At 46.0% G+C, this 144,179-nt stretch overlaps 4 protein-coding genes across 10 annotated transcripts; 3 read left to right on the top strand and 1 right to left on the bottom strand.

Annotated features, from left to right (window-relative positions):
• Nucleotides 1-7,299: 7,299 nt before the first annotated feature.
• On the top strand, nucleotides 7,300-14,280 carry LOC108939204 (forkhead box protein J1-A-like). The gene is made up of 7 exons (XM_018760357.1): nucleotides 7,300-7,384; nucleotides 8,046-8,608; nucleotides 9,054-9,719; nucleotides 10,354-10,572; nucleotides 11,038-11,283; nucleotides 11,827-12,072; nucleotides 14,084-14,280. Exons 2-7 carry the CDS (start codon nucleotides 8,087-8,089, stop codon nucleotides 14,168-14,170), a joined length of 1,986 nt encoding a protein of 661 aa, XP_018615873.1. The 5' UTR covers nucleotides 7,300-7,384; nucleotides 8,046-8,086; the 3' UTR covers nucleotides 14,171-14,280.
• An 8,140-nt stretch (nucleotides 14,281-22,420) lies between these two features.
• Nucleotides 22,421-34,288, top strand: LOC108939117 (forkhead box protein J1-A-like). 2 transcript variants are annotated; one of them, XM_029246178.1, is made up of 7 exons: nucleotides 22,421-22,535; nucleotides 24,453-24,972; nucleotides 26,349-27,008; nucleotides 28,785-29,030; nucleotides 31,143-31,232; nucleotides 32,172-32,291; nucleotides 32,538-34,288. In XM_029246178.1, the coding sequence occupies exons 2-7, from the start codon at nucleotides 24,493-24,495 to the stop codon at nucleotides 32,622-32,624; spliced, it is 1,683 nt and encodes a 560-aa protein (XP_029102011.1). In that variant the 5' UTR covers nucleotides 22,421-22,535; nucleotides 24,453-24,492; the 3' UTR covers nucleotides 32,625-34,288. The 2 variants fall into 2 exon arrangements, with proteins under 2 accessions (XP_029102011.1, XP_029102012.1); XM_029246179.1 differs by lacking the exon at nucleotides 22,421-22,535 and adding an exon at nucleotides 22,851-23,546.
• Nucleotides 34,289-55,214: 20,926 nt separating this feature from the next.
• On the top strand, nucleotides 55,215-65,378 carry LOC108939087 (twist-related protein 1-like). Its single transcript, XM_029246140.1, has 2 exons — nucleotides 55,215-56,215; nucleotides 64,378-65,378. The coding sequence occupies exon 1, from the start codon at nucleotides 55,518-55,520 to the stop codon at nucleotides 56,115-56,117; it is 600 nt and encodes a 199-aa protein (XP_029101973.1). The 5' UTR covers nucleotides 55,215-55,517; the 3' UTR covers nucleotides 56,118-56,215; nucleotides 64,378-65,378.
• Nucleotides 65,379-70,291: 4,913 nt separating this feature from the next.
• hdac7a (histone deacetylase 7a) lies at nucleotides 70,292-139,797 on the bottom strand. Of its 6 annotated transcripts, none has more exons than XM_018760538.2 (26): nucleotides 139,480-139,797; nucleotides 112,275-112,343; nucleotides 93,323-93,525; nucleotides 93,125-93,212; nucleotides 89,500-89,620; nucleotides 88,997-89,100; nucleotides 87,927-88,049; nucleotides 87,619-87,728; nucleotides 86,221-86,322; nucleotides 85,838-86,003; nucleotides 84,170-84,369; nucleotides 83,833-84,045; nucleotides 83,141-83,357; nucleotides 82,674-82,807; nucleotides 81,590-81,710; nucleotides 81,289-81,338; nucleotides 77,875-77,982; nucleotides 77,447-77,502; nucleotides 76,528-76,615; nucleotides 76,302-76,421; nucleotides 75,729-75,826; nucleotides 72,671-72,789; nucleotides 72,112-72,245; nucleotides 71,939-72,023; nucleotides 70,468-70,606; nucleotides 70,292-70,362 (listed from the first exon to the last, which is right to left on the bottom strand). In XM_018760538.2, the coding sequence occupies exons 1-26, from the start codon at nucleotides 139,538-139,540 to the stop codon at nucleotides 70,320-70,322; spliced, it is 3,072 nt and encodes a 1,023-aa protein (XP_018616054.1). In that variant the 5' UTR covers nucleotides 139,541-139,797; the 3' UTR covers nucleotides 70,292-70,319. The 6 variants fall into 6 exon arrangements, with proteins under 6 accessions (XP_018616054.1, XP_018616055.1, XP_018616056.1 ...); XM_018760539.2 differs by lacking the exon at nucleotides 139,480-139,797 and adding an exon at nucleotides 112,869-113,306; XM_018760540.2 differs by lacking the exon at nucleotides 139,480-139,797 and adding an exon at nucleotides 113,192-113,306.
• Between the last annotated feature and the right edge of the window lie 4,382 nt (nucleotides 139,798-144,179).

The following is a 144,179-nucleotide window of genomic DNA, read 5'->3' as shown; positions in this document are numbered from 1 at the left end:
GATGGCTAATAAAGCAGGGACAAAGATGACAACTGGTGTGCAGGTGACACCGCAGGTGAGATCCATCACCCTGAGGAGTTCGCTGAAGGAAAGATGATGGGGAACAGAAGGGCTGCTCACCAAGGGACCGAAGCCAGGTTGATGAGGACCTGCAGCAGAAGTGGTGGTGGAGGGAACAATAGCTTCACCTGTGGAAAAAGTTCCTGCATTAGAAGGCAAGAAAGAGGAGCAGGTGACCTGATCTACCAGGAACACATTGTTTGCGTGCAACACATAGACCCGCAAAGTACAGAAAGACAATGGGTTGAAGCAATAAAGGACTGAGCTGCTGTGGTGGACAGCCAGGAGGATTATCACCATCCGCATCTTCATCCCCTTTGTCCCTGTAGAGGCAGTGCACACTTTTCATCAAATGCAGGTTGACCTGCCAGGCAACAGTAAGATGACTTCAATATTTCAGTATCAGTAAGAGTAAGGGGAATCTCTGCCATCCGCAGTGGACTCCCTTCTACCAGGTCTGCCAGGGGCGTGCCAGAAAGTAGTGTACAAACATGAAGAGCAAGAACTTCCTGGAGACAGGCCATTTTGCTAGGGACTACAGGGATCTCCACCGATGCAACATCTGTGCCAGTGAGAAACATCTGGCCCATCTCTGCCTGCAGTACAGACTCTCTTATGTGGAAACCCTGTCAGGAAGCAGGGTGTCTGGGCACTGGATGTTCTTGGCCTTTTGGCTAAGATTAAAACCATTGTAGATATATATATATATTCACCACTCAGCATTGTCTTCACAACTGTACTGTAGACCTGTCTGGGACACCCTCTACTGGCCATCAGCCTCACAACTGACCAAATCTGGACTGCTCACATTTGTCTAAAAAACACCCAGAAAACTCTATGTTATTTGTGTTTCATGTAAAATTTATTCACAATATACACTGTTTGCTGTTGTTTACAGTTGTTTCCAGCTGTGATGTGGATTAAAAAGCCACAGAACCTTTCATAGCTTTGCTTTCTGTTCCACTGGGTCACATGTTTCTAATTTGTGTTGTTTTTGTTCATTGCTACACTTATTTTTACAAAGAGGTTTTTAAATTCTTCAAGAAACTGGATATTGCATTAATGCAGGAAACGCATCTTTGCTCAGTGGAGCATTAAACACTTCAGAGACTGAGATGGTTAAGTTTACTTTTCTTTAGCTGGGTCATTTTCAAACGGTGCTGCCATTTCAGTTAATAGGAATATCCCTTTTATTTTTGATCATGAAAAAGAAGACTCAGGTTCATCCTCTCTCTTTACTGCTTGTATTAATGTATGTATATAAATTTATATGAGCTTGATATTTGGAGAGAACATCCTGCTAGTGGAGATTACACATTTTACTCTGATCCTCATGGTGTCTATTTAAGATTATATCTTTTTCCCTAATTACTCCTTTTATATAGTCTCATTTTGCTAGTTTGGACCTGACTTCCTAGGGAAACCTCCTACGATAAAACAACAGTGATGTACAAGAAAACAATTCTCTGCTGGCAAGAAAATCAGTATTAATCAGTTCTACCTGTCACTATTTTGGGAGCAGCAAAAGCCAACTTATAGGAACTTCTTGCTGCCCAATCTTCCTATCAGAAAAAGCTATGAGTGAAGAAGTGTAAAAAAATCTAGTTAGATGTAAGGCCTATAGAGCAATAACATAAACGTTTGTCAACGTGGGGAAATCAGAATGGGTTAAGCTGTGTAAAGGCAAAATTTAATCTACATTACACAAATCTTAATGGGAAGCTCCTGTTCCTTACAAGACAAAATAATTGAGATCTTTGGAATGAACCCATACATCTTCTAGCATATCAGCTGAAATCACAACAGAATGAGAGCTCTATTAAGCCGGAAGAGATACCCTCAGGCCTATTTACATATAACCCTCGGCAATTAATAACATTTTCAGTGAGTTTTAGCAGTGTCTGTACTCCAAGGGGCAATGTCTGACCCATGAAATACAATTGCATTTCTAAAAGGGTATCACTGCCAAGTGTCTCTGTACAGGACTGTACTTCATTAAACACCTCATTTACTCCTGAGGATATCTGGCAAACTATCCAGTCAATGCCTTGGGGAAAAGCTCCATGGATTGATGGTTTCCTTTAAGAATTCTATGTCTTGGTTATTTCTCTTGATGCAGAAAAAGCATTTCACATAGTAGGCCTTCGTTTCTTAGACACAGAATATTCTGTGTAGGAAGAGGCCGCCAGCAAGGCTCTCTTCTTTCTACATTATTATTTATATGTATGACTGAAACTTTAGCAGAGTAATTTGGAGTGATAAGGATACATGTGGTATAAGGGTGTAAAGCAGACTAGTGCCTTTTTCCTTTTTCTCTCAAAACCTCTGGAACATGCAGCCTTTACCCAGTTTTCTGTTTTCATCGCCATTGCCTGAAGGTTGCCAGTTTCAATCCCTTTTGTACTGTCCTTCATCAAAGTATTTTACCCCGATCCGCTCCGTTATAAATAGATTTCATCCTCAGCTCAACGGACAGAGTGGAGGGGAAGCAATGCCCATTGCTCCTGAAACCTGTTGTTCCAAATACACACACACATTTTCAGAACTGCTTGTCCCATACGGGGTCACGGGGAACCAGAGCCTACCCGGTAACACAGGGCGTAAGGCCGGAGGGGGAGGGGACACCAGTCCATCGCAAGGCACCCCAAGCGGGACTCAAACCGCAGACCCACTGAAGAGCAGGACCCGGTCCAACCCACTGCGCCACCACGCCCCCCTTTGTTCCAAATATTTTGTATTTATTCACACACACATTTATGTATACAAATATGTATACACATGGTTCTATTATAAAAAAAGTAAATAAATATGCACATATGTTCCATAAAAACGTGTATCAAAAAAGTAAAGAAATCAAATTAAATTGAAAAAAAATTGAGAAAACGTACAGCTAGACATGTGCAAACAAGACCCTGCTTTGCAAACTTTGAGTGAGGGAGGTATTGATACGAGGTAATGTGCTAGTTTTGCTCTGATTGGATGAAATGTAACGTGAGTTGTGATAGGTCTATACACGTGGCATGCACTTTGTACATGTTTCTGCACGCATTTAATAGCTATGTATATATATAATATATTTACACATTTGTATGCCTATTTCATGTCTTTCAAAGTTTTTTATTTTAATCTTTTTTGTTGTTCTTTTTTTCAATTTAAAAAAAAAAAAGCTGTATTGTTTAACTGCTGTTGGTTGTTTCCGAAACCCATTTCCTGTTACTTTGCAGTATGAGTATACCAAACTTCATATTTTAGAAAACAGTCATAAGTCTCTTCCAATAAATAAAATAGCTCATATTCGTTTTTATACAGGTTAATCAGACTCAGGCTGAGGCCAATGATTTTCGCTCTCCCTCAGGCTGCTACCTAGTCTTGCATATAGGTATCACTTACTGACTGACCGACTGACCAGCCGTCCCACTGACCGACCTGCCTACTGACTTTCTGACCGACTAAAAATTTGACATTAACTTTTCATTCTGTTATTACTTTTTAATTGGGTTAACACAGGCTCTCCGGAGGGATTTACAGCGAAAGGTTTTCAGAAAAAGACAAGGGAAGACAGTAGTGCAGGAGATGGATGCGACAGTGCAAACATCGCAATGGAATGAAGAGGGAATGAAGAGGCCTGTGCCCAGGTCGGTGCAGAGATGCGGCCGCAGGATAAAGGGAGCAAGACAGGAGTGGGAGACGTTAGAAAAAAGACTCCCACTTCAGCTCCCAGCTGTCCGCTGAGGAGCTGGAGGACTTCGGTCCTCAAAAAGAGAGAACCAGACACCACGCAGCACCCGCGTTTTGTCCGAGACCGAGGAGAACTACCTGGCTGCTGTGGACCGGCATGTGACTCCTACTCCTATCAATGCACTTCCACCAGTTCCTGGAGAAATTGCAGTTTTATTTTATATTAGAGTGAAAGTAATTCAAAACTTTTTCCTTTGAGTCCTGTACTTTCAGTCAAGATGGTGATATGAAGTCAGCTATATGAGTTGCATTTGGAAAAAGGATTAAAGAGAGATAAGGTTATGAAATGAGGCTACGTGCTCGACTGCGCCCTTGGTTTTCCACAGTGAGTAACAGGGCTGAATGAATATTATGGAGCTGTCAGTGTGTATCACACTGATATGGAAAAGGGATAATAGATTAAAACAGGTAATTGCTAATAGCCATTTGCAGTTAATATTATTCTGTCAGCTGACTTAAGGCTTTTGTAAGATGCGAGTGTCCGTCTTGTACTGTGGGGGACTTTCTGTTGTCGAAAATGTGGGAAATGTGTACCGTTACCTAAAATTTATAGGGATTTAAAATAAATGGCTTAATGAAAAATAAGAATGAGTCAGTCACCGGGGGCACAGTGGTGCAGCAGGTTGGGTGGGGTCCTGCTCTCTGGCAGGGCTGGGTTCGACTCCTGCTTGGGGTGCCTTGTGATGGCCTGGTGTCCCGTCCTCGGTGTGTCCCCTCCCCTCCAACCTTGCACCTTGCGTTGCCGGGTGAGGCTCCCGTTTGCTGCAACCCCACTTGGGACAAGCGGCAACAGTCAATGTGTGTGTGTGAGTTGTTAACCCCTCCTAAGATGTCGTAGCAAGCACAACACAATATGCTAAGTGCAACTTAAAATGCATTTAGATGATGAACAGCACATGTGGGGGCATGGTGGTGCAGTGGGTTGGACTGGGTCCTCCTCTCCGGTGGGTCTGGGGTTCAAGTCCCGCTTGGGGTGCCTTGCGGCGGACTGGCATCCCGTCTTGGGTGTGTCCCCTCCCCCTCCGGCCTTAGGTCCTGTGTTGCCGGGTAGGCTCCGGTTCCCCGCGACCTCGTATGGGACAAACGGTTCTGAAAATGTGTGTGAGGTGAACATCGCGTCCTAGCTAAATGAAACAAATGAGAGGCCTTGTTCATTGGATGGATTTAACATTTGTAGACAAAACTGTAAAAAATCAATGGCTTGTATAATAGAGATGGCTGTGCGCTTTTGTAGCTTGAAATGGAAAGTTAACATACGGAAATAACGGCAAGAAGGTGCCATTTTTATTAGGTTTTTGGTTCTGTTTGTATATTTTATTATATTGCATACATATTTTATTTTGTTGTGAACTTGCAGTTTACTGTATTACATATTAATTTTATTAGCTTAGATCTTTAATGTGAGATTTATTTATGTTTTGTTGTTTTATCTATTTATGTATTTTTTATACAGCATTGTATTATTACAGTATAAAGATAACGAATTTTGTGTAATCGCAATCACATAATTGTTCACTGATTATATGGATAGCTCATAGGTGCTGGTCTGTTTTTGCCTTACAGTGTGTTTGCTGTGGAATTGTCAGTATACTTTTTAAAAAAATTAAGTAATTACAAAATATTTGTGTTTTGGGTCATTCTAAAGTAGTGTTTGGTGTTTCAGAATTAATATGTGAAAGTCAAAGTGAAGTACCTTAAAAAATGGAAGCCAGTTTGTGCTGACATTTTGAGTTTTTGATTTCTGCAGCTTTATAATATGTTATAATGTAATGTATTGTGTAATAGAACTGTGTATTACAGTTCTATTAACTTTTCTAAAGTTGTTTGGAAAACTTTGGTAAACTACTCCTCGTAGTATTTTTCAGCCAGGCCCTTTACACCAAAACCTCTCCAGTACAAATACCCTGCTTTATACCTTAGTAAATTATAGCGCCTTGGACAATGTGGCATGGTGGCGCAGGGAGTAAATGAGGTGCCTTATGGGTGCTATATTGCCAATATGGCTTTAGGTTTGAATTTGACTCAGAAAGTGCTAGGATTGCATATTCTCTGAGTTTGCAGCTAGGAAATATGTGCCGAAGAAGCCAGCGGTGAACCCTTGACCCTTACAAACAAGCGTGTGAGTGGAGTGTCAGATAAAACAGCAGAATAATCATAATACCCTTTGATTTTTTACTCCCAAAACATCTTATAACGTTAGACAGTGTTGTGCTACATGAAGTTATTTGCCTACTTATACAGCAGGGTAATTTATGTTCTACTTTTCTGACGATGTAGTTTATCAGTTCAGGATAAGCTGGGCCTCTCTGCATATACAGCATATATAGCAGTGTTAGACTGGAACCAGAGCCATCGAGGTGAAAACAGAAGCGCAAAGCACTAGATTCTGAGTGCACCTCCAGCGCAGGTCACAACTGCGATTCCTTCTCATATACCGTGTAAACAGACGCTACCTGAGCCGAGCTGCGCCCGACCTTGCAAACAGCGAGGGTCTCACATATTATTAAAGACTCTAGAACGCAGCGCCCTGCCATATTTCTAGGAAAATATGTGTTTTGATTGGTTTAACGGACACTGTGATGGATATCAAAATTAACCAATGAAATTCACAAAAGAGGGCAGTAACAGTGAAGGCGTATTCCTATTGGTTCAAAGAAAAAGCATCTCTGGATTGGTTAAAAAGAAGACTGCGATTGATTGACAGTTAGGTCCGCGGTCGGATATATTAACAGCCTTGAAAAAGTTCATGTTTAATAGTTAAATAGTTTAATACTGACTACTTAAGTTTTAAGGAAAGTCGAAAAAAGTAAAATTCAACAGTATTAACAGTAACAGTCCTGTCTGTGCGCTGGAACTTTTGGGGGCTCATAACGAATTTCAAGAACGTTCTTTCGACTTGTTCTTAGCTGACGTGCCTCAGGCTTAATCCCCCCCACTGCTTTAATAAGTACAGTTTAATTTTTACCTTACATTTATTCATATATTCAGTTTATTTCACAGCACAGAATAGCCTTGGAGTAGGTTCGAATCCCACCTGCAGTACCCTTGAGCAAGGTACTTACCCTATTGCTCCAGTAAAATACCCAGCTGTATAAATGGGTAAATACTAACAGTTGATTTACAGTGACTGTGTGTAAGTCGCTTTGGAGAAAAACATCGTCAGCTAAATGAATAAATAGCCGCTCGCTACTGGAGAGACCCACGTTCGAATCCCAGCTCTGGTTGTAGTGTTTTTGATCAACAGATTTACCCTGAATAAATGTGCAAACACTGTGGAATACAGCAAGATCAGCAGGTGACATAATACAAGCCTAACACTGTAAGTCTCTTTGGAGAAAAGCGTCAGGAAAATAAACTAAGAATTCGAATGCACAACTCTTGTGACGTCACCGACACGGTCTCGAAACACCGAGCTCTTAGTGACGTCACGTCTTGTTTTATAACTCGCTTCTTGCGTCACAGATCCAACCGCTGCACACATATATATATATATCGAATGTTCTGTGGACACACACTTCGAACGTTCACTTAGAACGTGCGGACACGGACCGGAGGAGCAGCGCAAAAAGAAGAAACTATTAAATAGGTAAAGAGTAATGTATGCGCAGATTGTATGTAAATATTACACATTATTTTAAAAAAATTACACAAGGGACAGCAAGCGTTGCAGGTACAAGATAAAAAATATATATTTAGGTGGATTTAAAAGAGCGTTCCCATAAAAATTATGGAACGGCAATCGTTGATGTTGCAGCTTGGACTTAGATAATAGATGGCTTTCAGCCTGAGCAAGTGGGATACTTGGAAAAATATTTTTAAATTTTAGATATCTTTTAAAAGCCTCCTTCCCCTCTTTCTACCATATTCTGTGTACATACTGTGTATCACTTTTCTGAAAATGAGTATTTTATTGTAAAGACATACAATAAGATATACACAGTATGTTAGAATGTATAGATGGTTGACACAGGGCTGTAAATCTAGGTACTGTTTAGGTTTAAGTGCATAATGAGCTGAACTTAGTTATAGATAGTTTCTAGGTACTCCTCATAAAGCCCCACTGTAATACACTGTACTATAGTTAGTGCCCAGGAGGCATGGTCAGTTAAGTAGGAGCAATAATTGTGTGTACTTGTTAATAGCTCAGTTGTCATCATTTGTATTCTTTTGCTAGCTTCTTATGAAATCAAAAATTTTATTTTTAAACCACTTCCAAAATGCGTAATATTCATGCCTTGTTTTTGCAGACAATCTGGAGTGCTGCTCAGGAGAGAAAGAAAAGTCCATAATGTCACTGAGTGGCGTGTGGTCTGATGGTTCTGTGGGGTTTAAAGGCGATGACCTCGCTCACAGCAGCAATGGTTTGGTGACAATGGATGACCGCCTCACTAACCTGGGGTGGCTCCAGGAGTTCACAATCAGTGTCAATAGGGCCCAAAAGACTTCATCTCACCAAAATCAAATCCATCTCTGTGAGCACCAGAAGATGGTGAGCTCTGATGTCACTCCGTTACCCACAGCACAGGACCCAGTATCAATGGACACACCTCGAAGCCCTGGCTTTTCCACATCCATGGCTTTGAAAAAGGGCATCTCCTCCTCTTCCCTCCCCAGCCTGGTTACTCATGGCCACTGCCCCCAGGAAGTTGATTACAAAACTAACCCAAACGTAAGGCCACCATATTCTTATGCCACCTTGATTTGCATGGCTATGCAGGCCAGTAAAAGCTCCAAGATCACACTGTCATACATCTACGAGTGGATCAAGGAAAACTTTTGCTACTTTCGCCATGTGGGCCCCTCCTGGCAGGTGAGTGGGTATTCAGTGAATGCAGTCGGGCGCTGGGTCTTTTGCTTGATTGTATGATGTCACCACATTAATGGAAAGGGGGATTGTTAGAAGGGACCATGTAGTACCATTTGAAGCTCACAGGTTTATGGTCCTTCATATCCCTCCAGACATTGCATATATAAAGAGTGAAGGGGGTGCAGTGGCGCAGCGGGTTTGGCTAGGTCCTGCTCTCTGGTGGGTCTGGGGTTTGAGTCCTGCTTGGGGCGCCTTGCGACGGACTGGCATCCTGTCCTGGGTGTGTCCCTTGTGCCCTGTGTTGCAGGGTTAGACTCCAGCTCGCCGCGACCCCGCTTGGGTCAAGTGGCTTCAGCCAGTGTGTCTGTATATATCTATATATATAGTATAAAATATGCTGGTTTCACTTCAATTAAATTAGTTTGTTTTTTTTAACAAACTGTTACAGAACTCAATCCGACACAGCCTCTCAGTGAACAAGTGCTTCATAAAAGTTCCACGGCAGAAGGGTGGACCAGAAAAACGGGGCTTCTGGACAATTGATCCCCGGAATGCTGACCAGCTGCTGCGTGATGCATACAAGAAGACTCGAATGCCCTCCGTGAAGATCAACCCTGCTTTCCAGGCTTTGGTGAAGCCATCACCCATTGCCCACTCGGGGTTCCCTCCTGCTGTGGAAGGGGTCGTGTCCGTCAGTCCAGAGTCTAAGAACATGTGGCAGGAGTTCAGACAGGTCACAGGGGCAGATCAGAACTGGGATCCATCCAAAATCAAGAGAGCTGTGCCCAGATCAGGGAAGAGATGCAACTTTAAGAGGAAGCGAGCAAATCAGAACAGGATGATACCAGCAAAAATGTCTCGCCACTTCAGCTCCCCATTGCTGTCCTTTGATGAACAGGAGAGCCAGGGCCCTCTGAAAGATAGTACCAACTGGGTTGTCACGTTGGAAAATGACCAGGACCAGGCAGTACACAATACGCACATCAGCTGTCTGCAGCAGAGGAGCCCTTCAGAGGTTAGTGAAGACAGCGAAGGCACTCACATTATGCCCTTGACCCAAGAAAATATCTTGGACTTGGACAACAACCCAGCCACTGCAGATATCACTCAGCAGGTGAGTGACTGTTGACTGTTGATCTATCACATGACTCAGCCATTAGCCAACTCTGTGTTTCTCTCAGCATTTCTATGATACAGAATGAAAGGAGAGAAGGACTTGGTATAAAGCTGTGAAACCAGTGATCTTGTTTTGTAAACTTTGTATATGGTGAATGTTTCACAAACTTCTTCCAGTCCAATGTAAAGATGGAACAGCCAAAAAGGCTGCTGTCCATCTGCACACATCTTGACACAGAGCAGTTTGGTTTAAGATCGAAGGCCACATGAATGATGCGATGCACTATTTAAAGCAGGAAATTAGTTGTCACCTTTAGATTTCACTTCAGTTACCAAACTTCCTAATCTGTTACCTTCAAGCAATTTTAAATGACAGATATAATTAGACATTTACCAGCAATATTTCACAGTCACAAGAAAAGATTTAGCAACAAAAACCTCCCTGTAGTATATTTCATAGTATCCTGAGATAGTATATCACTACTTTCTTATACTCCACATATGGCCATATGTGGTGTAAATCCCCTCACCACTATATGCTGTGCTGCTGCCACCTAAAATACTTGTTCGATTTTAATTGCAATTATGACAGAGAAAACCTTGTTACTTACCAGTGTGTTTCTCCTGGAAAGGATGATTGCATAACCCCAGGCAGCATAAAACAACTGAGCCCCATAGACAGCAACCAGGATCTGGCAGTACACGCCACGCAAACTGGTCATCCACAGCAGCAGAACCCCACAGAGGCCAGAGCTGACAGCGAGGGGGCCCACCTTTTCTTTCAAACCCTGGAAGAATTCTGGGACAATGATGTCAAGGCCTTCAGGGCCGCTGCAGACTCCACCTGGCAGGTGAGTAGGTATCTAGTGCACATACTGACACCGAGAATCCTTGACATTAAATCCTTGTTTTGATGCAGCCATTAGCCATCTACGTATATGTTTCTGTCAGTACAAGTTTCCTCAGCTTAACACGGCTGATTTGTTCTGTGAAATAAAATGGTCACACCAGCTCACTTCATCATATCTTTAAGAATAACAGTTCCAGTCCACACTTACAGTGGAGACAAGCAGCAAGTAAGAGTAGGCAGTGGAGTGGAGTATTTTTCAGCTTTAGTTAATTCTGTCCGTAGTTTTTTTCTCCTTTACTAGAGCAGCAAAAATGGCATGTTATGGGTATTTATAGAAGTACATGGTAGGTAAAAATTATTTCTAAGGAGGTTTAATGCTTGATTCATTTTAATTGTAATTACAGTATGTTAGACCTCATGTTAGTATGCTGACTTCATTACTTACCTGTGTGCTCTGTTTGTGTAGGATGACTGCGAAACCCTACTGGACTTAATTGAGGAGCTGATCCCAGAGAGCACTGTCCAACTGAGCATCATACAGGACAATCCGGATCTGGCAGTGAACACCGTAGACAATGGGCGTTCACAGCAGCAGAGCCCCATGGAGGTCATCAGGCATAGTGAGGGCGCCTACTTTTTCCCACAGCCCAAAGATGAAACCTGGGACTTTAATGTGAAAACCTTTCTGTCCTCTGCAGATACCACCTGGCAGGTGAGTGAGTACCGAGTGAACATACTGTCCCTGGGACAGTTAATCATCACATGGCCAGTTGTATTATTGGGTAAATCATTTTAAGTAACTTAGCGAGCATATGTTGTCAACTTGTACAAAAGCATCAGATAAATAATAATAATAATAATAATAATATCAGACAAGGAAAGACTCCTTAAGTTCATGGTGCTTGTTGTGTGTTTACTGTGCTGCCACTCCTTGGTGAGGCCGCTGGACCAGAGGCAGTTCTGTCTCTCATCCAAATGTCTCTAGTTCGTGTTTATAGAAGTGTTGTATGTTTATTTTCAGTAATGAATATAAAGGTTAAAAGACACAACAGCCAAATTACCTCTAGAAAAATGTTAAAAATAATCTGAAATATTAATCTTTTATTTAGAGGTTGCCTTTTGTCCAATGTGTTTTACAATGTTGACTTGCAACTTCACAATGAGTTAGCAATTTGTACAAGAGTTGAGATTGAATCCAGGACCTTCAGGTTGTACTGTATGGACATCCACTGTCTTGTTTTTTTCTCCTGTGAAGGATGGCTGCGATGCCCTACTGAACTCAATTGGAGAGCTGAATCCGGGAAGCACTGTGCAGCTGAGCTCCATAGAGGACTGTCAGGACCTGGGTGTGAACACCATGCACACTGGCCCTCCACAGCAGCAGAGCCTTGGAGAGGCCAGAGTGGACAGTGAGGATGACCACTTTTTCTCCCAACCCCAAGAAGAAACCTGGGAATTTAATGTGAAAACCTTTCTGACCTCTACAGACCACACCTGGCAGGTAAGTGGGTAGCAAGCACACATTTTGGCACTGGGACAATTAACCATCATGTGACACCAGCAGACATCTGTGTGTTTTGGTCAGTGCAGGTTCCTCCTGCTTTATCAGTAGGGTGCCAATGAAAGATGAAAGATATGAAAGAAACTGTTTTCAAGCTCTCCCCCTACAAAGCTACATTGTATAATAGGGTTTTGTAAAATTTTTTACACATTATTCATTTAAAATAATATTAATATTGAATAATATAAATACGGTGTAGTATTATAATTCTGTTTTCATGCTGCTCTTATTTTCACATTCATTTCTAAATCTGCTTGCTTTCAGGTTTTCTTTTCTGCACCACAAGAACATTCATGATTTATCTTGCTAGTCATTGTAAAAATTAAGTGAATTGAATTTCAAACTAAATGTTCTGTAATAAAAACATTTTTGTAACTAAAACACTGATAGACATATTGTCAATAAACAGTATGTAGTCAATAAGAAATATGAGTACCTTGATCCACCAGATGTTCTCACACGTTAAAGGTGGGAGTGGGGTGATCGCCCTTATTACAACCAGGACTCAAAAATAATAATGTTTGAGAGACGAGCATTATCTGTTTCTCTTAATATATACAAATGACATACTTGAGAAACTACAAAAAATACTACTTGTGTTGACATTTGGCTAATCTGTTGTATACCAAAAGCAATAACATGAAGGGGTGAGTCTTTGAAAAACATTTTTTCATTGGTACCCTACTTATCAGGGTAGGTACCATTCAAAAAACACAGAATTTTGTTCTGTGAAATTGCCTGTTAGGTGGGGGAACAATTAAACAGTAGTCAAACTACAATTTTCATTCTTAAAAAAATTACCTTATCATGGACCTGGAAAGTAGTGTGTAAAAATTAATTTAAAAAAAACATCAGAAGACATTGCAAGCAATAAAATGATCACAGCAGTATACTTAATCATATTTTACAGAAAGTATTCCACAGTACACACATATAGTTCAGAACACTGTATAAAAGGTGTTTTGGAGAGTACTAATGTGGGCAGGTCGTGTATAATGCAGAACTTGCTGAAATGATGCTAAACCAAACTCATGGGCGATGGGTGGAGTGGTGGTTAGAGCCACATCTTGCAGTCAAGAGGACCAAGGTGTGAATAAAGAATTACACTCCCCTCCCCCTGTAGAATCTTTGATTAAGATATTTCCACTAAATTGCTTCAGCAGAAATTATCCAGCTCTATAAGTGAGTCAGTCATTATAAATGGCTTAGTGAATAAAACCTTGTAAGACAACAAAGATCAGACTCATTGAATTTAAACTATAGTGCTCAGTGGACAAACGTAAAAGGCCAGGGGAACATCAGACTTGCTTTAACTTAGAGATTCACTTATTGTCCCCCCCCTTGAGTTTTATCCCATGACATTAAACTTCCCATATGTCTGTAATTCATTCATTCATTGTGTTTCCATTCAATAATGAATATGAAGGCTGTAAAACATAACAACCCTATTACTGTGACAACTGTCATTTTAAAAGCTGTACTGTGGCAGGTTTTGGGGCAGGTTCGGTTGCCTGGGCAGGATTGTGAGGCAATGGACAGCAGGGTTCTCTCTCAAAAAGAGACTTTAGCTTAAAACCAAAACTGGGGATAGGGCCCCTTTAACACAAACCAAACAGACAGAGTACTCATTCTGTCAACCAGGAGCAATACCCAAAAGAACAACAAAACTGGCAGCATAGAACCAAGCCTGGTCTTGCTCTGGAAGCCATACATCTGTAGTTCTACCTCCTAAGGGCTCAAACCAGCTGCTTAATTGTCCTCCACAATTAGCAACAGCTTGCCCCATTGTGGCATTTGGGCTTGGCTATAATGTTGGGGGCTGGAGTGTTGAGAGCTGTCCATGAGGAAGATCCTGCTTCCTGCCCTGGGTTGCACTGGCCATCAACTCACACAAAATACAGTATATAACAATTTATTGTGGCTAAACCTAATCACATACCATTTGTTGTAGGATGATTGGGATACTCTGCTAACTGGGGAGCTGAGTCTGGACAGCAACAGCAAATTGAGTCCCACCTGGCAGCTGTGTGGATGTTGATTGCGTGCACTGGTACTGAGCTCCACTGTGTGATGCTACCTACCATCAACTTTCTGTGTCCTTACGTTTTTTGACAATGAATAAAAGCAAAGACTGACTAATATAAGGGACCAGCCATCCATCCATCTTCCTCCGCTATCCGGGGCCGGGTCGCAGGGGCAGCAGTCCGAGCAGAGTCCTCCAGACTTCCCTCTCCCCGCAAACCTCCTCCAGTTCCTCTGGGGAAACCCCAAGGCATTCCCAGGCCAGCCGGGAGACATAGTCTCTCCAACGTGTCCTGGGTCTGCCCCGGGGCCTCCTCCCAGTGGGACAAGCCCGGAACACCTCCCCAGGGAGGCGTCCAGGAGGCATCTGGAACAGATGCCTGAGCCACCTCAACTGGCTCCTCTCGATGCGGAGGAGCAGCGGCTCTACTCCGAGCTCCTCCCGGGTGACTGAGCTCCTCACCCTATCCCTAAGGGTGCGCCCAGCCACTCTGCGGAGGAAACTCATTTCTGCCGCTTGTATCCACGTTCTCATTCTTTCGGTCATGATCCAGAGTTCATGACCATAGGTGAGGGTAGGAATGTAGATCGACCAGTAAATTGAGAGCTTCGCCTTACGACTCAGCTCCCTCTTCACCACAACAGACCGGTACAATGACCACATTACTGCGGACGCCGCACCGATCCGTCTGTCAACCTGCCGCTCCATTTTTCCCTCACTCGTGAACAAGACCCCGAGATACTTAAACTCCTCCACTTGAGGGAGCAACTCCCCCCTAACCCGGAGGGGGCAATCCACCTTTTTCCGACTGAGAACCATGGCCTCGGATTTGGAGGTGCTGATTCTCATCCCCGCCGCTTCGCATTCGGCTGAAAACCTCCCCAGTGCACGCTGCAAGTCTTGACTTGATGAAGCCAACAGGACCACATCGTCCGCAAAAAGCAGAGACGAGATCTCGCGGCCACCAAAACAGACACCCTCCATTCCCTGGCTGCGCCTAGAAATTCTGTCCATGAAGATAATGAACAGAATCGGTGACAAAGGGCAGCCCTGGCGGAGCCCAACATGCACCGGGAACAGGTCTGACTTACTGCCGGCAATGTGAACCAAGCTCCTGCTCCGGTCATACAGGGAACGAACAGCCCGTAGCAGCGAGCCCCAAACCCCATAATCCCGAAGTACCTCCCACAGGATGCCACGAGGGACACGGTCAAATGCCTTCTCCAGGTCCACAAAACACATATGGACTGGTTGGGCAAACTCCCACGAACCCTCCAGCACCCTAGTGAGGGTATAGAGCTGGTCCAGTGTTCCACGGCCAGGGCGAAAACCGCATTGCTCCTCCTGAATCCGAGGTTCGACTATCGGTCGGATTCTCCTTTCCAGTACCCTGGCATAGACTTTCCCAGGGAGGCTAAGGAGTGTGATTCCCCCTGTAGTTGGAACACAATCTCCGGTCCCCCTTCTTAAAAAGAGGGACCACCACCCCGGTCTACCAGTCCAGAGGCACCGTCCCCGAACTCCACGCGATGCTGCAGAGGCGTGTCAGCCAAGACAGCCCCACAACATCCAGAGACTTGAGAAACTCGGGGCGGATCTCATCCACCCCTGGAGCCTTGCCACCGAGGAGTTTTTTGACTACCTCAGCAACTTCAGCCAGGGTAATGGACGAGTCCCCCTACAAGTCCCCAGCCTCAGCTTCCTCTACGGAAGGCGTGTCGGAGGGATTGAGGAGATCCTCAAAGTACTCCTTCCACCGCCCGAGGACATCCTCAGCTGAGGTCAGCAGCGCACCACTTCCACTGTAAACAGTGTTTGTGGAACACCGCTTCCCCCCTCTGAGTCGCCGGACGGTTTGCCAGAATCTCTTTGAGGCCGACCGAAAGTCTTCCTCCATGGCCTCACCGAACTCCTCCCAAGCCCAAGTTTGGCCCGTCGGTACCCATCAGCTGCTTCAGGAGTCCCATGAGCCAGCCAGGCACGATAGAACTCCTTCTTCAGCTTGACGGCATCCCTTACCTCCGGTGTCCACCACCATGTTCGGGGATTGCCGCCGCGACAGGCACCGGAGACCTTATGGCCGCAGCTCCGAACCGCCGCCCCGACAATGGAGGCGTGGAACATTGTCAATTCAGACTCTATGTCCCCCACCTACCTCGGGACCTGGTTGAAGCTCTGTCGGAGGTGGGAGTTGAAGACCTCTCTGACAGGGGCCTCCGCCAAACGTTCCCAACAGACCCTCACTATGCGTTTGGGCCTGCCAGGTCTGTCCAGCTTTTTCCCCCACCATCGAATCCAACTCACCACCAGGTGGTGATCAGTTGACAGCTCAGCCCCTCTCTTCACCCGAGTGTCCAAGACATATGGCCGAAGGTCAGAAGAAACGACTATAAAGTCGATCATCGACCTCTGACCTAGGGTGTCCTGGTGCCAAGTGCACTGATGGACACCCTTATGCATGAACATGGTGTTCGTTATGGATAAACCGTGACTAGCACAGAAATCCAATAACAACTCACCGCTCGGGTTCAGATCAGGGAGACCGTTCCTCCTAATCACGCCCTCCAGGTGTCACTGTCACTACCCACGTGGGCGTTAAAGTCCCCCAGTAGAACGACAGAGTCCCCAGTGGGAGCGCTTTCCAGCACGCCTTCCAGGGACTCCAAGAAGGCCGGGTACTCTGCACTGCCGCTAGGCGCATAAGCACAAACGACAGTGAGAGACCGTTCCCTGACCCGAAGGCGCAGGGAGATGACCCTCTCATTCACCGGGGTAGACTCCAACACATGGCGGCTAAACTGGGGGGCTATTAATAAGCCCACACCCGCCCGCCGCCTCTCACCCTGGGCAACGCCAGAATAGTAGAGAGTCCACCCTTGGTCGAGAAGAGTGGTTCCAGAACCCAAGCTGTGAGTGGAAGTGAGCCCGACTATATCTAGACGGTATCTCTCAACTTCCGCACCAGCTCAGGCTCCTTCCCCGCCAGTGAGGTGACATTCCAAGTCCCAAAAACCAGAGTTGGCGCCCGAGGTTTGGGTCGGCCAGGCACTCGGCCCCGACCACCACCCAAATCACAATGCAAACCCTTGCGGTCTCTCCGGCAGGTGGTGAGCCCACCGAAGAGCGGCTCCACGTCATGGCTTCGGGCTGAGCCCGGCCAGGCCCCGTGGGCATAGACCTGGCCACCAGGCACTTGCATGCGAGCCCCCCAGGCCTGGCTCCAGGGTGGGGCCCCGGTGACCCCATACCGGGCGGGGTAAACGAAAGCCTTGATTTTATTTTCTTCATAAGGGGTTTTTGAACCGCACTTTGTCTCGTCTGTCATCCAGGACCTATTTGCCATGGGAGACCCTACCAGGGCCATATAGCCCCAGGCAACAAAGGCACTCAAACCCCTCCACCACGGTAAGGTGGCGGTTCACGGAGGGGTATAAGGGACCAGTTCTTGCCAAATAGGAAAATGGGTAACAGAATGCATTGGGTGTGATGAAAAATTCTGAATGAAAAGGCTTTATGTGGGGATTACATCCGAGAATGTGAATCTCAGACACTGAAAGCATAGCAGAGCAGTGTTTGATTCTCCAGCACTTGAGAGGGTCACTCCCTAGTAGGGAAAGGAGATATAGCCATAAGAGGCAGTGAGTGAATCAGCAGGATGCTGGCTGAAAGCTTTTATCTGCTGCCTGGGCCCTCTGAATAAGGACTTTAGATGAGTTAATTTGCTGAGCTTGTTGCCAACCAGGGAGTTGAGTCTGGATGCCACCTGTCACCTGAGAACCATAACATGTGATAAAGTCTTGACAGTGCACAGCAGAGGAATCAGTCATCTGCAGAAGTTGTACCCCTGGAGACCTGCAGGGATTGTGAAAACACAAACATTTTGTCCCAGATCCAGACAACGCAGCTTTGACCTCAGTGATTAAAATTTCCTTGCCACTGCTTTCCTTAAGAGCTTCAGGCAGGAGGACTATGAAAAAAGATGGACTTCACAGTCCTACAGTTCACCTCGAGCAACGGTTTGTTCTTGGATGCTGCATCAGCAATGATCTCAGCAATAAGACTGACTTTTTTCTTTGAACAAGAGCCCCTGTGACATTCAAAACAGTAACAAAATAGTGCACCCAGCTTCTCAGTGTTCAGTCCTGCCCATCCACTTTACAGTAGTAGCTTTCCTTGACAGTTGTTCTTTTTCAGTTTGTTTTAAGCTATGTTGGAGATTAATGTGTTTGAAGTAGTGGACTGTATTATTAACTTCACTAGATCTATTTTGTGTTTCAAATCTTAAAATGTGCCACGTCAGCACAACCGGCACAACGAGTCGCACCTGGGAGCCAGTCAGGACGGGGGCATAAAAGGCAACGCCAGAACCAAGTCTAACGCGGAACTTTGCTCGCCTCCATCCTCACGAGACACCTGCGCTCCTCGCTCCGTTTCCCTGTCCCTTGTTCCCCAGTCCCGGTTCCCGTCTACCCACTTGGATTCCCGGTTTACCGACTCCGTGCCTCCCTACCGACTTCGCTTCTTGGATCACCCCTCTGAACGGCGTATGCCCCTCGGTAACCTTTGCCTGTCTGCGACAACGTATCTGGACTTCCCTAATAAATGTCCTGTTTGTCTGGCACTTGGGTCCGTCCTTGCTAAACCGAATACGGAACATGGCAAAATGAGAAGAGAAAATAAAAAGTAAGCATGAAATTATGGCATTGATTATGGATGCTTTTAATTTCTCTTTATAGCAACACCAAAAATAATTCCTGCAAATGTCCTTATTTGTTCTTACCACTGTATTATTTAATACTCAGATACAATTTAAAACATATGAAAACACTGTATTATTTAATACTCAGATACAATTTAAAACATGAAAACACATTCAGCATTGTAAAGTAACACTTTTATTAGACTTATACCACCAAACTTTGAGGTGATACATAAGTAGAAGTCTCTATTCCATGAACAAATAAAAAAATCTCATGACCTAAAACTTCTTCAGGACAAAATCCCTGGGCCCTTTTCCCCCATAGGCATTTTACCATTTATAAAGGGACAGGCTGAGTGAGGCTTTTATTTCATGAGTTGGTCAGTTTGTTCGTAATCTCATTGAGAGTGCTGAGTCGTTTCTTTCTCCTTTTTCTTCATTAAATTCATGTATTTATTTATTTATTTTAATTTATTTGAGTTTTATCACAAACAGAAAACAAAGAGTGCAAGGGTACACAAACTGGGTGCTTTTTGCAGCAGCTACTCCAACTCCAGTGCAGGCTGTGCAGTTCAACGACTCCTGCCCTCCATGATCCATTAAATACAGTCGTCACACCTACTGTTGATAATCTTGTTCAGGTTCTTATTTTCTCATGTGAGAGTCCCACAGTTTTGCAACGTGTTTTCCATATATACCACCATGATACTTGAAAATTCTCGTTTCTCTCTCTGAGAAACTCTGGTCTAAGGAGTACGTGGCCCTGTTCTGGCACAGAGATTTAAATGCTTCTCTAACCCATTAAGCTTTGAACTCATTGTGATGTCTCCAACCCAAAAGGCTTTAGTCCCCAGTGGTGTCACTTTGTCTGTTTCCTGGTAAAATCAAGTGTGTTGACCTCTGAATGATCTTGGAAACAATGACTGCTAGTGTACCAGAAGGGCTTGAATACTGGCGGTTGAATTCCTGTGTTAAAATAAGCACTGGATGGAGACAGACAGTCCTTCAAACAGTCAGACTTCTTCCATGACACATACTCCCTACTTTCGTTCAGTCACTTTGACACTCAACCACACAAGCACTCAATATAAATCACAGCTCATATCGATTCAGTACTGTTGTCATTATTTTATTTAGCTGATACTTTTCTCCATCAGTACAACAGGATAAATATCCCTGGAACAGTTCAGGGTAAGTACTACAGTGGGGACAGGATTTGAACGTGGATCGTTTGAGTCCTTGTAGGAATAAAGTAAAAACGTAACTTTAACTGTTTAACCACATCAAGATGTTTTTACTACGAACACACATAGCTACGCAGCAAAACAGATTGTACAATGAAAGACACGGGCAGTGATCTTGTCAACTTTATTTCTTTCTTTCATAAATATCCACAAGTCAGATTGTCATAATGTGTCGGTCCAGTGTAGCTTGTCTCAAACCCAGTGCTGACGGGTACACTCCGGACCCACAGGCCTACTCTGTGTACAGTCACCCATGATAAACGAAGGAGTGAATATATAACATTGACAAACTGAAAAAAAAAAAAACATGGTTTATTATAGTTATCATTGTGGTGCAAAAAGCGCTTTTTTTTTGTATTTAATTTTGGTGCCCTACTTATCGTCATTTTACCATATTTTCTGCTTAAGAAATGAAGGTAATTTGACCTCCCACTGAATGAATTAACCATGTAATATAAAATATTGCTCGGATAAAATGAATTCCAATAAAATAAGATATTGTCAATAAAAACAAATCCCAGTTAGATGCTGTCAATGAATAATAATGAAATGTTTGTAGGACATGAAAAAGAACACAGACAGTACAGCTGTTTACACTGAATTGCTTTACTTGGTCAGGATGAGTCACCTGATAGTCGGTAAATGTGTTTAAAGTACTGGATTCAGATTTAAATATAACATTTGAAATACATTACATTACAATCAATTTACAGAGCAGAATTATTGCTCAATTACAACATCGTCACAGGTGTACATTAATACTCTTTTCCAGTACAAGGCCAAAGTTAATTCACAAGAATAAATAAAATAACCTTGGAAAAAAAAACAAATGAAAAAACACATAATGAGTTATTGTGTCCAACCTATATAAATTTTGACAGTTTATTTGAAACATTTCACTTAATAAGTTACTAAACACGCAGAAGAGAAAGCAGTTTCCATCAGATCTGTACCATAAACAATATAATGGGAACGACCCACGGAATAACTCAGTTCAGTGACAAAACAATATATATTTTTTCTTTCCTCCAGCCTCACAAAATAGTAAATAACGTATTGTTATAAAACATTTCTCCTCACTCCCGCACGGGCGAAAGAACGAACGAACGAACGAACGAACGAACGAACGGTGTTGTTAAAAAAGGCGGGAAAAAAACTCACCCTTTGCTTTATTATTGCATTATTCATGCAGCTCTCCAGCGACTAGCAATTTAAGGTTTGGGTACTTAGCTATTTAAAGCATTCGTACAACTGGAGAACTTTGACCGAACCACGTCAGAGTTAGGACCGGGCTGCTACAGGTGCATGGGTTTTGAACCTAAAACCTTCCTACTGCAAGGTCACGATTCGACCCACACCGCAACGTGTTAACCATTTTTTAAAGGACTGTGTTATATGTGCTTTCTACAATACTGTCCCTCATCAACATACTTTAATATTATAAATACCCTTCTGACATAAAAAGAAATAACGCGGTAAATAAATCTCTTCCGATAACTAAAGGCTAAATGACTAATAATGATACTACTGTTACTCATTTTTATAGTGTCAATATACACAATGTGACCAGGGATTTTCACCCTCGTTCGAGATGCTCTCAGTCTCGCATAAACAAGAGGTGTGATGTTATTAATTTACATTTTAGTGTGTCCTGGTAGATCTGGTAATAGAGGTTGTGACAACAGTGCGCTACTCGGGGAAACGAGAGACAGACGAATGATTGACAGGTGACATCAGCCAATGAAATCCTCGGAAGAGCCCTCCTTCCCCCCCCCCCCGCTCTGAAGGCGGGAAATTTAAAAGCAGCGGAGATTGACAGCAATTTCTTTGAGCAAAATTGCGTTTTTTTTTTTCCCTTTACAAAAGTATTTGAGCTAAAGGAAAAGTATTTCAGCAAATAAATAAATTGCGAAAAGTTATAGCAGTTGGGAAAATTACAGTTACGGGGCGAGTGTAGATCGTTAATGTGTGTATCACATTTTTTTTTTTTTTTTTTTTTTTTCCTAACATGGGCTCCAGACGGATATTCAGGAAAGTTCGTTGAACTTGTAATTCTTTGACCCCTCCAACCACGTGTCTCAGTCTTACGCGCTGCTGTTAGGACGTGAAGTACCTGGAATGACGTGTAATACTTGCAACCTACAACCCAAAACATTAGCGGACGTTTCCTTATTGCCATGGAAACATAAACAGATCTAACCTATCCACTTACACAAGTGTGTGACGCTGTACCGAGCAGCATCTGTCGTCACAACCAAGTAACGTCACGAATTGTTTATTTACACAAGAAAATATCTCTAGAATGACAGATCCAACCATATCATATGCAGCGCCCTGTGTAGTTACAGACAATGCATAACTGTTACTTTAGGAACTCCTGTCTTGTCATATCTGTACTGTAGAAAGTCCGAGGAATTAATCGGAAAAGAAGAAACAGGTAAATTAGTGCAGTTCACTGGCAGACAATATTAAATATTGGACATTCCTATAAAAGTATAAGGGAAAACTTTGCAGTGTATTGATATTTTTTAATAAAGTAAATGTGATGTCTGCAACAGTAAAACTATGTAAACCTAGAAATAATGATATTTGGGAGGTGGTCCATAAGGGAAGAAATAGTTATGGTTTCCAATGAAAGATGTGGTGGGAGTATGGAGTGTGGTTGATATTGTGCCACTGAGGAGGAATGGACTTTTTTTAATAAGTTCTCCATATTATTATTCTTGGTGGAATATGTGTAGCATCTGTTAAATTGCTCCGTAATAGTTGTATGTTCAGGAAATGTGGGTTTCAAATCAAAAGATGTACCTGAGACAGTTAAGGAGAATCCTTTTACCTGTATGTACTTTTAACCACCGTTTTACTGCTATCCACTTTTTTTTCAGCCTCCAACATTTTAGAAGAGCAAAAGTATTGCGGTAAACCATTTTACAGGTGTTTCTCACTGCCCAAGTGTTTTATGTTTCATTTATTTCACACATACATAAGAGCTGTGAAGGAGACACAGTTTCTGAAGTTTTTCACTCTAACTAGTCAATAAAAACAGCATGAATACCAAATCACACACAGACAGAAATGTAACTGGTAAGGTATTGGCCCTGCAATCTCAGCAATGTGTAATTATGTTAAGAAAAATTTTAATAACTGGAGAACATAGAAATTGACTCAGGAAAGCATGTCCGAAAAACACACAAGCAGTGGATGACAAGAAAAATGTTTAAGAACTATAAAGAAAACCCTACATTACTGTTAGTCCCAAATTAACAGGCTGTACTTCTTCTCTAGATCTGTGTACTGTTATGCCGTCCTCACTGGGGCAAACAAGTTCAGTCCCATGTCCTGTACATGAGACCACATAACGTCTGTTTTGAATTCCCTGCACTGGCTTCCTGTGAAGTTTTGAGTTGACGTCAAAATCTTCATGCTTACTTCTATAAAGCTCTACATGGTATGGCACTTTTGTACCTCTCTAATCTTCTACTAGTCTATCCACCACCTCACAATTTGTTCATCTGGCTCTGGTCTTCCGCACATTCCTCAAGCTTGCCCGCACTCCACTGGAGATCGGCTGTCTCAAGCTACCCTTGAACTGCATAGTTCTCTTCCCAGTGTTAAACAAAGCAGGTGTTGTGTTCAGGCCCTCCAATTTTAGGTGACTATAAGGACTAGGACACTCAAAGCAAATTAAATTTATGAAAAAAAAAAATATTTTATTGCAAATCCCATGCTATGTCAAGCCTCCATCTGACATCTGCAGACCATGTTCCTCCACTTAAGATGTTATGACATGCTTTAAAATGCAGTCTTTTAAAGTTGTTACTTGTCAACGAGACTTGATCTTTTGTCTGTTTTTGAATAAATAAATGCTCAGTTAGATTCAGATTCAAAGTATGGGAACTGGTGATAACTCTGCCAAACATCATGAAATTAAAGGGAGACCTTTAATTTTCAAGTCTAATTTGTTTTATGTGAATTTCTTGTGGATGCAACAAGGGTAATCCAATTTTAGAATGTTGTCCCTAATATTTTTACTGGGCACTGCATATTAGAATTACTGATATGCAACCAAGGTTGTGAATCTACTTAACCTTCCTCATTTTGGTACTACTTGGAATACAGCAGCAGGAGTATGCTTAGTTTGCTTTTATTTATTAATCAGTTTTGTATGATTTCTATGTGCAACAAAGCAATTATCCATGCATCCAATTACAGTATTTGCTTGTCCTGAGCAGAGTCGCTTTTTACTTGTAGAACACTAATCCCTCTGATCGCACATGCTGAATGGGCTGTGTACTTTTACATGATACGTATCGCAAAATCTTAACTGCAGACTTGTGTTTTATGTCATCTCTAGACAGTCTGTGGAGCTGATCAGAAGACAAGGAAGAGTCCATATGTCTCTGAGCAGTGTATGGTCTGAGAGCTCCATGAGGCTCAAGGATGATGATCTCACTCCCAGCAGCAATGGCTTGCTCAACGTGGATGACAGCCTCACTAGCCTGAGGTGGCTCCAGGAGTTCTCAATTAATGTCGAAGGGGGCCAGGTGACACCACTGTCTGCTGAGATTCATAACCAGCTCTGTGAGCACCAGCAGACAGTTGTCCCAGCCTCTGTGGGTATCCCTGGTGCTCCCACATCTGCAGCTTTCTGCAGGGGCCTCTCCTCCTCCCTACCTGGTCTAGTTGGTTATGGCCACTGCCCTGAGAAAGTTGATTACAAGACAAACCCACACATAAGACCACCCTATTCTTATGCCACCCTGATTTGCATGGCCATGCAGGATAGCAAGAAAACCAAGCTTACACTTTCCAGTATCTACGAGTGGATTAAGGACAACTTTTGCTACTTCCGCCACGCAAGCCCCACTTGGCAGGTGAATGTTACTGAGAGCATACCCTGGCAGTGGGTTTTCTGCATGATTGTGTGATGCTGCCGTTAGTTCTCTGCTTGTTACTGTTGATATTATTATGAGAACGAAAGGAATGGTGAACTGTTAGAAATGATCATTTACATTTACATGTTATGTAACATTTTTTCATTTTGTAGATGCTTTTCTCCAAAATGATGTACATCTCATAGCCAGTACAATGTGTACATTACATTAGCAGAAAGACAGACATAGATTTACATCTACATCTACATTTATTCATTTAGGTGATGCTTTTAATTGCACATAGATGCAAACGTGTGACACTTAAGTGCACCTAGTTTGTTTCTTTCCACCATATGAACCAATGTTCATCACACGAGTAGCTGTATAAAACTTCATCAGAATGTCCACGATGCCTAATCACATTCTTAGTTTTTCTTTTTGGAGATACATATAATCATTTGTGTTACATGCGGTACGCTCTACATCTGGCAGATACAGGGCAGGGTCCATCATAATCCCTTAAGGCATTTTACAGTGTTTGTGGACAATCTGAGACTTGTGTAGCTCACTGCTGGGAACTTTTATGATTCTAATTCAGGGAAGGGCTCGGCTCAACCCTCACATTTCCCTCCGGCCGATTTCTTGGCTTGCCAGATGGAGCAGAACACTGCTGAATTTGGACATAGTGATATTTTACAGAACGGGCAGTGTTATGCTTGGTTTTTTCAAAACCTCTTGGCTGACTCAGGTTTCAGAACAATTACGAGCCAAGTATTAGTGTAGTAATACCAGACATCACAGCCATACTCACCTTACCCAATCAGTGGTCCTGTTCTTGAGATTCAGACAACATATTTCATGAATGTTTCAGATTATTATTTCCAGTTTTTTGCCTGTCTTTCTACATCCACAAGGAAGGTTGTTTGGAAGGGTCCATTGTAATTGTGGCTCTAGCAAAATCATATGAAGGGATAATGTTAAAGCAAGCTTTGAAATATGATGAAAGGTTCTCTAGAAGTTAGTCCTAAATCACTCAGTGTTTATCCAAGTTGGTATTTTCGAAAATTTAGTGTACTTGTACTTTGATAAACATACTTTAAGACTGTGGTCTTGATAATTCAAAGTAGCAAAGAAATAAGAAAACTGATTCTGTGTTGGAATGTATGTGTGCTTCCCAAATATCTGCACTTCATGTCTACAAATAAGTTCACTGTGTTTACTTTTCAATAATGAATATGGAGGCAGTAAAATAATGCTATTATTTCTATATATACATGTATACACTTTATAATTTAATTATACCACCTCATTATTTATGCTTTAATTGTACAACCTCATTGCACAAAAATGTGTTTTTCTCTAATAAACCATTACAGAACTCAATCCGGCACAGCCTTTCAGTGAACAAGTGTTTCATAAAAGTCCCACGGCAGAAGGATGAACCGGGAAAACGGGGATTCTGGACAATTGACCCCCAATATGCTGATCAGCTGCTTTGTGATGCTTACAAAAAGCACCGGCTGCCCCCGGTGAAGATCAATCCTGCACTCCAGGCTTGGGTAAGGCCAACACCCACTTCCCACTCGGGGTTCCTCTCTTCGGTCGAAGGAGACCTGACTGTCAGTTTGGAGTCCCAGCACTTGCGGCAGGAGTTTGAACAGGCCACAGGGGTAGATCACAACCGAGACAGGTCTAACAGCAAGAGAGCTGCAGCCAGGTCAGGGAAGAAATGTGGCCACAAGAGGAAGCGAGGAAACCAGGAGAAAGGGAGGCCATCGAAAAGTTCTCGCCACTGCAATTCCCCGCTGCTGTCCACTGACAGACAAGAGGGTCTAGGCCATCTGAAAAAGAGTACTGATTGGGTTGTCTTGTTGGAACATGACCAGGACCAGACGGTACACAGCACACACATTGAATGTTTGCAGCAGAACCTTCTGGAAGCCAGTGGGCATGCTGTGGGGGAGCACATTTTGTCCCAGACCCAGTTGGACATTGAAGTCGAGAACTTCCTGGCCACTGAGGACCTTATCTGGCAGGTGAGTGGGCATTGCTCTTGTGAGACAATTACTAATGCTGCCTGTCAGGGACCACAGCGGTCAGCGTATACAGGGCCACTGTGTCCTCCCTGCTGCAACACGGTCTGGCTCCATCTTGTCTGGTACCCTATGTCCCTGTCCCATACAAGATGTTCATGTTTTGATATTTTGTTTTCCTTCTGTCCTCAGAAAGATTCCCTGACGTTATCCTAAGCACTATGTTTTGCAAATCGTTAGCTTTGTTTTTTAATAACTAAATTCATAAATTCATTGTGCAAACATGTGATCTGACCAATAAGAAGTTGTTAGTAGCTGACACCCACTTTAATTGTATTTAAGGAGTGGATTGTTTTTGTTCAGGGAGCCTTGCCTCCCCAGTGCTGGCTTGAGTGCTAGACTGCTATTCAATGATCTGCGGAATAAAACTTTATTTTATTTGCTAAATGTTAAGTGTTAATAGAATTCCCCCGACACTCTCAAAGCATCCAGAAATGATTGCTGTAGGCCTAATAAGACAAGTGTTTTAAAAACACACACACACTTTCTAAACCACTTGTCCCATATGGGGTCATGGGGAACCAGAGCCTAAACCAGCATCTCAGGGCATAAGGCTGGAGGGAGAGGGGACACACCCAGGATGGGACACCATTCGGTCGCAGGGCACCCCAAGCGGGACTCAAACCCCAGATCCACCAGAGAGCAGGACCCGGTCCAACCCACTGCACCACCACACCCCCCATGTGTTTTAAATATTCTTGGCTTAATGCTTCTCAAAGTAAAGATCCTTAAGAAGATCAGCAGAAAACACTTTTTTCAGTTGACCAGACTTGTATTGCAAACTGGCAAGATACATGTCTATAATTGTATTTTTACTGATTGTATATACAAAAAAGTTAACTGAAAGCAGATAAACGTTGCACAAGCACATGTGATGAATTGGCATTGGATAGGACGTTGTGAATACATATTTTTTCAGTAATTTTAAAGTAGACTTTATACTGTTTCAAGTTAATAAAAAGTAATAAAGTAAACTGTCTTGGGTGTCAAGGGGGTGCATGGCCTGTGCATGCACTCTGGTGGGTCTGGGGTTTGAGTCCCGCTTGGGGTGCCTTGCGACGGACTGGCGTCCTGTCCTCGGTGTGTCCCTTCCCCCTCCAGCCTTGACTCTGTGTTGCCGGGTTAGGCACCGGCTTGCTGCGACCCTGCTTGGAATGAACAGTTTCAGTCTGTGTGTGTGTGTGTGTGTATCTTGGGTGTACCCTGCTTCCCACCCTATGTTTCCAGGATAGGCTCTGGAGACTGTAGCCCTGAGCTGGACAAGCAGTTGAAAGATGTACACAGAATTTCTAATTCATTATAGCTTTTGAGGGCAACCTGTATTCTTAAGCTTATTGATCATGATATATTGGTCAGACTTACAAAAATTTGAGAATGAACATACTTCTAGCCCTAATGGCGTTCATTTGATTTATTTATTTATTTATTCATTCTTTTTTAATTTATATATCCTGCATTTAAGTTTTCTTATAACGTTAGATTGCAGCTTTACAATGAATGAGCCATTTATCCAGCAGGGTCCTCTTTACCGGAGCATTTCTGGTTAAGATCATTGCTTAAGGTCACCAGAGCACAAGCAGGGATTCATAGTATGGATCCTTAAATTACTCGATGATAATCACTACTCACTACTAACATCCACTGTATAAATGTGCTGAATTTTTAAATTAATTGTGTGAGAAAACCTCATTACAATGTCAGTTTGTTTCTGATCTGAAGAATGATTGGGATGCCCTACTGGACTCCACTGGGGAGCTGAGCCTAGACAGCACCATCCAACTGAGCCCTACAGGGCACGATCGGGACCTGACAGTGCATGGCACACACATCAGCTGTCTGCAGCAGCAGAGTCCCTTGGAAGCTGGCAGGGATAGTGAGAGTGTCCACATTTTTTCCGAAACACTGGAAGAAATCTGGGACGCTGATATTGAAACCTTTCTGGGTGCTGCAGACCCCAGCTGGCAGGTGAGTGGATATGGGGTGTATGTACAAGCTGGGGCTTTTCATCCATATGTAATGAATCACACAAGCCCTTTGCATGTTTTAATCAGAGCTTTTATAACAAAAATGGATGGACTGACAGAAGGGACCATGCGATACAGTTTGCATAATTTGTTATTTGTACTTTTAATGGCACTGTGTACACCAAAAGAGTTCCTGTCATTTTATGATTCTATAATTTAATATCCTGCGGCTACTAATGTACCAAGTAGCTTTATCCTATGTCTTTCTTATATGGTACAGTACAGATCACTGTTTCCCACTCTCTGTGGCTAAAAAGAATAGAAGAAAACGCCACCATATGATTACGGAGATATTTTTTTTCTTAAAATGCCTTGTGGAATTTTTCCCCTAAAAAATGAATCCAGATAATCCATAGATGATCATCATCATACAACTGCTGTAGAATTAATTTCTGCTTGCTGCCATACCATTGAATTATACAACTAGCACAGTAAGCACAAGTTGCACTTATATTTTACAGTGTGTCACCTGTCTCCCGAGTGCTTTTTTATCTTGATATATATGCATTATTTTGCAGCACTTTAATGTATTTTCCTCCAATGAGTTTTCCTTTTAATTTTCTCTTTTTCTGCACCCACATTATCTTGTTGCCGCCATTCCTCTCTATTTTCCCATCATGTTCTCCACGTGGAAAACCCTTCCTCAACATGTGAAAGTCTGATAGTGTACAGTCACCACGTGATCATAACTGAGCAATTGCAATTTAGGCTGGGCTATACCAAAATGCAAGGAGCTGTTCCATACTACTATAAATCACTGCAAATGTATACCTGGCAGCATGATCAATTTAGGCAGCAGCTTGTATGCATATGTGTGTGTCAAAGAAAGAGAGGCAAGGAGGACAAAAATGAAAACTGGCAACTCCATTTCTCAGTCAGCCCAAACTTAACCAACCGACTGGGAGAGATCCCAACTCTCCAGATTACCACTGTGGTCATGGTTTAATTTTGTAATTGCTCAAACATCAGTGGTTCAAACCCTGCTCCTGCTGTAGTACCCTTAGCATGTAAAGTATTTAACCTGAACTGTTCCCCTAAAAATGATACTGCTGTGTAAATGGGTAAATTATTGTAAGTTGTTCAACAGTGTAAGCCTATTTGGAGAAAGTTGACAGCGAAATAAATTTATAGCAATAACAGTATTGAATCTGCTATTTAAGTTGTGATTTATATTTGCATTAATCAGTGGTTGTCATCAGGGATTTGGTTTAAATTGTCCATGTGATACAAAGTAGGAAGTAAATATAGTTGGTTTTGTTATAAACTGAGGGAAAACAGCTTGAATAACACCACTGAGGGGCAAGAACCATATGGGTTCAAGACACCAAGTGTGTATCCCTATTCCAAAACGTCTCAAAATAAGATGTTGTACAGAATAAAATACTCACTAAGGGTGTAAAATGACTGTCTAACTGTGTACTGAATAACAATCCCATAAAAAAGCATATATAGTGTCATGAGTGAATGAGATTTTTTGCTGTTCTGGACCCTGTTATCTGAAGGTTCAGTTTATACAAGCATAACTTTGTAAGTTTCTTATGAGAAAATTTATAAATTTATAAAAATAAATGAGGGGGGTGCGGTGGCGCAAGGGGTTTGGCCAGGTCCTGCTCTCTGGTGGGTCTGGGGTTCAAGTCCTGCTTGGGGTGCCTTGTGACAGATTGGCATCCTGTCCTGGGTGTGTCCCCTCCCCCTTTGGCCTTGTACCCTGTGTTGCTGGGTTAGGCTCTGGTTCACTACGACCCAGCTTGGGACAAGCAGTTTCTGTATGTGTATATAAATAAATGATAACGCTGCAAAGCCGTGGCCCTGATAACACACGTCTGGCATAAGCAGAGGATATAAGACAATCAGTAAACAGCATGATGTAACTTTTGAGTCTATAATGTTCCTGATACCTGGAGAAAAGTTCTTCACTATTTTTAAAAATAAGGAAGCAATAATAAACATTATTACTGTAATACTGGTTAAAATAAAAATGTATATACCAGTGTTGTTTTTAAGATTAATTGTGGCAGATATAAACTCATTGCACATTTTTTTCCTTATGAAGGTGGGCATTGACTGGGATGCCCTGCTGGATTCGGTACAGACTGGAGAGCTCAATCTGGATGGCACTGACCAACAGAGTCCCATCTGGCAAGTTAGTGGATACTAAGTCCACTCACTGGCACTACACTTTCCCCTCATATGATGGCAAGACCTATTGCAATGCCCTTACTTCTCTGACCTCACTTAATTCTTTCCAAAACCTCAAGATTTACCTTTAAACTCTGAACTTGGCCTTGAATTTGCCTTAGGCCATTTAAACCTTTTTGCAAGTAAATCACAATAAAAAACAATGTGAAACACAATAGAAATAACAATAAAGTTGAATTACAAGACAAGATGGAAGCTGCCATAGCAGCAGGCTATACTGTTACACTTGATTAATCACAGACACATAGAATCATTTTTTACTTTCAATACATTTATCTGATGCTTTTCTCTAAAGCAACTTACAACGTTAAGGTCACAATTATTACATGCTTACAATTATTTACCCATTTATACAGCCAGGTAATTCTACTGGAGCAATTTTAGGGTAAATACCTTGCTCAAGGGTACTACAGCCAGAAGTGGGGATTGAGCCTGTAACCTTTGGGGTCCAAAGGCAATAGCTCTAACCACTACACTACCAGCTGTCCCCTATTAAGCCCAATCTGTCCCCTATTAAGCCCCAGCTGTCCCCAGTAGATCAATAAATTATGAAAATTTAGGAAATAGTATCTTTATTGCATCTATAATTACTGCTAAAAGTTATTATTAATATTATATATCTTTTTTATTTATTTAGCAGATGCTTTTCTCCAAAGCGACTTCCAATGAACTCTATGTAGTGTTACCAGTCCACACACCTTATTCACCAAGGTGACTTACACTGCTAGATACACTATATAAAATGGGTCACTCATCTATACATCAGTGGAACACACTCTCTGTCACTCACACACAATAATAATAATAATGTTTCAAATATATTTTATTTTAATATCAGTTATGTTAGCGAAATGTGCACACCAGTTTGTTTCCTCTCCTAAAGGGGGACAATGAGTGTAATATTCTGCTGGACTCAGCACTGACCAGGGAGCTCAACTTGGATGGCACCGGTCAAGTGAACCCCACCTGGCCTCTGCAGACAACTGTGGACCCTACCTGCCAGGTATGTGGGTATTAACTGCATAGAGTTTCGATCTCTCTTCTAACTCAGCCATTACCCTTAAACTTGTTAATATAAAATGGGGAGAATGAAAACAAAGACAGATTGACAGAAAGGACCATGTGGTATAGTTTGCACCTGACAGATACCTGGTCCATTATTATACTAATTTATCCACTGTACAGTGCTTGCAGACAGCCTTACACTGATGCAGCTCACCGATATGCACTCTACTAATGTCTAATTCAGGGGGACGTGGATCAGAAACACAATTCATCTGGTGTCAAGAGGATCGCACCCAGTTTGGGGAAAAGATGTAGCCACAAGATGATATGAATGAATGTAGACAGTCCCCGTTACTGCAGCTCCCATTGTTACGCACTGATGAGCAAGAGGAACCGGGTCTTGTGAAAGGAGACTTTGACTTGGATGCTCTTCTGGATTTGATGCCAACTGACAAACTCATTCTTGACAGCACTGGTTAACACAACTCCAGAGACCGCAACAAGAACCCGACATAGCGTGGTACACATATTGGCTGTCTACAGTCCCTTAGAGTCCGGCCAGGACAACAGGGGCTTCCATGTTTTGTCCCAGATCCAGGAGAGGAACTTGAACTTTGACATAGTAACCTTCCAGGCCACTGCCTTCCTTCAGAACTTTGGGTAGGAGAAGGATGATGACAACACGGGCACAACCAATGAGCAAAATTCCTCTGCAGCTCTTCTGTCAGTTACTTGACCTTGGAGATTCCCTCAGCAGTAATTGCAATAATAACGTCTTCCTTTGATGAAGAGGCATTATCGATTCTGTTTAACTAGACCTAATTTGGATCAGGAGAAGTCAAACTACTTCCCGTCTCTGAGAAAACTTGAGATTTCATTCCAAACACTTGCATGCCATCCAGATCATGTGGATGTTTTATGCTGTTATCACTTTATACTTGTCATAAACTTTAAATAATGGTTCTTTTCAGATAAATGGGAAGTGACAAAGAAATGGGTTTGCACACCAGTCTTTTTCACTTCTGAAGGGGGACAATGACTGCAATATTCTACTGGCATTGTGATATATTTTCAGACCAGTTGCATGGTTAAACAGTGGCTTCCATGGACATCACAAGCAGGAGCAAGCCCTATATCACCACCTTTGAAAATAACCTTGTTGATGTTTAACCTTGCATACTACTAGCTGCCTCAAGGCATGGCAAGTAGGAATTGAAAGGGGCTATCACTCCCTTAATCCCTTTTCTGAAGACTCCTGTTGTTGCACATTTGGAGATCATGAAAGTAGAGATCTGACGGATGCTATAAGAAACACTTTAACACCAGAGGAGAATTAAGTTGTTTGTTCGAGCGCCTTCCTGAGGCTGCCGATTGTTGATAGAAACAATTCATTTCATTAGCTTTACGGACCTTCCAATGAGAACAGCTTTCTGTTCTCTTCATTTCCCCATCATGTCACATTCATTAGCTTTTGAGCACAATCAAAAAAAAACGTTACCTTGTACATTTAGGGTGTGAGTATAAAATCCAGAAAAGACCACTCATCTTTTTTAAAAATTGCAATAAATTGTCCTCTAGAGTATGGAATGGTACTGGGACATCCCTATCACTAATAAATGAGCTCTGTGTCTTTTATGGCATGCCAGCTGAGCCTTCCCCTCTCCCTGTATTTGCAGCTACAACTGACCTCACCTTTTGGACTTATGTCATTCACCAGGACTTCCCGACACCTCTTCCTGGTGGAATCCAGATCGCTGACTGTTTTCCAAAAGCCTTGGCTGTGATGTCATTTTTATGTACATCAAGCCGAAAGTTATTAATTTACATAATAGTACTATTTCCTTATGGATAAATAAAGTTCTTAGACTATCTATCTATCTATCTATCTATCTATCTATCTATCTATATAAACAGTTGCACAGCAGGTTCGGCCAGGTCCCGCTCTCTGGCAGGTCTTGTGTTCGAGTCCTGCTTGGGGTGCCCTGCGATGGACTGGCGTCCCATCCTGGGTGTGTCCCCTCCCCCTCCAGCCTTACGCCTTGTGTTGCCAGGTTAGACTCTGGTTTGCTGTGACCCTGCTTGGGACAAGCAGTTTCAGCCAGTGTGTATGTGTGTGGTTAATTATTAATACCCTGTCATGGATTGGTGTCCCATTCAAGGAGTATCCCCCAGCCAATGGTTTAGGAATAAGCTGATTCATTGTGACCCTGCTCAGGACAAGCAGTTACTGAAATTGGATGGATGGAATAGTTAATAAGGTAGAATGCATTTGTTATGTACTTAAAATATTTTACTGATGCGGACTTTGAACCTAAGTTCATATTCAGTGGCTACTTGTCTGTGTGGAGACCAGGTACAAAAAACAAATGCTGTATTGATGCTGGGTGTTTTCAGGAGCTGCAGAGGCTCCCCTTGTTTTTGCCTTTTTATAGTTGAAAATTTGTCTTGCCTTTCTGAGATCTTTCTTGAAGATCCCAAAAGACACCCCAACCTTAGGCATCAGATGTTTTGTGATAGTGTTTCTCTCTGTCAGCAAAGTTTCAGTCTGAAATAATGCAAAAACAGCTCATCATCATGCCCTAGGTTCTAAGCACATCAAAAAATTGTGGCGTTTCAGTGTATCACTTGCGTCATTTGCCCTTGTGTGGGTGGGTATGTAATTGAGTGCCTGGTTTCGAAAGGGCAGCAGGTGTGTGAGCCAGTACAGTAGTGTATCTAGCAGTGTAAATAACCTTGGTGAATAAATGGTAATTACTGTCAAAAATAATTATGACAAAAACAAATTCACATGTATCAGTGCAATGTATAAAAAGATCTACACACAGTAACATTTTCTGTGCCCTTTTCATAAAAATATTTACACTGGTGTTCAAATGCAAGAAAAACTGTGATAAAGATTTCAGACTTTTTTAAGAATTTCTAATCAATACAACATATAGCACTCTAGGTTCAATTTTCTAAAAGATTTGTATAGGGATTAAACTGTGACTTGAAAAAACACATAAAGGTTTAACATCCAAAAAGCTATTTTAAATGTGGAAAACATATGCAAATCATACATATCAAATATAAACACGATTTTATTTTAATTCCATATCAGTAGCAATTGTGCATCACTTGACTTTGTATTGCTTTATTCCCAAACTTATTGAACAGGTGTACAAAGCTGCTTGTCTGGACATCTACAGAACTTGGTCCAATTTAAAAATGAGACATGCCTAAGACAATTTTATTTTGGGGAAAGTTAGTTGTGGAGGACTCGGGGACTTCACTATATTCAGAGTTTGACTTGCTGTTTTTATAATTCGTATTGTGTGAATTTATGTCATTGTATTGTATTAATTTGCATATATTTGTATAAAATAGAACCTAGGAAATTCCAAGCTGATACTTGAATTGCACAATAGATAATTCAGAGCATAATTATCTGTCAGTATTTATTTTTTTCATTAGGACAGCAGGTAGTGTAGTGGTAAGAGCTGCTGTCTTGCACTTGGTAGAAGCAGGTTTGAATCTTACCTCTGGTAATAGTACCCCTAAATTCATACACAAAAAATAACCCAACTGTACAAATGGGTAAATCGCTGGAAGCTGCAGAGGGTGCAGGGCACTCCAGATTTGGCGTGTGCCTGCTGTGTGGCGGGTATGGGGTTTGAGCCCAGCTTGGGCTGCCTTGTGGTGGACTTATCCCATCATGGGTGTGTCCCCTCCCCCTTTGACCTTGTACTGTGTGTTTGGAACATATGGTTATAGACACTGAAAAAAAATTTCTGTAACCTGCTTTCAGAACATGCATCAGCTAAATAAAGTGTTCACTGTTTATGTGTTCTAGACGACAATAAATAAATAAATGTTAAATAAATAGTAATATTAGAATTGCATTGTATTTTGAGCTCTGTAATTTAGTTTATCCCTAGATCAATCTGTGTTTTTCAGTTTTACTTTTCACTGTCAATATAGACCATAAGTGCAAACACATAGCTGGCATAAACAGGATTCAAGACTGTCTGTAAAAGGCAGATATACTCAGAATTTTATTATTACTAATTTCCATCAGTGCTCAGGAAAGACAAGAAAGTTGCACACAGTATACTTTTACCACATTATCACTGTAGCATCACCCCATGGAGCTACTACAGACAGGCTCAGGGATTCAGGAAACTGCTCTTTATTGGCCACATACGTGTGTTTTCAACAACAGTCTTGACAAAGACACCCCAGACAGTACAAAGCAGTCCCTGAACACAGGAGAGTTCCCCCTGGCCATTCTAAGCCCTAACTTTCTTCTTAATTTATAAAAAATGATCCTGTGCAAATAATACACACAAATCAATACAAGGAAAAGGTTAGAATATTTATTCATGTAGGACTGTGGAAAAGGTTTCAAAAGGGTGTTCAGACATTCCAGAATTGTTCATTTTTGTTCCAGAAGAAAGTTAAACAATTGAGTGAACGACATATTGGCAGAGAGAGCTTCTGATATTGATCATAATAATTAAGTGCATGTCCTGGTAAAATGTATGAGGAATCAACCTCCATTTCAGAAGTTTATGGAGAACAGAATTCAGTAATATAGAGGGGGACAAAAATTTTTTTAATAGATCTTCTAAATAGTTAAACAAACCCTGCTACAGTAAGCTTGTATCCCATCAAAGTCCAAGAATAAATATACCAGTGTTAGAAGTAGCCTTATATTAAAAAACACAGATGGCATATCCCATAAAATATCCCATAAAGACTCAGTGGAGTACAGATATTCTGTGAATGAAATTAGACCTTTGCTCACAAATGCTGAGAAAGGGGAAGAAAAGCAAAGCTGTAGCACATATTCAAAATCATTCACTCTCACTGAAAGACAAGTAAAGGTTATGCTAATACATCTCCTTTAGTGCATCACAAGAACAACTACCAATGCTTGTTAAAATAGGAGATAATGGAAAGATTGTACATTTTTGATGAGAGGCATTTTTTTCCCAAATTTTTAGTGTATTCTCTTTTTTTTGGCTACAATAAAATGTCACAACTGTAAGTATTTATAGGCAGTGGTATTTCATAAACACTCTGCAAATTCATCACCTTATCCTCCTTAAACACTGGCACAGGGTGGCAGACACCTTACTTGCTACTAGAGAACCCATGTGAGATGAGTTCGCAAGCACAATGTGATTCAAGAATAGTTTGACAAAATGCTGCAAATGGGGATCATTGAGGAGTCTCACAGTGACCAGAGTAGCTAATTGTGTTGGTTCCAAAACTGGACAGCTTTGTTTACATTTCTGTGGATTACCAAAAAGCTAATGCAGTCAGGAAGTTTGATGTGTATCCCATGCCTCGGGTGGAAGGACTGCTTCTATTCAAAACTGGATTTGACCAACGACCACTGGCAGATTCCCTTGTCTACACAGTTCTAGGAAATCTCAGCTTTCTCAACTCCTTTTGGTTTGCACCAATTTGTCACGCTACCATTTGGATTACATGAGGCTCCAGCCACCTTCCAACAACTCAGAGACAAAGTCTTTAGGCCCCATGCCAGTTATGCCTTAGCCTATATTGACAATGTCATCATTTATAGTCTGGACTGGCCATGGCGCCTGGCTTGGGTGGTCCTACAGTCCCTGTTGGAAGTGGGCCTCACAGCTGTCCCAGCAAAGTATGCCTGTTTATCCCAGGGTTTTCCAGTCTCATGGCCCCCCATCGGATCTCACCCAGTAAGGGGCTCCAGATCCAGTCCAGTGGACAGAGGGGTGCCCGGCTGCTTTTCGGGTTCTTAAAGCAACACTGTATTAGCCTGTATTTGTCTGTATTAGCACCTCTTGGCTCCTCTCTCCCTTTTAACCAGCAAATAGATGTGTCCAACTGCAGTCTAGGGGTGGTCTTCTCTCAAGAGGTGGCGGAAGTGTGTCACCACATTTTATAAATTAGCAGGAAATTGGCTCCCAGGGATCAAAAAATATTGTATTATTGAACAAAATTACTGAGGCACATTCAAAAGCAGTGAGCAGGGCCTAGTGAGAAGCTAGGATAACTGATGCCTCTCTTATGCCTTGCCTGCCATTCGTGTAGACTGCAAAATCTAGAGCGTATCCCCCGGTCTCTGTGTTGTCGATGACCAGAAGGTCACCTCAGGCTATGCTCATCCTACCCAGTGACTTCCTTGTCCTTTGTTGTCCATGACCCTGAGGTCACCTCAGCCTGTGTTCCTGTAGCCACCCTGTCCTATGCTGTCTCTGACTCAGAGACTACCCTGTCCTTTGCGCTCATTCCCCATGAGGCTACCTCACTCCATGTGGTCTTTCTGACATCAAGAACATACTGTCCTGTGCTGTATTTGACCTAGGGGGCTCCCCCAATGTGTTCCCCCAGTGCGCAGGACACCCTGTTCTATGCTCCTTCTAACCTAGAGAACACACTGTTCTCTGCTCTCCCTGCACCAGGGGAGCCAGTCTGTTTTCTGCTCCTCTCATCCCAAAGATCATATCATCCTCTGCTCTCATGGTTCTTGTGAAATGACAAAAGGATAGACTGCAGCTAGAGCTAGGTTTACTGATCAGGTTCTAATGAAAAGGATTTATCCTTTTTTGAAGCCTGAAATTACATTTTCACATAGGGCCAGGTAGGTTTGGACAGCTTTTTTCCCTTAATAAATGAAATTATCATTTGAAAACCGCATTTTGTAATTACTCGGGTTATCTTTGTGTAATACTAAAATTTGTTTGATGATCTCAATCATTTAACTGTGACAAATATGCAAAAAATAAAAAAATCAGGAAGGGGGCAAATACTTTTTCACGGCACTGTGGCTTTAGAGAAAAGCTATACCCAATGCATAAACATAATGTTGTGTTTTTGCTGGAAGTGTAGAATAATGTAGATGGCTAAAAGGCATTGAAGTTTAGCCACTAATATACAAGAGGTAAGGCTTTCCTGCTTTTTTCTCTTTAAGAATGGTTGTTTTCTTTCTCTTAATGATATGACCCATATACAGATCAGGTAAAACATTAAAACCACCTGCCTAATATTGTGTAGGTCCCCCTCATGCCACCAAAACAGCTTTGACCTGTTGAAGCATGGACTCCGCATGACCTCTGAAGGTGTCCTGTGGTACATGGCACCAAGACATTAGGAGCAGATCCTTTAAGTCCTGTAAGTTGCAAGGTGGGGCCTCCATGGATTGGATTTGTTTTTCCAGCACATCCCAGAGATGCTCGGTCAGATTGAGATCTGGGGAATTTGGTGGCCAAGTCAGCACTTTGAACTCTTTGTAATGATCTTCAAACCATTCCTGAACAATTTCTGCAGTGTACTAGGGTCACTGCCATCAGGGAATACCATCTGATCGGTACCATATGATCTAAAAGAAGATGTGATTTATCAGACCAGGCCACCTTCAGGTGCTCTATGGTCGAGTTCTGATGCTCATGTGCCCATTGTAGGTGCTTTTGGCAGTGGAAAGGGGTCAGCAGGGGTACTCTGACCGGTCTGCAGCTATGCAGCCCCATATGCAGAAAGCTGAGATGCACTGTGTTTTCTGATACCTTTCTATCATGGCTATCATTAAGGTTTTCAGCAATTTGTGCTACAGTAGCTTTTCTGTGGGATCGGACCAGACGAACTAGCCTTTGTTTCCCATGCGCCCATTTTTCCTGCTTCCAAAACATCAAATTCAAGAACTGACTGTTCACTTGTTGCATAATATATCCCACCCCTTGACAGCTGTCATTGCAATGAGATAAACAATGTTACTCACTTCATCTGTCTGCGGTTTTAATGTTTTGGCTGATTGGTGTATATCGACGTTCGAGGTGATAAATTGAAGCTATTGGTTGAATTTTTCAACATTACATTCTCTATTTACAAAATGGAGCGTAACAAACATGACTGGTCATGTTTAACTGCTACAGTGAACACACAATATTATCTTCAAAACTACAAATCACTGCCTGTTTTCAAAAGCAATCAGCCTACACACGGGATCTGAAAAATATAGAGAAATTGTTTAAAGCTGGAATACAGCAGGCACCAAGTATCAGGACCCATACATCTGGAATTAGATGTTGTCAGGGTCCTTGAGCATGACAGTGGAGCTTTGGGCTCAGTTTTCTTTCTTTAGAAATCCCTCAAGGGTCCCCTAATGCCCCCACCATTGACAAGGTATCAGATTCTGTACATGAAATTGTACTGGAAAATACAACTTACTTTTGGGTAGTTTAATACAATAAAAGTACTACTTTGCTAACATGTAGATTATGTTTTCAGCATAAGTCGGACCAGATCTACTATCAGTCTTGCTAGTGTATATGAATGAAGCCTGAGAGAGTAGAAATGACTCCAGAATTGTTTTTTGTCATTTTGTCATTTCCTTGGTGTTTTAAGGTAATAAATTGGGCAATGACATTTGTGAGAAATATGACTGTCTCTAACTTCAATGAATTTAATTAATGGGTAATCAGTGTCAGCTACTTGAATACAATAAGGCCTGACCTGGATCAGCCCTGTCCAATATAATTTAACAACCTGAACTCTTACCATCAAAAATCAAGTTGTCAAAAGAGATTTACAGAAGTGTAATGTGTAACTCTTGACAGACATTAAGATCTCCTTAGAAAAGCAGCTGAAGCCTAACTATCTGCATAACGTTACTTGGCTCTTCCTAACACTCTGTACCTCAAACAAACCATGGTCAGAGCCATAGTCATCAAATGGAGAAAGTGTGAAACAGAAGTAAATCTCTCCAGAAGTAACCATCCTGCCACAATCTCTCCACAAGAGAAAAACTAGGAAGGGATAAATACTTTTTCACAGCATTATGTGGTCCAAAAATAAATTTTAATAACTTTTTGAATAAAGTGGATCTCTGCCTTGCAAACTTTGAGGATGAAACTTTTAACTGTTACAAACTATAGTATTTATTCTTTCATAAAAAGAGCTAGCATACCGCTTTCAATTTTTGCACCACCCAATGCACCGACAGATAGCAATCGTGAATAGTAAGCACTGCCTTAAGTTTTTCGAGTGTTCCTCCAAAGACTGAGACATGACAACAGCACCATCCAAATAGACAGCACCAATTTTGAGCACTTGACTAGTCAAAATACATGGTAATAATAGGTGGGAAGTTACAGATATATGGCATAGACCAAAAGGGAACATTTTAATGAGTAAAGTCCATAATGACAATGCAGTGTCATTGAGTTACCTATTAATCAGCAATTGCCGTCACTGGTGATGCCCAGGGACTTGATCAAGGTGTACTGGTGTGCTTCCTGAATATTTTTTCAACCTATTCCTCAGATTTTGCTCATCTCTTAAGCAAGGAGCAGTATGGCAGCAAGTTAATGGCTCTTTCTGATGATTTTGTGCCTTTCAAAGTTGTGTTCCGTCGTGTGTGGTTTGTATTTACCACAAGGGGGAGACACCAGAATGTTTTCGAAAGCTTTGAATCTAATTTTTTTTAGTTGGTCATAATGTCCATGTACCAGTTCATCCCAGACTTATTGAGAGCATTGTGTTATTTGTCTTATAATATTACTAATAGTGCTTCTAACTGGTAAACTTTTATAAGCCAAGATTCAGTTCAACTAAATTTATTTTTACAGAGCGCTCTTCTCATGCAGTGACACAGCGCTTTAATACAGGCATAAGGCAAGAAAAACAAAGACAGCTGACTACTGACTATCATAATATAATGATTTTAAAGAGCTATAAGTATGCCTACTGGCCACGGAGAAAACAGAATTAGTAATTTGTTAGTAATTTCTAACAAACAAGTCAATTTAATATGCATTGGTATAAAGGTGGTAAAAACAAGCACAGGCAAGTAGAATTACAAGATCTGTGTTTTACTGTTATGGTCAAAATCTGTATTCAGGATAATAATGAAATAATCAGAAAAATGGCTTCTTGACGAGCTGTTTAAATGATTTACAAGTAAGATATCTAGTGCGTAGTAGTGTGCAAAATATCTCCGTGGTTCAGTACAGGAAAGTGCGACTGCAGAGAAATGCATTCGTACTATTGCGTCTGGTGGATTAAAACAAGCAACATATGTGTAGTTTATGTATGACATTCCCTGGATGTCCTGAACTTCTCCCCCTTAGCCTGTACTTCTAGAAGGAAAAAGTGTTTCATAGGAATGCTTCACACATCATTAGTAAACAACTCAAGCACAGTGTGTAACCCCATTGATAGTGACTGTGCTGCTTGTTACATCACATATGAGAATTCCCAAGAACATGCTGTGAAAGTGCACTGGAGTGAATGAAGTTGAAGTTTGTTCCTGGACGCTGAGGGAGGTGCAGACAAGGAAGACTTTGGCACGTACAAATGACCATTCGTAATGACTGAAAGACAAGTCAAGGTCCTGTTCTCACATCTCGCCCAGTGCATAGGAATATCCTGTACCAACAAATCACAGATAAATCAGTGTATAATGCAGAATTCCCTCTGCAGTTGTTTGGTGTAATGAGCTGTTCCTTTCCAAGGCTGCAACAAAATGACGTAGTTGGAGATGTTTATGGAGGTCGGCATATAGGAGGTCAAAATTATTTCTTAGGTGGTTGAAACAACATAGTTTGACCTGCTTATAAAAATGATATGTCCAACAGCACGTTAGGCAACCATGTCTGCAGACCAATTTCACTGGGGAGCAAATCTGGGTTGAGAGTAACGTGACCACAAAAAGAGTCCTTTCATAGTTCCCAAGTATCTCTGAACATCTCTTCAAACTAGAGGTGTTTTTAACTGATGTTGAAAAATAAATTCTTTGTTATGATAATGATTTAAACAAGAGTTTTTTAAAAGACTCCACAAAATGAGGTTCTGCATTTTCAAGCCAATGCAACTGACATAGACAAAGATGAAAACGGGCCAGGATAATTTCAAGGTCACCATAAACAGGAGGTTGAACATTATGTTTATGCCACTCCTTGTTTTATATAATAGCAGATTTTGTTGTGAGATAAGAGGGGAAAAATCCCTGTAGGAGTGCTGCTAGACATGACAAAGGCACTACAAAATTTGAATGTGTGTGGGAGAGGAAAGGTTGGTGTCAATGACTGAAGGCTATAATTTGCTTAATGAAAAGGCAAAAGGGTTAGAATGGAGGCAAGACCAGGTTTACTGGTCACATGTAATGAATAGGAGTTTGGTTTCCCTTTCCAGGCCCACATTAAAACTCTTCAGGCACCACAGGCAACTGTAGGTGGTGAGTTGTAACCTGGCTTTTGAAGTGAAGCAAATCTTAAATTCATCATCAGTCTCATTTACTCGCTGACACAAGGGCCGATGGGGGTGGCTGAAAGGCATTGAAGTTTGGCCCTAGACAGGCAAGCAACAAGGCTTTTAGTGGTTAATGAAATATCAGAAAAATAGCAGGTCTGGGCAGCGACCATTTATTTTTATTCCATGGCTGCTGTTCTTCTCCCCAGATTAAATGAAGCAATGCGTTTATTCGCTATTGTATTCTTTTTCAGGCAAACTTCTTCTCCAGCTGCACGGCTGTGGAAGCCCTTTGTCAGGATACCGCCTTTCTTCTAGAGCCACCATGTTATAGAGGAGCAGAAAAGTGACAGTGGCCTGTGTCTGCATCCTCATGATTCTTTTGGTACCAAATAGTAAACACAGTAAATTCATATTCAAAACTGCAGATCACAGCATGTTTTCGAAATGGGTCAAAGCACTGAAATTGAAGATTGCGATTAAGAGACAGAGCTGAATGCTGTATTACTACAGGTATCATGTAGTATAGCGCACGTCTCTGGGATTAGCAGTTTTGCGCCCCGAAAAACATCGGGAATGAGTGTGAAGGTTGAAGGTGAAGTGTTTGTGCTTCACATTCATTGTGACTTTTCCTGATTTCATATGATGGCCACAAAATGAGCTTGACCACTTTTGACCCTACTCCTCTTGACCCTACCACCTTTGATAGCAAAGGTATCAAAGCAAAGACATAAAAAACTGATAATCTGTGAAATCAAATTGATTAGGGTCTTTGAAAAAGAGAAAATGAATGAAAAATGTATATGCATATGGTTTAATTCATTCACTGTCAGTAACTGTTTGTCCAGTGCAGGGTCACAGTGGTATAAAGACGAATTGTTAGATGGGACGATCCAGTACAGTTTGCAATGTTTATAGACAGGGTGGAACTGACACAACCAGATAGTCAAACAGCTAGGCAATCATCTGATTCTAACTTAGGAAGGAATGAATCAGAACTGGGTTTTGTTCAGGACCGAAAGGACTGTGCTGAGGTCATGGAGGAGATGTGGCAACAAGAAGAAGTGAGCAAGCCAGGAGAGCAGGACAATGGCCAAAGACTGTCATGACTGAGGCTCCACGCTATTGACTGATGAGCAGGAGGGCTTGGAATTTTGAAGTGAGAATTTGACTTGTTTGCCCTTTTGGACTCAGTACTATCTGAGGAACTGAACCTAGACGGGATAATCCAGCTGATCCCTGCAGAGCGCAACAAGGATGTACAGTACAAACATCATCCATGGGCAGTAGCAGAACCCCTGAAAGCTGGCAGGGATGGAGACAGTGCCCAGGATCTTTCCCAGACCCAGGAGAACAGCTTTGTAGAAGAGACTTTCCTGGGTATTTCCTTCCCTTAGAACAACGGGAACACTGAACTTTCATTCAAAACTCTTGGATGCCATTCAAGTCATGTGGCTGTGTTACAGTAGTTTTGTATGAACAAATGATGGTTCCCTTTAAGTAAATGGTGAGCCATGAAAACAGTAACATGACAGTGAAGACTGCTAGTCATCTGTTCATGGTCACATGCCTTCAAGTTGAAAAATGTGCCCCTTCCAACTACTGGTTGTTTATTGAAACAGATCAGCCGAATACCTTAAGTGCATCCTTCCATTCAGTCCAGTTTTCCATTCACTTCATCATTTCCACATCGGATCATTTTCATTAACCATCTGAGGATAATTGGAAAAACATTGCCTTTGATTTTAAGGGGCTCGATGTAAAGGAAGAAAAATACCTCCTCCATCCCTCTTGAAAATTGCAAGAAATTGCCCTGTAAGTGGTGGTATGCACCTCATTGGGATGTCCCCCATTTAATAAAGCAGCCCTGTGTCTTTTAAATCATGCCAGCTGAGCCCTGCGTTTACCCCTGTGGTAACCAAGGTTGGCTCCTTCATTAGGGATAATGGCCATTATCAGGCCTCCCGGACCCCTGTGTCTGGTAGAATCTGGATTGCTGGCTCCTGACTGGAAGGTGAGGCTGGGAGAGTTTATGATGTCAGTCTAATGTACATCAAAAGCACCCAGAGTCCTTTAAAGTACCTTAAATAACTCACAATTCAATGGTTAGAAGTATTAGAGTGTGGTCATGAGTTCTGGCAAATGCTTAATGGACTTTCCATTTTGACTTTAAGTCTGCTGGAGGCCTCGCACCTGCAGTCGACTGAAGTTGTTGCAAAAGAGCTGGAGTTGGGTTGACAGTAAAGTGCTGAGAATAGTGTATGCAGTAATGTAAATTTTACCTGTTACCCAAAATAGTTTAATTAATAGAGAATAACTTTAATTAGAATAAGGAAAACGTCTGTTATGGTCACGTACTTATAACATTTCTGTACTTCGTCTGAGGAGACCTTTCTGCACAGCACCAGGGGAGAGTAAATAACCCTTCAAGGTCTGTAAGAATGTTACATTGGCTCTGGAGAATCCTGAAGGTGATCTTGAGAGGAGGTAGAGTTGCATGGCAATGGAGGTGTTGAACAATATGTTGAATGAAGTGTGGATCCCGAAAGAGGAGAATTCTGACATTATTGACCAATTCAGAATTATCTTTGCTTAGTATAGATGATAAATTATTGTTCAGCATAGTCACTTATTAGGTAACAGCCTTCCTCCTCAAGAATGCACATACCCTGAGATACGGCCATTCAGGATACAAAATTTTTGTTAATCACGAGGCATTCTTCTCAGTTGCATGGACTGAACTTTTCATGTACCTTCCAACAACTGAATAACACAAGCAGACGTTGGGGTTATCTTCACAGTTGTATATTGGGGCTCAGGCTGTGTTAAGTTCCCCCTTACCCTCAAGAAGCCTTGCAGACAAATTTAAGGTTACATGGGTGATAGTAGTGCTACAAGACAGAGACTTGAGTGATTCTTGAATTGCTGGACCAGGTGTTGAGGGTAATGACAAGATGGACATAGAATGGATTGGCAGCAGTGGGGCAAGTAAAGTCCCACTTATAGGGCACAGTGGTCCCACAGCATTTTGGTGGGCACAGTAACATATGACAAGGTCCAGGGAAAGGAGAAACACATGTTGATTCAGGAAGAGGTGTGTACAATAATGGAAGAAGAACAAATGGTCAGGATCTTAGGAATGCAGCAACTGGGAGCATGGACTAGGTGGAGCTATCACTGAAATATAATGTCTCTTGGGAATAGTTTAGATTAAGGCAACATGTTCAATGATCCATTCACGTTCGATGATCCAGGTCGTCTGTGATATTCTGCCAATTACATTTCACTTGGTCAGCTGGGGAAAAATCCAGTCATCCAGGTTATACACATAGGGTGGAACACTCTACCTGGACGTAGACTGGAGTCTGACAAAGACTCAGGTTACATGCATTGCAAGGTGTGTGTAAGAAATAACAAGAAGTTCAAGTTTAGTTTCTATGCACTACAGAGTGTTTGGAGAGCAGATATGAGAAACTTCTGGTGCAATCACACAAAGTGAGATCTGGGTGCTGTAAGCATAAAGGTTCCCCTTGTTGGTTTCCTGTTTTTCAGAAACTGTCAATGTGGATGTCACTGTCAATCTGGACGCAAACCTGAGCCATGAGGTGTTTTTCATGCGCTTTGCTTCACCATGTCAGCTTGGTGTGAATCATAGATACTGCTGAAGGTGTTGGTGGGCCAGCAGAATGTCCATAGAAACAGAATGTTCATAGGAACAGAATAATATAAAGTGTGATACCTTCAGTGATGCCCTAGAATCTGAGCATATCCAGGTATTTTCTGCAGTATGAACTGATGGAGTTGCAATGAATCACAGAAAGGTGAGTTGCCCCTGTGTGTGTGTGTGTGTGTGTGTGTGTGCTCAGGAGAATCCTGAGAAAGAAAATGTAGTCTTTCAAATATTTTGGTTTCTAAAATCTTTGCACCAAGTCCATCAGGAGTAAGTGGAGAAACAGATGGCTGCCTGGACATTTAAAAAGGCTTTCAGGGCAATTGTTTCAGAACAATCTCTCAGGCACTTCCATCAAAGCAGAACAAAGCCCACAGACATTTCAGCAGTACCCATCACAATTTACTGTTTTATTTACAAACTGAAACACATGTCTCTAGACTGGACTGCTTTTTTCCTTAAATTTTTCCAGTGTTTCACAATTTCCTCTTTTCTGCATCTCTCTCAACATTTTTCTAATTAACCCTATAGAGCCTGGGCTGCTTTTATGGGCCCGGACATTCGTTCTGAGCCATTTTGTTCTTTTCTGAGGAATTGCTTTGTTGAATTGTTCCCACCAGACCATGAGAACCCCAGTGGTAAGTGTTGTGGAGGCCATAGCATCACGACCCAGAAGAATGATTCGAAGGATCAGCAGGGACGCCGCTCCAGATCCACCCAGCCCCATCAGCACTCCTGATCCCAAATTACTGACCAGCACTATAAAAGGGGTGAAGGGGGTACCGTGCTTGCGGATTATTAATCGACTTTCCACAGCCTTGCCTGCGCTCAGCAAAACATCCTTGTTGATGTACCCGTTTCTCAAAGTCTCTTTTAACGTGCATTTCTGTTCATGTCCTGTCTGCACCAGTCCTTCATGTCCCTGTCCAGGTCTCGAATCCCAGCCCTATCTCCCTCGCGCCTCTGCGGACCCGCTCCGGTCCCGTACTCCTGTTCCACTCATTGTCCTCCTGAGAGCACTGTGTGTGTCCCTTTGCCCCGTCTTTATTCCATCACTTGTGCACTTTTGCGCTGCACGCTTTCATTTACACTCTGTGTTTGAATCCTCACTTTTCACCTCACTGTCCAGACATTACAGTAAAATACATCTGTGTTTGTGTCACCTTCAAACATTACAACAGTGTTCAGTTTTTTTTATTTTTAATACATTTGCAAAAATTTCTAAAATCCTGTTTTCACTTTTTCATTATGGGTTATTGAATGCAGGTCGATGACCGAAAGAATTAATTTAAATGATTTTAGCATAAGGCTGCAACATAAAAAAAATGTAAAAAAGTGAAAGGGTCTGAGTACTTTCTGAATGCACTGCACCTCTGTGCATCACATTTGTGCCTTTGATGGAGATGGAGCCAGGCTGGGCTCAAAACAGTCCATTTGGTTGAGACAGGGCTCCTTCTCTGTAACTGGAGCAGCCCTCCTGATGATGATGTCTTCTCACACAGGAAAGATGGCCTGTGGTGCGACTGTCTGCTAAATTTTATGATAAATTAAGGCCTAATATAATGAGCTAAGGCAGTTAAAAACCACAAAAGCACTGCTGACGACACATAAAAAAGGAAGGCAATTTAGGACTGGATTTTTGTCTGTCACAAGTCTTTTTCTTCTCCTTCATTTCTTTCGTCATTTTCACCCACACGAGGCTTTTCAGACACTTTGCCTGTAAGATGAACAGTTCCCTATTTCATCCTGATCTGCCCTACGCTTGTCCAGGTTTTTGTAAATGAGGTAGTAGGAAGGGTGTAGAAGAGATTCTGAGATCAGCTGTAAGGGGCAACTCCAGCCCTGACCTTTCCTCTTGCCAAAAGTGAAAAAATCATCCTCGTCCAAGTGAGTCCGGGTCCTCAAAGTGAGTATGGAGACCTCTCCCTTGCGAGCATGATACCTTGCCCCTCCCGACCATGTTTCTTCTCATTCCTATAGCCCTTCCCCAGGTGGTATGACCAGCCCATGAAAGTGCTCTTCCACTTGGAGAAATGAATCCCATATGTTTGCATGTGTCCTGGTGCTCTTCCTCAGGGCTGATGAAGGGTGAAGGAAGGGACCCAGCACTTTATAACTGAATGTATAGATTAGGAGTTTTGTCATCATAAAACATTATAGGTACCCCCATTACACAAACGCCATTTGTTCCTGAAAACTGTCCGTACACAGAGAGACTAAATCAGGAGCGCCTTTGCCATTATTTTAAACAGGGAAAAAATAAAAGGCTCCTGGATTTACATACACATCCAAATATATTTTACAAACACCCTCCAAAAGCATAAAAATATTAGGATGATAAGATATTAAACATAATCAAGAAGGAAAGTAACCAACACTAAACTGGGGCAGAAGTTGTATTTTTTTACTAAAACATACGAAAGACACATACGGTATATTTACATTTACGTTTATTCTTTTAGCAGACGCTTTTCTCCAAGCCGATGTACATCTCTGAGAACAATACAAAAACTGCGTCACATCAAATGAAAGAGAGATTTGGATGCAGACACGTGATTTTTAAGTACAGTACATTTGTCACATACCACAGCATAAAAAAAATGTACATTGCATGAGGAGGTGTAATGTGCACACACATTTCTGAACCGCTTGTCCCATACAGGGTCGTGGAGAACCGGAGCCTAACCCTGCAACTCAGGGCGTAAGGTTGGAGGGGGAGGGGACACACCCAGGGAGGGACGCCAGTCCATCACAAGGCACCCCAAGGGGGACTCGAACCCCAGACCCACCGGAGAGCAGGACTGTGGTCCAACTCACTGCACCACCACGCCCCCCCAGGGCTAATGTAATAAAATAAAAATAAAAGGACGCATTGACAGTGTAGTTCTCTGTGTAAAACAAGCTGTTAGTAAATCAGAGGCACAAGTCTGTACCTTTATTCCCCAGAACACAACGCTACTGTGCAGGGCAGTGCATAGCATGGCAGGAAAGACCCAGCCTTCTATCCTGAAGTCTTCTATTCGGTATTCAGTAACACATTTAGTTCTTAATAATTCAAGTAAAATATTCAGCTCTTTAGAAAACTAAAGTGCTTTGGCCGAAAACCTCAGCTGACCATCAAAATGATAGCATCTGTGTACTGATAGCTAATTTCCATATTTTCGAGTCAGATCCAGGTAGGAATTTGCATTCTGCTTCTGGAATTCCTCCTGCAGTAGCGCTTTAAGGGTTGAAGTTCCATGCAGCTGCACTGCTGTAACACGTTGCTTTTTGCGGCTGTCGACTCGCTCGCAAAAACAGCACTTTGAAAATGCAAGGGGAGGAGAGGCGGAATGAAGGCAGGGTGTTGTGCCATGTCTTTGAGAATGAAACGAAAAGAGCAGCATCGTTCAAGTCCTGCTGAAGGAGAACATAGAGATCTTCACACTACTGCATCTGGTTTTGTTTGGAGAGATTTTTTGCGTTTCTGTCCTCTCCGCTCCCTACTGTGCTCTTTACCCCCAGCTTTTGTTTAGCTCCTTCCCGCTACATGAAGGCCTCCCATGTTGTACTTCTAAGGCACTCTCTGTAGCCACCATGCGGATGTGAGAATGCCATGGAAGGTAAAGGATACCAGAGGATGCAGCCACTGCCTCTGTGACACAGGATGATGATGATGATGATGATGCCATCCACTTGCATACAGCTTTTGGACTTGCTGGCTACAGGAGGGTAGGGCTTTAGGTGAGTGTGCAAATTCTTCCGTCAATCGTACATTTCAAGCCGACAGACAGCAGGACATTCTGAGCTCCAGTTCACCTATTGTTCCAAGATCCTTGTCCTACAACATGAGCTGCCTGCTAATTCTGCATCAGGAATGTGCCTGTGGTGCCTGTTTAGATAGTAGGTGCCCTGGGAGTTAAAAGCATGTGCATATGCATTTGTATGTGTGTACATTATCTACACACGTAATAACATTCCTTGGGCCCTTTCCATGCAAATATTTAGACTGGAGCCTTGCTCATGCATGAAGCTCAAGCGAAGGAAAGAATCGGTTTAGTAATACACATTTCAGACTTTTCAAAAATATCTCCGGGGGATTTTCCATGAAACGCAAAGGACTGTGAGTTTGGTCCCCCTTTCCTGAGAAAATAATTCTTGTTTTACATTTCATATCCTTTTATCATGCACGTTTCATCCTTCTATTTGTTCTTCCATTTATTTCCATGCGTTACCCGCTGTTATATTTGTCATATTTAAATCACATCTTTAACTTCAGACAGACAAAGCCAAGGGGGCATGCGGTATGCAGGAGTGTGTTGGGTTCAAGGAATGGCAAGGCAGGGAACGGCAGTGAGTCAATTTGGGCAACTTTTTATTTTTCTTCCCAATGATTACAAATGAAGTGGTTGCAGAGAGAAGATTTCCCTCCCAAACCTCTTCCAGAAATCACAGCATCAACAAACCCTAATGCCAATATTCAGTACAATGTCTCCCAAATTCAACAGACCTCCACTCTTCTCTTATAAACCTTTATTATTCTTGGTTACTATTAAAGAGTCTTGACTGATTAACTGGCTACACCTGGTGAACATTTTGTCTGACAAACTGTCAACAGGTGTGGCTGGGGAGTGGGTGTAGTCAGACTCCCACCTGCCGCAGGGGCACCATCAAAAAAAACTGAACGGAAAAACAAATCTGAAATGACAAATTGCTGAATTCATAGAGTTTCTTAATATATCTGGCCGTCAACGTTACTGCCTGCAGTAGAACTGATTCTTAAGTTATTCCGAGGACTGAAAGTATGTGGGGTGGTACGAGCGCTTGGGTGAATATTAAGCCATTAATCACAGGGCAAACAATGCAAAAAAAAAAAAAAAAAAACATTTTGTTTGCAAAATTTTTAATAACCTTATTAAGCATGCTCACAAAATATGAGTCTGTACACTACACAGGCATTTTGTCTGAAAAACAAGGAACTCTCAAAGACTGTGCAACAGAGTAGGGCTGTGAAAAGAAATGCTTCAGTCCTCTGTCAGAATTTAAGTAAAGAAACACAACTTGTGGCCAGAAGGCCGAAGGATCATGTCCCAGGAAAGACCTTGTGCAGAGTCCTTGCTGTGTGCTTTCCAGCTCTATAAAGAAAGAAGATACACCAGTTCCTTCTGTTACAAACCTTACAGTTATGTATTTTCAGATATTAACATTTTTCTGTTTGCTAGCTTGTTCCCTTCAAGTTTATGTTTTATAAAATTTCAATTTGCAGTTTTTCTGTGTTCAAGCCATTATCTTGCAGTAAAAATGCTATGCTGTTTATAGCTTGTATCTGGTGCTCGTGAGTGATGGAAATCAGTCAGATGACAAATTCTGCTCAGGTGCAGACGGAGGGAGGGAGGCCGTGGTTCTCTTCTCGTCCGAGAGATGTCGTGTTGCTGACGGTCATTTGTTACTTTAGCAGATTCTTTTCTCAAAAATGACATTCGATTCAAAGCAAACAAAAGTATATTCCACCAACAGATGGGGAGATACAGACACGGACATGTGACACTTGAAGTGGTCAGCTAGTCCAACACCACAGTGTTTTTTTGCTAGTGTGCATCATGCAAGTAGCTGGAAATATAATATAATAGAGTTACAGAATTGATGAGATGCTCTTGGCCCATTTTTTGTCACGTTTGACCAAGAAACTTTTTGACCAACAAACAAACTCTCAGTCCCAGCTGAGATTGCAACTAGAGGCTCCGTTATATTTATACACAGTGTCAGATATGGAAATCCATTGTTGGTCTCCTGTTGTTTCAGTTCTTCAATTTGAACAAGATATGGCACAATGTCGCAGCGGGTAGCACTGGCACCTAAGCTCTATCTCTGTATGTTTGAATCTTGCTCATTCTGTGCGGAGTGATGGGGACAGCAGGTAACATGGTTAGAGCTGCTGCTTTCGGACCCACGGGACCCAAGCTTGATTCCTACCCCTTGCTGTTTGTCCGTTGAGCAAGGTGTTTAGTCTAAAATTGCTTTAGTAAAAATTATCCAGCTGTATAAATGGGTGAATTATTGGAATTAGTGTGAGTAGCCTAAAATTATAAATTGCCTTGGAGAAATGTGTCAGTTAAATGAATGATAATAAAATTGTTCTCCCTTTTTTCACATTGGTTTCCTCTTACTGTTCAAAGGTCAAGTGTATTATGTGAATTTTTCACTGTACACTGCCCAAAGCGTATGTGTGTGTGATTGCTCTATGATGGACCGGTGTAACATCTAGGGTGTACCCACCCTCACATTCTGTGCTTTCAGGATAGGCTTTGGACCACCCCAACACACCTCTGGAGAAGCATGAAAATGGAAAAAAAAAATATTCAAAGAGATGATTCAAATAATCTTTGTCTTTCAGGACATTTCGGAGGTGACTGTGAAACTTAGGTCATGCCTGACTTTCGCTAAAATGCCTAATGTGAGCACAGCTGTGAGCCTTGCATTTTCTCTGTGGACCACTATACCCCGTTCTCTTGTTTTTCTATCCGTTGAAATACTCTAAAAATCAGAATGTCATGTTCTGGCAATGAGGACAACATGATTGGCCAACCCCCGCTGCTTGGAACTCCCCCAGTTCCACTCATTCTTTCCTGTCCTCAAGCTCCTTGAGCTCATCCGATTGTTTCCCTTCAGCCCCACGACTTCCAGCAGGGTGCAAGAATCCCTGTTAATGTGGATAGACCCACACTCACATGCACATATACATAAACCCCAACTATCATGTTTTTTTTTCCCTTTTTCGAGAAGATAATTCTCATGTTTTAGATTTTGTATGCTTTTTATCATGCATGTTTCTTCCTTTTTATTTATTTCTCATTTCCCCTAGCATTGCAAGTAACACTGGAGAAGCATCAGCTGAATTTATAAATGTAAGTGCTATGAATGGAATTAGTCATAAACACAACAAAAGTGAAAGTAAACATTTCTGTTGCCTAAAATTTCTGAAAGTCAAAGTTCTCCTGAAATGTATTTAAACACAAGTAATGCAGTAAATATAACACAGATCACAGTACCCTCAAGGTCCAGGAAGTTCCTGGAAGAAGTTTGGAGAAGTCATCGCTGAACAATAAAGGTAGATAAAAAATATCATAGTTTACACTTAAATGAAGATCATTGCGATCATTGTGGTGTATAGTTCTTACAGTTCCAATCTACCTAATTTTCAGCAAGAAAATAGTTGCCACTACTTTCATACAGATGTGCTGATTTGTATCTGCACATTCTTTGCAACGGCACTTTTGTAAGTCCTCCAGACATTTTCCGCAAGACGTTAGAAGAGCTGCAAAAGTAAACCTGAATATGCTGTTTCAGTTTTTTGGCTGAAAATTAAATAACTTCGTCTCCTTAACATTACGTGACAAAAGTTCAATTTTTTAGAAATTACATTCTCATCGCAGGTGCTCGGTGTTGTATGCCTTGAGAGGAGCGGTGGCGTGCGCTCTCATATGTTCCCAGTCATCACTAATGTTCTTGTAAGTTTATCTGCTTCCCACTTGTCGGCCTTCCACCTTCCTCATCCGCTGGGGTTCACATGAAGCCCATACTTAGCGAAGATCTTAACGGGTCTGGGTACTGGACACGGACACAGGCTCTTCGCCGGAATGTCCTACTCACGGTTTTGACGAAATATGGAAAGAACATATGCTACATGATAGAGAGGAATAAATAGTGCAGATCTGACAGTTTGGAAACCTTTTTTCTAAACCAAAAAATCTTTCTGTTGGTGGTATGGACATGAAAGAAGTCGTACAGGAGAGGGGAAAGGGGGGTAATGGATAGTAAATGGTTTGGGGGGAAATCTGGAACATATAAACTTCAGACAACTTCTCCATGGCTTGCCTTGATTGGCCGACTTTGCTGCTTCCCCCTTTTCCAAACAAGCTCCGACACCAATCTTTTTCTGCTCTTCCAGACATGGCTACGCCTTGGAAGTTAGGCTGGCCAATCGGGGATCCCATCAGGCCCCTCGCATTATAAGAGCAGGGGATGCGTTGCAGAAAAGTCCAGAGCCTACTGGTGGTAAATGGAGGCTGAACTGGGGGACTTGCTGTCAGCGGCTTTCAAAATGCAAACAGCCGTAGCAAATGGGACGCAACGCTGATCTGGGACAGGTCACCGATGGATTAGCGATCATCGATTTCTCTGCAAGTCCTCACGTCCTACTATTGTTCCCCTGACAGACCAGCTGCTGAAGATCAGGCTTCTTTCAGAGCGCTGCGCAACCCTGCCAGTGTGTGCCGATAGCGAAGCCCGTCGGATGCAAAGGAGCGTAGGGGCGACGAGAGCTCACCACCCGTGGGAGCGCTCCAAGAAGACACGATCATGAGAGAGGAGCTATCCTGCACCAGCTCCCCCGAAGGAGCCCGGGTGGCCAGCGAAGAGGAAGTGGAGCGCGAGCGGAAGACCTGCACCATCGTGGTGCCGGGGGCTAGCGGTGGAGGGCGTAAACGGATGCCCTGCTCCAGGAAGGACGAAAGCGAGGCTGAGGAGAAGGGGGCTGGGAGCCCGGCCGGGAGCCCACCCCGCTTGCAGCCACCTGGGCCCAAGCGGCCCAAAAGAAGCCACCCGACAGCAGCCGCCCTCGGGCAAACCTCTGGTTCCGGGCAGGCCAGCCAGCCCTTTGAGGACCTGCACGCCCAGCGCGTCATCGCCAATGTACGCGAGCGGCAACGCACCCAGTCACTGAACGACGCCTTCGCCTCGCTGCGCAAGATCATCCCAACGTTGCCCTCGGACAAGCTGAGCAAGATCCAGATCCTGAAGTTGGCCTCGCGCTACATTGATTTCCTCTACCAGGTGCTGCAGAGCGATGAGATGGACAGCAAGCTAGCCAGCTGCAACTATCTGGCCCACGAGAGGCTGAGTTACGCTTTCTCCGTCTGGAGGATGGAGGGGGCCTGGTCCATGTCTGCCACCCACTAGCCACTCTCCCCTTCCCCATCCATTGCCTCCCCACCCTCACCCCCGTACCCCCCCGGCCTCTTCCCTCTTCACCTCAGCTGCACCGCTGCACATTTCAGGTATTTACACTTCATTACGACACCCATGTACCGCCTTCACTTATACTTGTGTGAAAAATACATAAGCGGCAAAATCATACAAGCAAGGCCATTTGCATTTAAAAAAAAAAAAAAATTATTTCCAATGTATTTAAAATGTATTTTTTCACTAATTGTCCAAATTTTATTGCCATGCTGCTATTTTGATTTTTATCCAATTTTAGTATTCCGAATTAGATTTTTGTTCACCTATCGTCTAAAAAAAAATGACTTATGTGATGCAAACACAAGTATTTCCTGTTAGTTCTGTGGTTAAACACACTTTGCTGTAACCAGTGAGTTCATCTACTCAGCCAGATGCAGTAATAATATAGAGTAATATTTCAGCGACTACAATTTTCGGTCACCTGCAAAGTACAGCTTCATTCTACACATGGAATTGTTACAGGCAACAGGGCAGGTGGGTCACAGGTGGGACCAGCATGCCTGCTCACTTGAAGTGAGAGTCTTCTGAGTTATGTATGAAACTGCCATTCTGGACATCTGCAGAATTTGATCTCATTAAAACATGAATGAGTGGTGCAGGATAGGTAGTAAAAATTGAAGTAAAAATTTTTATTTTGGGACAGATGGGAGTTGACAGGGCATTGAATCGATACAGACCAAAGAGCTAAAAAGTTAATATCTGTTTTTGTTGTGTATTCTTTGGAAAAGCCATGTGGCTTATCTAAAATTGTTATGATTATTAATAAAAATAAATTGCATTTTGTCTTAACTGCTATGAAGTACAACGCAAGACCATCTGTTTTTACCGAACTGAACAAAATTTATTGTACTGTACTTGGAAAGGCGAAAAAGGTCATTTCATTTGTAATTTTCTCCTTTGTTTTACTTTAAATTAGTTATATTTCATTAAAATATTGATTTACTCTTTCCTGGTGCTCTGAAGACGCCCCATGAAATGAGTAATTGTTAAATAAATTGTAATATTAAAATATCACTATAACTGTTGCGCTAACTCTAATCCAGTTTAAATTAGAATTTTGCATATTTACTTGTGCAACAACGTAAATCACAGTTGTGAACACACAGCTGCCTTACAATGGGGAAGTATCACAGCGTGTAAACTGGAGATACTCACAGAATTTCATTATAACAGATTCAAATTGCACAGTACTGTAAAGGTACAATTCCGACGGCTCTTTCTTTGTTTTGCTCATAAATGTCAACAAGTTTTCGCATAGTAGATTTTAACATTAGTAACATAATGTTGTTTTGTTATTAATACAGGAAGACCTTGCAAATAATTAAGATCGGTGTTTTATTATTAAAACAATAACATTACAGTAACATCTTATGAAAAACAAAAAAGGACTAAATTATTTGATGTATCTGAAGCGGTGATATAAAGTTACAAAAAATATCAAAGAAAACATCTGAAAGGTCTTGACATGGGGTGGCTGGTTTTGGCTCTGAAGGTTGCTGGTTTGACCCCCGCCTCTGGCTGTGGTGCCCTTGAGTAAGGTGCTTGCCCTGCCATTGCTCCAGTACCTTCGCCCGGCTATGTGCTTGGGTACCTAGCTGTAGCCTTGCGATGGACTGGTGTCCTGTCCAGGGTGTGCCCCCCCCCACACTCTCTCAGCCTTGCGCCCAATGTCTCTGGGATAGGCTCCGGCTCACTGCGACCCCAGCTGGGACAAGCGGTTATTGACATTGGTTGGTTGATCATGATATTTCAATTACATCCATAAATGCAAAGAACCTTTTTTAGTTCAATTTTTAAAAATTACAATTATAACGTGGGGGGCGCGGTGGCGCAGTGGGTCGCACCGGGTCCTGCTCTTCGCTGGGTCTGGGGTTCGAGTCCCGCTTGGAGTGCCTTGCGACGGACTGGCGTCCCGTCCTGGGTGCGTCCCCTCCCCCTCCGGCCTTACGCCCTGTGTTACCGGGTAGGTTCCGGTTCCCCGAGACCCCGTATGGGACGAGCGGTTCCGAAAAACAATTATAACGTCAATAATAAAATAAAAGATAGCGTATAAAACTGCATGTAACGGATGTTAAATATTTTGTGGAAACTGAAATGATGTCATTTTTTCTTCTTCCCTTTCATCTACTGCTTAACATATTTATAACATATTTGTATTTCAAAATATCTCCCTAAAAGGCAGTAATCACAGCAACAAAAAACAATAATATAAGCAGCACCTTGCAGTTCATTGCAAATAAAAATTAAATATATCATTTATTGACCCTGAAAAAGAATGAAGAACAAATAACAGAAAATAAAATAAATAATAAGCAAAAACATAAAAAAAGCAAAAACAATATGCGAAAACATAAAAAAGCGCAGGTAATGTGTAGTAATAAGCAGAACTGTTTATTGTTTAATCATGGACTTCTTTGTCTTACTGATGAATTTGTGCATTGCTCAACTTTTGTCCTGCGTCTGGTTAAGCGTTTGTTATAAAGTATTTCTTGAACGTGTCGTTTGAAACGCGGTAGATGGAGAGACGAATTCGTTGCAGCCTGTCTATCGCTGCAAGACACATGATCGTGTCTCTGCGATTCGAAGAGACCGGCGTGTAGATGATGGAGCTGTTTCCCTCTCCTCGCCCTGACTGTGTACAGCCGCGGTCAGTCTGGCACCAGACGGATTGACCTGCTTCCATAAAGCATTACCGAAAAATCCTCAATGAAGTACATCGCTACACCGCTTGCTTGAAGCACGACCGTCCTGATCTTGGTCCTGTCTGGACACGTGCGGCACCCAACACACCGAAATGGAGCTCAGTTCGGCACTGCGCTCCCCGAGAAGCGCCGGAGCGTTCCATCAATAGCAGAACACGAACGCAACCACAAACACAATGGCCTCGGTCAGCCAGCCCGTCTCAGGAGCAAACAAGTGCATCACCCCTGCGCCTTTCAAACACCTCCGCAGGTTCCGCAGTGACTGCGAGAGGACAGAGGTTGGAGGCGAGAGGGACGTCTTGTACCCTCCTGCAGGACTTGCTGGGCTGAGCCATCCAGGAACCTTTACGCTGGAAACAGTTGCGAGACACTGATTGCGTGTGTCTGTGCGTGCGTGCGTGTGTGTGTGTGTGTGTGTGTGTGTGTGTGTGTGTGTCAGACTGAGAGTGTCTGATTTTTCGCTCTGTCTCACACACACTCCATAATCAATCCTGTCAATGTAATCCATTCTTGTGCTTTTGCCTCGGACTCAAACACTCTGCTGTGTTGCGCATCCGGAGAGTATATTATAAAACATGAAAAAACGATGGCAGATAATGAGTAAACAGGTACTACAAGGCAGCATGGTATTGCGGTGGGTACCGCTGCCACCTCACAGCGCCCAGGCTGGAATCTGGCTCGGCCTGTATGGGTTTCTTCCCACGGTTCGAAGACATGCAGTTGAGTTGAATTGGACTCTTTAAATTGCCTATGGTATGTGAATATGTCCACGGTACACTTAGGCCAAGTGTTTCTGGGATAGGCTCTGGACCACTGTGACCCTGATCAGGGTAAATGATTAACAAAAGTGTAAAACAGCGGTGCAACAGGTAGTAATGGTGACTCACCTGGGCTGTGCATGTAGACTTGGGTGTGAATCTGGCCCAGTCTGTGTGAATTTCGCATTTCTCCCTGTGTTTGCATGGGTTTCCGCAGGGTGCTCTGGTTTCCTCCACAGCCAAGGGTTTCCAGGTTAACTGGTGATTCTAAAATTGCCCCTAGTGTGTGTCTGTGGGTGTGTGTGAGCTAGTGAGCGTGTGTGTTACACTGCTCTGCTGTACAGATGTGTGAATGACTGTAGGGAGTTTAGTGCCGTGTATCTAACACTGTAAGTCACCTTGGATAGAGGTGTTAGATAAATAATAGCTAATAATCACTGTAAGTCGCTTTGGTGAAAAGTGTCTATTTAATGAATAAATAATTGTTTTATTTTTCATATGGCACTTTTTTTCCCTTTTCGAGGCTGTGCTTGCGTGCGTTAAAATATATGTGATTTACTGATCCTGGATCAGCCATGTGCTGTACTGTCTGTTCTTTAACAGCTGGAGGACCTACTGTGCTCCTATACTCCCATGATTGCAGCCACCACTCCAGGTATAATTAAGCCATCCAGACTAGTTGATGGTTTCTGTGTTATGACACTATGCACACACACACACACACACTGTCAGTACAACACAGCTATGGTAAAAGTGCAGGGACATGTATTTGTTAATGGAAGTCTTCACTTTCATTTAGCTTTGCGTTCACTTTTAAAATAGAATTCACGGCTATTAACTAATAATAACTAGTGAGTGACCATAAGTGATATAACTGCGAGTGACAGAGAGTGTGTGTTCCACTGATGTGTGGATGAGTGAGCCAGTGTAAGTAGTGTATCTAGCAGTGTAAGTCACCACGGTGAATAAGGTGTGTGGGCTCATAACACTACATAGAGTTCATTGGAAGTCGCTTTGGAGGAAAGCTTCTGCTAAATGAATAAATGTCAATGTAAATAACTGACATTTTGTAAGGACCATGAAGTGTGTAAGAAAAATTTCGTACTCTGTATATTATATGATACCAACACTGGCCAGCAGCTCGTTTTCCACGTGAACACAAGCAGATACCAAGTACCTCCGATGTGATCAGTCGGCCCAGTTGATCACATCGGAGGTATTTAGTGTCTGCTTGTGTCCTGGAGAGCCTGCGTGAGTTGGATTAGGGGCTAATAGACAGTTTACATCCAAGTATCAGCAGCAATGGGCTTTTCGAGAGTTGACGCAAATTCACAGATGTGGCTTTGAAATGCAGAATGGGTGCCAGTTTGCCAGTTTTTGTTGTCGTTGCTCTCTTTTTCCCCCCCCCCCAGTTGATCTGCACTCCACCTGGATTGAGGACTGTGTTGTTACAGTTGCTGCCTTTAGTCGGAGGAGGGAATTTAGAAAACGTCACCTGCAGCGCCACAAAACAACAGCAGAACGTTTTGTAAAATAAGGCAAACTTGCGTTGAGCCAGCTATTTTCTCGAAAGCGACTTACAGTGATTTACGCATTTATACACCTGGGTGATTTTTACTGTACCACTTCAGTGTAAGTACCTTCAAACCCGGGTGTGTCGAGTACAAGGCAGCAGCTCTGACCGCTACGCCACATGCTGGCCCTTGTAATGAACTACCACGTGACACTATACTATTATATACTACTGATACATTCTGTATTGTACCTCTTAGGACAGTCCTTCTGCACAGCCATGAATTCGATATGAACGTTCAGAGAAACCAACAGCTGTCTGAGTAGGAATGATGGCTGCAATGTTCACGGAACCCTCTCCGCCACGAGCGCCAGTGGTACCGTGCTCCACTTCTCCTTAAAAGACGTTAGATCCCTTTCCAGGAGATCATCTTGAGCTTCCCACGATTCTGCACTGCAGTCCATCAGATGTTCTGTCCCATTGAAGCTGAGGCTCTGTAGTTTCTCCCTGTCATTCGGGTCTTGCGATGACGTGCCCGGACAGTTTGACACGACCTTCACATCACGTTTATTGTAATAATTCTGCAAAACTGATGCATTTGTCTAAGAGAACAACTATGTGGGAACATCAAAAAAAAGTATCCGCAACTCTTGAGCTGATTTTCGATATTGTGCATCTTTGTTCGCTTATGATCGCCTTTTATATTTATACAGCCTAAAGAAATCGTTTTTGCATATGACACCGTTCACTGGATCGATGGACTGTATCTGGAACTGAGTTTTCTGCAGGTCAGCTGGTTTGACCATTGGCGATACAACAAACTGCTGTCACCTGTACTCATTCATGGCCCTGATGGTTGAGTTCAGGAGGCTTTCCAGCTCTTCTCGCTCCACGCAGAGCTCGGAAAGGTAGACTCTCTAGGAGACGAAACTGACTCGGTCTGTTCACCGTCTGGCTGGAACACAAACGTCCAGCAGTTGGTCTTCCGGGCACTGAGCTAAACTTAGGGCACACAAAGTGGTGGAGAGCTTTGCTGTCCAGACAAACAATGTGTGACCTTTCTTCCTCACTAACAGTGACAAATGCAATTTACTGTTAGTAAGGAACGAAAGAAGGAATGTTAAGAAAACAACAACACATAATAATAATAATAATAATAATAATAATAATAATAATAATAATAATGTCACACAGCAGGTAATGCTGGTGCCTCACAGTTCCTGGGCCTAAGTTCAGACACGGGTTTGAAATTGGTTCAGTCGGTGAGGATTTTGCATGTTCAACCTGTGTTTGATGACGTTTCTTCTGCGATCTCATGTTTCTTCCCATAATCTATTAAGATGTCAGGTTAATTAGCAACCCTCAGTTGTCCACAGCACACGTGGGCCAGCATATGTTAGCATATAGTGTACCCTGTTATTCTGGGATAGGCTCTGGACCATGCCACAAAGAGATTATTGCTAATAATAATAATAATAATAATAATAATAATAATAACTACCTGTTCCAGTATTATTCCTTTCATTCCTGATCTGCAAAACCCTCAAAACAGTTTTTGGAAGATAGTGTTTTCCCTTCCTGATTTACATCTTTTTCTAATTATACACACAGCAAATTCGTATTGCCACTAATGCCTTTGACCTCGGAATTGTATGTTACTGGAGGAAAGGCCGTGTTTTACTGCGCTGCTGGGCTGATGGACACCACGTCCAACTGCAGTCACACACAGCTGTCATTACTGGCAGCGTAATTTCTCACTGTCAGAAGGTTAGATATATTCCCTACAGAAGTTGAGCTGCTGAAGTCTGACCTAAATTCTTATCACTGGAATCGTTTCTCAAATCATAATTTAACATTTATTCCTCTCTGACAGACGTATAATTAAAAGCCAGATTGCGCATCTTTTCAGCGAGGAGGGCTGGGGAGGTGGGATAATTTATTGCCCATTTTCACAGTCACAAAACCGGTTCAGCGGATTCAGCAGATGTTTGCCATCACAACAAGCGGAGATTCCCGTACTGGGCTTAGCAATAGATGACAGCACAACAAATTATTGCTCCCATGTGTGGTTCAAGACCCTCAATGAAATTATATGAAACAACAATTTAAAGAGATAACGAAACACCTGCAAATCCTTGGGAAAAGTTGTATAAAGACAAAGTATCAGAGTCGTAGATGGATGTGATCTAAAATTTCTGTCTAGTGAGTTGTTCTTTAACACGCATAAAACACCTTTACATTGTGACTTGACAGCCACTGGTCCTTGGACCCCAAGAGGTTTATTTTACCCCCTTTTCTCTTCGGGAGTTTTTTTGTTTTCCTTTATTCAGTTGCCAGTTGGCTTACTTTGTCGTTTTTACGTCTTACTATAACTTTCTGATCTTTGCGCTGATCAGATGAGAAAGGGGTAGTAAAATGCAGATGCAGAGTGAGGTTTCGCACTCTGAATCACTACAGAGAGAAGAGCGCTATATAAATATAAATGAATTGAATTGAATTGAACTGAATTGAAAATGATGCCGGTCAAGTTAGCAAGTTTCGTAGCCTTCCTGGGACCTAATAATACATGGGTCTGTAGCTGTGCTGAGATCTGGAGCTTAACGGTACGCACCATGTGTGAAACATATGCTGTACATCCATACTGGACATCTAAGGGTGTCTACCTAACGTCCACCGCAGGTTCTATCCATTGAACTGTCCTCCTAAGAACAGCAGCCGCTCCAAGCCGGTTGTGCCAGTCCGCTCTTTACGGAGCAATTCCCTCCGTGCAACGTTTTCAAACCCGCACGCATTCTGTGTGAACCGCTCTCTTGTTATGAAAAACAGAGGCTGTAATTAGACACCCAGGAATATGCTGAAACATGCAAACAAACAGTTGAAAAATGCAAGAATTCTCCCTTCTTGTATGTCAGACAATAAATGTCTTCTGATTGGGTTTATTTCTTTTTCACGAGCTGTAGCAAAGTAGTTAGGAAATGCCACGCACACACAGTCATGTGGACATGCTCTGATTTGCATAGTTGCCTCCAATCATTTTTTACATAATTATGCTTTTCCAGAGATATAATTCAATAATTCATTACTGGCAATTGAACAAAGGAGATGAGTCGTGCCGTGCATTTGATCAATGTTTATGCGAAATACAGCAACGGGAAATTATTGAAATTTGATTCTTGTCTAATAAAGTTTTGTATTTCGCTTCTTGTCTCCTACCGTCACGTTAGAAACGCTCCAGGTTGGCCGTTGCAGAACTAATCCATCACAGGCCACGGGCCGAATCAATTCCAGCTTTACACAAGATGAGAGACACCAGCAGCCCTTCCTCCACCTCCCCGATCTCAGCGATTCTCGGGCCCCTCTTCCCAAAGTTCTCCAAAGACCTGGGGCTCTTACATAGAACCAGGTCCCTTGAAGCTAGGAGACCCGGCAGGTCACGCTCTGCGGCGCTGGACACCACCACGGACCGCCACCATTTCGATCTACTGAGCAACCCGCTGACTCAGCTCTCCACAAAGCAGACCAAGCGCATGAGAGCAGCCGTTACGAAAGCTTGTTTTTCGCCATTCTAGTCCACGCAGATGGTCTGCCGCTCCACTAATGCTTCTATACAACGTTCTCCTGCTAAACCTGAACTTTAACATGAGGATTGCTTTTTACAGAAATATCATGGGAGATTCCCAAATCCTAATCAGTCGATAACAAGGGCATATGAGGACTCCAGTGTGAGATGACCAACACCAACACCCAGTCAGATCAGCTGCTATTCAACGGTATTCTTAAACTTTCCAGTTGGACAGTTTTGGAAGGCCACAAAATGTCTGAAGTCTTGGCTAAATGAAAACGTGTAGGTTATGGTAAGTTACTGTACAAACATTGTCCGATGTAAGGACGGCAAAACTTTTGATACAATTGATGAAGACGCTGTATTACATGTCAGTATACAAGGCCTGTTTAATGAAATGACAGTTTGTGCTCCCAAGGGTTGGGTGCTGGAGATGTGATGAAAGGACTTTTCAACTGGATGCTGCCAAGTCCGCTTTGTCTGTGTGTGTGTGTGTGTGTGTGTGTGTGTGTGTGTCAGGTCCGCTCAGTCAACTGATGATAATCTTTTCGGGCTGCAGCCGAGCATGCGTTGTATTTCCCTCTCGCATCAAGACCCTCCAGCTTTGCTTTTAGTGACATAAATACCGTATGTAGCTTATTACTTTTTTTTGCCAATAATAAAAATGCATAGTCTACAATGTCTGATTCTGCCTTTTTTATTAGTTCAAAATATTTTCTTCTCTGACACAGCTCATAGAAATGCAAATGCCCAGTAACACTGAATTGCATATTTGACGATTCTTATGTTTGGAGCAAGTGCTTTCGCATTTAACGTGAATTGTTCTTAAGGCGGATCTATAAAGTGTTTAAGCAGAGGTTATGTGCACCACGAAGATGCAGGTTTTGGTGTCATTTTATTGATTCATTCATTTATTCATTCAATTTGAAAATCAATTTGGACAATGTTCTTTGAGCCAGTGGGTAGGTTTCTAGTCAATGTTCTGACTGAACATGATTTTCCACAAAGCCTATAGAGCACTACTGAACTTTACATAAAACACAATCAGGAACAGTCAGGAAAGCTGTGCTATTGCTGCCATTGCATCGCATGACACCTATTGCGTGTTTTCTTCAGCTCAGCGCATTTCATTTTGAGAAGCGTCTTAAATATTTGGCCCGATCCCTCCGTGCCTCCTCTTCCTCCTACTCACCCTCCGGAGTGATCCCTCCACAGCCATGGAAAAAAAAAAAAATGCATGAACGCTACTGTGATCCAAATACCCATAATTACTTCATTAAGCCTGTGGGTCTGCCAAACCAAACTGGGGACCATGCCACCAAATGAGAAATGAGAAAGTGCCACCCATTGTACCACCGCGCTGCACCAAACCATTACAATATACCATAAATCAATTATATCCACTCACTGGACCCTCTTTTGCCTTCAGCACATCGTAAAATCAGCAACAAGGTGCTGGACACACTCCACAAGGTTCTTGGTCCATACTGGCTTGACATCTTTATGCAGTTTCTGCAGATTTTTTTCTGGCCGCATTAATTCTGGTAACACTGCATTCTACCTCATCCCAAAGATGCTCTATTGGATTGAGAGGTGTGGACTGTTCAAGCTACTGCAGTAAAGGCTCCTTCATGTTTTTGGAACCATCCTGAGATTATGTGTGCTTTGTGACATGGTACATGATCCTGGTGGATTAGTCTGAGAAATGCTTCACTAGCATGTTACCTGGTAGCATTCAAGCAATACTCAATTCATACTAAAAATTTTTTGTGTGTTACAAAACATTCCTCACTCCATTACATCACCATCACCAGCACCAGTTTGGACTATTATCACAAAGTGGGATGGGTCCATGGATTCATTCTATTCATGCCAATTCCTGACCTTGTGATAACAAAAAAAGATTTGCCAGAGCAGGCAATGCTGGAGTTTTGGTGACTACATGTCCTCTGGAACCTCATCTTTTCGTTCTGAGCTCACAGATGAACCTAAGATGGTCTTCTGCTGCTGTAGCCCATCCACTTCAGGGTTGAATGAGTTTTGCATCCAGAGACACCAACCAATATTTTACTGAGCTATTGTTTTTGCACTTGCGGCCTTCCTGTTAGCTTTAACAAGTCTAGTCATATCTGGCTTGGCCCATTCTAATGCTTAGACCAACAGCAAATGAAAGTCCTGACCCCATCCATCTCCTTTATAGAGCGTACACTGAGCTGCAGTCATGATTTACGGTTTGAATGAGCAGTCTGTGTTAAAAACAGCTACCCCTACTAAAGCGGTCCGTGAGTGCATACTGAATTATGCACTGTAACATCTGATCTCTAATTGATACCATAAATAGTTGTAGCTATTACATGTACATTCATTTCATCACTTGAAATTAACAGCAAGTATTATTTTAAAACACAAAACTTAACGGTAAATATATTCACAGTACTACATAGTTTGGGCAAACAAATATGTTTTCCCTTTTAATAAAGAAGAAAAAAAAACAGTACAAAATAGACATTTTTGTTTGTACAAGAGGAAAATAAAGAAAAAACAGACAACAAGAAACATCCATACTGAAAAAGACTAGTCCAATGACTTTTTGCCATTTTTGTTTTGAAGCTCCAGTTTAACGATGGCTATTTCTACAGAAGGCACATTGGTAAAGTATTTTGGTCTTGACAGCTATTTACAGCAGCTATAATAGCAACTATTTAAAAAAGGCAAGATTTAATTAAGACAAAGCGGCCATTGGCCTTATAAGTCTACACTGGAGAGGTAATGAACATGTTTCTACACTTACTTCATTAACAACAACACAACACACAACAGGCCAGGGTGGCATCTCTCTCACATGAACACACACGCAGACTGGACAAGGTACAAAAGTGTCGCTGTTAGTTCTGATTGGTTATATTTCTCATTATTAATAATGACTACTGTTTATCTTCTATCATACAATAGTCTTACAACAGAATTACAACAGTCCCTAATGGGATCTAATGGGCAAATGCTGCCCAGGGTCCTAGCTCTCACCCACAATAATGTAAATGTAGTCCACACTTGAAACACACTTGAAAGAGTATGAGACTGTCCTGCCGACAAGTTCTGCGTTCCTCATTTTGTACATGGACGCATACATGGACAGCTTCTAGAGGAGACTCGGCCCACAGCACTGCAGGTAAAGATCTGAACTCACCCTGCTGAGGTTGCTTTAAAAAAAATTTCAAACTTAATTGATTGTTATTGCTGGTGTTGTATTCCTATTTTAGTGGTAAGAGAACTCAAGAGCCAGTAACTGACTGGTTGTGTCGCTACGGCTACTGAGTAGCAAAGCTTGCTCCTTCCAGTATTAGCAAATCATGGCCCAGGGAAGTGCTGCATAGAAAATACACAGCAGAGTAAACCTTTCCTACAACAAACACTTGTTAAACTCTCAGAAGGAGTAATCCTGGGCCACAGAAATATATACATATAGATATATATATATATATCTTGGTAAATAAAACTGAATCGGTACTCAGCTCATCGATGGAACTTGCACTGGATATTCGGTACTCTCCTACTCCTACCCTACTCTCCTATTCTGCTACCTCTTAAGACATCGGACTTGGACTGAATTAAGTATAACACAGTGTTAACAGTTTGTCTACATCTCGTCCTACAAGTTCTAATGAGGACCACAGAATATTCTCCACTTTCATTTAACAATATTGCTGTACAAATCTGAAGCTCCTCTACAGTTGTGCCTCTATTCTTTTTATCCTTTTGTACATAACTGCATCTTGGTCCTAGAACTAAAATAAAAAAAGCAACATGATCACTCAAATCTCGTTGCAGCCGCTTCACCTTACCTTAACTGTGTACACAATTGCACTCTACTTGCCCTCCTTTAAAAGAGAAAAAACCAAAGACATTTTGACTATCAAACACAATATACAGTAGATATGTCTGTTCACAGGTTAAAACACTGGTCTTTTTTGTTAATACAGTTCATTAAAAAGTGGAATGATCTTCTTTAAAAGTAAACCAACTAAACCTGTTAGACTTAAACTAATAAATGCAATTGTTTTTTTTAAAAAAAAAAAAAAAAAAAAAATCTACATTTTTCATAAGGAAATCCCTGTTAAGTGCACTACACTTTGTTTAGACCCTCTTACTATTCTGTCCAACATAGAAATAAAACATTTCCAATGTGCAGTAAATACAGAACTGCATGTACTGCTTTCCCAGACATTCTAGTTTACCAACAGTATGTTTTCAGAGATTGTCCTGTTGTGACTCGGAATGGTCTGCGCGTCAGTGAAGAGCCAATACAGTGTTCAGATGAAAACCTGTGTGTGTGTGTGTGTGTGTGTGTGTGTGTGTGTGTGTGTGTGTGTGTGTGTGTGTGTGTGTGTGTGTGTGTGTGTCCATGGTAACCACCTGGGCTAACAGCACTACAGGAGGCACCGCAATGGCAGAGGAAAGCATGGAGTTGTCCACAGTGTTACACACCTACTCCTTTGGTCTTCATTCACAACCATCGGTCAGGATCTGACCTTACCGAAATGTCATTATCACACACTCACACTGCAGTTTTGTGTGAATGCATGCCTGTAAAAATGTTACATACGTGTGTGAAAGAACGTGAGATTCATTTTAAAGAGGAATTAACTTAAAAGAAGAAAACTGCTTCATTTTCCTTTTCAGTACAGAGTTCTACCATGAATCAAAAAAAGGTAGACCTGGTTCCCCAGAGGATGGAAATGCTTCATGGTTCACATTATGGAATGCACAGTGCAAACGTCTCAAAAAACGTATTAAAAAAAACCACAGACTGCCCCCCGCACATCTTCTTTAGTGGTTAAATAGCAGGAATATTAACAACATCCGTGAGACAGAAGACATTCCACAGTGACAGTGGGTGTGAGCATCTCACAGCTTCACCCTGCTCCACATCAAGTCCAGGCACCCAACGCTCCGTCCGTCCAGGCAGGAGAGGGAGCATCTTCACGCAGGAATCCTGCTCTCCGAGGCACTTGATATTCACAGCTGTAGGAAAGAAGAAGTGTGCGTGGGAGAGGAGGAAACCCCACCCAAGGCAAGGACAGTGATGAGCTGCGTCATTTGGAGGGCTTCCGGTAAAGTAAACAGAGTCCTTTCTTCAAAGGAGAAGGCAAGCCTGCAGTGGACTGTGGAACGTGCCCGTGTTGAATTATGCTTCTGAGAAGCAGTGAGGTCATGTAATGCCCTCCTCCCCCACACACACTGAGCTGGTTTTATGTGTAATCATAAAAAAGAACCAATCTTTGCACTAAGATGCATTTTGTGGAAACGCCTCAGCGGATCTGAGCTGGCTTCCTCTGTCCTGCTGCAGCAAAAGCGCGACTCTGCCGAGGTGCACCACCTTAGGAGGAGAAGAGCACCAACGGAGTGAGAGTTCAGTCTGTGCCGAAACACAGTAGTCTGGGGAGAGGTTCTGCAACGGCGTCTGAGGCACGGCTGGTGTAGGCTAGGAGATGAGGGTCTATCTCCAGCACAGAACAGTACCAAAGCTCAGAGGTCACATTGGTGGCAAAGGATGCCCCAGATGGGGTTTTTTTTTCCCCCGTATCCAGAGCTCGACACTCATCGTCACATGGAGTCATCGTCGTGTTCCATGGGCTCATCAGGGAGACTGCAGAAGGAGAGGCACCAAACACGGTGCAGTGCTGGTTAACATAAAGCCGGCGGCTGCGGGAAGTGCTGGTGCACCGAGAACAGACAGGCTGAGCGGAGCTACCTCTTATTGGCCAGGACGCCCACAGACAGACAGGCCATGGCATTGACTGCGTCGGTCTCCTCGTGCTCATGCTTCTGGGCCTCCAGGAAGGACATCTTGACGGTGTGAGCAAGGCGCTTCACAGACTGCCAGTACTGACCTGCGATGCAACAGAGAGAACATCAGAAGCATTCAGCATATGGCCACTTCGCGGATGGAAGCTCAGTGTCCACAGCTAAGGACCAGGCCTGTAAATGTCACTTAGAGTTATGCAAATGAGACACTTGGGGGTAAAAGAGAGAAGAGCCAGTCACAGGATGTATCCTTGTCTAACATCTAGCAGGGCTGGGCATCACTCTTATTGTTCACCTGTTTTTTGATTCAGATTAATTTTTTTTTACAGCTGGATATTTTGCAGACAGAAATGCAGCACAAGCACTTTGCTCACGCTAACTTCAGCAGGACCAAAGCAGGGACTTGAACCTTCAGCTTGCAAATATGAGTACCGCTACTGCTGGACCACCTCGTCTTATTAACAGGACACGGGTGCCGTCCCCAGATGTCAAGCGCGCGGTGACAATCGAAGGGACGGCAATCGTTCGACGTACGGCCCGCTAGGCAGACGTGTGCCTTGGCAGCACCGGTACCGCGCAGAGTGCGCAGCTGCAAATTCTTGAGGCTTTGCAAATATTTTTAATTAATGGAAGCGAATAGAGAGGAAGCTTTTGTGTGCTGCGGGGACAGGGGGGGTGCCGAGCGGCCTGCGGCCCAGGCGGCTGTTTGAAGTTAATCAGAAGCAGGCCGGCGCCACGAGGGAGAGGCGTGTGGGCGTACAGGGGGAGACTGAGCCGCACGGCTATCAGATGCTTGCGGGCTGTTAAGAGTCATACAAGTGCTGCCGTGCGCTAATTACACTGACTAAACAACACACTCTTAATGGGACGGTTTAGGCGATTAGCGTGGAGCTTTCTGCGGGGTTCCGTGCAGGCGCCGTTTCCACCGTCCATTCGAGATTCCTCGCTTTCTTTCCTCGACTAAGACGACAGCAGCACGTCGCATGTTTTTCAGCTGTTGTTTTTTAACGTTCCACCAAGAACTGCAGTGCTCAAACACACTGTGTGAAGCGGAGCGGTACACGCCGGACCATCTTTTACGCGTTACTGCAGTTGGTTTAACACATTACAACCATAGAAGAGTTTCTTTTTGGGGGAAACACAGATTTGCAACAACAGCATCTTTTTCCAGCTGACTCATTTCATCTATGGTGAAATTGCACATGTATTTATGCAAGAGCAGATCTCGGGTTTGAGATCTTTCGAAAGGATGCAAAGACAAGCACTCCAAAGCACAGCCCTTTCCCACTGGCATCTAGCTCAGACTTTCCCAGGCTAAATAATGCTTTTGACCATACCTCATACAGGGAAGCGGTAAGGGAATCACTGAGAAGGAGGTAATCGTGGTAAAGGGATTTGGGGGCGAGGTAGATACTCACTGTGGACCTGCAGCACCCTCTGCAGCGAGCGCTCCCCATTGGGGCAGGGCTCCCGCTGCAGCTCCTCCTCGGACAGGGGCTCCGCCTGGGGCAGAAGCGAGGACGGCAGACCGCTTAGATCACAACCGCTTACATTTACAAGGTGACGGAGTCCTGCGCCCCAACCCACTCACCTCCAAGCCCAGCAGGGCTCCGACACAGGCCTCAGAGGCATCACAGATGGCCGTCAGGTCGTGGCCTCCCTCCAGGGCCAGCACCACCCTGCCTCCCGCCAACCGCATCAGCTGTCGCGTCAGGAAACCAAAACCTATGGGGCACACGAAGGCAGTCAGGCCAAGACATGGGAGGACGAGCTTGGTGTTTGTGCAGGACTGGTGTGACAAGCTGCTACACAATGCCAATGGACCGGCGACCGCATTTCAGAGAAGTAAAAACCACTGCCCCATTTCACTCTGCCTCGCAATGAATGCGTTTTCCCTTGCTGGGCCAACACTCTACATGCACCTGCAAGCATAAGGCTTCACTCCGAGGCTCACGCCTGGTGCCGTGGGACCAAATGCATTTGGCCGAGTTTTCTAATCACTGACGGTTAACCAGCCTCCATTCCATTAGCCTGCAGTTCGCGCTCAGGTTTTCCGTCGTTCCGTTAAATGAAGCCACGGGACTCCTGCATCACCCAAACCGTGGTCAGAAATGCTGTTTGGTTGCTCTCACAGTCATGAGGAAGCTTACACTTTGCAGAGACTTTGTAGCCCCCCAGAGGCGCCGGATGTCCGTTGGCTGCGTCGAATCCAGAGGAGACTAAAACCACATCAGGGGAAAACTCCTGGGCGATGGGCATCACCACAGTCCTGCAGGACACAAGACGAGCACACACTGCATCAGGGGAAGTGGTTATTCATCAGCACCGCCTGGACGCCACCGTTCCCCTCGGTTGATACGTGAGCACCAAGTGTAAAAATGCGATACGGGCGGAGAGGTGTCTCAATGCCTTCTCGGAAGCCCAGGAATATGTCAAGCGATGCCACAATAAGCGGATAACATCTCTCAGCAGGTCTGTTGACAAAGCTGCGTCATCGTCTCAAATGACTGATGAGTCATCTGTTTGGCGGAGGAGAGGGTGAAGGTTCTGGAGAGTCCAGACCTAAAGGTGTCTGGGGTTCAGAAATGGAGGGAAAAACAGAGGTGGTATGGATGGGGGGAGGGGGCATCGAGACGCGTGCGGCAGTTATTTTTTAGGCCAGCATCCAGCACTCCCCCCGCTAGCGATTTAGTGAGCATGCTGTGTTTGATTCCTCGCCGACCAGTTGAAAGCAGCCGCTCCACGTCTGGTTCCCATTTGGAGCTCGTTGCTCTTCTCACGTCATTGACAGCCTCCATCTGGGATCCATTTGAGCTCATTTTCATACTTTTGGATTCCCCTCAACCTACGAACCCCCGTCACCATCCTCCCCCCCCCCCAACTTCCCATGAGACACGACTGCTTCTATCCCTCCGAATTCCCGCATAAACCAACCCCACCTCCTCTGCAGACCAATAAAACACCCCGTGCTCCACTGTGATGGGGGCTTTAGTCTGTCTATGGGTGGGTGGGACATTTAATGGTTGAGGGAGTCAAATGCTGTTGAGGTGTCCTGCTGTTATAGCCTTAAACCCTTAATCAATGACTTTAATATAACACTTCAAAAAAATATGCGTCTCTGTAAAGGGGTGTAACACTGCACACATGTAAGCAACAGCAGGTAAGCAGGTAAAACTATAGTATCTAATTTATGTATTGCGTGATGCTTATGGACAATGGAAAGTTATGTCCCACATGATTGCATAATTCTAATGCAAAGTAATGTAGTGCACTATGATGACTAATTTGAAAATAATCAGAAAATGACGTGTATGATTGACATGTGTGGATATGCTGCTTATACAGTATGAATGCCAGGATGCCTCTTAAATGGAAAGCAGGGCTCTAAATGCGGAGGCTTTCGATGAATGTGGCCAGAGGTGTGAGTCAGTTGGAAGCAGAGAAGATATTTGCAAGTTTTAAAGAGGGAAGGAGCCAAATCCAATAACCACCCAACGCCACCCAACATCACCCAATGCCAGTAGCAAGGAGATGAAGGCTTGAACTTGTGCCACCCCAGAGTCTGGCTGCATGGATCGTTCCATTGCATCATTTAATTTTTAAGACCCCAAGCCCACCCAACTTGCTCCTGCCACAGGCCTCCCTCATCCTAGGGGGCGGCAGTCATCTACATGGCTCCACGTCAGAAAGCCAGCAGAAATAATAAAAAGTTAATTAAAACCACGAAGCACTTGCAATCAATGAGTGTGGAAGTGGTGAGATGAAAAATGTGCAGTGCATGGCTTGCAGCTTGTCTACAGAATCACTGGGGGAATTTTACCTTGTTGGCACCAAACACTTTTGCAATGGGGGGGGGGGGGGGGGGAAATAATCTTATTCAGCCTAGACAGTCATGTGTTGGTTTTCATAAGGCTAAAATTAACAGGTCTCTGTGCCAAAAGCCAAAAAGAATCAGACATACTGACCATCTTCTGTCATTAATAAGAGAAGCAGGCTTATTAAATGCTTCTGTCCAGTTCCCAGCTAATATGGAGAGGACACCTGAATCACATCCTGAGATACACCCATGTAACTTTAAGGAGACTTTCATTTAATACCCCTACTTTGGCTCATGAGGCATTTCTTTGTGTTTACAACAACCGAATTTGGATACTGGGTGCCTCCCAACAGCGAAGACCAGTGAGAACATTTATTTTTCTCCAAAACAGCTTATGGCAGTTAACCAGTATTCTGACAGCTTTCTCCAAGGTAATTTACAGTGTTAAGATACACTTTGCTGAACTCCCTACAGTCATTCACCCATCTACACAACGATGCATGCAGATACATACTTACACACACACTGGGGGCAGTTCAGAATGACCAGTGCATGTGTTTGGACTGCGAAATTATACGAACTGCAGGAGAACGTGCAACTCTACACAGACTGAGCAAAGATCAATCACCCCATCAAAACACACAACCCAGGCACTGTGAGACAGTGGTGTTACCATGGTGCCCAGACTAGACATCAACACAGCCATGTGGTCTTCTTCACAGTTAGAGTTTTCTTCATGCTGCATTAAGTTCTCAGCCTCAATAATGGCTGCATTTGCTAGTTTCACCTATTTCATTGCTGGTAATCATAGCCCTGTTTGGACGTCAAAATATTCAAAGAATGAGTTCACCTAAATTGTTTCTATTCATTTATTTTGTCTTTACAGTTTTGTTTTGACTCTTGCATTAAATGCTGAATTAATGCGAAACCCTTGGTATCATATGCGTGTTTTCTTTGCAAGTGTTTAAGTGTAGTACAGAAAAGCTAAGAGCCAAACGAGTACAGACAGACATAGAGAGTTATTAATGAAGAGAAATTGGCTTGTTATTCTTTGTGTTAAGATAACTAATGTGAACAGTTGAATTGTGCTCATTTTAATGGGATTTTGTGATTTTTTTTTGCATAAATGGGTGTAAACTTTGGTGGCTCACAAATTAATGCAAACTTTTACCATTGAAACTAATGGTAATTAAGTCTTTGAAAGGTTTTTCAGGAATGTATTATCTTCATAAGGTGGGCAAGACAGGCTTCCAAGCCCTCAGGTATGAGAATCGCAGTGATGCAATTTCACTTTCTTCCAGCTTATTGGGACCTCGTCCTGAGGTTTCGTCATTTTTTGGTGCCAGTTATCCAAGGCAGAGATGGGTGAAATGAAAGGCACATTACTGTACCTGAATGCAGCCAGGTATTCTGCGTCACCCATGGGTGGGTCCAGACCACCGGTCCACGCCACATTGACGTTGAAGCCCTCACCGGCACCAGAGCCCACCTGGAACAGAGAGGTGAGCTGTTCTAACCTATCAATTTATGACACTTACTCAAAGAGTTCTTAGCAGCAATCAGGTATCAATCATTGATTCTTATGTTAAAAGACACCACGTTCTGGATATAATGAGGGTTCATGGGATATGCTTCATTCGAACAAGACAGCAGGAAAATATAAAACCCACAAAGTGCTCTTTCTGTCCACGATCCTTCTCTTGCTTCTATTTAACACCTTGTGTCAGATATAGCCTGTGATAAGTTATATGACGTTAACATATGTTTGTTTTTGTTTATACAACATATGTGCAAGGCTCCATCTGAAGTAAGATTATCATGACCATAGATCGGTTTCCTGTCCTTTTTAGGAGCTTTTTGGAGTACCAGCTTTACAGAACACATAATGCATCTTGCAATCACCTGTAAGTCTTTCTCTATATCTGTGTCTGTGGGTGCAATCACACAAGTGATGGAACTCTCACCTCGTTTGGACTGCCACTGCCCGGGAAGAAGTTTCCATCATCGTAGCGATGGAGTGAGATATAAAGCACGCTGGGATCATTGTAGAACACCTCTTGGGTACCGTTGCCATGGTGAACATCCTGGAAGCATGAGCACAATTACAAATTACAATGATGGTTTGTACATTAGTGAAGCTGGGCAACACGTCTGAGCTAAGTGCAGGTACTGGGGTGCAGCAGGTCTCACCCAGTCTACAATGAGGATCTTGCTGACGCTTAACTTCTGCTGGAGCTGCTTGGCTGCGATGGCCACTGAGTTGAAGAAGCAGAAACCCCTGGAAGACACAGAGGCAACTGTTAGCGAATTGCCTGCAAGGGTCTCGCAACAGCGCCGACTGTACCAAGCAGCAATTACTCACAAAGCTTGCAGTAACGTCAAGGACACTACACATACGCCTGGGAAAGAGGGGAAAACGGTCCCAGGAGCACCCCGAAAGCAGCCGACTCATGGCAACAATAAAAAGGAGGAGAAATGAGCCATAAATCAGCTTCACGAGAGCTTCAGGATGATCCCATAAATATCCACCCGGCGTCCACGAGGAGACAAGCACTGCTGACGTTGCTGCCCCTGGCTGGATCAGATAGTCACGCACACAGAGTCCTCACACAACCCAATACAGGCCATTCAATCCAGCAGACACAATGCACAAAACTCAACAAATTCAGCTCACACAATCCAAAACAAGCTGCTCAATCAAGCAGATGCAATACACACAATTCAAAACACTCATAAAACTACACACTGAGGACCACTACTCATAACTCAATAATGCACAAAAACAATACTCTTGCACAGAAACACAAGCTGACATTACATCTTACAGACATGTGAAGAGAAACAGTGACTTTAAATGAAACACACATGGAGTTGTGCAAAAATGCACAACCAAACAGCGCTAAATAAAATACCAAAAACGCATTTGCCTGCTTGCTGCCATGGGTTTGGGCATGGATCAAACTGGCATTGCAAGGCAGGTGGGGGGTAAATGTGGTGCTTGAGGGTGTTGCTGTCTTTAAGCAGTGGGTAGCTGTTTGTCAGAGGCCTGTGTGCCAGTTGGAATCTACTGGGTTCTTGGCTCCCAGTTGCAGTCCCTGGCAGAACTTACATGGGGTTGGAGGGATCCGCATGGTGTCCGGGGGGCCGCACCACTGCAAAGCCATTCTGACAAGAGGAAAGCAAGGCCAACACAGTCACCATCCACTTCCCATTAACTGCACTGCCATCATCATCATCATCATCATCATCATGCCCTGCTATTAGAATGCATTACTGCGCTGCCCATGGCAGCTCTAACATCAGCTTTGGTGCACCACTGCAGATTCCACAAGAACACTAACAGTTTTCACTTTCCTCCCCTCATGAGAGAACTCCTTTGGTTCAGAAAACGTTAATAAGTTTGCTCTGACATCCTGGTCGATGTGAGGGGCAGCAAAACTAAGCTCAGCATAGCCTTTTTTAATCTGAGCGATTCTGATAACATATGCCGTGTCTCTGTTGGTCTAAAGGGAGCTGAGAGGGGGACGATCCACTTGCCTTGAGCTCACCCTTGGCAACCTTAAAGGCCAGCTCCGTCACACTGCCCGCCGCCATGCGGGAAGCTGTCGAAGTGTGCATTTCATTCCAAATGGTGTCATTATCCACCTGCCAATCAGACATACACAACCAATAACTGCAGGGCATTTTATGTTTAAAAAATGCTGAATATCAAAGTGAACTCAATCAAAAAAAAGGAAATGTGTCTACTGCACAACCGATAGGAAAAATGAATGAAACGAAACATATGGACCCTCATTTCATAAATATGTGGGAGAGGGGAAAGGAACATCTATAACCTCTTTACCTGATAACCTTTAGATCTATTAATAGAAGCAATCTTTCATGTGACTCACTGAAATGAAAGCATGTAAAACCCAGATGAAATAACCACTGTAGCCACACTGGCGGCAATGGTTATTGCGAGCAGGTGTTATAGGAAAAGAAATCCTGCACAGAGCAGGGTCTTAAGGAACAGGGGCCAACAAAATCACAATCTGCCTCCAACAGTACTCAGCAGCTGTGTGAAGACCCTTCTGCCCACAGGCAAACCGAGAGTTCTGTTAATCAGAACCGATCTGAAAAGTTTTCAGTCCTCTTGACAGCACAGTATTTCTTCTAGTCTTCCTTGATTTATCATATCAGTGTGTAGCTGCAGAGAGCCAAAGTGAAGCGTACTCATCGCATCCAAACCGCTTTTGCCCTCCAGGGAGGTTTCAGCCTCTAGCTTTGCTTCAGTCCCATCTCACGATGCAGGTCAACATTTTCATTCCCTCCACACGACTGGTTACATGTTATTCTGTGACTGATCAATGCATCAAACAATGCGGTAAACAGTCTTAATAAAGATGAGATTTGTGGCTTTGGCCGTCTTGCAGCGCTCCACCGTGTGCCAGTGCTCTCTATTCTCTCTTCTATTCTCATAGAAATATCATTGTGGCCTCTCAAATTGGATGGCTACATGACCTTACCATCTAGGACAGTGACCGCTCACACCAACATACTTACAGCACATTATATGAAGGCAAACATTTTGCAAGTGCAGATGTGCCTCTAGTCCAGAATAGCTACCTATTTTAAATTCAATTCAGTTAGTTTTTAATACCCCATTCTTCTTACACAATGACAGAAAGAGCTGAACCAAGGATCAGAGGCATAATGTAAAATAAAAGGGTGGCTATACATTAAATTACTACAATAGCTATGTAATTACCGAAAAGGCAAGGGAACAAAAACACCTGGGGGTCCAAGAGCCAGTGGCTTCTCAGCACTCCTGGGCATTCTTCAATATAGGTTAAAAAAAAAGACTTAAGCCAATTTACAGCTATTTATAACATTGCCCCTAAATGCTAATAAATTGATATGTTTTAATTTCTCCCTGTCCAGCTAATGCAGCAAGAGCACAGCCACATCCTTACTAAAACCCCTAATTGTGGATACATTCCTTAGCCAGTCATGCTTCTGTTTTTCAGAGCCGCATATCTCTTGAGTCCAGTAGGTTGAGAACTTTGTTCAGGTCTAGTATACTGAACTGTTACTTAAACAAACAATGTTAAGGTTAAAGATGTGTGTCCTTCACCACTACACCAAAGTAATGTTGTAATAAGTTAATTATATTAACCATCTTGCATAAAAAAAAGCAAGGTGCTTTTTTTTTTCTATACACTATTTGCTGTTATTTACCCAAGCACCAACCTAGAAACAAAGAGCATCGCAATGAACACCCCATCGACACCTCACCTCTTAGGCAAAATCTTCAGCTTGCAGAACTTAAGTTATGAGGCAAAACAAAATAAAAAGCAAACAAGTACGTTCACACAGTTTCCTTACACGTCGTCTAGGGTTTAATATACACCTATTCACTCGAAAGAAACATGTCTGGGCCTGTAACAAAGGATAGCATTAGATTGGTGCAGACGGCTCCCCATTGTCTGCCGTGTTCAGCGCTCAGATAACGGCCAGCTGCTTCTCAACGTGGCTCATTCACGACTAGTGTATAAGAAGCAGCTGGGCTGGGAACTGAGACGGTGCACAGGAAGAAGACTGCAAAGCTCCTTGGATCTGAGCTTGTTTGGTTTCCTCAGTATGTTTTTTGTTTGCGTGACACTGTTTTCTCTTTAATTGTTCTAAATATAGTTTTCTTGTTAAAGTCTCCAGTTCTTCTCACTTTATGTTACAGTTTTCGGTTAATAAACACACTTCGACGTTTCTTTTTAATCCCAACTACCCCCCAAATGGCCACATATACAATACATTAAGAGGGAACTTTAGTCGGTAGTATTGTCGGCAAAGACACAGGGGCTGGAGTATATGAGAAAAGGTTGTAAACTGAAAAGAAAAAAAAAAAAACAAGTAAATTTTTACAAAAAATATATTGGTAAAAAACTGCGTGGCAATGGCAGAAGGGGCGAGCGTTCCTGTATTATTCTGCCCATTCCCGTATTTCTTCCGGCTTTTTTGAGATTTTATTTTGTTCGAAACTTGCATTTCTGGCGGTTTGGCAGGGCAGAACAATGAAATCCCAAGAATGTCTTTCATCGTTGTCATTCGCATATTGTTTCAATCAGCTAGCATCACCAGCGGAGCCGACTGCGGAAATCCACCGCGATTAGGGCTGTTATCGGCTCAAGAGGAGCCCCGATCCTCCATGCAGCACCCCTCTTGATATACCGCCTTCCTCCTACTCTACATTAAACCACCCACCCGTTCCAGTCCAAACTGCTCCTCATCAAAGAGTCAAAATGTTGTCTGCCCAGCACCATGGCCTCCTCAGTGAAGGGTTGTGGGAAAACTGCATTCGACCCCAAGACAACAACCAAAAATAAGTACATGAGATCACCCAGCTGCCAAAAACTGGCCTCGATGATCTGAAGTTCTGTCCACACATTTCAAGTTTAAGGGAAAATATAAATTGTAGTTCTAAGCCGAGAAACATTTGTCATTCGGTTCTGTGCTGTAACAAACACTTTTCTAGAAGCTAGTTATACACGTATTCCTGGGCAATGGATTCACTGATTGTGAACCGGAGGACACGCAGCAACAGACACCAGCGGAAACTGGCTCATCGCTCAGATATGAGATGCATCTACACCAAGATTTGGAGGGTAGCGAATGTGGATGTGCCCTTATTCCAGTTGTTTAAATTTGTAATCGGCCCTTTTCTGCCTCGGTTGACTGAAACAAGCAGCTGAGTTTCTTGTTTTTGCATCGCCGAAAAAGACTTTGTAGGTGTCAAAGCACCCATCGGCTTTCCTGTGGCAATGACGGACGCAAGTGTGTATCTGTACATTTAGCACTCCTTTCCGTACCATGCAGGCTCCGGCCTAACTTGGACGCATTGCTTGTGTAGGAGTTAGTCCCTGGAGAAGACGGAGGGACAGATAAGCGAACGTGTGCACGGCGACTTCTGCTCACCCCAACACCTCCACATGGCAGCATTACGAACATCCTCTGAGACAGGATCCCTGGGGAATGAAGAAAGATAGTAAGGACAAGTCAGCAGACCAGAGTGAGATGTTACCTGAACAGGTTTGAACGTTAACCCATGAGACGGTTCTAAAACGTTACTTCATGGATTCTAGAGAAGTATGAAAAAGTGTCAGTGGAAAGGCATTACTCTGATTGTACAGTCTAAGACAGTGTTACAGTGAAGGACAGTGCATCCTGCTGTCCTCATCAGCTAACGCTGCATCCTCGACATGGTGAGGCTTCGTACCGGTCAGCTTCCGGCTGTCCAACTTGAGACGGTTCAGAGGGTTGGTGCCATAGAGCAAGACGTGCCGCTCTGTATGGACTGACTGCAGCTCCTCCAGAGTGGCCTTCCTGCCTCGAACACTCTGGAGGGGGAAGGGTGGATCAGGGTCAGCAGCACATAGTGAATACACGGCAAAACTGCAGCAAACTGGATTTTTAAACGAGACAACAAAGCTGAGCAAAATGTGGTTTTATGCTACCGCGCTGTATGGTGTGTTGTAAAATCACTATGCAGCAAAAAGAAAACAGTAAATTCCTAATGGGGAAAAAAGTACTGTAAACACTTAATGGCTCCAGCCATTCATGAAAGCTCATAAAAGTACGTGTACTCCCACATAAATCAAAAAACCTACACTGGCTCCTCAAATTACAAACATAAAAGGGACTGGAAGTCCATTCATAGCTCGATTTTTTCCTAAATCCAAAGTCACTTACAGCTTCCCAATGAAAAGTTGACTGTTGACCAGTTCATCCCTTAAAAGCTCAGCACAACACAAGCTGTAAACACTGCGGATGGGGAATGAATAAAGGTGCTCTGACATCACTGCTCTGTCTCGGTACATTTTATGCCAGTGGCTTCCACTCCGCAACAGACAAATCTTAGAGTAGAGGGAGGCGGAGGAGAAAAAATTTAAAATACGTATTCTATAAAACGATAGCGTCCTCGAAAATCCCTAACGCGAATGTTCGGAACATGAGAAGCGAGCATGCTTAAATGGGCTGTTTCCAAATTATTTTCCGCGTGGTTTGACCTTGGTCTTTAAATCATCATTTTCTCCAAAAGCTTCGATCAGGTTGACTTAGTCAAGATATTCTGCCAAATTTTCATCTATTGGTCTGGCAGGAAAACTGACAGATTTCACTGTGATTGTGGAAAATCGCTGAATTGTTTTCGGTTACACAGCAGCGCATTAACAAAGTCATTTGGGCAGATTTAATTGAGAATCACAAGACCCGAAACAGACATGTTCTTGCAGCAAGTGAACAAAATGTCATTCTTTATTACATTCGCAGCACCTGTGGCTGAAGGGGCCAGAGCACCATACCTCACACTGGCTCCTGAGGCCTCGCTCCTGCAGCCTGGACCAGATGCTCTGGATCCTCCCAGCATGTTCTGGGTGGCTGCTGTTGTCTCCACAAGTGCACTGGTGTTTCAGCATCTGGGAGTCATAAACCAGGCCTGTACAGGTACCCCCCCCCCCATTACACACACAATCAATAAACAAGGAAGACACAGAGAGGAAGACATATGTCAAGTGTGCCGTTGTCATTATTATTATTATTATTATTATTATGAAATTGTATTCATCATATTAGAGTATCATCCATTTACATATCTGGGTATTTCTCAGGGTTCTGCAACAGTAAAGGAGAGTAGGACTTCAACTTGCAATTTTAACCAGTATGCCACCTGCTGGCAGCGGATATTCTAGTTACCATTGGCGGACAGAGAACTCAGAGAACTCTGACAATGTCTCTTAATTCAAAGTTAAAATGCATATGTCCTGCATACCTGTCGTGAAACGTGGCTTACTGGAGGTCTCAGGGGCAGGGGTGGCAAGAGGAAGGGTCTTGTCAGGCAGCGTGAGAGAGGTGGAAGCTGGTGAGGACTGGGTACGAGAGAGAGGCCGGTGGGCAGCGCCAAGCACCATGGGGACTGCCAGGGTTTCCATGTGAGCCGTCTGGCGGCGCAGCTGCTGCAGCTGTTTCTGCTTCTCCCAAAGCAAGGACTGCAAAGAAAACAAGGGTCAGTAGATGCAGAGCAAGGCATACAAAGTACCGCAGATACCATGTTGTTAGGGTTCCCCCTGTTGGAAACCAGATGTAAAAATCACACGCCGTACTAGGATCACTTCTTTCATCAGTTTTCCATTTTTATTACCATACAAACCACATCTATTACCCTCCCCAGTTACATACAACTTTTTTGCCTACAGTAGAATTAATTAGGTTTGACTACCATAGATTCTGAGTACCAGTTTAAGGCTTAGTCCTATGGTTGACGTAAGTGCCCTGACCTCAGGCACATCACCACAGATGGCAAGGGCTGGAAAATAACTGGTATCCTCCACTGAGCAGGGGAGACCTTGCTGATGCTGTACGGTGATTAACATTACCCGGTATGTTTAGAAAACAGTTTTCCTGGACGCTGTATGTCTGCGTGTTGTTGCTGTGTCACAGGCCATCTGTGAGGCTCTCAGATACCTGGTTGCGTATGACCGTGTGCTGCAGGTTGACTTGCTCTCCCTCGCTCTCGGCGGCCGAAGGTGTCTCGCGGAGAGATTCCGCCTCCCGCAGAGGCTCCGCTCGCAGCCTGGTCTGATGGGCATCGGCGGGCGCCGGCCCCGCGTCCTCCGAGTCCATGTCCTCGGACGGAATCTGTCTGAGACGCGGCTTTTCGCTGGACTTAGTCATAAGCTGGAGGGTAGACACAAAGCAGCGTTATTGCCATTCTTCTCGCTCAGATGTCCCCAAAGGTCACTTGTGTGTACAAACATTAAAGACTGGGCAGCAGCTCCAGCCAGGGCCGCGGGGAAGCTACCTTGCCCAGATGTGTATGCTGCTTAAGCCTCTCCAGAAACTGGGTACTGTGGTGCTGCTGGAGTAGCTGGGGGGGCAGGGGCCGTGGGCTCTGGGGCAGCGGTTCTGAGCGGGTCCTGCTAAGGGGCCTGTGGAGGCTCAGGGTTCCCACTGGGTCGAGCTGTGGGGCAAACTGCAAGGGCACCTGGCTTAGACTGGGTACTGACAGAGGGATAGAGAGAGAGAGAAGGCAAAATGATGTTAATAACAGCAAACCATGCCAGTTGTTTGTTCTAAGAGGCACTTTCAATGCTCTTCTGACCATTGTGCGTCTGTTAACGTACCGAACGTGGTTTGGCAACCCGAGGCTCATTTTGCTCCATGCCAGTAAAGCCAGCTAAAGTGAGCTATGCTGAGGAAGTCTGCACGAGAGCACCGAGTGCAAAGTTTTGTCAAAACTTTATAGTAAAAAAAGAGTTTGTTCAAGTGCACAGTTGACCCATCCATCCATCCATCCATCTTCCTCCGCTTTATCCGGGGGCAGTTGACCCTCCTTTACTCATTTGCATTCTTGGTTGGGCATCAGGTATAATTGCTGCTCTTGGACGTTACAAGAGAGCTTAAATGTGTTAGAATGAGGAATGTACTTTGCCATCGAAGGGTGTCATTACACCATGGTGAAATGCGTTTGTGTCGCGATGCTTGTTTGTGACTGATGACAAAGACCGACATTAATTCGGGTGACGCTTTTCTCCAAAAGTCACATACAGGTGACCCCCGATTTATGATGTTTCGCCTTTGTGATTTTTTCGACTTTACGATGATGAGCTGGCGACAGACATTCAAGTAGAAACCGTACTTGAAATTTTGAATAGTGATTTTTTTTCTAGGCAAGTGATACACGGAGTGATACTTTCTCGCGATGCTGGGCAGCGGCAGCGATCCGCCTCTCCCAGTCTGTCACGAGAGGTGTGCATTATGTGTATTAAATGCATTTTCAACTTACAATATTTTCGACTTATGATGGGTTTCAGGGAACGTAACCCCATCGTAAATCGGGGACCACCTGTATTTATTCATTTAGTTGGCGCTGTCCTCAAAAGCACTCTACAACAAATTCATACAGCTGGGTCACTTTTACCGTACCAGCTTAGGGTAAGGACCTTGATCAAGGGTACTGTAGCAAGAGGAGGCACCTAGGTCTTTCAAGCAGAAGGCAGCGACGTTACCAGCTACCCCACACTAACTCACATAAGTTCAACAAATGAGTTCAATCCAAAGCAGAATGTGGAACATCAGTCTAAAATGTAGAAATAGGGATGTTTTGTAGTCCACATTTGTGTTAATCAGCTTGAAGACACACTTGTCCAAACATGGAAATAAGCCATGAAACCTGCACCAAAAGCAGACACGGGTTCAAAAGTGACTGCGCTGAGTATGTTTGGCCACATGGTGGCGATGTGATACAGTGTGGGTTTTGCAGTGACTACAAGTCCTCCATCGGTAGGTCCAGCACTTTGGGCGGTGCTGAGAATGCAACTGTTTATCCTGCAAACATGCAGCATACCCACCTTGTTTTGTCTGTATGGGGCGTTTTACCGTGGTGAGCGCGCATTCGCTGTGGCCTTAATGTGCATGTGGTGTACAGAGTCACAGCGTAAGAATGTAGAGCGTGGGGCAGGGACCTCACCTGTGAGCAGGGGCGTGCGCACCAGACCTGAGGGCTCCACGATGAGCACAGGCTGAAGGCAGGGTGAGAGGGGACCCCCCTGGTCCTTCAGGTCCAGAGGCAGGTACACCTGAGGGGTGAGCACTGGCACCCTGGTCATCTTCATAGAGGCCACGTCGGCAGAGTTCTGTGGGGAGGGACAGCGTGTAGCACTTCCTCCGAGCCACGCATCGTACGTTAAAATTTATCTCGTCTTTATATGTTTTTACGTTTGATGGATCACGATGGGTTCTTAGAGGTAGAGCAATGGGGTGGCAGGGAGTGGAGAGGCGTCCCCTGTCCACTCTCGCACGGACACGCGTGGCACAGTCCAATCGCAGCAGGGGGGAAGATGCCGATCTTACCTTGCCGTTGGCAGGAAGCCCTAGCGTGATGGTGGGCAGGGTGGAAGGGCTCTGAACGGTGAAGTGGGCCACGGTGCCGTCCTGGAGAAACAACTTCTGCCCCTGTCAACACAGTATTGAGTGACTGTCAAAGTACCCGCAGGGTTCCTCGAGTGCTTCAAGACACGTGCGGCGCTTTGTCAGGTTTTAACAATGTTCCGAACATGTTCTGAACATTCAGAACACATGGCGCGTACCTCGACACAAATTAATCACTAAATCTATACGTGAACAGGGTGGCCCATAAGTCACTGCCCTTTATATTGCTTATGTCAAATTACAAATGTAACAACTTAAGCCGTGACACAACAGTGATGAGAGTTGTACTGAAATCCAGCCTAAAGTCTTGGCTTCAGTTTTGAGAAATCTGGATAGGAAGTGGCAGACACAAGTGACTACTGAGCGGCACACGCGAAAGACACAACGCGGGTCGGATCACGGAGCAGCGTAGGATGCGCTTCCGGGTGAGGTTTGGAAAACCATTTACGAGCAAAGCAACGCTTCTCTCTTTGGAAGTGTTAAAGAGACCCGCGAGATCCACAGGTAAGTAAGCTGCAGTTATTTATGGGCCACTTTGTACAACGCTAGACGAGCAGCAGGGTACAGACACACCGCTTAAACACGGAGTACTTTGAAAGAAAGTGAGAGAATATCTGGATATCGCTCTAATAGTGCAGATCCACAGTGCTGCATTCATGGGAACAAAAAAAAAAAAACGGACAGAATGTAAAGTTAATAAGCTCACACCTTTTGATACTGAACGGATTACAGGGTACTTTCAGGACAGGCCCCGAGCAAAGCGGCTTTAATTAAAAGGGGGATTTTAATGTCTTCACCACAGCCGGCAGCTGTCAATCTGTCCTTGTGCACTATCTCTGGAAAATTTTATTACCCTCTGACAGCAAGACAGGCTTAGAGGTCCTAAAAATTTCCTGGAACACTAATGCGGACTTCGGCACCAAAAAACGCTCTTCGAAACACAGATGGGAAGAGTGGACCATGGAAGTGCTTCCCCAGGTGCGCAAACGGAACCAGAACAGCACCATTTTATTTCATCCTCTTTGCAAGTCAACAAAGTCCACGCTGAGCCGCTATAACTTCCACAAATACCACAGTCCGGCAGCCCTGTACTCCGCAGGGACCGGAGGCATGTCTGACTTCTGACGCTCCATCACCGGGCACCCGAGTCGCTACAGCGTACTGCTGACGTAGCCCTGAGAGGGCCGTTCGTGATTCCCAGCTTCCTGAAGTAACGTTCCAGCGCGATATCACATACTCTTACAACAGCCAAAGCGGCAGGCTCACATGTGGGGTGCTAGAGGGGGGCAGAGGCTAAAACGTGGAATGAGGCGCGTTTACCTCGTGGGGCAGCACGGCAGAGGAGGGCAGCACCCCGTTCTCGGTGGGAAGACTGTCGTTGGGGGAACTGCAACCAGACACGGGAGTGCTGCTGCTGCTGGGGGAGGTGTCTGCGAACGACGAGAGAGTCAAGTCATTGGGGAGACACAGAGCAGGACACGGTCACAGCGCCAGCGCACAGCTACGGGGGCATTAATCACAGCGGAGACCCAAGGACACCCCGGCTCCGCTGCTCTCGCTTCCATGTAAGGAGCAGCTAACGAACGCTAATGAAAGTGGAAACAGCTGCTGCAGCAGGAAGGCCGTACCCATGGGGTCAGGGACCCGGTGCTTGATACTGGGCGGAGCGCTCTCCTTCCGAGTTAGCGGGCTCTTCCTGGTGTTCAGATGGTTCTTCAGCTTATTCCGCACCTTCAGGTTGGGCTCCGATGCTGTGCGACAAGAGGGTAACAAGTGAGATCGGGTACAGCCCCCGCCGCGGCCTTCGACGGGCTTCGCCAGTTTCGGTTCGCACTCAGAGCGCAGGAAGCTCATCTCGAAAGCAGCAGCACTGAAGGATGTGGTTACATCACGCAGAAAGCACTCTGCGATAAGAGTCATTCGATTGGGAAATACACGTAGAGATGGCGCGCCGAGGAGCTTCTCTGCGTTCACACACGGGGCCGGCAGGTACCGCTCAGGAAGAGCACCTGCCAACCGACCCCGTTCTCCCTAATTCACTAAGATGCTCAAACGCGTTGAGTTGCGTCGCTGCAGTACGTTAGGGTGGTGTAGGAAGTATCCGCCCCACGAAAAAAATACAGCTTCGCAACCCCTGAGGACAACTGGTGCTGGAGACTCGAAAGGTGCTTACGCTGAAGGAGTGTCGGTAAAAAAACCCAAAGCAGATCTTTGCTTTTCGTAACTGGGAACGTAACGATTCAAAGGGACGTCCGTAATAAAGCTTGCTGGAGGCGCAGGTCGAATGTGAAATGCAACGCGATGGCGAGGTGCTCTGTGCCAACAGCTGCAGACAAGAGAAACCGATGCAGAAACGACAGTATTTCAGAGGTGTTAAACAAGCGCTTGCGTGCATGAGTGCCAGTGACTTCCACCGCCACTTACAACCGATAAAACTGTCTCTGTGGGATTTTTACGCATTTTGGATCGGGGCCATACATGCCTGGTCAGGGGCTGCACCTTTCAGGGGTCCTCCTCACGGGTCATGTGACAACCGTGCTCATTAGAAACGTAAGGAATTCTCTCCGGGATGGAGATGCTTCTCAACCAACGAGCATGATGGTCGCAGACCGGCCGACAGTCCGGGCGATACCGGTCCACCAGTCGGGGTGCGCAACCCAGTGTGTGCAGCACAGGCGTAACGCTGCGTGCAACTCACCTGCTCTGCGCAGCGGCGGTTCCTCGGGGGAGTCGCTGGGAGGCTGAGGGGGGGATGCCACCATCAAAGACTGGGGAGGTGCGCTAGGGTCCGGGGCCAACTCCCTGCAAAGACACGTGGCAAAGGAAGAATGGGTTTAGCGCACAGGAACTACAGCAGCGCCAAACGCACTTCGTGACTCACTAGAGGCCGTCGAGCTGGTGCAAAGTATGAGTAATTCACAGTGCGACACTGGGAGAAAAGGTCACAGCAAGGCAGAGTCAGGAAGTGTAGCGTAACGGTAGGGTAGGGCAGGGCAGGGTAGGGTAAGAGTAACCCGAAAGTATGCAGAGTCTCAAAAGGGCACTGCTACTAGGCGGGCAAGAGTTTCACATTCACACAGACGCTCAGAAGAACGCGTCTTTAGATCGGCATGCTAATTCGGGTGTGGGAGGACCTCCAGCGGAGATGGAGATTATTCTAGAGCGTGGAGTTCCATCTGAGGGATTGACCAGCCCTCTCACCGGTATCCCACGGGAGGACTGCTGAGCGGGTTGCAGGTGGTCCGCTCGAGGGCAGCCTGTTTCTGCTTCTTCAGAATAACCTCCTGGAGCTTTTGCTTCACCACAGAACTGGCCACTGCACCTGTCAATCAAAAGAGCGAGCCCATCAGAAATACGCAGCCTTTGCCCGTGTCCCTCCCCTTCCCTGAGCCCCTTACGTGAACAAAAATGAAAATTACACACTTCCAGGTATCTCATACTATACATTCGCGTTTGGGTGAGAACTAAGTGCGAGCATCTGCTCCTGAAGAACGGGGAAGAAAAATGCTGTTTGGCGATTCAGAAAGCAGAGGAGGAAGTGGAAATACACTCAGGATCAATTCCCAAGTATGGGGGTGTGGAGAGGCCCTGCCGGATTGTGCAAGGCAGGAAAGCGGAGGGGAGCGAATGTGTGTGTGTGAGAAAGGAGAAACTGCGCATGCGCGGGACATGTGGCGAGTGTTTCGTACATGTGTCCAAGTGTGTGAATGAGGGGTAAGGTGCGTGTCTGAACGCCACAGTGGAGTGAGTGAGTGAGTGTGAGAGAGAGAAAGAGAGTGTTTGCTGCACGTGATGGACAGCGCATGCCCCGGCTTGCAGCTGGTATCCAGGTGAACGGAGTCACGCTCATCCGTGAAACCAAGACAGGTGCCGTAACCGCAGGCTCCCACGTGCCTCTCGGCGAAAGCGCACGGGCCGCAAGGACGGCACTCACCTGCCGAGCGTACACCACCTCGCCGTTTCGGTGCGACACCTCAGCGCCGCACGTCAGCCAAGCGTTTTCAAACGAGGCGCTTAAAACTCGGACGTACCCTTGGGAAAGGCACTCGGCCTCATTCGCTCCACTGCATTTGCTTTCGCTCATTTTGCCGACTCTTTTCTCCAGAACGACTTAAAACATTAAGCCTCTCGCAACAATTTACTCATTTGAAGAGGTAGGTCATTTTTACTGGAGCAACTCGGGGCAAGTACCTCGCTCCAGGGTATTGCAGCAGGAGACGGGATTTGAACATGCAACCTCCAGGTGCGGCTTTAAAAATAGGCATCTCTTGGCTGCTTTGTTTAAAAATCACGAGCCAAGCGACGAAATAAATGTGAAATAATATACTTTATAACATTACAAATATTATCTACAAAATAAGAGGAAAAAAAAAAGCTGATGATTACAATAATTATGCAAAAATGACAAGTATTTATAAAACTTCAGTTATGACAACTAATAATTATCGTCGCTGTTTATAATAATTATACAACAACCACAAATGTAATAATAACGGCAGTAATACACGGGAAAGCAGGAAAAAGTCAGAAGCGCTGACTAAAAAAAAAGAGGTGTTGTTTGAAAGGAAGGAATGGTCAGAGAAACGATGCTCTCACCCCGCTGGTCACTGCTAGGAGGAGGTGTGCGAACGGAGGAGGTGCATACGAGCGCAGACATGTTCCGCTTCGCACCTCGTTCCTCCGCAGCGGGCGTGTGAGCGGCACCTGGGTGCTGCTGGTGGAACGTGACCGATCTCTTTATTCTCCTTTTTCATCTCATGCTGCCATAGGGGCCCTTTGGACACGCGTGCTGAAAATGTACAAACGCTCACTCTGCGGCAAGCGTCTGTATGACTGGACCGGGTGACACGTCCCGGCTCTGGAGCGCATTCTCCCCGGCGCTTGCAGACAAGGTCCAGAGAGCTCGGGGCTCGCGAAGTCGAGAGGCGTCGCCCAGTGCTGACTCAGCGCCTCGCACCCTCCTATGGCAGCGGCACCTCATCGCCCGTGTCGGCTTCCGAGGGAGGGTGATGTCACCGGTGCGCTTCATATTTGCATACGTCCTATTTGCGTAGCGCACCTGCTTTTAAGACAGGGTACGCCGCTGTCTGTTCCGGCAGCTTCCGCTCGACTCGCGTAACCAGCCGATCCGACAATGACAGCTGGGGCACGGAGCAGCGTCGGTATCACTTCTGTTTATTAAATACGAAGAAACCTTTAGAAAAGAATTCCCCGCACGCATTACGTGGTCCGCCTCGGGGACTTGTGGCCAGAAGGTCATTGCTTCGATCCCAGAAGAGACCCTGCAATTCAACATTTGTCCAGCAGTTCTATAGCGTTACAGAAGAAACCCAAACAACTCACTTCTACTACTACTAATAACAGCAACAATAAAAATGATGATAATAATAGCAACACATAAAATTAGAGCGCTACCGTCAGTTCAAAAATAGGATTACCAGATGCTGAGGTATTCCCTGTCATCACAGGGGCTACTAACTCCGCCATGAGGGTTGGGCCGTAAAAACCTTGCCAGCTATAGAAACACCAACAAGGAAACTTCATGAAATCTCAGCTCTTAGGGACACCTGGAGTACCCTTGTTGGTGGCCTATGCCCTAGGAGTAGTGAAAGGTACAAGACGATGACGACGACAGGGGCTACTGGGGTTATTGTTAAATCCACACAGAGATGTACTAAGAAGCTTTTGTCCAACATCAAAATGTCTATTGATCAAAAACAAGTGTCAATATGCAGATATCCACTGTCACCAGAGGCGTTGGTGCTGTAAGCAGTGATTAATAGCCCATATTTTCTATTGGGCTGGCCTACTCGGACAGCCCTCAGCCCAACTTTACCTTCAGCTATCCCCTCTTTTAAGAGAGAACCATTTTACAGGTATAGTTACACTACTGGCGGAAAAGCTGTGAAATCCAAAGAACTGAAATAATAATAATAACAATAACAATAATGTGGAGGCACGGTGGCCGCTGTGTGGCGGGTCTGGGGTTCAAGCCCCGCTCGGGGTTCCCTGCGATGGACTGGCATCCCGTCCCGGGTGTGACCCTCCCCCTTCGGCCTTGTGCCCTTAGTTGCCAGGTTAGGCCCCGGTTCGCTGCAACCCTGCTCAGGACAAGCAGTTGTTGAGAATGGATGGATGGATAATAATAACAACAATAAAAAGACTTTCTAACTCAAGAAACGACCAAAAGTGGTATAAAATGCCTGCAGCACAGGTGAGTAAGAGAAAAGACGGCGCAGCCTTCAGCCGTAATTCAGCTGCACAAATAGGTGATGTTAAGAACAAGTGTGTCAAACAAGCAAAGGAAGAATAACGAGGAGAGTAAAAGTGTTTGTCTCCGTCCCCCGGCCCCCCCAAACCAGTCCACAGCAGGCCTGTCCCCGGAAAAGGCAGCAGGCAAGACATTCCATTGTCCGTGACAAATTATTTTCAATCTGTCTCGCTCCAGCACAGAATCTGACTCGGACTCCCGGAAGGCAGGTGGGAGGCGGCAGCTGGGGGCGAGCGCGCCGTGAGCAAAGCGGGGAGCGCTTTTACGAAAGAACGCGCGGCGCCGGCTCGTACGGAAAGTCGCTGCAAGGAATCGCCACCCCCACCGCTGTCAAACAAAAGCTCGGGGAGTTATGCGCTGCCCCTAGAACAGATCAGCCCCTTGACACACCGCATTCCTCACGTGTCTGCTGTGAGTGTGCATGTTTGGTGTAAAACCGTAGCGGGGGCTGTTGGGGAGGCTGACGAGCCTGTTCCTCGGAAGCGCGCGGGCAGGAGCTCCAGCCCTGAGCGGGACATTTCCTCGCAGCGGATGGCTGCCGGACAGCATACTTACTCTGCTTGGCCTTGTCCTTGTGCCACAGCTGCTGCAATTTTTGCTGCTTGTCCTTCTCCTGCTCGCGGCGCCGCTGCTCCATGCTCAACTGGGACGAAAAAGTGGGAGAATCACGTCATCCGGGGGCTGGGGCTGGGGCAGGGGCCGGGGCAGGGGCCGGCATCAGCAAGACGGAGCGAAAGGACACGCTGCACCTACCTGGATATGTTGGTTGAGCTGCAGCTGAGAGAACTGGGAACAGGGCTGTGGGGAAAACGGGCTGAGCAGCAGGGGGTGGGGTAAGGGTGTCAGCATGGCCGTATCAGAGCCGGGGCGCACAAGCCTCTGGCCCACACGCAGGTCCATGGGGGTCGAACCCGGGGGCGCTGGGGCTGAGGCTGGCACGGGGGCACTGGTGTCCGCTGTAGGGTACACAAGAGGAACAGAGACCCTTCATGTCAGTGGGCAGAACACAGAAATCTCAACAGAACATATTTTTTCCCCAAAACTCTACCCCCCCAACCCCAAGCACTATACGTGGTCCACCATGGGGACTGCTGGCCAGAAGGTCATTACTTCTATCTCCAGGAGCGATGCTGCCGTTGTACATTTGACCAGTGGTTCCATAGTGTTACAGGAGAAACACAAATAACTAACTTGTATTGGATAAAAATATCGAAGCAGCGAAATTTGAGAATTCAAGAGCGGCACGGCGGCACAGCGAGTAGCGCTGCTGTCTCACAGTGCCTGGGTGGTGCAAATGATATGGGTTTGATCCCCATTCAGTCTGTGTGGAGTTTGTATTTTCTCCCCGTGTCTGCGTGAGTTTCCTCCGGGTGCTCTGGTTTCCTCCCACAGTCCAAAGACATGCTGTTCAGGTTCCCCCATAGTGTGTGAGTGACAGAGAGTGTGTGTGTGTTCCACTGATGTGTGGATGAGTGACCCAGTGTAAGTAGTGTATCTAGCAGTGTAAGTCACCCTGGTGAATAAAGTGTGTGGGCTGGTAACACTACCTAGAGTTCATTGGAAGTCAATTTGGAGAAAAGCATCTGCTGAATAAATGTAAATTCCACTATTACCTTTACTGCTACTAATAATGGTAATAAATGCTATTATTATTAAAGAAACTTTCTAAGTAAAGAGAGGGAGGGAGAAGAGGAGAAAGGACATGCTAGAACACATGAGAACACAGCCCACCATAAGGCTTGAACATCTGTAGATGGCTGAACGTGAAAGCTAATCCCACACAGCCATTAGCGAGCTGGACCACCACCACCACCCCCACCACCCCCCCCGCAGTCCTCCCACCCGTGGCCCCTTCACACTCGCCTTTGTGCTCCCTCCAATTTATCGTCCTCTCTGCAAATTCACCGAGCTCCCCAAGCCGTTTCTCCGGCCCCCTTTTTTCCATGTTGCTTTACCAACATTTGCATTGCAGGGTTCGCCTGACAGCAGAAGCCAGTTCGTTCTGCCAGAGACAGGTTCCGGCTGGTTCAGGAAGCAGGATGAAGTGGATACAAAAGCCACTGCCCACACACACACACACACACACACACACACACACACACACACACACACGCACACCCACATCAGCGTCGGCCGATTGCGTCTGAACCTGAATGGTCACCTGAGTCTCCGGCTGAAGAGTCTTACCATGGGAGACAAGTACCACGAGGAATCTATTTAAATTACTACGCAGGTAACGCTACCAAGTTAGTGCTGACCAGTAGAAGTGTGTTAAGCGGCGGCACCGCCGTACCCCCCCCATCAGGTCCGACAACGAGACGCTTACGGCCAAATCCTCCGCGTACACCACGGCGAGCTCGCCCGGCACGCCGTTTTACCATGGGCCAAACATGACATGTTCACACCGGCCCCCATCCAGGCTGCGCCGGCTGAAATGCAGCGGAGCCGCCGGGGGTCCCGGGTAACGGCCGGTTCGGCGAAAGGAAAGAAACGTGCGCGGGCAGCACGGCGGGACCGTTTAGGTCAAACGCATGAATCGCTCACCTCCCCGGGTTTTGCGAGGAGTCCGAGCTAAATTTAGCAACGGCCCGAAACAAAAACACAATTTATCGCAGAGGCCAAAAAAAAAAAAAAAAAAAGTGTGTGTGGGGTGGTGGGGGGAGGGGGGGTCAGTTCCTACAAAACACTGAACCAATGTATGCATTGTTGGTGGTGAAAGCCTCCATTATACACGCCGATATAGCCGTGTATTCTCACACCCTCATTTGAAACAATGTACTGTGTGATTCATTCATTAGCTTTTCAAAGAGCTCCGAGGAGTGTTTACACATAACTCCGGTGAAACGGAACAAGACGGGACTCGGAGGAAATATCACCGAGCAAATACCGTTTGCCAAACTATCCCCGTTGAACCCGATTAATCGCTCGAAGATAACGTGCAGTAAAACCGTGCGCGAAGATCGATGAGGTACACGCAGAAAACGGACAACGGGGGGAAAAGGGCTCCTTTGTGCGACTGCGAACAGCGCCGCGACTACGCGAGCCGTTCTAACGGTTAAGTGAATTCGGAGCGCCGTCAGCGCCGGACGGGAGGCCGCGAGGGGAACGGGGAGGCGGGCGGAACGGGACCCGGTCCCGCACGTCTGAGATGATCCGGACCCTTCCGAGCTCCCGTGAAACCCGGATCGAGAAACGGAAAGATCCGCTCGTGAGCGACTCCTCCGTTCCTTTCCCTTTCCCAGCACATCCCCAAGCAGATGCACCGGGGGGGGCCTTTCGGGAGGCCCTTCTGTGGCCTTTTCCACACGTGTGGGTTGTGCTCAGAAGCGGCAGGTCTGTGTGTGTGTGTGTGTGTGTTGAACTGTGAACGTTAATCATTCTTGATGAATACATTCAATTTCACAAAGGACCACGCAAGCTGTTTACGCAAGATATCAGACCGCACCGTGGATCGGTTGTGAAACCTCGGCCTTTGGGTCTCCGGTCCCTGGAGCGCCTACGGCTCCAGGTGTGAGTCAGACAGGTAATGGGGCTTCGCGGCGATGCACGCAGCACGCCGAGCCGGTTCCGCTCGCTCTCGCTCATCTCCTCGTCGCGGCCATTACTTCTTCTACTTTCGGAGCTCTCCTGGAACATTCCGGAGTGCTGAACAATGTGAAGGAATGCATTGTTCGCCAGTCAATGTGCTTTTTTTTTTTTTTTTCGCGCGCCGTTTTTGGAGCGCCGCGGAAGCCCAATCGCTGCACCGAAGAGGGCTGAGCGGTGGGCAGGAGGTCACAGCCTTGAGCTGTAGAGCACGGGGTAATAGCCAGCAGCGCGCTCCTGAAACGAAAGGTCCGAAAGCAGGAAAACAAAGCATGAGGAATGCGCACCCTTCTCACCCACTGCAGGCTGTTTCCTCGATAAAAGTCTGCGTTTCTTTTCGACTCCCAAAAAAAGAAGGATGTCTTACCTATGAGCTGGATGTGTGCACATTTGTAGCAAAGCCAGATATACACAAACACTGTGGAAAAGCCCTCAGCTGTAACCACCTCTTCCAGTGTGTGTGTGTGTGAAGAACAGGGGGTGGGGAGCTTAGGGAATAAGACCAACCGAAGACCGGCTCCCGCTCTTCACACCACACGTCCATAGCATCAGAAGCTCCTTTCGTGGGGACAGGCATCTCCCGTCACACGGACGCGCTTCCTGTGCCCTCTTCCCATTGCAAAGGGAGGACAATGAAAGTCAACTGTCAGTATAAATCCGCTGCTGCCCTGCAGAAAGCCAGCGGCTCCCGCTGCGCTCCAAATTTAGCCATCTCAAAATAAACACTAGGAAAACAGTAAGTATTGACCTACAAAAAAAAATTATAATAATTGCTACTGATGCGGAGGGGGGTGCAGTGGAACAGCAGGTTTGGTGGGGTCAGCGGGGTCCTGCTCTCTGGTGGGTCTCGGGTTCGAGTCCTGCTTGGGGTGCCTTGCAATGTACTGGCATCCTGTCCTGGGTGTGTCCCCTCCAGCCTCGCCCCCTGTGTTGCCGGGTTAGGCTCCGGTTCACCTTGGGACAAGCGATTTCGGCCAGTGTGTGTGTTATTGATGCCATCGAGTCAAACCCGACCCACTGCGACCACCCACATGGTTTCATGGCAAGGGAGGAACAGAAGGGGGTTGCCAGTGCAGTCTTCTGCATGTTGGGGGAGGCACACACAGAGAGAGAAACCCGGAGCCGCCACGCACCCCGAGCAGGACCCGAACCCCATACCCACCAAACAGCGAGGTACCGGTCAAACCGGCCGTGCCACCACAGCCCCCCTAATAATACTAATAATAATAATCAAAAAATGAACTAATTAAGCCCAGACAGGAAACATCTGGCCCATACGGACTTGCACTCGAATCGCTGCACTTTGGAGGAAACTGGGATGCTCACTGGCCTCTCGTCCACATCTATTTTAGGGCGGGAAGAACATGTTTGGCCCTTTTTCTCTTTTCGCTCTTTAGTTCGGCCTCTTTCAAAGGCCACTTCTGTGCGTCACATTCATCAAAAGAGGTCCCGTCCCTCCGCCTGGGGGAAATTCCACAGAGACAATATCTCTAAGTGAGGGAAACCGGGGGACGGCGATGGGGTTCGACAGGCTCTCGCTCCCTCGGCAGCTTAATGAAGTGTCAGGAAACACTGTCAGGTAGCAGGCGTGTTGGCAGCGTCGCTCTCCGCCCAAACGCAAATCTGCCTTTTTCCTCCCGTGGTTTTTCACGAGCACTTACAGGGCTGCGCTCAAGGGCATTTCTCTGTAAACATTTACCAAAAGTGAAAGTATGCAAAAAGGGCTTTGTGTTTTCAAAGACACGAGAGGCAAACCGTTGAGGTATTGTGGCAGCGTTACCATAGTACAGCAGCCATAGGCCTGGCTACTTTTAGGACCCGTGTGCCCAAAAGAGGTATGTCACGGCCCCGTGGCCTTGCGTGTCCCCTCTGGAGCACCCGTGATGCCCTCTACCCATCTCGGCCTCGTGCGGTACACACCCCTCGCAGCCGTCAACAGGCCAGAACTCCTTCTCTGCCACAGCTGCAAACACAGTACCAGGTGAGAGAGGTTCAAGCTCCAGAACAGGAACATGGGCTTCACAGTTTCATGGAAAACATTGTCCAAACCATTAAAAGCAACACACACACACACACACACACACAGGTGTGACAGAGGAATATACACCACATACATACAACATATAGAGGGGCAGCTGGTAGTGTAGTGGTTAGAGCTGCTGCCTTTGGACCCAAAGGTTGCAGGTCTGAAGCTCACCCCCAGCTGTAGTACCCTTGAGCAAGGTATTTACCCTGAATTGCTCCAGTAGAATTACTTAGCTGTATAAACGGATAGATAATTATAAACAGATTAACACTGTAAGTCGCTTTGCAGAAAAGCATCGGCTAACAGAATAAATATACGCTACATATGTTGGCAGGGTTCTAAGCTATTTTTGAAAACCTGACGCTCCTGAGAATGGTGCCCCTGGGTCCTTGACTCAGTGCTGAAATATCCCAAACTTCTGTGGCACGAGGGGCAGGGGCGCGCATCGCTGCCCACCGCTCGGAAGGCCGGGTATCCCATCGCCACGGAAACCGGCGCAACCCAAGAGGAGCGTCCTTCGTCCTCGTTCCCGAGAAGCCGGCCGTTGCTCGATTTGGCTGAGACAGTCACACACGCAGCGTGACGCGCGGCCCCAGGATCCCGGCAGCCAAACACACGCAACCTGAACAATCCAGCAGGTTTCCTTTGCACCTCTGGACCACTTCTATACATCCAAACCGAGAGCAAAATCCTGAGCAGCACAAGTGAGGGCCTTCCTGTCCATCACAGTGTATGAGCTCATAAAGTCATGTATCTCGGTGAGCTCAGCTCTGCTACCTCAATATGGGGGGGGTCACTCCTCCGGCACACAAGCCAGCTACGGTCCTCCTTGGAAGGAACACGATCCCGTCTAAGACGAGGGACGCAAGTTAGTTTTTTGCTTTTACCACCTCAAAAGCAAATATGGAAAACTAAACGAGCACAACATAACGAACGCCGCAAGCTCGTTTACGGTATAGGTGGCATCCTCGGTCGGATCGGTTCTACCACAATGATAGTAAAGATGGTGGGCGGCAGCGCTGCGCTAGCTGTGGGACTTGGGCCCCGCTGGCCACCGACTCGGGACACCAAGGACGATGCTAAAATTGCAAGCGCAGCGCCCCGCAGGAAGGCCCGCGCCCACCCTTCTTCGGCATTCCCTTTCCTCGCCGGGGCTCTTCCCACGGAGACAGCTAGCAGGACTCCGGCCCTGATAAGGAACTTGAAACAACACAGAGCTCCGAGTAATGAGATACGGAGCTTTTTCCCCTCCTTTGTCAAAAATGTTCGGTATTGCATGTGGAATGCGAAGAAACCCAATCCGCCCCCGCGCACCGGTCCTCCTAGCCTCGAGCAGCAGGACCTCAACGTGTCAGCAGACCGCTAGGCATAGATGGCAGGATGATGCGTGAGAGCAGTGACCCGGATAAATGGAAGGAGGCGGCCGATCCATACCGATCGATTCCCGTCAACACCGAAGAGTCTTCCAGCAACCTCATGTCGGAAGCTCTGTTCAGCTAAAGCGGATTCTTTTTTCCCCCAACCAAGCATTCTGAGTCACGGTCACAGGACCAAAAAACAAAGAAACTGAACTCATTGTTTTTGCCCAGTTGGCAAAACACTTGTCTACTTTGTTCCTCCACATCAGTATCATTTTCATATTCATATGAGTATGAAAAGCAGATGCCAATTTTGACATGGCATCGTTTTTTTTTTTTTTTTCCCCCCCCTTATCAGCAGGCCACAGTCATCCTGCTATGAAAGCAAATTTTAAAAAGACTCTGGTTCCACTCCCGTAAGGTTTCGGGAATTTCACTCCGCAGGAAACCCAGGGGATGGGAGGGCGGAATGAGAACACGTGAATAAACAAATACGCGCTTGGGTCAGTGAGACTAAAGCGTCCCCATCGACGGGTCAACGGTGCGGAGCCACAGGAACCAGGGGTCCAGCGTTCAGCTGCAGCGCTCCGGGTTCACGTTTAGAGCTTCGCCGCCGTTGCGCGGAACAGCGGCGGCATCGGCGGGGTGCGTGTGAAAGCAGAAGGCACGCCGGCTGCGCCGTTAGCCAAAAGCGCCGCGGAGCCAGCGCAGGAAGAGCGAGCCCGAACGGGGCAGCCTGCTCCGCCAAAATGGTGCAAACACCACGATGGAGGAAGGCCTGAGGGAGGGCATCGGTGGAGCTGATCGTATCAGAGGAGGTCATTTCTTCCTTTAGGGTATTTTTAGCTGGCCAAACGTGTATTTAAAGGGATCGCAAAGGAAATTTCAGGAGCATAAGGCATGGGCACCTGGGCGAGGGGAGGGAACGCGGTGACGCGGGGAGGACGGGGGGGATGTCGCGCAGACGTGCGTCGGGGGCGGAGAAAACTCCCTCCGTTCTGGAAAACGACCCTCAGACACAGCCGGCAGATGGGCGAAAAGTGGAGTAACGCAAAACACTGAGATGGCTCAGCTGTAAAAATGCTGACCCATGGCAAACACCCAGTTAGCGTCAACGCACGGACATACAGACGGGAAAGAGAGCGAGAGGGAGAACCGCTTATAGGTAACTCGACTGCAGGAGGTATCTGGGTGAAAAAACTAAACCAAGCAGCAATCACGAGGACGTGCGATTGCCAGCAGGTTCCGCGCAGCCCGCAAACCACCAGCGCCGTCCTCTGCTATGTATGGCGTCTGATAGCGGCCATGCTCCCCCGCCCCCCGCAGCAAAATAGGCAAAGAACATGCCGGAGCGAGACGGTGTCGGCCCCCCCCCCCCCCCCCCCGCAGCGGGAGCCCGAGTCCTGGGGCTGAGAGGGGGGCTCGGGGACGTTAGTGTGATTATGCAAACGCTCGCTGGCATTTTTTTTTTTTTTAGACAACTTCTTCCGCATGTTTTAGACAAGAGCTAATAATAGCAGCGTGCGTTGAGTAGACATCCTGCACTTTTTCAGCCCAAGCGGTTTTTAAAAGGTTGCACAAGCCCAAAGCAGACAGCGAAACGTCCGTAACGTTAACCTCGCATTAACCAGCCAACGGAGACGGATCACGGACGGGACGGGAGAAGAAACGATCGCCGGCTACGGCGGCTACCCATCCAGCGGAGCGGAGCTGTTGGCCTGTGAAAGTGCACCTCAAACGCGGCCTCGCCCTCCGGTCCGGCAGCACGGGAGATGACCCCCGAACGCTCATTTTCCAGAATGCGGTCCTGCTTTCGTTGGGATAAACAAGAGATGAATTCCCAGGCAGATTATTAATACGTCGATTACTAATAAGCAGTTACGTGTACGTTAAGCAACAGTTCCTAGGAAGCGCTGCTCTATTTTGCAGCTCGGCTTCTGAGAAGACAGAAGAAAACTGCTCTTCGTAGATTCCGAACAGAAGAGGATTGAAAAAAATCATAACAAAAAAAATTTAAAAAACTAAGTCCTCTCTTTCGCGATGAGATCCGGAGCGCTAGGAAGTCGGGATGAGCACGTTGCGCGACGCGTGTGTGTCTATGTGACGTGCACGCATGCGCACGACCGTCCACGGCCGCGCGGGCCCTCGAGCGGCAGCCAGTGTCCGTTTTCACCGAGCCGGTCAGGAGAACTGCTTTATACATAATGCATTTTGCGACGGGTCGAGTTTCTCCGCTGTTATTCCCCCGAAGTTTCCAAAGCCGATCGCATTTCCTGAGATGAGATCAGAAGGGCGCGCAGGCGCCGGGCTCACGCGATGCGAATCCTTCTTGTGGCTCAGGTTTGACATCCTCAGCACTTCTCGCGAAGTGACGTCTCACCGTGCAAACATGTGCGGAGATAAATTTACGGTAAATATGTTGTTATTGAAAGGAGGACATTTTGCAGTTCTTTCAAGCGTTATTGTACAGCCCCGTAACACATCATGCAAGATTTCTCCCCCCCGCTCCAGGAAACGGATACTAATCAGTTCCAAACGAGGTTTTCCCAACACGAGCGTCACCACGGTACAGGAGGCCTTTCAAGCAGGTCATGGGATTTTCCCGGAAACCGAACGGCGAGACGTCGCATCACCGTGCGTCGCCAACCTGTTCTGGAACGCTCCGGAAAGGAGGCGGGACGTCATAGTCACACAGGGTGCCTCAAAAGTACATGCTAGCCCTGCCCCAGAACATCTGCTCCACCATGCCAGTGTATGTCAGCAACGATAGCGCTAACACTAACCAAATCTCATTCCAAATACCATAATTAAGACTGTCATCACCGGCATCATGTAATTAACAACACAGTATTCTCCCGATTACCAGGCAGCCCCTGGGGTCCAAACCATGATCATATTACATATACACACACACACACACACACACACACACACACACACACACACACACACACACACACACACACATATATTTGTAACACAATATAATGAAACGATGCAGACCCTCAGGGCTGCCTGGACACATTAGCTTCAGCTCATCTCAGTATAATCTGAGGACACCGAGGGTGGAAACCGTCTGGTTCCGATGACTCGACTGCACGACATCCTCCGCCACGCAAGACAGAATGCTGCCAGTGTGGCCAGCATTTAAATCACTGCGTGCAGCGCGCTGGCGAGTAATCGTGGTATATTTCGGCTCCCGAGATGCACTTGAAGGAAGAAAGGTGGCAGGGAGGCGCTCGGAGCCGCGGGGCGCGAGACAACCTGCTGCCGACGCTTCTTCTCAGGTTCCGTCTCTCCCGTTTCAGAGCCCTCCCGGCCACCCGAGAGGCTCGCATGCCGCTCCAGCTTCAGCTCCGACGCCTTGTTTTCTCCCTCCGGCAATTACGGCGTGAGCAGAGACCTCGGCACCTACAAGGTGGAGACCGGAGCCCCCCGAAGGGACGAGAAACACCGGAGGGACTTTTAATGCCGGACCAAAAAAAAACCTCAGTCATTTTAATTAGCCGAAGTCACCTCCCTTTGAGATCATTAAGATAGTATTCTCTATTGTCTGGTTTCCTGCCTGGTAAGGAAATGCGTGCAATTAGAGTTCCTACCATCAACAGATCGAAAATAAGTCTTTAAAAATAGAAGAGATGAAAACTGCAGCGCTTCTCTCTCTCGCTCTCTTTGAACTATAATTAGGCCAAGCGCTGCTCCCCAACGCTCCACTTTCGTCAGCGATAACATCCTCTTTCTCTCCCTTCTTCTTCTTCTTTTCTTTTTTGTGAACTCGCCTCCCTGCCGCTGCCGCTGGCTATAATCACTTCTCCGTTGCGGCTGCCGCGGACATCCCTTACACTATGAAAGAAGGGCCAATCGCCATGGCAACTTCGCTAGACAGAGGGAAGCAGGAGCTAAAAAAAAACCAGCAAGAAAGCGACAAAAAAAGAGACACTTCCTGTATGCTGTTTTTTTCCTCCCTTTCCGTCTTCTTTCAGCTATTTTGATAAGGTAATGTCCCCTATCCCACTCGGTGTATTACTGATGATACTATCACAACAAAAATACACCAACGGCAATAAACCAATGACACAATGCATTTGCCGACTGCCCCCGGGTGAGCCGATTCTGATGGGCAACCGCCTTCCAAAGTTCTCATCTAGTTGCCCTGAAGATCACGGCGTACGTCGAAGAGCTTTTTGCGATCGACTTCGCCCTCCTCGTGACGCATTCGTAAGCTCGTGAATCATTGCCGTAGCGCCCAAGTCCCAGCCCTCCTGCACCAGCGGGTTGACCTCTTGTCTTGTTTGCAACAAACCCGTACGTCCTGAGGTCGAGAAGATGGTCTTTGTTTCAGCTTACGGCCTCCCGAACCTTCGGGAAAGCGAGTGCTTGAGACTGACGGATGGATGGTGTGGTCTAAAAGAAAAAGGTGCCCAAGCAAAAGCTCCAGCCCAATAAAAGAGAAATATTCTATGAGCTGCTGCAGGAAAGCTGCTCCTCTCCATTAAATAAAGTGGACGTTTGGCCAGCTGCACAGCGGCAGGACAAACGAAAGGACGCAAGACAGAAGCAGAGAAACGTAGCAGCATTTCCGTGTGGACAGCCTTTAGGTTAGGATAATTCCAGGCTCTGACCACACCGAGCAATTCTCTCTTTTGATCCTGCTGTCAATTTACCACTGAACTTTCTTGCTTCTGTACGTGTGACTTGGCTGCACTCTCGCTGTTGCAGAATCAACCTTGAGTAAGACAGGATCTCCAATTTTAGATGCTGCGGACCACATCTCACACGCACCTCCCCACCCCCCAGCGCCTGAAGGTGGGGGAACACTCTTGTACGCGTCGCCTGAAGCGCACGGAACGGAGCGTGTCGCCTCTGCGGCATTTGTCGATTTCTCGAAAACAAAGAGCGACTTGCGCAGCCGCGCGGAACGAATGCGCCGCTAACTGTCCCTTCGTCATCGCTCCACGAGGCGTTTTCAGGTGAGCCCACGCGACCTGCGTCTCAGGCCTTGCCCAGACCGTCCGGCTAACTTCAGCGCTCCGACCCGCCCTCATGTCAATGCGCCCCAACCCCCCGCTCCCGAATCGGAGGGACGCGAGGAGCACGCAGCTGTGAAGGACGTTCAGGCCCAGGGCTTCCGGAGCAGCTGGAGAAACCATCCGCTTACTTGGACGGCGCGTGCGTGCGTGCGTGTGTGCGCGTGCACGAGAGGCGTCTGTGTATTTATAGTCAAACTGCTCGTGCGCGCTAACACCGGAGGGTGCAGACAATGCGTGCGCTCGTCAGAAACTGTACGCAGCGTTTCCTGCCTCCTCTGTTTTTCAGCGCTCTGTGTCTGTGCGTGTGATGCATGGCATCCTGGTTGTTTCATTGCAGCAGTCCCCAGCTGCCTACCTTTTTCTCAAGGTGAACAAACCCTAACCCTAAAACATCACACCCGAGGTGAGGGTTTTTGAATCAACACCCTAATGCGGCTGGAGAAATTCATTCAAAGGCAACTGGATCAGTTTATGAAAGTAAGTGAAAGGAGAGGAACTTCCTGAAAACCGCGCAAAAAACGCACCTGATGATGCATAACGCAGCATGTGCTTTATTATTTATAATTACCGAAACGAGGTTTGAAGGCCAGTTTTATTTCCTGCTGTTGTGGTCTACTTGTGTGCAATATGTGCCACCACAGCCAGCGTTAAAAATAATCCCAGTCTACGCACAAACACTACACCCTAGCCCCTCCACCCATGCCTTCTGATCAGCTGGAACCTCAGTCCCATCAGCTGCACGCGTGGCTCTTGCAGGTGTGTGTGAAAGACACGTCGGGCCGAGCTCCGCCCACCGAAAGCGTTCCGGGCTCGGAAAGCATCTCGGAACACCACGAGGGTACGATGCAGCTCACCGTACCTCTCAGCGCAACTCCAGAGGACAAAAGTCTTGCCCCTCGCGCACCCAGCTGTGCACGGTTGGGTCGCGAGTGCATCTGATCTGAGGAGACGCAGAGCAGTTGGCGTGGACCGCTGCTGCATACATGCCCTCCCTCTGCAGCATCTGAGGAAACGGAGCACGTACTACAGCACCAACAGTCCTAGACAACAACCTTCGCACCAACGCAGCTCGTTACTCCGCACATCCAGAAGCCTGTGTCAGCAGAGCACCGATGTGCAACTTGCACGCCGGTTGCACAACAGAGAGCTATTGAGCAGTTCTGTCTGGTGATCCGGGGCCGTACGATCGTCCCTGATCCTGGGTGCCGCAAATGCTCTTTTGCTGTGCCTCGCATGTCCTCCCCCCACTCCCCACCAACAAAGAGCATGCCAGAGGTCAGCTGCTCCTTAGCCTTAAACTAAGGGGCCTGGAGAGGGGTTTCCCAGCGTCCGATCTCGCGGGAAGCTCAAGCTGTCGAAACGGGAGAAACAAAATAGTCCAGCACGCACGTTCTTCCAACCAGTGGAGCCCGCTTGCATTTGGACTGAATCGAGCGCTTGAATCCACACAACAAATCCAACAAAACAAGGCACAGCTTAGTCTTTTACATCCAAGGAACAGTTAAATTCCTTTTCCCTCCTAACTCTTCCCAACTCCAGACTGCACTTGAGAGGACACAAAACATGCAGATAATAACACCTTTCTCAGTCGCAGGCACACAAAGTTTACCGAGCCGGGAAAACGTCATGAATATGTATGGTCGCCGCTGACCATCTGACTAACGGAGAGAGAAAAGAAAAAGGAAAAAAAAACAGGTCAGCATGAAAACTTGAGAGGAAAACAAACACACACAAAGAGAAACAAAAAGTGAGGAACCATAAAAGGGATTTAAGGGTTCTTTCTAAGCACATCGTAAACAGTCGGCTATAAAAGGAGGACTAGAAGCCTGCAAGTCTTAAATGAAACGGAGTAAAAGTTCCCAGGCTTCTATTTTTACCTTCGGTGGGTTTGAGCCGATTCAACTCATGTTCACTCATGAGACATAGCACTATGACCAACCCTACGGGGCGCATAAAAAGCACGAGCCAGCAGACTAAACCGCACTTCTCTGTTGTCCACAAGCGTGCGGGGGACCGGGACCGAGACCCTCCGGTAACCATCTCCGGCATTTACAACATGCCGTCTACCAAGGCGCCAACCACAGACCGTTGAGAAACGGGAATCGCAGGTGGGAAAGGACTAGAAAGGAGGTGGGGGTACTGGACCCTCGCGGGCCCCCGTCGCTAAACTGTCCTCAGGAAACACGTGTTGACTACCTCATAACAAGTGTACGGTATGACACGATATAGATATCTGCGGAAGATGAGCTCTGCGACAAGGCACGCATGTGTGATGGCACAACAATAAAAGGACAGGAAAAGACCCGGACAGGATGGCTGTGAACTTAAGAAGAGGAAGAATGAGGAGACCGATCCCTCAAAACCTTGTAAACACAGAACACGCAGCACTTCCTGTAAGCAAACAGACCTCTATTCCAGGACCACAGGAAACTGGCTTGTTCCTACACAACCCCTCGCCACAAATACAAACACGAAACCAGAACCGAGGAGAGCGGGGGACCACAAGACACGCGCGCTAAAAAAATCCAGTTGGGTCTGAAAGGCACCGCGGCGATCCAGAGGCTGGATGGAGTCCAGCGGCCAACTAGCTGGTAGACGCCGAAACACCGGTCTTGGCCGTTTTTGCTCGAAATGTAAAAACCAGGAAGAACCTTAGCAGGCAGCAAAGAGTTCAGACTGAAATTCACAGAGCCCGCACTTCTACCGCTCAGCCTAAACTCTTTTCGTTAGATAAAGTGATCTGAACGGACAAAGCGTGAGAACAAAAGAACTCCTTGTGGCAGAGAGCTACTTTAAATAAATAAAATAAAATAAAAAAAACAACCAGTGCAGTATATTTACCACGCTCAAAATCGGTACATAACTAACTTGTGCCAGCTTGACTGAAAATCATTTCAACCGCAATTCCTTTTCTTTTCATTGTCTTGAGATTCATGCTATGGAAAAGGACTGTGGTCACGAGCACGTCCAAGGCCGTTAAAGACAAGTACAACAACGCGCTGCCTTGTCTCGGGATTTGAAAGGCACGGTAACGTGACGCGGAGCCGCGCAGCTTTGCGTAGCGCTTGGTTTTCCATGGACTGCTGCACTCGCACATCTTTCCATCTGGTTAAGAAGACCCGCAAGCGTAACTGTGCGCTTGCACGTTCTCTTCCGCAGGTATAATAGCACTGCGGCAGGCCTGCAAGAATTCAGCAAAGGGAACTCGAGCTAACGGCGCGATAAATATTTCGGATCAAAATCGGCGTGGACCGACAGCACCGAAACGCTATCAGAACGGCACGTGGCTCGCATCCAGACCGCTCTCTGATCAGCACAACACTGCATCTTTAGGTGCTGCATCTAGGATAGAGGCTTTCTTGCTGCGGGCAGTCGTGTCGTCAAAATACACCAACAGGTACGCGCAGATACGCGCACGCGCGCGCTAAAAGTTTACTCGTGCCGGTTGGGTTTCGCTGATGGTCTCGACAGGCAAGGAGAAGTCAGCTGATCTATGTTTCAACAAGGAACAGGAAACGTGATCTCCGCTGCTGCCCTCTAAAACAAGCTCTCCATTGTTATAATCTCCGCTGGTAAATTTGGGGATTTTTTTTTTTTTTTTTTTTTTTTCTCCAGTTTTCGCTGCTTTTGCTTCTTTTAAGCCTGACCTTTAAAATTTACTTAGCTTAAGCTTTACAGCATTGACACCTAGCAGATTTTCAGGATATGCCAGCCACTGAAGCCAAAAGCTGGAGCCCTCACCCTGTGATTAAGTGCCTGCTCTTAACTTGGACTGAGTACAGCGAGGTAAAGCACTTAACACCTTCCCACCTCCATCACCTGTATGGGTGAAGGGATGTGGCTCCTGTGCTGCTCAGATCAGCTCCCTGATATAACAACAGGCAGAAACGGTCGCGTCGCTCTGGCTTCCCCGGCCCTCCGATTCTGCAGAGGTCCCCCTGCTTCTAAAGACATGAAAATAGCCACAGGGTGCAGCCCAAGCTGCGCTCTCTTCTGAGACGCCAATATGTGTTTAAGAAATGCCACCGGGCCAATCCTATGAGTCACGCTCGGAGGAGAGAGACGAGCCGAGTGCAACTCGGGCGCAGCCCTTACAGATGGGCTTCGCTTCTCATGTTGCACGAGCGGCCCAAGATGGACAGTCTTCCAGGGAACTGCTCTAATCAAAGCCTCCATAATGAACCGAGCAGACTGCGAGCAACACAAAGAAGGGTAGTGTCAACTTGCTTCCCTGACACTAATGAAATAAGATACTCCCATCCATGGCAATGAGCTTGCCTTGTCTTTTTCAGAGAACGGAAGGAATATGAGCAGAGCCCAGAGTGGACCGTATGGGTCTGGAGCCAAGGATGCACCTGTTTATGAATAAAAAACAAACTGCATGTTTCTCTATGTCTCTCTAAATCGGGGTAGGCAACCCTTTTTAAAAAAAAAAAAAAAAACCTGGCCCTTGTCTGCCAGTCAACCACAAAAATTGCCACAGTATTATCTATAAAAAAAAAAAAAAGAAAGAAAAATTATCTTTCAGAAATCTACACACACACACACACACACACCATCTGAAACCGCTTGTCCCATATAGGGTTGTGGGGAGCCAGAGGCTGACCCAGCAACAAAGGGCGTAAGGCTGGAGGGGACACACCCAGGACGGGACACCAGTCTGTCGCAAGGCACCCCAAGCGGGACTCGAACCCCAGACCCACCGGAAGGCAGGACCTGGTCCAACCCACTGCACCACTGCACCCCCTTTGGACATCCAGCTGGATTCAAAGTCAAACAAACTCAAGCAGCCTGAACTTGACGAAAAATTTTCGCTGAACGAGTTTGTTTCAGTGAGATGTCTCATTTATTTTCAGTCACTGTGTTAAGAGACTTGCTCCAAATTGAAACGCAACGTGATTCTTAGTTCAGCTTCTAGTTCTATGTCACCCACATGGGATCAGCTCTTCAATTTGTGGCATAATAATTTGGTACACCTAAATCACAGATTTTTTTGCAGAATGACCACTTGCGGCCCTTGATCCAATGGGTTTCCCACCGCTGATTTGTATCTATAGAACTACACGGCACTGCCTCCCACGATAAGTGCTGGAAATTTGGGAAAGTACACTAAACAGTATGAAATCATAATCATCCAGTAATCTGAGCCCAGATATGAGTGGGTAGAATTCAGTGCGGATTACAACACGCCATCAATAACGCATTTCAGTTTTGTGGCATTTCCCACCATCTGCTCATCCATCCACCTATCATTAAGAGCTGTTTGTGCCATGCTGGATCACCAGAGCCCGGAGTCGATCTGGACGTACAGGGCATGCGGCAGCGTAGATCCAGAGATACAATCAATCCCAGGCGGACAGAACACATTTACTCACACATACACAAAAAAAACTGAATTCAGAGTCAACGGCCACCTGAAATGCATTCTTCAGTTATTCTCAAACGCCTACGACCCCAGATACCTTGAGCACAAGGAGAATCCACTACATTTCTGCTGCTTCTGTGCCTGAAGTATGGGATTGAGGGAAAGTATATGCAAGAGGTGTCAGTGCCGATACGTGATTCGGAGAGAGCCGATCCACTCCAAGACACTGCGCACTGTGAGGTCGACCTCCTTTCTCCGTAAGATGTCCGCAAGCCCTTCCACAGAACGGCGCTACAGAAGCTTGCCAAGAAAACAAAAAAAAGGCCAGGAGGAAACATATAAAATCCTAAAATCACCTCCACAACTGAAAAGGTTCTACTCCAAATTTTTGCAGCCAAGTCGTTAACATCAAGAATCTCAGGCTTCACTCATTCAATTGTTATACCTAATGTGAGAAATTAAGTAAGAAAATATAGATACGACAAAGTTCAGAAGCAAGCAGACTTGTTGAAATTGAGAACTCCGGCAGCCGAGCCACTTTAAAACACTGTTCCAGATGTGCGTCTTTGGGCTCGTCATCAAAACGGAGAGGTGAATCTTGCTCATGCAGGGTGCCTTGAAGCCCAGGGAAGCAGGAGCCACAGATGGCACACCCCTGCACAAATATTAGTCACAGGGGGGTGTCAGCCTGCTGTGGGGGGAAGGGAGGGAGGGACAGAAGACAGACTGGGGGACAGGGAACAGTGATCTCAATATACATGCAATCAACAGCCTCGACTGGGCGAGTCCATCAGTCATCGTTTCATAAAAGGCTTCGTCTGTGTGAATCCAGCGCTCATCATTGGCTGTCGGTGATGCAATTTACCGTGGAACAGAGGAAATTTCACACCTTTCACTGATGACAGGTCTGTGACAGGTGGCCAAGTAATAGTTCTCGGTACACACTAAACATACCCACTCTTTGTTGTTATGTCTACTTGGAAACAAAATCATTTAAAAAAAAAAAAAAAAAACTGTACTCGATCCATCTAGAACCAGAATGTAGGGAATATTCAAGCGCTGGTGAATTAACTGACTGAACGTGTGCAAAATTAACGGCGTAACCCAGTTTTTTTTTTTAAACCGTTACATAACCATTTATAGTTCACGTTCCATATAACACACATTATTCAGCCCGGAAAAGAGGATTTGAAGAAACCGTTCCATAATAATGTTCCTGTTCACTTGAGAACAGTCCCGTTACATCCACACGTCCAGTTTTCATGTTGAAAAGACCCTTTTCCTCACAAGGAAAAATAAGTAGAAAAATACTTTATGCAAATGAAAAAATATAGAAATTGTTAAAAACATGAAAAGTAGCAAGTGATTCAGCATTAAGTGGGGTTTTCAACATTTACTGTGTACAAAAGAAGATAACTAAAGGTCTATATATGCCTGAAGTGCAGCACTTTTTGTGATTTTACTCGACCGTGGCATGTACTAACAATCCAAAACTGATCACCAAGCTTTACTCTGAAGATGCCAAATGAGCAAACCTTTACCACATTTTACTCAAGTACATTAGGGTACAACCAGCAGTAATTAATTTTTGTTGCAATAAACTGCTGTTCTGAAGAAAACATTGTGTCAGACGTAAGGCAATGAAGGAACGTTATGGAGCCCCACAATTTGTTTAATAACATGAAATGACAACCATGATAAGATGTCAAGTTACATGATTTTGTGAAGACCACTGTCTGGAAATATCATACTACACTGTTGATGGTTGGATAAAAACTGGTGAGCTGAAACTTCTCTGCATGTTATATGGAAAGAACAAAAAGTCTTGGTTCAAAGAAAGTGTCCAGCTGAGAAGTTGAAGACCTTGCACTGAAAGGGAAAGAGATGGAATGGGTGCATTTGACACGGAAGGTGATGGATTTGGCTTGGAAAGTGCTGAAGAAGAATGTAAAGTGATGGAATACGATGAAGAAGAGTAGAAGTTGGCGAAGAGGAGCGGAACTTCACGGAGAGTAACGGAAGTCGATGGAGAACAAGAGAAGGTTTGTAAAGTTGACGAAGAGAAGTGGAAGCTGACAGAAGAATGGTGGAAGCTGGAGAGGGGCAGAAGCTGGAGAAGAATAGAAGGCTGCTGAAGGAAGCTGATGAAGAGGATCAGAAGGCGATAGAAGGTAATGAGAAGCTTACAGAAGTTGGTGGAGAATGATGGTAGGTCAGGTGGAGATGGAGAAGGGTGGAGGAGGGTCAGGTGGAGAGAGAGGGGTGAAACCCGGCCCGGTGTACGACGATGATGTAAGACGATGTAAGCCGATGTAAGCCGGCGGCGCTGTACGAAGCCTACCTGCCGCTCGGGTCCGAGGGCTCCCGTGTCTCTCTTTGTCTACCGAGTGTCCCGGAGCCGCAGGTCCATCTGCAGGAAGGAGGGCACTTTGGTGAGGCACCGAGAGACTGAGACTGAGACTGAGAGAGCGCTTACTTACAGCGCTCGGCTCGTACAGCACTGAGTGACCGAGTCTGCCGGGCTTCCTCACTTCACACAGTCACACTACATACGACACGCATTAAATTAATTTAAGAACAAACTTCGCCACCGTCCAAGTCTGTCTATTCCCTGCGCGTCACAAGCGAAAGAAAGCGCAGCAGAGATCGGTCAGTTGCCCCCCCCCCCCTCGGGCTCGCGCGCGCCACTCACTCTCACGCGGCCGCCGGCCGGGGCCGCCTCGCGAGCCCGCCGCCGCGCGCGACCACCTCCGCGGGATGCTACACGGAGAGCGCGCGCACATGCCACAGGGCTCGTCGCGGAAAAAAAGGAGAAAACGGGAAAGAGTCCCTCAGAATATCCAGTAAAACGGAGAGAGAGCGAGGAGTTAGTTAGGCAGAGAAGTGACAGACTTAGCCTAGTAAGTTAGGTTAGGGCTACAAATCCGTTCCTTACTTTCTTTTTACTTCCAGTCACGGTGCAAGTTGACCGGCTTTACAACTTGCGCGCCGTCTGCTCTCCGGATAAGTAGGTCAATAAAAAGGAATAATGTTCTAAGAAAAACTGTACGAAATAAAAAGCGGACTCCCCTAATTCGTACAGCGAAAATACGTCCAGCGCCTCCCGCCTGGTGTGTTTATGCCACACAAAAGAAGGACTGCAACAGGTTGTTCCGGACCGTAGTTTCCTTCTCAGCTCCTTTTTTTTCAGACTTTCATCTTTTTTCCCCCACCACTGCATCGGTTATTCCTGTCTGAGTCGTGTAAACGAGGCATCACCATTAAAGCATCCAGACCGCAGGACAGCGGGTCAGAGCGAGCCGTCAGCAGTACGAGTGAGACGGAGTCGCGCTGCGCTGCGCGGCCCCGCAGGACGACCGAAATAGCAGAGCGGGCGTCTACCGCCAAAAATAGCCTTTGACATCACACGGCTTCTCTTGCGCATTGTTTCCTCGGCGCAGCTTCCTATTGGCTAGCTCTTCAGCCAATCACACACCGTATTGTTTTCTTTTTTTTTTTTTTTTTTTTTTTTTTACCTCCTTGTTATTTACAAGCGCTTTTCCGTCCTCAACTTTCCCCCTTTTTTGTTGCTTCGGCTCTAACTGTAGCTCCACCTGCTGAGCTCATGTCGAGTTTTCAGCCAGGCTTTGCAAGACACCTGCTGCAGACACTGATGGAGCAGCGTGAATGAAATGTTTGTTAAAAGCCCTGTAACAATTCATACAGGACTCACCTAAGATGCAGATTATTATTATTATTATTATTATTATTATTATTATTATTGTTGTTGTTGTTGTTGTTGTTGTTGTTGTTAATAATAATAAGAAGAATTTTTTACATTTGATTTGTATTTACGCCTTGTGTTTTCTTTCCTTATGTCCTTATAATTTATATCATAGGCTGCTGGGAGGATTCACAGAGTAAGAATTTCATTGTATGGTGACTGTTTATTCTACATATGACAATAAACTCTTGAATCTTGAATAATAATTATAATAGAAAGGTTTTCTAACTGAAACTTTCGTTCAAAACTATTTATAATACTACATTGGCTACTTTATGATGATGTACCCATATATACAACAGGGTATTCTTAATACGTGAGAACGGTCAAGTACATTGACATGGACACATTAGCAAAAGCAAGATTCGGACAGAAAAGCAACAGCCCCGACTAAGAAACTGCAGTTTCCTGAAGCAAGCAAAGGAATGAAACCAGGGGCATTAAACACTACTGACCAGTTTAAACTATTGTTAACTAGTCTTTCAGATTCACCATACCTTGTACGCTTTTAGTTATCTTTAAAGGGGTAATTACATTTATCTAGAACAAAAAAGTTAATAAAGCAGGGAAAACTCATGTGACCCTTGAAGGCACAAAACAAAAAGCTTTATGAAATAGTCCACTTCAAACAAAGAAAGTGAAAAATGCACTATCCTCGTAAAGCTTTACACAGCACAGTATTACCCTACACTGTTCTCCAAACTTTCTTCACATTAAAATAAACCTACAATTGCTGAAAATGTTACAATATTGTGTATTATATAACAATATTTTTCCCCTATACTAAGATGGATTACAAATACTCTAGGATAACACATTTGCATACCATTGCAGTTTAATTTAGTCATAAATATGTTAGCATTCGTCTGAAAGGCACAAAATCCTACCAGTTATCATGTAACCCAACAAGTTCCATTACATTTAAACACTCAGCCTCACCAAATTCAAGAGAACAGCAGTGGTCAGTTGCATAAACCCAGGTCATGACCGCAGTCTGAATGGAGCTGCAAAGACCAGGCCTTAAGCACGTGTGCTCCTAAGTACTACAGCCGACATAACCTCTCAAGAGGGAAAAATATTACTGTGCTGCGCCAAGGACTCAAATCCCCACCACGGGGAACTAATTGGAGTCATAAGACTTCACATGCTCAATGAGCACTACTACTCATGGAAAAGGGCAAAAAATATCCATTCAAACAATGTTCTCCATTCTATTATTGCCCAGCTGTGAGCGTAGAATAGATTAACCTTCTTTACCTCAAGTTATCTGTAGTTTTATTGATGTCCTGAAAAAAAAAAATCGGAATAGCCCTGATTTATGAACAAATATCAGAAGCTGATTGAGCAAGCGTGTGTGTTTTTCTCTCTTTTTTTGAGCTATCTTAATCTAAGATCGTGTAACGGGCCCTAGGATTATTATGTTGTTCTAGCTACAACATGACAGCTGTTTCCTGAGACAAGAAAGCAGTTATTTGGAACAGGAGTCTCCTGACATTTAACGTTCAAGTTCGTGCGGCTGAAGATTAAAGAACTTCTGGCTTCAGATGCGCAAGATCCTGCTGCCTCTTCACCCGTGCTGCCGCGCACACACATTGCGTGACTGCACAGCAGACAGTGGTACAGGGGTCTCTCACCTTGCAGCTCAGTTTCCATCTGCTCAGCAATGTCTCTGTGCTCTGCCCGCTGTCATATGTGGGGTTGCCTTCAAGCAGAGATGGACAGACTGAAATAAACACACAGCTGAAGAAAAGCCCTGACTTCATCGCCGCCGCATCACAAAGGGAGCACATCACAAAGCAAATCACAGCTCAGGGAGATTTCTAAAAGCCTTCAGAACGTAGAAATGTAAAATGACACAAAAAAGGGATGAGACCTCACACACGAGCTAATGATAAGCACTTTAAATTTTATAAAATGCAATATACAGCAGAAACGCGTTTCAGCCTTTGCTTTTATTAGCGTATAGTTATAAAAGGAGTGGCATGGATACAGTGCACAGGTCTTTGACCGGTTATGAAATCATTGTTCTTGGACCGATGCATGACTGGTGAACACAACCATTGTACAGTACCATAATACAGCAATTACAAGTTTAATCTAGCAAATAAAGCAGCAAGGCAAGGAACAACAGCAGGAACAATCACTGCAAAGGACCGTGACTAGAAAAAGATTTAAAAATGATGATAGAAAAATGCTGTGAAAAAACAATCATTAAAGAAACAGGTCCCAGGAAATACGGAAGAAACACATCTTCATTGAGTCCATATGGGAATATAGAATTTAAAGCGTAAATGTTCCAATCCTGTCTCTTTAACAGATGTACACCCCTGTTACCACCTCTTCTCGATACCCTCGCCAAGGGGTAACCAGGGAATTTATCTATCGTTTTTCATTTATGATAATTTTTATCTTTTTTGAAAATGCCACTTTTTGTACAACTATAGTCGTACACTGATGAAGGCAAAAGCTGAAACGCAGCCATCCTGTTGATTACATTTTATAAAATCTGAAGTGCTCCGTCCTAAGCTCATGTGTGCGGTTCCATCACCAGCTGGGATCGTAGCACACAAGGTTGTTGTCTACTGGATATATCAAGCAATCGTGCAAAAGCTTTTTGCTCACCAGAAGCGTAAGATCCCTAAAGAGAGTCATTAAATACCAAAAATGACCTTTATGTTTGAAACTCAGAGCTCAGTTGAAGTGGCTCTGTGTCACACTATGGCCAGACCAGATGACAGAAAGCCCAGGAGACGATGGGGAATTCACTTCTACAGCTCTTCAGCTGTACCTTCATAGCTGAGTGAAAAATCACCATACGGTATTTCTACAGGATTTGATCAACCCTTCAGCAGCTTTGGATTCGGCTTCTGGTTTTCATTTCAAGTCACGTTTAAAATAACTAATCTCATGTTCTATGAATCAGGGCTAAATCACACTTTTCCTTAATTGCTCACAGAAGGGGAATAATTAAAGTCTCCAGAGGCCCAGAGTAAATAAATGCTCTGCATACAGTAATTTGTTTTTCTGGAATCGTGTCTGGAAAGGAGATAGGATGGAATGCTGCACAAGCAGTGGCAGCATTTTAATAATTGATTCATTTAGTGACAAGTTTTTTCCCCTCTGCTGTTCCACTTAGAATCTACTCTCCTGTTTTCAAACCCACAGAGCTACGTGCGCGCATCAGAAATGAAACTTAAAATGCAAGAAACTCGCGGCACATTCCTGCTTCTGGCCATCCTCCCCAGCATTTCTCAGCGCCCCGGGAGACCCACCAAGAAATGCGACGAGTTTGCCTATGTGTGTCCGTGTGTGTTTACGTGCGCATCCACGTGTGTGGTTTACCCTGTCGATTACGCAATTCCTCAGTCTGAATCACGTCCGGCACAAGCTCAAAATAGCGAAACCACACCGTGACACTGAGCCAGCGGAGCGGCCCACCAATGGTGCGCATGACAGCGGCCCCCCGGCGCCCTGTTGTGTCCACCGATGCACTGACTCACGGCAGCAATAGCCAACGGTCAGCTTCTGCTTCCTGACCCGAGACACAGCCAAGGCCAAAAGTCATCGTAGGTGACCGTACAGAGAGGTGTACGTCATTTAGATTCGAACCGAGTTTCTGCGGAATACACTGTGTCGCCACATAACAGCCCCCTAGAGCCTTTCTAGGTCACAGACCCAGTAACAGCAAAGGGATGAAAACTCTACTAAAACTTCCCTTAGAGGCAGTGTTATGTTGCAATCGTATTTCTTGTTTTTTGCCTAAACAACTAAACACCACTGCTGTTTTTTTTTAGAAAAACGAAAGCTGATTTATTGCACAAGGTCAGAACGGCTGTTTTCGAGCGCTGGTGTGGTTAGCGTAAGGCTTCATTGTTCTCACAGCAGCAGCACGGAAGTCTATTAGTCTGACACTGGCTTAGAGTTAAAACTGCCACCCATGACGCTTCAAAGAGGATTTAATTTGCATGAGTATTTTATACTTGTCTTCAAATCCCGGTGCGATACCGCTAAGCCAGGAGCCCGCAAATGAGGGAAAAAGAACTTAATATAAAAGACAGAGACTTTGAAATTTCGGATTCCAGTAATTTGATTTTAAAAAAAAAAAAGTGAACATCTTTTTTTAATAAGCACAGGATGTGGTCAGCTGCTTGTTAAGAACCTCCCACGCACACAGTAATAGAGTCAGTCATGCACACGCGCGCCAAGTAGACGTGGAGTGCATAAACATTAAAACGAGCCCGATGTGCAGAGTCGCGAACGCATCCCCCCCTCGAGGACACGCAGCTCCCAGACTGGAGAGAATGGCTCCCGGGTGCGAGAAAGACCTGAGGCCTGATCGAGGTAGCAGTGGGTCACATGGGACGGACGATGGACTCGACGAAACGGTCGCAGCAGAGGGCTGGATTATGTGGCTTTCATCCCATAGCTGCCTTTTTAAAATAAAAGTATTCAAATAACAGTGAGATTAGTACATGCATTTTATATAAACATATAAAAGCGTATAAAAGCATTACATAACTGCTTTTTTGTAACTATGTAAATAATAGTTAGTATATACTTTTTAATAAATGTATGTAAAAGTGTATAAATGTAGCTAAACAACTGCCTTTTTAAAGTAAGTGCATGCAAATAACAGTGATAGCCACAGTAATAAAAATATGAAAATATAACAAATCACACGCAGACACACACAATGTGGCACACTGAGCTAAGAATGCTGTGTCCGCGATGTAATTCAGCGGCGCTAATAAAAGATGGGATGAAGGCTGACGTTGTGCTCACCCCACGTCATGTGTCGCCATCCCCAGGCCATCTGACAGCACCGCGCATTGCCAGGCTGGACACACCCACACACACCCACACACACACACACACACACACACGTCAAGAGCTACTCTTGTCGGGCTGCTGGGAGATATTCGCCATTTGCCCTCATCCCCAGCAGAGCGGTGCTGGCGCTACCGTTCACCCGTTTTCAGTCTGCAGACCGATGATAAGAAATTACTGAGCAAGAAGTTACAGCTAATTAATTTTGTGCTTGTCGAACAGATCTCTGAAGGAGCATTCATTAGGAGAGGGTCATCCGCAGGTCTTACTCCTGTCCCAATCCACTTTCGATCCTAATCAACTTAAGACCACTCCAGGGGGTTCCAGGAACGAGTTGGCTTGAGCAAGACCTTACCCCAAACAAACACGATATTGAACAGCGGGCCTATGGTAAACACGTCTCATGGGACACGGGACACGGGACACAGCGCCGTTCGTGCCAGAAAGAATTCACTAGCTGCAAGCGAGCTCCGGGTCGCTCCGTCAAGGACAGCGGTGCTCTGACACGTTGGCAGGATGTGGTCCCACCCGGCCCCACCGCGCCTGCACTCCTCTCGCTCATGTGAGATGACACAATAACCCTCATTCATGGGACGTAATCCGATTCTAGGCAGCTTGGGACCATGCGGGGAGGCAAGGTTCATTTACAGGACCTGTGTATTGTGTGCAGGGAGGGAAGATTCGTTTACACGGCCCGTGCAATATGAGGGGACAGGGGAGGCTTGTTCACAGGCGCTCTACATGGTGAGGGGCAGGGCAGGCTCGTCCCGAGGAAGTGAGGACGGTTTGTTTGCAGGACCTGAGCATTGCGTGACGGGAGGGCCGTGCTGGAATCTCATAGTCTATGCCCGGCACGTTTCCCTCCAGCAAATGAACCTTTTTACAGCCCTGCCTGCTCATAGCTGTGCCATCAATGTTCCTAAGGTCAACCGTGAGGATCAAGGCAAAGGTCCGAGGTTCTGGCTCCAGTGGCACGCACGTTACTTTGGGCCCAGGGTGTGATGGAAGCCTCTGGCTGTATTTCTGTGGATATAGCTAGTGCTGTGTGGAAAACTGTCGCTTCAAGTAAGAAGAGAAAACATTGCATTTGTCAGCATTTTTTTTATTAAGGTCACTCTTAATTTCCTCTCATTATTGTGTGGTGTATGCCACTATTATGATCTGTCATTACCATAAATTACACGTTTAATAATACGTGTAACAATATATGAATCAGATTCATTGCAAGAAATTTCATACATGGCCATGATTTCACAATTATGCATTATGCAGTTATGAAAATGTATTAAATCAGGAAGAAGATTCACAGAACGATAGTCTATATGACAACCTATATGGTATTCAGGATTGGCTTAGCACCGCTGCCACTCTGTCTTAAGATCATCAGTCATCCACGGTGAGTTGGTATTCATTTTTTTTCAGTATATTTCTATGTATATTTCCAGTTTGCACCTATGTAACTGTTGCGATGTACCATGCATGTTCCTCCAGGGTCAGAGCCCAGCCACGAGCTTCGGGTCAGCAGAACCCCCAGTCGCCCTCTTTGCGCCGCGATCCTTTCATCCTCCCCTTCGCTCTTCTGGTGCTCAGTGCCGTTGGACTGCGGAGAACCTGACTTTTCCGATAAGGATTATTGTAGGATGAAAGCAATCACCGTCTGCATTCCCTGCGGGGACGAAGCCCCCCGTGAAGCCGCATTGCCTACTAATGAGCAATAGATCACACTGTGTATGATTTCACACACGCTGAGCTAAAACAACATGGGGCGGGGAAAGGCTGAATAAAGCCATGGAAATGGGCCATTGTAGCTGGCCTCGAAGAGCAGGGGGTGAGGAATAGCTGGAATGTGGAGATGGGGGAGGAAGTCTGGGGGGTGGCTGGGGCACGGAGCGTCCGTGGCTCCCGCTGCCGCAAGGACGTGGGGTCCCTGCCTGCTAGCGGGATCTCTCCCTCAGGAAGCCAGCGGGAATGTGCGGAATGCTGGCAGCGAGATGATGGAAGCAGGAGCAGCAGTCAGTGGAGACGACCAGGGAAAGGGAGCGAGGATTGGAGGGAGTAGGGAGGACGGGGGGGAACTGCTGTTTACCGAGTTTACTGCATTTACTGCCGCCTCTGCTTCCTCGCTTCGTGCCAGCGCAGGAATCCATGCGGCCCGACTTTTCAGGAGCAGAGGATCCGTGGTGAGAAGATGGAACGACGAGGACAGATGCGGTGTGCAGCGCAGATACGAAACTGACTCGGACCCGTATCCAAACACCCTAGAGCTGGGGAACATGCGCACACGCCCCCCCGGGACAGAGTACCAGTGTTGGGGAAAACGGTCAGATTTACGTACTGAGTGGCCTAGTAACGGCAAACCTAACGCCCTGTTGGATGACCTGGGTTAAAATCCCACTCATGCTGTAGTACAGAGGAACTTTAGGCCCATTTATTCTGTTTTACTCCAATATAAATATTCTATGAACAGCTTTTACAGTTCTTGCCTTAATTCCAATTTGGAAAACAGTAGTGGAAAAGGTGTTTAAAAACATTAAACTGTCATTTCTGACATACATTAATGTGACTTGCATACGGTGAGCTGAAGGTGGCGTAGTGGTTACAGCTGCTGCCTTTGGACTTGAAGAGGCCTCATTTGAACCCCATCTTCTACTATAGTGCCCTTGAGCAAGGTACTTGCCCTGAACTGCTAGAGTAAAAATCCATTCATCCATCCATCCATCCATCCATCCATCCATTTTCTATCCCGCTTGTCCTAATAGGGTCGCGGTGGCAGCAGGGAGAGCAGAGAAGCTCAGCCGCCCCTGTCCCCCGCAACTTCCTCCAGCTCAACCTGGAAGATCCCCAGCCGTTCCCAGGCCAACCGTGAGATATAATCCCTCCAGCGGGTCCTGGGCCGACCTCGGGGCCTCGTCCCGGTTGGCCGTGCCCGGTATACCTCCAAAGGGAGGCGCCCAGGGGGCATCCTTATCAGATGCTCGACCCACCTCAACTGGCTCCTCTCAATGTGAAGGAATAGCAGCTCTACTCTGAGTTCCTCCCGGACGTCCGAACTCCTCACCCTATCACGGAGAGTGAGTCCCAACACCCTGCGGAGAAAACTCATTTCGGCCGCTTGTATCCGCGATCTTATTCTTTCGGTCATCGCCCAGAGCTGATGACCGTTGGTGAGGGTAGGGACGTAGATCGACCGGTAAATGGAGAGCTTCGCCTTATGGCTCAACTCCCCCTTCACCACTACAGTCCGGTACAGCGACCGCATTACTGCTGACGCTGCTCCCGGTCTGCGGCCGATCTCACGCTCCCTTCTCCCCTCACTCGTGAACAAGACCCCAAGATACTTAAAGTACTTAGATACTTAGAGTAAAAATCAGCTGTATAAATGGTTAAATCATCTCAATTCACTTTAGAGAAAACCAGCTACATACACACACACACACACACACACACACACACACTTTCAGAACCGCTTGTCCCATATGGGGTCACGGGGGAACCGGAGCCTACCCGGCAACACAGGGCGTAAGGCCGGAGGGGGAGGGGACACACCCAGGACGGGACGCCAGTCCATCGCAAGGCACCCCAAGCGGGACTCGAACCGCAGACCCACCAGACAGCAGGACTGTGGTCCAACCCACTGCGCCACCGCACCCCCATACCAGCTACATAAAAAAATGTAAATATATTATTATTTCATTTCTTAGCCAACACCATTGCTAACCTTAAAATAATCTCATGTTACCCACATATAGAGCTGGTTAACTTGGTCAAAGGTGCAAATGCCGGCACCCCCACTCAAAGCAGCAGCCTTCAGGGTACATATCCACATCCTTATCCTCAGTGCTGCATGACACCCCCAAGTTCTGGAAAGGACTTTGTCATGAAAAGGTGCTTTTAGCAATGGACCGGGAAAGTAGAGCAGGCCGATCACAGGGCCACATTAATCGAGCTGGGAATAAATTAATCAAGCGATCGGTAATCTATCGAATGGATGACTATGCGTGGCTCTTCGTCTTCGACAGAGGCGACGTCTGAGTATCAGTCAACTAGCAGGCCTCATTCAGTCAGAATCGGCACCAGGAACACCAGTGCGATTATATATAACACCCAGCAGATTTCACTGGGCTGCAATGTGATATAAACCATAAATTACAACATAGCTGGAACAAAACAAGACTCATCAGCTATCACCTCAATCGATAACCATGTGTCCTATTGCAGGGTCATGGCGATCCGGAGCCTATCCTGGGCAGCATGGGGCACCGGGTTAGACAGGGTGTCCCTCATCGAGATGCCGGTCCATCGCAGCGGAGCCGCACACACATTACGGGCTCTTCAGACTCACCCGAAACACATGTCTTTGGACCGTAGAAGAAAATGGAACACCCGTAGGAAACCCACATGGGCACGGGAAAAACACATAACCTACACGCAGACCGAACAGGTTTAGAAAACATGTCCGTTTGCACAGTCCACTCACTGTGATCACCAACGCTACCCGCTGCGCCACTGTGCCTCCCTCAAAAGCAGAACGAAGAGCAAAAACTAGAGAAGTGACACAAACAGCAAGGACTTCAGCAGCTGGAAGGACTAACTGAACTTTCACAAGGTATACATGAGGACTGAAACAGCCTCTAGGCCAATGTGCAAATGGAAAACTCACTCAGGCAAAAGTAGCTGCTACATTTTGTTTTGTTAGCGAGCAGCTCATTTGGTTATTCTCGGGAATTCTCTGTGGTTACGAACACTTGAAGGTGTTTTCCTTTCATAAACCGAAAACCCTACGCAATGTTAACATCCAAGCGTAGCGAGAATTGAAAGGTCTGCTGCTCTCTGATATCCTCCTAACGCATAAACTTGTTCCAAAACTTATGAGCTCACTCTGTCCCTCAGAACTGCTGAAACCCTCTCAACATTTAAAAAAAAATAGAACTCTAAACACATCTTTTTCAGACCCACTTCTCTTCACATTTCGTATCTGCTCCAAAAACATTCGAAACACTATGTTTAAAAAATACTCCCTGTCAATTCTGTATGCCGCTGCTAGTGTAATGTGTGCTGTGAAAGATGATGGTATTGGTGTAATCGACTGAACTTCATGAACCACATCTGAATCTGTATTTCTCTGTCCGCTGGTAAAATGCATCTGCAAGATGAATTAATCTACATTTAAACAACATCCATCCAACTTTAATAATCACTTGTCCTGGGCAGGGTCATAGTGATCCAGAGCCCATCCTGGAAGCATAGGGTGGAAAGACCCTGGAGAGGACACTAGTCCATCATGGGGTGATGTCCACTGGTCTATCACCACTCACTCACCTATTCACACACACACACACACACACACACACACTTTCTGAACCTCTTGTCCCATACGGGGTCGCGGGGAACCGGAGCCTAACCCGGCAACACAGGGCATAAGGCCGGAGGGGGAGGGGACACACCCAGGACGGGACGCCAGTCCGTCACAAGGCACCCCAAGCGGGATTCGAACCCCAGGCCCACTGGAGAGCAGGACCCGGTCCAACCCACTGCGCCACCACACCCCCCACCTATTGACACACTAAGGGAAATTTAGAGTCACCAATTCACCTGAACAACAGCTCTTTGGACTGTGGGAGGAAACCTATGCGGACACGGAGAGAACATGCAAACTCCACACAGGCTGAGCGGGGATCGAACCCATGTCCTCTCGCACCACCCAGGTGCTGTGAGACAGCAGCACCACCGTTCTGCCCTGACCTGTTACACATAAAGATACAAATATTCAAACACGAACATCAGCAGAAATAAAAGCTACGGTCATACATTGACCATAACTGAACCTCTGCTGAATAACTTCCGTTGAAGAAGGAATAAACCGGAAGAAGGAATGAAGAGAGGAATAAACCTCTGTAAACATCTGTTGAATAACCTGCTGAATTCTACATCTACGTTTACTTCACGAGCCCGAAGACAACGATGTGCGTGTGTTTAAACTGTTAAGCGTGCAATTATGAAATCTCTGTTTGGCCTGAGAAGCATCTGCACATTTGATGAACGTCACCGAAGAGACTCCGAATTCCACTTCTCGCCCACCGCTCCCATCTAGAACAATCAAGCGCAAGTGAAAGGCATTTTTCTAGATGGTCATGGAGATTAACGTTGATGACTCCTGCTCTCTAAAGGCTAATCTTGTGGACGAGAGAGTGTGAATCACTGTGTTTCACTGTAATCCTTCCTCTGCTACGGCAGAATACAATTGTCAGTATGGGAATTAAGTACTTTGGTTAAAATGAACCCTTTTTAACACTTCAAACCTAAAACATGAACATAATCCAAAACAAGACAAGAGATCATGCAGCAGCAAGTGCTGCCGCCTCTCAGCCTGAAGGACCCGGGTTTGAACGTCATCCCCTGCTGCAGTGCCCATGAGCAGCACGGTCCTAGCCCTGCTTTCATACTCTTGACTGAGTACTTATGCTGAACCGAGGCAGTAAAAATTACGCTGCTGCATTAATGAGTAAATCATTGCAAGTCACTTAGGAGAAAAGCGTTGAGTAATTTAAAAAAATGTAAATAACAGCAGATGTGCGATCCGTGACTGGTGTTGCTGCCTTTGGAGTAAAACCCAGCACAGTAAAAACCAGCCATGTTGGAGGAAAAAAAAAAAAAAAAAAAAAAAAATAATAATAATAATAACCCCTTATAATAATAATAATAATGATAATAATAGTGATGAAGCTTACTGTGATTGTATTTTATTTTTCATTCTTTATTGTTTACAAAACAAATTCACCCCGCCCCGGAAAAAACAGAAAAAAACCAGTTGGTGACTGACTGCGTTCATTCTGTGTTATTTCTACAAAAGTACGGCCCTCCGTCTGACTGATGCTGGGAAAAGGGTTCGAGCTCGACCGCGCAGCCGGAGCGCTGAGCGCAGCATGCGGTGTCTGTGGGCGGGACCGAGGCACCTGAGGCAGCGCGATCGCAGCGTGATTAGAGCGCTGCGTCCGAGCCCGGCGTCCTCCTGAGATGACTGTGAGAGCGCGCGCGCGTGTGTGTGCGGCCCTGCACTTCCGCCACTCTTCCGCGACAGCGACGCCGCGGTTCTGCTAAGCGTGTGGCCCGGGGAGCCTTTCCTTTTGCCCCGTATACATGTGCTATTTTTGGTCTGCGGAGCTCCGATTCTCTGCTTCTCGGAGACAGCTGTCTAACACGGGGCGCGTGCTTGCCGACGCAGGCCTGAGCACGGGCTCGGGCGCTTCTGAGCGCGTGTCGCAAACATGCACAGTGACACACTTGTTCCAGCCTTTGGCATGAACACGGAATTAAAAATAACGCGCCGCCGCGCTCCCGAATTGCGCCTCGTCCGTTTTTGTCTCACGTGGCGCACGGTATTTCAGTGTTTTTCGCGTAAGTGGTGTCAGGCTTCCGCACCGGAATGTGCTCTGTTTCCGGAAATTTCCATCCCGTTTCCCCGCACGTGTGCGATAATCACCCGAAAAGCAGCAGTTTGGGCCCCTAACCCTAAAACGGTTTCATGTTGGCCGCATGAAGCGCTCCGTAATTCGGTCGAAGGTGCAAATGCCGATACTCCGGCTCAGGGTAAGACGCTTTGGAGACGAGCGTGGCGTAAGTTGCGCACCCTCTCCACGTTAAGGTGACTGGCCACAGGATGCGACAACCCTCCAGTTTTGGTCAGCCTCTCCGTGGCGTGGCGGGGCGTGCCGTGTGTCCCCTCGCTGACGTCAACTAACACAGCCGGCCACTGGACGTGGGCGTCCCGCGACGCGCGGTGACAGATAGCCGAAGATGCGTCACCGCTCCCAAAGGTCATCTGCGTGTCTGCGCTCGTTGCGTCCGACCCAGGGCGCTTCCGGATCGCGCTCGGACTCTGTCGCGCAAACTAATCGCAAATGCGACCGCGCAGGGGTCCGAGGACCGCTCGAGTAAAAAAACATCATAGCCAACAAGTGCAGGACCTTACGTGTCCAAACTGAACACGTGCATTTACTTATTTTGCAGATGTTTTTCTCAAAAGCGACTTCCCGTGAACTCTATGTAGTGTTACCAGCCCGCACACCTTATTCACCGCGGTGACTTACACTGCTGGATACACTACTTACCTTGGCTCACTCATCCATACATCAGTGTGACCATGTGTTTTATTTAGGAGCGGTGCGTGTTCGAGAGCGTGTCCAACTGCAGCTGGATCATCATGCGGCTGCAGTGTGTTTAATTTGCGCCGTAAACGTTCTCGCAGGCCACCGCGGTGCTTTCCGGCCTGCTCCCCAGCGCAGTGGGCGGGTGTCGCTGGGCTCGTAGGGCTGGAAACTCTGCGTTCGAACACGCTGTTTCTGTGGCCCTCGCCAACGGCTCGAGAAGTGTTCCAAAACAGGAAAAAAAGATGCTCCTAGCTAGCGCTCTCTGTCTGAGCCTCGGCTAGAAGCCCTCTGACCTCATGGGCTTCAACGGTCGCACGGCGCTCATAGAAACAGGCCATGGGTGCGAAACTCTGCATCTGCAGGAACCCTACTTTTATTTTACTTAAATATAAATATTCCATCACTATCTTTTATACAGGGGGGTGCAGTGGCGCAGTGGCGCAGTGGGTTGGACCAGGTCCTGCTTTCTGGTGGGTCTGGGGTTCGAATCCCGCTTGGGGTGCCTTGAGACAGACTGGCGTCCCGTCCTGGGTGTACCCCCTCCCCCTCCAGCCTTATGCCCTGTGTTGCCACGTAGGCTCCGGTTCCCCGCGACCCCATATGGGACAAGTGATTCAGACAGTGTATCTTTTATACAGGGGGCACAGTGGCGCAGCAGGTTTGACCGGGTCCTGCTCTCCGGTGGGTTTGGGGCTCGAGTCCTGCTTGGGGTGCCTTGCAATGGACTGGCGTCCTGTCCTGGGTGTGTCCCCACCCCCTCCAGCCTTGTGCCCTGTCGCTGGGTTAGGCTCCGGTTTGCTGCGACCCCGCTTAGGACAAGCGGTCTCAGTCAGTGTGTGTGTGTCTTTTATAGTTCTGGCTCAACAATTCAAGTTTGGAAAATAACACTTAAAAAGATGTTTAACAAGTTTTCGAAAGGGTCATTTCCGATTTTCTTTTAACACGGGTGGCTGAAGGTGACGCAGCGGACAGAGACGGACTTGTGGACACTTCGGACTTGAAGGACCTGGGTTTGAACCCCACCCGCTGCTGTAGCACCCTTGAATGAAGCACTTAACCAGAAGTGACACGTAACAATTACCCAGCTGTGCAAACGGGCAAATATCTGTAAGCGGTTTAACACCGTGAGTCACTTTCGGACAAAAGTGTCACCCAAGCGAATAAACGTTAATGTCTTTGGTTTGTTGTGATACATTCTTTCCCCTGACATTAACTGCCACCCTGGGCCTATTCGGGCTATATTTGGGTTCCGTTGTTGAACGGCACAAGGTTGTCCCAGACTCCGTGCTGCCCGGTGAGCATCCGGGTCAAACGCAACGCCTCGAACCCCTCGGGCACCGCGAGCCACCCGGTCCACACGCGCGAACGCAGGGAAATTCCAGCGGCCCGTCGAAGAGGGCACCTCCGTGTGCTTTGAAAGATATTCATGAAAACAAGATCATCGCCCACCACTTTCAACAACAACAAGCCCAGAAATGTGGGAGGATGTAAGGGAAAGACAGGCTATTAATAGCCTGCACCGTAGGAGTACCGGCACGGTGATCTCTACATCTCTCTTTCTGTCTGCCTGTCGTCTACGAAGGCCTGCAGTCGCGACCCGTTCGGGAGACGACGGCCGAACTCCGCAAACCCGCCGGTCCTCGCGCTTATCGGCACTTATCGAGGCCGAAGAGCCGAAAACGGCTTTGCGCGTTGCGCTCGAGCCCCGTCAGGACGCGCCGTGGAGCACGACGAAGGCGGCCAGTACATAAGGTCATGGGAATAAGAGCATTTTTCATTTCAAGCCCTGATATCTCTTCCCGTGGCGAGGTTGCCTTAAATAAGACTGCTCACTTGGGTAACCCTGACTTCCGTGTCACGGGGCTAACGTTCAGAAATTCGCCCGTTGGAAAACACAGGCGTTTGTTTCGCTTCGCTAATACGGCTTTTATTGGAACGATATCGATCGATATTGTCATTACGCGACGTTATTAATCGGCTATTGAGCTATTTGTTAAGCTTCGTACAAGGAAACGAATAACAGCAGTGCGCAAGCTGCATGTGTTCATTTTTTATACCTTCTGTCTTGGAACTTTACAGATTATTCATTGGAAGAATATTGATTCACTTAGAACTGCTACTAGAGAGGTGAAATCAGTTTTTTTTAAATTTTTTTTTATTTAGCTGACACATTTCTCCAAAATGACTTATAATGTTGGGTTTCTATATTAAGCTACTTTCACTGACTTAACCTTTTATAGCTGGGTAATCTGTAATGTGTCAAAGCAGGGTAAGTACCACGCTCAAGGGCACCGCAGCAGGAGGTGGGATTGAAGCCTCGGTCCTTCTAGCGCAAGACAGCAGCCCCAGCCGCCGCGCAACATGCTGCTTTTGTCACGTTGTGTTACGGATGGAACAAAAAGCTGTGCGAATTTTTGCCTGCGAAGGTATTCGCTGCGTCCGCGAGCCGAATTCAAATCGAGAAGGTCTGGAATTTATGCTTCATCAAACCATACCTCGGTCCGGGGGGGGGGGGGGTTATGGGGAGAGTCATGGACAGATGTCTCATGAGATGTTTCATTACCCCGGGAAATGTGTGAGAAACAAGAGCGCAGTTCCGCCCTGGGAAATACCACGGAGTCGGCCCTGCGGACAGACGCGGCGGCAATACTGAGTAAGGCGCTTCCCCGAAACCCCTCACAACCCTCGACGCTCGTCGTTTCCACTGAGTCAAAACAACAGAGAACACACTGGGGCTCTTATCAGTAGTGGCCCCAGGCAGGATGGCCTGCGAGCGAAGCGCTGCTCGCGACACCCACCCCTGACTAACCACAGCGCATGCAGGGGAACGGAGAGCCCGAGGGATTGCGGGGAAGGGGGGGGGGGGGGCGTGGTCGCCCCCGTGTAATTCAACAGCATAATCTGTGAAACCCTTCGCTTCGACAACACCCACACTGCGGCCGAGAAACCGCTGAAGGCAGCCACACTCAAAACATCTTATAATTTTCAAGGAGAGAGTTCCGACGAAGCCGTTTTTTTCGGTGAACGCACACACATGTGCGCAGGACACGTGACGTCGGTGCCGCAGTGGTTCCGTCCAGCGTTTATTGCCACTGTCACCTGGCTCCTCCTATACTGCGTGAGCTCTTCTGCAGGATGGGTTCGTTTAGCCGGTATATGGAACGTGATGCATGAGGCACGGGATTGAAAATGTGGCACGGAGGAGCGATGGCAAGTTTGCCTTGTGTTTTTTTTTTTTGTTTAAATTAAGCAAATATTTAGTAGACACTGATAAAGGATTTGTCACAAGTGGGGAAGGACACAAAAAATGCAGAAATGATTTGTAATTCACTTGTGTTTCTAGTCTCAGCACCAACCTGCAGATGATGCTATTATAATGACCACACTTTTCTTTGCATGATACATGTACAGTACCTTATAGTTCATTCTGCTACATCTTATGAATGATGGACAATGCGGAGAGACTTCACGCCATCATCTTCTGCTTATAGTCTTGGGCAGCAGGTGGTAAAGTGGTTCGTGCAGCATCATTTGGCCTTGAGATTGAAGGCTTGAATCCCACATACCACACTCATACTCCCGACCAAGGTATCTGCCTTGAACTCTTCCAGTATGAGTTCACACACACACAGGCTGAAACTGCTTGTCCCAAGCAGGGTCGCGGTGAACTGGAGCCTAACCCAGGGCGCAAGGGACACACCCAGGACAAGACACCAGTCCCTCACAAAGCACCCCAAGCAGGACTTGAACCCCAGACCCACCAAAGAGTAGGACCCAGTCAAACTCGTCGCGCCACCGCGCTCCCGCTCAGTATGAGCTGTATACATTATTTTAAGCAGCTTCCAATTGTGCATTGCTTTTGAGAAAAGTGTCAAATAAATTAATAAAACTCACTAGCGGCCCATTTAAAAGCAGGTCGTTTCTCTATCCAAATTTACATTTATTTATTTAGCTGATACTTGTCTCATAAGCAATTTACAATGCTTAAGTTACCTGCAGTGATTTACAGTCAATTTAAACAGCTGGGAGAAGAAGGTGGGATTCGAACAGTTCAGCTTTAAGCGGAAGTGACAGCTCTAACCACGATACCGTGAAGAGTACTGAATATTGCTGTGCAGTAAAATTACTGTTTTTCTGATTCATTACTGATTTCAGTCAGACTTTATGGGTGAAGGACACAAAGCGGTAGCGAAGAAGCAGACGGCACAGCGGATACAAGAACCCAGCCTCTGCTCTTGGGCCCAGCAACACACTTCATTAGAAGCTTCAGAAAGCAGATTCTGGGAACTGGTTGGAGATGGCAGGGGAGCAAGTGAGAAAGAGAAGAGGATTTCTCATCAGAACTCTGGACAATTCCCACCACAAATACCACACTGGCCCAGCCGTCTGGGGGGTTTCCTAGAGTCATTAAGTGAAAAGTGGGGCACACCCAGTTTTTTCACAATTTAGGAAGATGATGTTGATCGATGACAGTTGGGGCCAAAATGTGCGTTGCCATATGTAGATTAGTCCTGTGCTGAAAATGTAATATAATAGCAAGCAATAGGAGGGGTTCAAAAGCAAATTGTAGGGTCACCACCCAACATTCCAAATTATGAAACTTTATTATTTAATTGAGGCCTGTGTACAAAGTTTCTTGCAAATGTTAGCTACACTACACTACCCTACCCTACTCATAATTATTTACACATTTATACAACCGAGTAGTTACTGGGGGGGAGCGGTGGCGCAGCAGGCTTGACCAGGTCCCCCCTCTCTGGTGGGTCGGGGGTTCGAGTTCCGCTTGGCGTGCCTTGCAACAGACTGGCACCCCGTCCTGGGTGTGTCCCCGCACCCTGCTTTGCTGGGTTACGCTCCAGTTCACCACGACCCCACTTGGGACAAGTGGCTTCAGACTGTGCGTGTGAGTGAGAGAGGAGTTAGTGTGTCAGTTCAGCGTGAGAATCTTGATCAAGGGCCTTACTGCAAGAATTGGGGCTCAAACCAAGAACCTAGTTGCAAGGGTTTAACCAATACCATTATGACACCTTGTATATGTGCATCAAAAATGTGAAAAAGCATAAATTCTGTAAACAAAAAGTGCTGGTTGAAAGTATGTGGAGCCCTTGTGTCCCTTAGTTTTACCATGAAAGGTTATTTGATGAGAATCAGTGTTTCTCATCTGACATAATAGGTGAATAATGACCAGTAGGGATGGCTGGGAACATAGTGGTGAGAACAACTGCCTTTTTATCCAAAGGTCGCAGGTTCCATCCCCAACACCAGCTGCTGTCCACTTGAGTCAGGTACTTACCCTAGATTGCTCCAGTTAAAAAAAAAAAAAAGAATTCCCAGCTCTATAAATGGATAAATAATTGTAACTTTACAATGCAAGTTGCTTTGGAGAAAAGCATCAGCTAAATAAATAAATTCAATATGTTGCTTTAGAGGAAATCAGGCAAGTAGTAGAAAAACAGATATAAGGCAGGTGCAAAAATGAGCGAACCCCAAGTTGCATTGGTTAAACAAAGTAGGTAAGTGGAGTAACGTATATAAATCATTTATTCATTCATTCAAGTTTAGTTTACGATTCAACATTTAGATTTCATGTTTAATATTTTATGCAAGAATAATCACCACCCTAGAGGGGGGTGCGGTGGCACAGTAGCATGAACCGGGTCCTGCTCTCCGGTGGGTCTGGGGGTCAAGTCCTGCTTGGGGTGCCTTGCGGCAGACTGGCATCTTGTCCTGGGTGTGTCCCCTCCCCCCCTAGCCTTAGGCCCTATGTTGCCAGGTTAGGCTCTGGCTCGCCGTGACCTCATATGGGACAAGCGGTTCAGACAGTGTGTGTAATTACCATCCTTATAGGGTTCACATACTTTCAAGCAGCGCTGTATTTGTGTTATGTGAACAACAATTTTTTACCAATTACTTTGTATTTCTTCTAATAAAGTCAGATTATCTAATTTCACTGCTTTTTAAAAATAATATTTCTTAAAGGTGTTTTTCACAAACTGATGCTAGACCTGTGTGTGTCACCACAGGAACTACTGCTGCGCTCACGTTAGGGTCCAGAACGAAACGCCTACTGGGGTCTCCTGTTTCGGACACTGTGCCCGAGGAACTACCGGTGCAGCGCCGGTCGGCTCCTTCCCTGTCCTCTCTGTGCCCCGAAGGTGCCGGGACAGGACAGCGAACACCAGCACGTCATTTTTCATAGAACACAGACACCTGCAAGCGACCCGACACCCCTGACAGGCGGGACCTCACCCCCGAAGTGTCTGCAAGAAAACAGCTATTTCCAGCAAACCATTTGCATTCAATAGCAACACATTTAAACATGGAGATTTCAGTGGGATTTATGAAGCATAACTGTGACACGGGGGTTTTACCGACACCCCGAGAGCTGCTGTGTGTTTTCCAGGTACCTGCGTGGTACACACACACATTTTCTGAACCGCTTGTCCCATACGGAGTCGCGGGGAGCCGGAGCCCAACCCGGCAACACAGGGCGTAAGGTCGGAGGGGGAGGGGAGACACCCAGGACGGGACGCCAGTCCGTCGCAAGGCACCCCGAGCGGGACTCGAACCCCAGACCCACCGGAGAGCAGGACCCGGTCCAACCCACCGCGCCACCGCGCCCCCCCACCTGCGTGGTACAATATGGTAATAACCATGCAGGATGACGTTACACCTGTTCTGTTCACCAGTGGATTGCATTAGTGCATAATTTCCTGCATCTTCCTTGAACAGAAGACTGCAAGTCACATTTTGTTGGATTTTGCGTTGGGAGTACAGTATACAGTATGTGCAGTGTGTGAAACATCAGTCATTTTCATGTCGGTGTTTTGTACCAGTCTGCGCTGGCTGTGGGCTGTCGGACTTTCCTTTATTTCACTCGGTTAGGTGACTAAAATCCCCACCGAGAACTGCCTTTACAGTTAGTCTTACCATGATTGGCTTCAGCAAAAAAGACAAATTTATTTAGACTTACACTGCTAGATACACTATTTACACTGGGTCACTCATCCATACATCAGTGGAACACACTCCTTCTGTGTTGCTAACACACTATGGGGGAATCGAAACAGCATGTCTTTGGGAGGAAACCAGAGCACACACCAGAAGAACATCCAAATTCCACACAGACTGAGGGGGATCAAACCCACATCCTTTTGCACCACCTGGGCGCTGTAAGACAGCAGCGCTACTTGCTGTGCCACTGTGCCCCCCACTTGATTTACCCTTTAAAGAGCGAAAAAGAATATGGGTTATGGAATGAGCCTTTACAAAGTGTTTGCAAGACTTTCAGCTCACAGCACCTGGATGGTATCATGCGCACACATACACACACACACACACACCTGTCACACACACAGGACAGTCACAGCCATGTGCGTTTGCAGTGTCCAGTTTATGCAGGAATCCCGAGTCGCCGCTAGAGGGCGTCTTTCTGTGGCTCGCCTGCAGAGCGGTCCTTTACCATGTTTGCCAGGGAAAGGGCGGACAAAACCACGTTCTCAATGAGCATCACTCCCACTGCGCTGTTTCGGGCTTCATCACTAAAACTGCCTCACTTTCACGTTCAGCTGTCCGTGCAACACGTGTGGCCTCACAGGTCACCTGTGTTATTTGTTCCATCGCACTTGATACTGCAGCAACAACGCGGATGGGACCTTTCCCATCATCCCTTACCATGCAGCACATAGGTGTTGCTTTAATTACATTTTAGTAATCATGCTGCAGATTGCGGGGGGTGTGGTGGCGCAGTGGGCTTGGCTGGGTCCTGCTCTCCTGTGGGTCTGAGGTTCAAGTCCCGCTTGGGGTGCCTTGTGATGGACTGGCATCCCGTCCTGGGTGTGTCCCCTCCCCCTCCGGCCTTACGCCCTGTGTTGCCTGGTAGGCTCCCCGACCCCGCATGGGACGAGCGGTTCGGACAATGTGTGTGTATTGTGTTAATTCTCTATTTTGTCTTCCTCGTGGTTTAGTTGCTGGGGTGCATTTGTGTGTGTCTACTGAATATTTGGTCGCCCACTGCCAGTGTGTTTCATATTACCTTTCGTGTCGTACCTGCGCTTGTGTGTCTAAGGGTGCGTACGTGTGCACGCTCGGCTGCGCGTGAATAAAAGCGCATTAAAAGCACTAATCCTGGTTTCCTCAGTCGTCTCTCTTCACAAAACATTTGCTCTTCGGAAAACACGCTCGCTGTGATTAATAATGTTTTACAAGGTTTCGTCAAATTCCCGGAAGGTAATGACCCTTCAGTTTAGTGTCCAGCACTACTTGCGTTGAGCAATTTATTTCTTTAAATAACTTTTTTGCTTTTCTTTAAACAGCATTGGGTCGCAGCCACATGAAGAAAGAAACAAGAAATTTCAGATAGCGCCGCATACCGAAAACATGGACGAGAGGTCGCAATATTTCACAGGTGTTACCATGTAGGACTGTGTGAGTGATTCCAAAAAGTGTCCCGACATTCCAAAATATGACTGAATTAACATACAGCTCAAACGGTCATTTTTCTAGTGTAGAAACAGTCTGGTCTTCCATATACTGTATTTTGTAAAGGCAACGCTGGGTATAGAGTGTAACAATACAGTGCATTTCCCTGCCTTGAATGTAATTAATGTAATAATGTCAGTGTAATTAGCCTGTGCTCTATATCTTCATTTAAAAAATTTAAAAAGAAAAGAATTTGGGTTGTGTAGATCAGGGGGTGCGGTGGGTTGGACCAGGTCCTGCTCTCCAGTGGCTCTGGGGTTCGAGTCCCGCTTGGGGTGCCTTGCGACGGACTGGCGTCCAGTCCTGGGTGTGTCCCTTACGCCCTGAGTTGCCGGGTTAGGCTCCGGTTCCCCGTGACCCCGTATGGGACAAGCGGTTCAGAAAATGTGTGTGTGTGGGTTGTGTAGTATAAAGTATAGAAAGGAAAATGAGTATTTTTGGGCGGGGAATAGTTTGGATGTCTGCTCCCTGCCCGCCCCCCCGCCAAACCTTTCCAGTTCAGCCCATAGCGGGACAAGTGGGACACGATCCGCCAGTCATCCTAACAGGATATCCTCTCCAGGAGCCCTGCGCCCAGCTCCACGTGGCCTCTTAACCCCCTCGGCCCTGCGGCGGAGAGCACACGGTAGCCGTCCCGCTGGGGTCAAGCCCCGCCGTCCCTGGAATGCGGTCGAGAGGGGGTCGCTCTCAGAGCAGCCCCCCCCCCACCGGCAGCAGAACCCCCTCCTCTGGGGTCCCACGATCGCATGTGCTGCTGACTAACCTGGACGGTGGGACGGAACCAGGGTTTGTCAGTGGACTCGCCGGTCCACTGCTATCTGTGTGGACAGGGAGCTCCAGGTAAACCGCCCTTGTCTCGAACCGCAGCACACAGCAGGAACCACAAAGCTTATGAGACTAAAAAGCTTTAAAGACTAGAGGCGCTGCACCAGTCCCGTTTACGCTCCTCAAGTCATCTAACTCGTCTCCAAAGCTGCTTACGCTGTTTTACCCATTTACACACCAGCGCAGCGTTTAGCGCATTAGTTCCTGCTGCACTCCTCGTTACTGTAAGGGGTGGTTACAGCAAGAGGTGGGATTCAAACCTGGGTCTTCTGAGTCCAAAGGCTCCAGCTCCGAGCACTGCGCTACCTAGCGGTGCAACAACAGCCTGCGCTCTGGGGTGTTTGACATCGGTGGACACGAAGAGCGCCGGACCACGGAACGCACCCTGTGTACAACTCTTCTACCGCGGTACGAACGGGAGCAGTCAGCCGTGACGAACAACAGCGAACTTACGCTCATGTGACAGAAACAACATCTAAAACATCAGGTGGACCGAACTGAAATGGTCCTGTCGACTACAGATGTTGCACGGCTCTCTGTCCCTCTGCGGATTTGGGCCGTCTGTAAAAGCACGGAACGAAATGCGACGGTCGACGATGTCCGGCCTCCGCAGGGAAACCGAAGTAAAACCCTCAGCTCTTCAGTTAAGGCCGCATTCAAAAGGACTGAAGGACAGCAGCGATGTCCTCGCGGTGTCCGCCTCCAAAACCGTTCTGCCCCCCGCTGGAGAAGCTAAGAGACGTACGCAGGGGTAGAAGAGTCATAAAAGTGAACTTGCGCTATAGGAAGGTCTCAGGTTCGACTGCCGCTGCCTGCTGTAGTACCCTTGTGCAAGGTATTTACCATGAATTTCTCCAGTAAAAATGGCTGGGTAATGGGTGCTTTGGGGAAAAGGTAAGGTAAACCAGGTAAATAAAGAGGAAGCGGGTGCTGAGCAAGGACTGATGCCCTATCTGCCCACTGAGACACTGCCCCCCTACAGGTGGTGGTCGGGGGGGGGGCACGGGATCAGCTTCAGCCACGGAACTCGAGTAGATGTGGAAAAGCAGAGAGGCTGAGAAAGACAAACAGGGCGCGTGGCTCTTCCCTCCCATGCAGCAGTCAGACACCCTCCCACCGATACAGCCATCGCTCGCTGTCTAAGCATCAGTGTGCAAATAAACAAACGGAAGAAGAAGAATGGACCTCGGAGAGGAGCAGCCAGCGGTGAAACTCAGCATGTTGTGAAGTGTGGAGGCGTGGAGTACAGGGAAGAGAAAGAAAAAAAAAGCCCAGCGTACACGTGTGTAAATCCAGATCAGCATGTGTGTAAATCCAGATGTGCATGAGTTTATATCCCTGAGCTGCTAAAGGGTACATGCTGCAGATGCTTTAGGAACAAAGGAATATGCTGTTGACTCAAGGATGGAGACACATGTTCAACCCCCCCATACGCACACACACACACACATACACGCATGCACATGCAAATTCTTGAACTGAAAAACACAAAGCAGCTGGCTGTCAGGACAGGGGGATTATGGGATGCTTCTCAATCCCAGCACCACACGACGTACGGCCGTAGCGTTCTGTTCTTCGCTCCTTTCCGCAACAACAGCGAAGGACGGCAGTGGAGAAAAAAGCCGCCCGTTCCCCCACGCGCCGTGTCCCGTGCGCTTTCAGATGCGCTGCTGGCCAGTTTCGTCCGCTCACACTCGTTGTCTTTAACCTCTTGTGCAAGTCGGCGTCACGGAGGCCCGGAGCCAGTCCCGGGAGCGCAGGCCCCAAGGCCGAGCAGGGCACACCCCGGACTGCACGCATCTCCATTGCAGGGAATCGCCGTCGGGTAAATGAGCCGTGTAACTCAGCAGGGCAGGAGCTAAAAAGGAGCCTTTGAGAGGCAGAAGAAGGATGAGGTCATTGAGAAATCAGCGTGAGCCCACAAAGCCGTGCATCCATCAATCCGCCCGTCCAGCCGGCCTTGCGGTGAGAAAGTGCACGGCTCACGCCGGGTTCCGCCGTGACTTTAGCCGTGGGAGGCCGAGGTCAACCGTAATTCCTATTTGCCACCCGCAACTCGGAGCTTTTGACGGGGAAATGCCGTCGTTATAAAACCTTAGTGCCAACAGAGGGCTATTCGAAGAGGGGCTGAGAGCACACGGTGAGCACACGAGGGGCAGGACATGTGAGTGACCGGCCGCGCGATGAGGGACACGTCTCCGTCGCTTGTATAAGCATAGCCGGCGCGGGTGCGGCTCGTGTGCGGCGAGAGGGTCCTTCGCTTAGGGCTCCAAAGCCACCACGGGTACCCCCAGGAATGCCCCCCCAATAACATTCCCCATTGCCTTTTCGCAAAAAAGCTCGGTTCGGAGAAAAATTTCCGCAAAAGATGAAACAAATTTTCGCTATTTATTTATTCCATTCATTCCAGCGTTCAAAGGATTTTTGCTACAGTTATTTATTCTGCTAGTGTCATTTATTTACCAGTTATTGATTTATTTATATTGCTTTTTTTTCTGGAAAGATTTTGCTAATCAAAATTAATGAGGGGGTCTTCATTCCATGGAGTATTCATCCCCGGGGGGGGGGGCAAGTCAGAGCTTGCTTAGAGCCTCCAAATACTGAGAAACGGGCCTCTTCGGTTTTGCGTCCCCACGAGTGACCGGCACATGTACCCGCGTGTCCCCTCCCAGCACACAGCCTGACAACTGATAATGTCTCCAATATTGTGTCCACACGCTGGTCAGACACACAGATGGACAGGAGAGCTGTCTGCTTCGTTCTAGCTTGACAGGTGCGATGAAACCCCCCCCCCCCCCACGTTCTGAACCCCCTCCGCACCTTGGGGGGGGATAATGCTGAACCGGGTCGAAGGGGCAGAAATCCCATATATCTTTTCGAACCCTTTCCATGCCCTGAGGCTGGTGTTTGTGCTGCCTGCGCAGACGCTCCAGGTCCAGCCCATTTGCCGGGTGGCTCGGTGGGTGGGTCTGTTTCCAATTTTCTCATGGTCCGCCCCGAGAAGTCACCTCCAAAGTCAACACGCGGCGGGGCGAGGAAACTTCCCAAGCTTTTCAGAAACATGTTCATCTAACGCCTCTTTTCCACCCCCGCTTCTCCTCCGAGCGCACTGCAGTCGCGGGTCCTGCTTTGCTGCGCTGATGGTGGTGGTGGTGGTGGGGGGGGGGGTAACACCTCCAGGACCGTGGACAGCCGGCAACATGGGCGGGACATAAGAGAGCCCCTCTGGGGGAATGCCTCCGAACGCTCGCTGCGAGTCAAAGCACAAAAACACCAAAATGCCGGAGACTGCACCCCCCCCCCAGACCCCCCACCTCCCCACTCCCCCGCCTCCCCTCTGGAGCTTCTGGCAGCTTCCGGCTCACGGTGCAGCTTCGGCAAACTCACTCTGTCAACGCGAAACACGCTGAGGGCATCCTGCCTCCAACCTGGCAGCGGCGCCCGACAACGACACGGCACGAGAAGGAGACAAACGACCGGGGAGGGGACGCAGCCCGTCTTACCAGCTCCCGGCGAGAACATCCAGCTGGAGAGCTTGATGGCCTCTCGCTGAGCACCGAGCATGCCAGTCCTGGAGGGGCTCGGCGCTGTCAGCTCCTCTTCAGCGCAGGAGCAGGGGAGGCATCCAGATCCGCGGCAAAAGACATAAAGATGGACAGGGTGCGAGTCAGGGAGCGGGAGGAAGAGACTGAATGCGCTGGGCTGGCGACGCACTCATTCTCTCACACACACCGGTGCGCACGCACTGTGTCCCAGATCGCTGATCCTCCCGCTATCGCAGCTCGGCAACTTGTGTCGGCGCAGCCCGAGAGCCTGAACCAGCAAACAGAGGAAAAGAAAGAGAGAAAAAAAGTAGTGAAAGACGAAGGGGGCGGGAGGAGGTTACTGGGAGGCGGGGTTTGTGGTGTGTGTGTGTGTGTGTGTGTGTGTGTGTGTGTGTGTGGGGCGGGGTGGGGGGGGAGGCTGAAAGGAGGAGGGCCCATGTCCAAAGAGGCCGGAGGCAGACTGCCATAGACAATGGCAGGAAACACCACATCAGGATGCAAAACAGCAATATGAAAATAATCAAACTGTACGAAAAACAATAATGGGGAACATTAAAAACAAATTGCACATGTCAGCCTTTGCCCCAAGTAAACACTTAGCAAACAACAACGTTTCTAGGGAGGTAGGAGGGAAAGTTTGCCCAAGCTGAGAGCTGAAACAGTCGGAGCTGGACTTTTGGAGCTGTGCTCCTGTGTCGCCGGTGCATAAATCATAACGTCCATCCTTGGAGGCCTGTCGTTGGCCAGGGCACCTCAGTATGTAAGAACTAATGCATTATGTGCCAGTGCTGTATCCATGGCAACTGAAAACTTACAGCTGGGAATTTTACTGCAGCAATTTTAGGTAATGCACCTCGCTCAAGTGTGTGTTGGCGAATCCTGTCCTGGGACCCGGACTGTAAACCCAGGAGTTAGTGATTGTTTGTTATCCGTGTTCTACCAGCTGCCCCTCTATTTCGTACTGTTAATGGAAACCTTTAACTTTACATTTATCCATCTGGCAGATGCTCCAAAGCAATGTACACTTCAGAGTGAACAAACGTGCACGTCACCGAACGACAGTGGGCTAACATACAAATATGATTTCTAAAGCATGGCTGTTTCATGCAGCCCTTGTCACGGTGCACATACTAAAGAAGCTATTCACTGAAATGACATATGAATACGAAGTTATATTAAAACTATATCTAAATAAAAATCTGTGCATGGTGAGGGAATATATGAAGGTTTCGGTTGGCCAGGAGGGAAATAGGGTCCAAAAGAGAAGAGTTTTGAGACAATTCAGGAATGCTGAGAAGGATTCAGCAGTTCTGAGGGACTGTTTTTGCAAAGCATCTCACAAGTTTACACTTTATTTCGTTTTCAACCAGTAGCTCTTTGGGATCATGAGCTCTGATCAGCGGAATCCATTTCATTCATTCACTAATCTGCAACACCCCTGACCTGTCCATATATATGAAGCAGCAACCTTCAGTTTGCAAATCCACAAGATGAACCCCATGACTACATTCACACACATTGTCTGAACCGCTTGTCCCATACAGGGTCGCGGGGAGCCGGAGCCTAACCCCGCAACACAGGGTGTAAGGCTGGAGGGGACACACCCAGGACGGGACACCGGTCCATCGCTAGGCACCCCAAGCAGGACTTGAACCCCAGACCCACCAGAGAGCAAGACCCAATCCAACCCACTGCGCCACTGTGCCACCACACCCCCACCCCATGACTAGCCTGTCTGAATTTTATAGAGGGCCAGAACTTTGCTGAGAATTGATTTTTTTTCTCCGCACACAAGCAGACTTCTGAAAGTAAATGTTATTGACTTTCATCTCACCCTTAAGAATTTGATCTTTATATCCCCGTTCTGCTACAGGACACCTTAGAAGAGAGTACGAGAGCCGAGTACAAGACCCAAGACAGAGCCCACAGCTGACCCTATGGCAGCAAAGAAGAGGTATCGCGTCCACTGTGCCCCTATAGCGACTCTGCCGGCACAATGGACAACGGCATTCTTGCTTCACTCTGATTACTTGCACAAGGATATGTACATGACTGCAGTAATTCAATCTCCTCTTTGGCGAGATTACGACCGAGGCTGGAGACTGGTGGTGTCGGGGAATGAACTGGTCTCTTGTTGGTCCATTGGATAATTCAGTGTCCAAACTGTTCAGCCAATTAATGAATTAATGGCTCAAGAACCATTAAGGCCGCTGGTCCGAGCAATGGCAAGAACTCATGTGTGACCATACCTCAGACATGTGCTTCCCTTGTGCGTGTGTGTGTGTGTGTTCCAATTACAGACCCATATCCATCCCCTTATCACCTGCTTCAGAGAATGCAGGCAAGAGTACAGAGACGACTGTTGTCTCTCTAAACTACATGGTTTGTACAGCTTGAGCAGCAAACTGCAAGTGAATGGAGATTTTTTTGCTTGAAAACTACTGGGAGTGTTTGGCAAAGAGTCCGAACAGCGAAATATCTAGAGTGAACAATGTGCTCATGATCAAAATAACGGAATCAATAGGAGAGTTCTTGGTTGTGTACTTCTTTCTGTGGTGGGGGGCCATGGTGGTGTTGGTGGTGCTGGAGGGGGGATGGGGGTGCTGCTGCTGGAGAGCAGATGTGAAGGACTGGGCTCTCAAGGCTAAGCCTCTTACTGTGGGCCATTTCTGTAGACCTGGTCTGGGGATTTAGGGGCTGGGGGGCTGTGTGTGGAGACGTTATAGGATCTAATGAGGGCAGAGACCTGAACATGTAATCCACGAGAGCCGTCCCACTTCCTGTGGACAGCCCTCCTACCCTCAGTGCCACATAAGCTTCTAGCTTCTCTACCTAAAGGATGGAATCCCAGATTCTACCTTTGGGTAATAAACAAACACGTTGATCTGCATGACAGTAAGGCAGCCACTGTCAGGAGACAGAAATTCCCAGTGAATTTTTTGCAAAAGACTAGTTTTTTTACCTCCTGCACCACTCTTGAACCCTATAGTTTTTTTTTTTAACATGCAATCGGTGGAAGAGTTTTGTCCAGCTCTTCAGTGGGCAAAAATCAATCAGTAATAATATATATATGTATATATATATTTTTTTTGACCATGAAAAAATGTATCAGCAAATGAAAAACTGATTTGGATGAAAGAAGTTTTCAAGAAAGAGCAGGCTCACTTTTCAGGGGCAGCTAGTACCGCAGCATTTAGAGCTGCTGCTTTTAGACCCAAAGGTCACAGGTTGAAATCCCACCTCCAGCTATGGCACCCTTGAGCAAGGTACTTACTTTAAAATTGCTCCAGTAACATTACCCAGTGGTGTAAATAATCGTAAGTTTCTTGACCTTATAAGTTTCTTTGGAGAAGGGGATTGGATAAATGTAAATTTGGTGCCATTAATATGATGTTGATTGCCAAGCTTGGCATTTGGGTGGTGAAGGTTTCACTGGCAACTGAAGTTGCATTGTTAGTGTGTAGAAAGTGAAAAGAGGAGAAGTGGGAAGAAGCTGTTTATAAGGGTATCATGTGACTCACTGTTGGATCGGTTCACGATTGACCTTGACCCTTGGCTGTTGACTGATTTCTGGTTCTGGTACGGTTGATTCCAGGTACCCCAGCTGAGACTCCTCTGAGTGAACTCTTCAGCAGTCATTTGCTCTTAGAGAACACCCAGTTCTACTTCACATGCTGGTGGGTTGAATCATGTCCACAGAGCCAGGTTTCCAGGAACTCCAGGCCTTGTGGAAGAAGAACCTTCACATAGACCTTGCTGAGGGTGAGCCCTTTGTCATCTTCATGAACTGAAACGACTGTGTCTCCTCACAGGAACATGATATTCACGGGGTTAAGCTGAAAGTTCCCTACCACTGCAACAAAATATGTACAGTTCCGTAGCTAGAGGGTGTAGAAAATGGATCTTGCGTTTCATTTTCGGCTATTATTACTCACTCTCACTATGATTAACTGGTTACCCAAGCAAGGATATGGTAGTTCAGAGCTCATTCCTACTCAGAGTGAAAAGCCAAGCAGGGTATACCCTGGACAGGACACCAGTCCATTGCAGGACATCATCCACTACTGAAATGAGTGGAAACGTGTTACGGTACTTAATTCTTACTTTACTGTAACAGTGAAGGGACCTTGTCCAACCACTAAATGTCAGTCCAGCCACAAAACAGTGTGTGCAGGTTACTTCGGAGCATCCTAAGTAGGCTTCTTCTTCTCAATAGCATAAGCTTGACCACATGATTTTCTATATGTTCACATGTAGTACAGTCATGAAGACTAAGGGCAGTCCTCAGACAGCTCCATGCTTGTTATAATATTGCTTCATGTCTCAGCCAAAAATGTGTGGTCTGAAGCCCTGTGAGTGCAGACACTGGGGAGTATCTGAAAACGACCACGATGCATATAGAGAGACCTCTGCTGTCACATTTTTCCTTAGGGACTGGGGTGACCGATGTCCTCCAAGCGTGGCTGGAGTAGTGCTGAAATGTTGGTCATGTGTCTAACACGGAACCAGTAGCATCAGGCAGGACTCTTGAAGAGGAACTCAAAAAGCAGAGTTCCCCTTTGGTGCATGCCGCATGTAGCAGGATACAGTGGAAATGAAGGCCCCAGCAAATTTCATTCCATTCCCCCCTTCCAACAACAGCTTGCACTTACCATCAC

This window comes from Scleropages formosus, chromosome 19, assembly GCF_900964775.1.
Source record: "Scleropages formosus chromosome 19, fSclFor1.1, whole genome shotgun sequence".
NCBI classification, from domain to species: domain Eukaryota; kingdom Metazoa; phylum Chordata; class Actinopteri; order Osteoglossiformes; family Osteoglossidae; genus Scleropages; species Scleropages formosus.
The sequence above is the reverse complement of the archived record's forward strand: the minus strand, read 5'-3'. Positions and strand labels throughout refer to the sequence as shown.

Bases quoted from the DNA above. Each gene is read 5' to 3' on its own strand.
- LOC108939204 (XM_018760357.1), top strand. From the start codon at position 8,087: ATGTCACTGAGTGGCGTGTGGTCTGATGGTTCTGTGGGGTTTAAAGGC. The intron at 9,720-10,353 runs GTGAGTGACTGT...TCTCCTGGAAAG, and splicing joins CTGCAGATATCACTCAGCAG to GATGATTGCATAACCCCAGG. The intron at 12,073-14,083 runs GTAAGTGGGTAG...CATTTGTTGTAG, and splicing joins CTACAGACCACACCTGGCAG to GATGATTGGGATACTCTGCT.
- LOC108939087 (XM_029246140.1), top strand. From the start codon at position 55,518: ATGAGAGAGGAGCTATCCTGCACCAGCTCCCCCGAAGGAGCCCGGGTG.
- hdac7a (XM_018760538.2), bottom strand. From the start codon at position 139,540: ATGCTCGGTGCTCAGCGAGAGGCCATCAAGCTCTCCAGCTGGATGTTC. The intron at 86,323-87,618 runs GTAAACGCGCCT...CTGTGTTGACAG, and splicing joins CTGCCGTGCTGCCCCACGAG to GGGCAGAAGTTGTTTCTCCA. The intron at 84,370-85,837 runs GTGAGGTCCCTG...TCCCTCTGTCAG, and splicing joins GCGCACGCCCCTGCTCACAG to TACCCAGTCTAAGCCAGGTG.
- LOC108939117 (XM_029246178.1), top strand. From the start codon at position 24,493: ATGTCTCTGAGCAGTGTATGGTCTGAGAGCTCCATGAGGCTCAAGGAT. The intron at 24,973-26,348 runs GTGAATGTTACT...AAACCATTACAG, and splicing joins ACGCAAGCCCCACTTGGCAG to AACTCAATCCGGCACAGCCT. The intron at 31,233-32,171 runs GTTAGTGGATAC...CCTCTCCTAAAG, and splicing joins AACAGAGTCCCATCTGGCAA to GGGGACAATGAGTGTAATAT.